Here is a 102,836-nt window from a genome sequence, read left to right on the forward strand (position 1 = left end):
CTAAAAGTCTTGCAACAACTGTTTTCATAGCACCCTTATAAGAACTGACATGCTGGATTAGACCAGTATGGACTTTGTAGTCTTGTTAATCACACTCCTTTAAAATGGCGATTTATATAATCTTGCTGTTTAAAATGGCAGGTGTTTGAGGTTATATGTGGTATCAAAATGAAGTCTTTACCTTATTTGCAAAGAGGTGGCCAGGGAATTAAGGAAAGCACAGAAGTCAGTTGAAATCAATCTTATCCACTTTACAGTAATATCACTGCCATATTAACTACTATTACTACTCTTCCCTGTGGGCTCTTTTCCTGTTGGAAAATTTATTGCAAAAAAACAAAACAAAAACCTTTTCCTGTTCAGAGTCTGACATCTAATTGCAAGGTGTTGACAGATAACGTGACTGAATCCGCTATTGGTCTGGCACATAAGTGGTCATGTTCCTCTATATCTACTGAGCTTAGTTTGATCATAGGTTTCACTCTATCTCACTAAAAGATCACGCCTCTGCAATAACTGCTTTGTTTTATTCAGCTCTTCTAAAATGCATAATATTGAAAACTCTCCAAGCAATGTACAAAAACACAACACAAAGCAACACAGTAAAATCAGAGATACAAATATAAAGAAACCTAAAACAGAAACTCCACAGGGTGCAAACTGTGGGTCAGAGAAAGCCTACACAAAAATATGCCTTTACAAGATGCTTGAAGCATGTATGGCTAAGAGGCCATTTCTAGAGTGCATGGGCAATGACAGAAAATGCCTGTTATTGGGTCACCATTGGGTGCAATTCCAGAACCTGTACTTATTTTATATGTCAACTAGCTGGCCCAGCCACGCGTTGCTGTGGGTTTTTGTGTTAAGTGGACCTTTTTCTGTTAAATGGGCCTTCAGGGTCTCCCTTCAGAGTCCCCTCACCTGCCCTGTCCCAACCCTGACTCCCCTACTGTAAGTTTCAAAAATAAGACTCCCCCACCCACACGTGTTCCTGAAAATGTCCCCACCCCCCACTGCTTTGGCTGACTCAGGATCCTACCTCCTCCCCCCATGGCTATGGGGTTTCCCCCCTCCCTTTGTTGTGGACCTGACGAAGGGTCCATATTGCCCACTTTGCTTGGTTTCTAAAGCAGCAGCAACAAACAAACAAACAAATAAAATAAAGGTGTGTGTTCATTTTGTGATAAATTTAAAAATGTAATGAATGTGACCCGTTATTATTTAAGAAACAAATGCTAGAATTCTGAAACGACTCCAAATGTCACATATTAATTCACTGCTCATTCAGAACAGCATTTGAAAACATTTAAGCTTTCATTTCTCCCTTGTAGCCAAAAGGGGTCAAATGGAGGTTATGGGAGGTGGGGAGAAAGGGGAAAGAGAAATTGGCACAGTAAACTGTCCGATCTATTTTACTGAAAGGACCTAACATTATACTAGGTCCCATTTTCACACAAAACTGGCCACAGTGGCAAGGGAAATGTCTTGCAGAAGTCTATAGAAGAAGGAGACAAAGACTTGGATTTTGCCTCTGAGAGTTCTTTCTCCTAAGAAACTATATTCAACTTCTTCTGCTGATCTGTCCTCTGTGAAAAGTAGTCCTCACTCTGTCACCTCACCATTTAAGCCTTTTCAAGACATTTCACACTGCTTTTTCCACCTGCCTTTCCTATTATCTAATGTTTCCTTGCTTGTGGTTTGTTGTGGGGCCTGTGGGGCAACAGTAGCAATAACAGTTATACAGTAGTGACATTCTTTTTGAAACCATCTCATTGTGCTCCTAGTCTCAGTGTCACACTCCCAGTGGCTACAGCTAAGGTGTAATAAACAAACTCAAGCAGACAACGTTTGGGGTTAGAAATGGCCACAACTTTATTGTTTCCAGATGTACTGTAGGTGGATTTTGGCTCAGGCATTGAAAGTGTATCTGTTTTAGCCTCCTGCTGGAGGGCTGAAACTTTTTACAGAGTTGTGCCAAGGATTATGGCTTCTCCAAGATGCCAATCTACCAAAAGGCTATCCTCAGGTCGCCGCTGGAAGCTCTAGGGCCCATCTGCCCCATGCTTGGCTTCTGAACAGTGACTTCCACATAGACCCCTCTAAATGGTACCCTGCTTACGCTGCTGGTCCAGTGATGCACCAATTAACCCAAAATATTGATGACGAGGATTCCACCCAATGCCTTAACTGCCAAAAGTTGTGACGTTTTGCTATGGGGAAGGCAAAACCTCCAGACTGGGCAATCTGTCTGCAGGCAAATTCCTTTCAGGCTCCAAATACACCAACCACTGACAACCATAGCAAGGTCAGATCGGATAAGGAAGCAAACACGGTTAAACAAGCAACCTAGGGAAGAAAATAGTTAAAACTTACGATGAAACAAGTGACCTCGAATGCAAAGACAAGGTTAAACAAAACAAATTACAAGAGCATGAAAGGGAAGAAGGGAGGCTCTGCTCTTTGGCTGAAGGTGCACCAGGCAGTAGACTTTTAAGCAGGCATCCCCAAACTGTGGCCCTCCAGATGTTTTGGCCTACAACTCCCATGATCCCTAGCTAACAGGACCAGTGGTCAGGGAAGATGGGAATTGTAGTCCAAAACATCTGGAGGGCCGAAGTTTGGGGGTGCCTGCTTTTAAGCATCGCTGTTGGACCAGAGTGGAAGTATTCAGTCCACAATCCACTAGTGAGGCTCTGCCCCCTAAAGGACCCCTGATTGGCCAGTTCGAATTAGTGTTTATGGCAGGGAATTCAACCCTGCAATGTGGCTGGCCAGATAGAGTCTCAATGGCTGGCTGTGCCCATGTATCTTGGCTGCTGGGGATTGTGGCCATTCTGTGAGGGGCTGTAACTGCTACTCACCTGGAATAGAGTAAGCAGCCATTTTGCTTCAGTCGCTTCATGGGCATTTGCTTGCTTGCTTGCTTGCTTTGAGCATTTGTACCCTGCTCTTCAGCCAAAAGGGTTCTCAGAATGGCTTACATATATGAACAAAACAAGACAGTCCCTGCCTGCAGGCATACAATCTAAAACAACAACACAAAACACACAAGGAGAAAGAGAGAGGAGAGGATTGCTTTCTTTGATCAGCACATCTTTGTATGCATTTCCTTGATTTCACAGTGAATGTTGAACTTTGGCATTTTCTAAAGAGGAATTGGATGAAATTTGCAGGGATGCCAAATTATAGACAAGTAGGTGCAAGTGTTATCAGGGATGCTAAATTTCAGGCAAACGTGCCTGGGGAACACATGTTAGGACATATAAGTATCTCAGACATTATTCCACCTATGAGTTACAGCACTGACCCCCCCCCCCTCATTTTATCCTTTCATCAGCTCACCTCCCTCCTTTCATTTTCCAGTTCCTCTACTGGCAGCCACTTTGGCTCCCTCTTGCTTTGTTTTAAACTGAACATGAAGCACTCCTGCTGAGTTTCAGATCCAAATTGGACCTGAAATTACTGCACAACCTTCATTTGTATTGTATGCTCAGTCTGATATCTCTGGGACTGTGCGCCACTTAAGATATCTCCTTATCCTATCTGCCTAACATTTGGCAAGTGCTTCCTTTGAGAGAGTGGTAGAATGCCTGGGAAAATCACCCCAATTGCTCAGAAGACAAAAATTAAAAGCAGCATAACGGCTGGGTATCAATGGGAAACAAAACAATGGGAAACGGGATAACAAAAACAAATGAAATAATAATTGACTGAGATTTTAATGAATGAATAGATAATTTTTAACAACAAAAATAACTATGTTATTTTTTCTTGAACACTTTAAACATCAAACTATCAGTGACTACAAGTCATGACCACCTTTTTCATTAGAAGCAATATGACTCACAATACCAGTAGCTGAGAATCACAAGTGGGGAGAGTGATATTGTACTCCTTCCGCTCCTGCATGTAGGCTTCCATAGGTATCTGGTTGGCCACTGTGAAAACAGTATGCTGGACTAGATAGTATTTGGAATGATCCAGCATAGCTCTTATGTTTTCAAGAAAGACAGAAAACTCTCCAGAAGAAGAAGAAGAAGAAGAAGAAGAAGAAGAAGAAGAAGAAGAAGAAGAAGAAGAAGAAGAAGAAGAAGAAGAAATCAGTTTCAGTGGAGTTGATTCACATGAGCGTTCTGTACACTACCATCAGTCTTTTAGTAAGTACTGTCTCTTCTGAGAACAGTAAAGTGTGTCTTAAAGATCAGGATGTTTTGACCAACTGTTCTGAAATCTGTGCTCGTAGCCAAAAATGAATTCAAGCCTGACAAAACTGTTGGCCTTTCTAACCTGTGCAATGATAAATCTCATTCTCGATCATTAATTATCACTAGGGAAGATATAGTAAAGGAACACTAAATTTCACAATTAGAGCATTTGGAGTATTTAAATGGGGAGAGTTTCCATGTTGCATTTCCATGACTAAGGTTCTTTGTTTCCAAGTCGACTATGTCACATGTTGTCTCACTACCAGTATTTATTCTGGCCATTTTCAGAGATTTTAGACAATTCCATGTCCCATGAATCAAAATGTTATCCACCTCCCTTTTAATGATTACTCACAGTATTGGAGAATGCAGCAGACCTAGCTCATGTGGAACTTGGCTAGATCATCTCTGCTAATGATTTGCGTGTATATAGTTCTAGGGTCAATCTCTGGTATTGACCGTTTGCTGGATATTATGGAGTAAAGATTGGATGGTTTCCTTAGCGTCAATAACTCTGGCTTCAAGTTCAGAGACAGAAGAGAATGAGACAGCTGCTTTGGGGCTGATGTACCATTGGGCTGGGCAGCTAGACTGAGCTCCTGATACCAAGCCTGTGGCTAGTGGTCAGGATCTTGCAGAACCCAAATCAAAACCTTAGTAGATGCCTTCTCCCAAGGTCCATTGGCCTGAGAAGTCACTCCACTACATTTGCCCAGCAAGGCAGAGAATATGTCAGGTGGGAGGCCACAGGAAAGACTCACCTTCAGGCCATGAGGTGGCTTTTTAAAGATTCACACTCTTCAGGTTGAAGATGAAGCTTGGTGGGGTAGAATGGATGAAGGGCACTCACAATACCTCAGTTCACCTCAAGCCTTCACTTGGAGCTTTCCATGGTGCTGCCCTATCTTGCGGGTTCCTGCTATAGATGGATCATAACACTCCTGAGACCTTGAAGAGCTGTTGCCATTCAGAGTAGACTGTATTGGGCAAGGTGGACTCCCTATGAGGAATAGTCAGATGTCTCAAATTTACCATGCTTCTATTTCTAGAACATAGAGGTCATACTGTGGATACAGTGGTGAACCTTGACTCCCAGTTTTAGCTTTGTGTGGTTATTTATTCCTAGCTTTTGGAAGACAGTAAGGAATGCTAGCTTTAGATTTGTCGGATTCTAGCCATTATGGGTCACAGAGCGGCATAAATCCAGGCATGACAATTCTGAAAGGCAAGTGGTGGGGAAGTCACTGTTGGGAGTGGGTGGCCTATCACTGCGTACAGCAGCAGATACTGACATTGGAACTATCTCTTGTTTAGAGGGCAGGAGCCATGCTTTCATCCACATGGAGCAAAGATGCTACAGATAGTTGTGCCTGCCACTTTCAATTCCAAGAGTGTCTTTCAGGGTTGAAACGCCCCCTAGAGGCAGAGCACTTTGAGAAATGAAGATTGTGGCTGTGGCTGTTTGGAATCCCATCGCTCCCCAACAGGATCCATTGTGTAAAAGCAAATAAAAGGTCACATGTCCTTCATTAATCATCTTTGTCATATCCAGTGGCACCAACCTTCCCTAATATGTCTGCTGAACATTTCCCTAAGTGTTGTAGCTTTTCTGTGAATTTTTTCATGATTGTAGATAAGATCTACAGCAGTTTCAAAATGTTGTTCCAATAAGACATAGAAAGCTGCCTTACACTAGTCCAGATTATACTGTGTCCCTCTAGTTCAGTGTTGTTCCATTGTGACTACCCATCTATCCACCTCCCCACAAACACATAAACATTCAGGGTAAAGGGGATAAAAATCATACTTGCCGTTAAGTATTACTGAAGCAAATGGCAATAATAATGTCACAAGCTTACTATAGTTTATAGTAGAGCTATTTTTGCCAAGCAATTTTAGGGCAGTTTCTTTTTGCATGGAGCACAGCCTAATTTGAACACAGAGGTGCAAGCTGCAATGGAATAAGGCTCCATTAGAAATGGGCTTTTGAATTCAATATCTGTACATTACATTAAATGCTCCCAGGGGACTTGGGCACACTTTGGCAAGACATCAAAGAAATGTTGCTCTGACTTCCACAAATGCAAGCAGGATTTCCCCTGCATTTATATGACTGTAAGTAGTTCCAAATTTATGGGGTCTGACTTGTGGTAGATTCACTGAACAACACAATCCTTTATTTACTATTTCAACTGTAATCCTTTAATAAACTTAATGGCTTCCTGTTCCAATAAATATTAGAATAATTGTTTTCTCTCATCTGTACCTGCATGCTAAAGGAGGATGCTAGAAAAAAAATGTCCATTTTATAAAATAAGCCAAACACAATAAGCTTGAATTTCAGAGATTAGATTTGCCTTGAATGGTCCAAATAGACATTATCAATAGAACTAAGATTAGCTAGAAATTAAATTATATGCAAAAAACATTGGCAGATAACTGAGAATGTAATCTAATTAATCTTATTAACAAATAATAATTGAAGGCTCACAAACTATAACCAAGGACATATTTGCACATTCATCCTGATCCATATGGTGTTATATGCATGCCAGATCATCAAACAAAATAAATTATGATAGAACTATGCTTATTGGTGCTATTACATTATTGTGTCATTTTCTTTATTTTGTCATTTATTTAAATATGGCTTAAATATGGTCTGCCCATGCTCAAATCCTGAGTGTCCATCAAGGTAACCAGGTGGTCTTGGACAAATTGCTGACTCTCAGTGTATAGTCACATTGAATGGAGGGAAGGAGAATAATATGAGCTTGAGGGCATCCTGAGCAAGTTTGCAGATGACACCAAATTGGGAGGGGTGGCTAATATCCCAGAGGACAGGATCACACTTCAAAATGACCTTAACAGACAACTGGGCCAAAGCAAACAAGATGAATTTCAACAAGGAGAAATGTAAAGTACTACACTTGGGCAAAAAAAATGGAAGGCACAAATACAGGATGGGAGACACCTGGCTTGAGAGCAGTACATGTGAAAAGGATCTACGAGTCTTGGTAGACCACAAACTTGACATGAGTCAACAGTGTGATGCAGCAGCTAAAAAAGCCAATGCAATTCTGGGCTGCATCTAGATCAAGGGAAGTAATAGTACCACTGTATTCTGCTCTGGTCAGACCTCACCTGGACTACTGTGTCCAGTTTTGGGCACCACAGTTCAAGAAGGATACCGACAAGCTGGAACGTGTCCAGAAGAGGGCAACCAAAATGGTCAAAGGTCTGGAAACGATGCCTTATGAGGAACGGCTTAGGGAGCTGGGTATGTTTAGCCTGGAGAAGAGAAGGTTAAGGGGTGATATGATAGCCATGTTCAAATATATAAAAGGATGTCATATAAAGGAGGGAGAAAGGTTGTTTTCTGCTGCTCCAGAGAAGCGGCACGGACAATGTATTCAAACTACAAGAAAGAAGATTCCACCTAAACATTAGGAAGAACTTCCTGACAGTAAGAGCTGTTCGGCAGTGGAATTTGCTGCCAAGGAGTGTGGTGGAGTCTCCTTCTTTGGAGGTCTTTAAGCAGAAGTTTGACAGGCATATGTCAAGAATGCTTTGATGGTGTTTCCTGCTTGGCAGGGGGTTGGACTGGATGGCCCTTGTGGTCTCTTCCAACTCTACGATTCTATATATAGTCTAATCCTTGGGGTAGGGTAGGGTAGAAAAGAAAAGAAACCCAAAGAAAGGGGAGGTGGTTATAGCTTGTTGGTGGTGTAGCAGACAGTACTTCCCATTTAGAAGTTCCAATGGCAAGATTTGCTTAACAGATCTCTGGTATCTGGAATAGGGAAGGCATCTGTCAATCAAAACATTTGGCTGAAGTATGGTGATGAAGGAATACATATACATATAAACACACCCACACACAGCAAGGGGATGAATAGACAGGAAGAAACTGGCTAATCCACAAATGAACTGTAGGTTGACAGTATAATCCACTTTATTAAATGGTATGCCAACAGCAAGCAAACTTTGACAATTCTTAAAGCAACAAGCTGCACGCTACATTTAGGGAATCAACCCATCTCATTTCTTCAGCAACAGCAGCAATGGCGTGACTCTGTGAAAGTTTCATACAGGACCTAGTATCATCTTTGGTGTTGAACAATGTAGCAGAAACAAATATTCCTCAGACAATTTATTGAGAATAAGACATGACATGTTAAGGCCAAAGAAAACTTTTCCACTGCCATCTTATATTCAGTTTATCGTTGAAGACATTATAGTGTGAAATTCTTGATTAAACATAGAATGAATAAATCTGGAATACATGTGCAAGTAATGGAGGATGTTCCTTAATGGCAGCTACATTTTCAATGTATAAACTTTCATACTAGCCTAGCTGGTTTAAACATATGGAAAAGGAATTTTGTTTTTTCTTATTAGATAAAGAAGCAAAACATTTGCACCTTGAAGTCCCTTGAAGTTGGACTGCTGGATAGTCCTTGTTGCCCCACATGTATGTACACATTCTAAGCCAGTATCTTATTTCTCTAGGTTGCTGCGGATGAGGAATTAGATTTCATTTTCCTTGGAGGGGATAATGAATGATTCCCTATACAACTATTTCCCATGTGGTTTAACATTACGAGCGAACATAGACATTGTGGTGATTAACTTCAACCACATGAGTTCCGGAGCTTTGATATAATTTTGTTTTCTGCATTTACCTATTTTGCAAATGTTAGGGTTATTCAGTCATCAAAATATTTTCTCAATTATTCATGCTTTGTATCTTGAACATAATCCCTTCCCTGCCAAATATGTTCATGTCATAAAATCTTCACAGCTACCAGGGCTTATTTTTGTGATATTTAAAAGCTGTGAGGATTGAAGACAAAGAAAGATGATGATCAGTTGGTAGAGAGATGAGGGATGCAGTCCACTGCTTCTGCAGAAAAGTAGCCTTATAAAAACTTCACATGCAAAACGTAGTTATAGGATCCTGATTATGGCCAGTTGTTTTTTCATTATACAGCAGCAACTAAGGTATGTAATGGTAGCTTGGTGCACATCAACTTCCTGTCTGTGACCAGGAGATCACATACAGGCACTGTCACACTTTTTTCCATGTGACATAGGAAATGTGTCGTTTCAAACTGCTTTAGAGAGCTTTTAAGGAAAACGCAGATACAAAACATTGTATTCTAATACTCTTATTCAGCACGCTCAATGGTGTAACATCTATTGTGATTTTGTACCTTTGGTATACTCTGCACTTTGGGGATTTATTTTGAACAGGAGTGTCACGTGATTGAAGAACATGGGCAGGGCCTTTAGCACAGAATCAGAATTCCACTGCTCATTTGGCTGGATGATTTAGCTATTACCCCAGCAATGCAGGAGCTACTTATGGAACAGTGGCTCTCTCATAGCTCAGGTATCTTGCCCCTGAAGATAAACTGATGGAATGAATTAAACAGCTCTATTCATGGGTTTCATACACGTAGGTCACAGGTGGGGAACAGGGTTGCCAACTTGAATAAAATATTGGGGGGGCCCAGGTAAGCCCCACCCTGCATAACTGATCACATGACATGGTGCGCACACACCATTTGAATGACAATGTCCATCAACTTTGGAGGGGCGGCCCCCTCAAATATTTTATTGGGAGGGGCAGAACCCCCTCAGTCCCTAGAAGTTGGCTCCTATGGTGGGGAATGAAGGGGTGGAACCATGCTCTTAGACACGGATTGGCACTATTGCCATCCTCCAGCATTCATGTGTTCAGTGTGGTTATTTGAAGAGGAACTCTGCATTATTAGAATGCCCTTGCAACCAGCTGTCTCCATCTAAGTGATCCTTTTCAGGTGACCACACTGGCCATGTAGAAACCAGACAGCAGGGCCAGTGCAGGGATGCAACATGGATTCATGATGTGACTTCCCTACAGATGGTGAATGCATGAATAGGGTTGTTAATATTTCAATTATAATAATATATAATCGAAATGCCCAGGTTTTAAACCTCTTCACATTCTTAAACAATGGAATGAGCAGGTCTGAAACTTCCGTGCTGATGTCTGAGACTTCTTAAACTGGCTAGAGGTGTGGCATTTGCCTGTCTAGCAGTATTATAGAGCCTGTCCATCTACATAGAAAAAATAAAGTGATGGGGAAGCAATAACAAGGAAATAAAATTCCTTGTGCTTCGTTGATCAGTGACTTAAAGCAAGAAAAAGGTAGGCTAAGCAGCTTCTGTTTTAACTGCAAAGATGCTGCTAGAGATGTTGCTAAAGGCTCAGATGATGATGATGATGACCTTAAATTATCCTGGGTATCTGAAGAAGTGTGCATGCACACAAAAGCTCATACCAATGACAAACTTAGTTGGTCTCTAAGGTGCTACTGGAAGGGGAAATTTTTTAAAAAAATTGTTTCGACTACTCCAGACCAACACGTCTACCTACCTGTAACTTAAATTATCCTGTCGTTTTAAGGGGATTAAAAAAAAGAAATAACTGGTTCCTTATGTAGCCATTCATTGTAGGAGACTGGCATCTTCACTTGTCAGAAACATATTTTTTAAAAAATTCTATTCAGTTCATTGACTTTTGCAGGATTGCACAGCAAATTGAGAGACCCAATGTTTGTTCAAATTCTTTGAATTGAGGATTATTATGTAGCAACAGAGCATGGGAGTCAGTCCCAGATGTGTCAAAGGTTCAAACTTTACTTAATTAAGCATGAGTGGAATGTGTTGGGGAGAAAAACTGCTGTGGGTTGATCCTTAGTGCTGCAACAAGCACCAGTTCTTTGTATTCACATTTTGCCTTTCTTTCATGTCAAATTGAATCACCTGATTGGTTGTTAATATTGTCTTATGTACAGGGAAAGCCTGGTGCATATAAAATTTGAAATGTCTGTAGCAGAACAATAGTAAAATATACAAATCCTTTGGACGTTTATGCTCAACATATTTTTGGTTCAACAGCAAAGTAACTGCTCCAATTTCTCATTCCATTCTCACCTCCCTCACCAGTTTGTTGCTTATGCTGCATTGGGAAATCAAATATAGATGCGTGCATTTCTGTTGTGGCAAAATAAACTTCTGTTTATGCTACCATTGTTGTTTAATTCTTCTGAACAACTACGAATGCACTCATGTCACACAAAGAAAAGAGCGTAATGCATTCATGTCTATTCAGAGGTAAGTCCCACTGAATTCAATGGAGCTCACACCCACGTAAGTGAATATAGGGTTGCCATCTCAATTCAGTTAAAACAGTTATCACATACAAAACTTTCTGATCCATGACTATGCTGCAGGAGTGGGTGGGGAAAGTAACTGGAAGGCCTTACCAAGTAATCTGGTTTGCATCAGTTTGCTAGTATGGATGGTAAATGTTGGCTCTGCAAATAAGAAAAGTAATGCCTGATGCTCATGAGATGTACAATCTTTTGGTGTGTTTATTCATTTCAATTTCTGCCTACAAAGTATTCTGCTGGAACCAGCCCCTTCCATTTTGATGGCTCCTTTTTTAGCAGAACTATTTGAGCATATTTCTAAGCTATCTCCACTAGTTTAATAGCCATTATCTTTTGTGTTTGTAAACCTTTTAACTACCCCCCCCCCCCGAAATAAATTCAGACAAGACTCAAAATTTTGGTTTGTTTTTTGGCAGAATTTAGGCCACAACTTTATTGATTACAATCAAGATGTTATATGTGTGTAATAAAATTAATAAAGATTATAATGAGGGGGGGAAAGTGAGTGGTTGCATAGGCTCTGGTTCGACTAGCTCCCTGCACCCTTCCAGGCAGCGCTGACTCTGGGCACCAACCATAAATCAACCTCGGGTGAACACCTGGGACAGTGACAGGCAGGCGCCTTGCTATACCTCCACCCAGATGTCCCCTGGACTCAGGCTCAGGGCACAACCCCTCACAGGGAAGACCAAAGATGAGCCCGTGGGACTTCCGGTTCGTCGCGGCGGTGAGAAGGACGCAGGGACTTCGCGTGCCGAAGTCCCTGGCTTCTCGGAGGGGGGGGGAAGTCCGCAGAGCGAGCGGACTCCCCGTAAAAGCATCGGATTGAGAGTTCCGATGACTCAGGCGTCCAGCGGCTGCTCCGTTTGGCGGATCCCCCGCCGCCCGAGAGCTCAATAGAGCGATCGTGAGCCGGCGGGGTTGAACCGCGGGAGCCATTTTGGGCCACATCTTACCTCCGGGAAGCGAAGCTCCGAGTCCTGACCCGGCAAGCGGCGGATTCTTCCGATTTGAACTAAAGATTTCTAAAGAAGTAAGTGGAACTTTGATCTGGACTCTAAATTTGCTGATTGGAAAATAGGAGAGACTTTAAAGAAACGGGAGTCGGTCTCTTCCTAATGGGAAACTGGGAGGCGTTTGGAAAAAAAAAACTCAAGCCGAACAACGAAAGAATTTGAAATTGTGGACCCGAGAGGGAAAAAAGGCTTGTTTGGAACCATCTCAGCCCCTGAGTCCGGCACCCCTTGAGGTACAGCGGCATTAAGGGGAAGAGCGCTTTGACAGCTGTCAAAAGCTGTCAAACTGTCAAAAGACCGGGTGGATTGATTGCATTGCTGTGAACAGTAAAAATTGTTTGAAAACGTGATAGAACTATTTAAATTGGAAGTAAGAATGGATTTGGGACTGAGTTAAGAACTAAGGAAAAGAACAGCCAAAATGGAGTCGATCGTCTGAGAAAGGAATTTTCCAGTACCCATTGTTCCCTACCCCCTGTTTATCTGCGGTTACGAGAAGTATGAAAACAAAGCTTTCTCGAGCCTTCCAGGAGACTGTGCTGAACTACTTGCTGTCATGGGAAGACTTTTACAAGGAACGGCAACATCCCAACTTACCACCAGTCGAGATTGAAGTCCAAGTCCAGGACTTAGAGGATAACTTAAATTTGGAGACTGCAGATTCTGAGACTGCGTGTGAGGAGAAACAACTGGATGAAAGTACTGAAGAGGACTTGGACTATGACAAATTTGTTTGGGATGAAGCAAAATATGGTTTCCAAAAGGAAGAAAAACAAGCAGAACAAGAAGATGAGAGACAAAGGGACTTAAAGACTATAGGAATTGAAGATCCTGGAGGGGTTAAAATGTGGAGTGGTGTTTTTGAGGGATGGGAAGGACAGGGTCAGGGGGGGGGCAAAGGTCTGGAGATGGATTTGGGAAAGAATGGGTGTGGGGTAAAAACTCTAGTTAAAAGGTATTGTTTTGGTTTCTGAAAGACGGTTTTCGAAATCTTGGCATGACAATGGAAATTCTGAACCAATTGGGGGAAAAAGACTTAGGGAGAGGAGATGGAAGGTAAAAAAGAAAGGGGAAAAAAAGTTATGTTTCCTTAAGGGAGTTTAAGAACGGTTTGGGAAAGAATTTTTAAGTTACTGTAAATGTTTGTAAGTTAAGTGAGATGTTTTAGGCAGAAAGCTGCCTACCCCCCTCTCCTTACTCTGAGGCACTCAGTGGCAGGGGGTGCCCAGACGGGTGAGGAGGAAATGGAACCTTGGAAGTGCTGTGCCCTGCAGGTTCCTCTTGTGGCAGGAGGGGACCTGTGGGAGGGCAGCATGAAAAAGGAGGAGGATTGAGTTAATATTATAATATTAAGATTTGAAACTGAGTTGGAAAATTCGCCACAAGTAATTAGAACATGTTAGGAAAACCATGAGGAAGACTATCGAGGGAGTCGCAATTAAGATGTTAAAATAATAAGAACTGGGAAGTTTTAACTTTTCCCAATTTTCCTTTTGTTTTTTTTTCTTTTTTTTTCTATGTGTTGTAGGTTTGTAAGTATGATTATGAAAGAGTTGGGGGATGCAAATCCCCATAACTCCTTCCTCCCTGTTCTCTCAGTGGCAGGGGGGGGGGATATGGAGGGAGGAGGGAGGGGGGAAGCAGAACTCAATTCATAATTGGACCCCTTTGATTCTTAAAGCACACGGGTCCCACTGGTGGCAGAAGTGGACCGGTGTGTGGAGGGAAAAAGAAGGGACAGTGTTATATTATATGTTTTGTTTGTGTCTGTCTTGTTTGAAAATCAATAAAAATCTTTTTAAAAAAAACAAAAAACAAAGATGAGCCCGTGGATTCCTTTAGCACAGGCATCCCCAAACTGCGGCCCTCCAGATGTTTTGGACTACAATTCCCATCATCCCTGACCACTGGTCCTGTTAGCTAGGGATCATGGGAGTTGTAGGCCAAAACATCTGGAGGGCCGCAGTTTGGGGATGCCTGCTTTAGCAGAATACCCAACGCATAGGGATGGCTAGGCATCCTGCCAGCCCTATCACCAGAACCAGAGCCTATCTGCAACCTTACAAGTTGTGACGATTTGCTACGCTGCAGGCGAAACCCAAATGGCACCAGCCAATCAGCCAAGTGGGGGAAATTCCTGCCATGCCCCTGTCCCAAGAACAGGCGATGCACAGGGCCGGCCCTACGGCCAGGCTGGGTGGCGCAGGGTGCCACGGCGCCGGCCTGCCAGGGGGGCACATCGCAGCTGTGCCCACCCCCGGCCGCTCTTCTGCGCAGAAGCGCCCTCGGCAGTAACACTGCGCGCTGAGCCTGCCCGCCCGCCATGCAGCAGCGCCCTCGGCAGCCGCGCTGCACCTGCCCGCCCGCCCGCCACGCTGGGAAACAGGGCGGGCGGGGCGCTGGAGGGATCCATCGCACCACGACGCCAGGGCGCCAGAGGTGCTTAAGACGGCCCTGGCGACGCATGATGGCATAGCAAGGTCATGTGCAAGCCCTAAATATAGGGAGAGGTGGGCGGGTGATCCGTTGCAGTGAGCCCAAAAGAGGAAGCTCAGGGACATGTGCATGGGCTTAAATAGAGGTCCCTCGATCGATTTGACTGGCGTCCCTCTGGCCCAATTGCTCCCAGGATTAAGGGACCTCCAATAGGGTGTTGTGGCCATCGAAATATTCCCACCCACAACACAGGGTCTGGTTGTCAGGTTATGGAGGACCCAATTTTCCAGAGAAAGATGGGGAGGTTGGTGTTCTCTGGTGGGGATCTCTAAGCCTCCATTTTCACTTGGCACTCACATTGATGGGGAGACTCTCCTGGCACCTTCATTACATTTATTTAGAGGCCGGGCAAAAACACTCCTCTTTCTCCCAGACCTTTAGCTAATTAAACAATCTGTGGCCTTTTAAACTTTGTGTGGGGAGTTACTGTTTTTGTTTGTGTCTATGGTGTACATTTTTGTGTTTTTATATTGTAAAATGCCCTGTGATCCTCGGGTAAAGGGTGGTATAGAAATTTAACAAATAATAAAAAACAACTGTACTAGTAATTCAGTACCTGTTGAAATACAGTTCCTTTTCCTGCTGCAGAGGTGAGAAGCAAAGGTAGGGTGATCAGAAGCAATTAATAATAATAATAACCCAGCCATTCTTGACAGCCATATGTCAAGAATGCTTTGATGGTGTTTCCTGCTTGGCAGGGGGTTGGACTGGATGGCCCTTGTGGTCTCTTCCAACTCTATGATTCTATGATTCTAACAATGAATAAAGAAAATAAAGGCAAATTCAAATAGCATTAACCATAAAAATCTGGGGGGAAATATCTAAAATAAACAAAAGTATTCATTAAGCATCTGGCTCCCTACCAGACTCATTCTATGAGGTTTTTCCTTCCATCCCCAGACCTTCATTACCAGTGTGAAAGACAGGAGTTCTCACCACTTCACCAAACTAAAATTCCCAAGGTTTTCTTGGGAGAAGTGACAACAGCAAATGTTATAAGAAACTGACACAGGTTTGTGGTCTAGCCTTGACCTTTAAGGATCAGGATAGGCAGCCCATTCCATAGTGAACCACTAATGCGATCCAACCCGCCGTTCATATACCAGTGACATTTGACAGGAGGATAATCATTTGCGGAGGGAAAACACCCACCCACCATGATTTCTTCATTAGAAAGTTGGAACCGGTAATCTCATCTGAAGAATTTATTTGTGGGCTGCATTAAAAGAACTGTTAAATTTTTAAAAAGCATTTTCTGTGTTTTTACCCTTTAGCTAGGTTCCCCTACTGCCAGATTAAACTCTTCCTCGCTCCAAGTTCTTAATTATAGAGTAAACACATTTCGTTTTATTACTAGACATAATTGAAAAAAGGAAAGGAAAGAAGTCTAGTGAAGAAATACTTTGGAAAGGATACAGCAGACAGGAACATATCGAGCTAAGAGAGAGCACATGTAGGAAATAAAAAGGCAAGCACAAAGTGTTGCCAACTAACGCAAAATTAAAAGGCCAGGCCTGCTCTTATGCTCTTAACAGTAGCTTGATCTGCAGACATCTGTAGGTGAAGCTTTTCGCAGCATGTGATAAACATTATTTTTTAATGCCTGCACTTGTAACCAAGCTTCTGCTAAATACGCAGCTACAATTGCAGTCAAAAATGCTGCTGGTAATGCTATTTCAAATAATTTTCTGGGGGGGACACTTTTATTTGCAAGTTGGTAAACCTATTATGCTTCCTTCCTCATTAAATATCTTTAAAAATGTAAAATTTGCAAGAAAAAGAAAAAAGGAAGAAGAGAAGGGAAGAGAAGGGAAGGGAAGGGAAGGGAAGGGAAGGGAGACAAGCATAAATTAGTCCTCAATGCCTGGGTCATATTTACATGTCTTCTTCTAGGTGATTTTGTTTCTATAGATACACTTATTGCTTTCATTATTATTTATTTATTACATATTTATCTACTGCTGTATCGTAGAACTATATCACAGCGCTTTACCACAATATAAGAACATAAAGTCATACCAAAAAAGCATAGAAAATTAAAACAAGTTAAAAGCAAAAGAATTAAAAACAATCAGCAGTAGACCATTGTAAGTAATGCACTCTCAATTTCCTGCATTGGCCTGGCATAATAAAAAAGTTTTCAGAAGTTGGCACAGAAGGTTAAACTTGGATCTGACTCAGGATACAGATATGAGAAAATGGGTGTGAGATTTGAATTTAAAGAATAACTGAAGCAATGGAACTAGATTTGGGACAACTTCTATTCGAATATAATTTCTGCAGACCTAAAAAACCTACGGTACTTTAAATAGTATTTAACACATTCTAAATTGAATTTAATATATAAGTTAGGATTGGCTAAATGTTGGAGATGTGGATTAAATAAAAGAGATTGCATACATATCTTCTGGCATTGTACTCAAATAGAAATATTCTGGAAATCCATTCAGGATAATATCTCTGATATGTTAGGATATCAAATACTCTTGGAACCTAAAATATTTCTGCTTGGTTATCTAGAGGATGTTATTCTGGAAAACGATCAAGTGTTATAGCTGCTGCTAAGATTATAATAGCTAAAAACTGGGACAAAAGCATATCTCCTACTATATTTGAATGGACTGAGAAATTTATTCCATAGTAATTATGATTAAACTAATGTATTATAAAAGAATACATATAACCCAGCATAACAGGTTTATGGGGGGAATGGGTGGGGGGTTTTTTTGGTAAAGTTTCGGAACAGATTCAGTGATAATGTCCAACCTTATGCTGCTTTCAACCGTATTTTTATGCTCTTTATCTTTGGTTTATTTTGCATATATATATATATATATATATATATATATATATATATATATATATATATATATATTAAGTTGGCACAGAAGGCGTCTGCTGAATCTCTGTTGACAGGGTGTTCCACAGGATTGGGCCAACGACACTAAAGGGTTAGGCACTTGTAAACACACAAATTATTTCGTATTCAAGCCATCTCTTTATTTGTGGAGCCATAACCTTTAAGTTTAATTTGTTAGATGGATCAAATCCAGCGCAGTCTGTAAACAATTTTTCCATTTTTGTGGTAGACCACAATGCTGGCTTGCTGTCACAATGTAACCACATAAGAAAGTAACTCATTTTGAGTTTTTCTTTTTAGGGGTGCGAAGTGTTAGCTCAGTGACATGTGTATCTGGACCTTGGAGATTTGTAATTTGGCAATGGATAATTTGGCACCTTTTCATTGGCTTCTTTCCACCAAGATCTGTAGATGAAGAAAATAATGAGAAACGACGATTAAGAGAAACTGAGGAACTCAATGAGTAGCAAATTGCCACAGTCCCTTGAATCACCTACATATCTTGAAAAATATATAGACAGACAGACAGACAGACAGACAGACAGACACACACACACACACACACACACAGTTTGACAATTGGATTGTGTCACAAAGTCTGCTTTTCTTTGCATCTCTTTTAGAGTGGAAAGCGTGGAGGTTCTCTTCAAAGGTTTTGCACAAAACATTCTAATCAGAGGCAGACTATGTACTCGTGTGTGTGTGTGTGTGTGTGTGTGTGTGTGTGTGTGTGTGTGTAAAAATACACTCATTTAATTGCTAATAGAGGTGGGAGACCATCTTATGGCAATGTCTGCAAAAAAGGGAAAACAAAAGCAGCTCCATAAAATGCAAATGCCTGAATTTAAAAGAGTAACCTACTGGGTTGCATTCCATTGATTGCAAACATGACTGAAAACTGCACAAATTTCCAAGCCCAAATGCTTAAAAAAGAAAAGAAAAAAGTAACCTTACTTAAATGGAAAGCCTTCATCAGCCTGTTTTGGAATATTTGCCTGCACTCAACATTAATTTAAAAAGCTTCCAGAGGTCCCAAAGGTTTTCCCCTCTAATTATTTTTATCCTGTCTGTGAGAAAGATTGTGAGCACTCTCTGATGTGATATTTATTTACTACACTTGAAAAACTTTGTTTGCTATGCAGGATTGCTAACGTTTGAAGTCACAGAAAATACATGGGGTGGGGGGATGATTGGGATTTACCACATTCTGCCCACAGGGATTATGGTCCACATAGGGTTTGGCTATCCTTTCCTGGCATTTTCTATTCCCAGCCTTCCACAAGAGCAGGCACGCTGCTTGATTTCCACTTTAACATGATTGTACTTAATCTTTGGAACTCATTCCCACAAGAGGCAGCTATGGCCACCAACCTGGATGGGTTTAAAAGAGGATTGTATAAATTGGACAAATTCCTGGAGCATAAGGGCTACTAGCCACAACGGCTATGCTCTTTCCTCACGGTTGGAGACTGTAGGTCAGGCAAACTTGGCCCTCCAGATGTTTTGAGACTACAACTCCCATCATCCGTAGCTAACAGGACCAGTGGTGAGGGATGATGGGAAATGTAGTCTCAAAACATCTGGAGGGCTGAGTTTGCCAATGCCTGCTGTAGGTTTCTGAATACCAGTTGCTGGAAACCACAGGAGAGCAGATTCTTGGGCTTGGGTCTTGCTTGCAGGTTTCCCATAGGCACCTGACTGACCACTGTGAAAACAAGATGGTGGACTAAATGGGCCTTGTCCTGATCCAGCAAGCTCTTCTTAGGTCAGGCATCCCCAAACTACAGCCCTCCAGATGTTTTAGACTACAATTCCCATCATCCCTGACCACTGGTCCTCTTAGCTAGGGATCATGGGAGTTGTAGGCCAAAGCATCTGGAGGGCCGCAGTTTGGGGGTGCCTGTCTTAGGTTCTTGTTGTGAGTAGTAGTAGTAATAATAATATATTATTTATACCCCACCCATCTGGTTGGGTTTCCCCAGCCACTCTGGGCAGCTCCCAATGGAATATTAAAAAGATGATAAAACATCAAACATTAAAAACTTCCAGAAAAACACGGCTGCCTTCAGATGTCTTTTAAAAGGAAGATAGTTGCTTATTTCCTTGACATCTGCTGGGAGGGCATTCCACAGGGCAAGCGCCACTACCGCGAAGGCCCTCTGCCTGGTTCCCTGTAACCTCACTTCTCACAGTGAAGGAACCGCCAGAAGGCCCCCGGCACTGGACCTCAGTGTCCGGGCAGAACAATGGGGGTGGAGACGCTCCTTCAGGTATACTGGACCGAGGCCATTTAGGGCTTTAAAAGTCAGCACCAACACTTTGAATTGTGCTCAGAAACGTACTGGGAGCCAATGCAGGTGTTTCAGGACTGGTGTTATATGGTCTCAGCATCCGCTCCCAGTCACCAGTCTAGCTGCCACATTCTGGATTAGTTGTAGTTCCTGGGTCACCTTTAAAGGTAGCCCCACGTAGAGCGCATTGTAGTAGTCCAAGCGGGAGATAACTAGAGCATGCACCACTCTGGCGAGACAGTCTGTAGGACTGTAGGAGCCAGGGAGAGGTTAGCGACAGGAGCCCTTTCCAGAGGTCACCCTGGTGGCAGCTTCTTGGTCACATCACCCCTCATTGCATATTATAGAGAGAAGCTCCTCATATTACCAACAGGCTCAAAGAATATATGAACAACCTGGAGATGGTTCAGTTTAAACATGATGCTTGAGAACAGCCTCAGATACGACAATGCTTATATTTATATATGTTTATGTACACTGGCAAAGAAATCTTTATGTCCTTTGCACAGTTCATAGGAAGCATATACGCCACAGACTAAGCAGATAACGGTGAGAAACAACGTGGGTTAAACATACTGCCTAAAACAGCATGCTAAAATCACAGAGCCATGTAAACTTTCTCAAAAGATGTCAAGAACTATTTGCAATTTTCCCCTCTAAATTTCTGGCTGCACAGCACCATCTAGAGGCAAGGGAAGATTTGGCAATTTTATAACATCTGCAGATACTCAATTTATGGGGAGGGGGGGAGGGAGGGAGCTCATCCCCACTTTGCTTGTCCCATGCCTAGAAAGCATGGGTCTGTGTGGTGTTTCATTCATCCCACTGCCTTTCCCAGGAAAAAACCCACTGTTTACCACTGAATCCAAACAAACTACAATATGTTTGTTCCAATGCAGCACTAAACCTCAGGTTTTCCCAGGGGTGCATGGGGAGACAAGCAGAAGTGTGGATAAGCCCACACACCCACACACACACGTTAATATTATTTATGTTATAATTCCTATTTATGGGCTCTGGAAATGTGCGTTACTGAAATGATAGCACTTGAGGCAAACAGACAGAAGACTCCCATGCAAGTCCGTTTTTTTTCAGGCTGTTTGCTTTAGTCCCTCAGCCCTTATGGTTCATATCTATTCATCTATTAACATCCATTCTTACTGTATAAACAAAAGCCTCACTACAAAAGAGGTGTATCAGCAACTTCCTTTCACCTGCGCTCTCAGTGTAAACCTGTAGTTTGCTTAGCAATAGAAGGGAGCTGAAGTGCAGGAGATGCTCTCAAAATTGTACCAAATGCATTTGCCCTTGACAAGTTTGAATATGTCTTTGACAGGCAACTCCGATCCTATTTTCCTGTGAAGATGGATTTGTCATGCCTGCATGATAAATCGCTAGGCAGAGTGAGGCGGCTGCCCAGGCAGCCTGTGTTAAGTGGCAAATACCGTAATAAAAGTGAAGTGTTGGAAAACAGACCTATGTGCTTATTGTGTTGCCTGTACTATACCTCCAAAGCAAGCTTGATGCTATCCCACTGCCAGTTTTGAATCATAGAATTGTAGAGTTGGAAAAGACCACAAAGGCCATCTAGTCTAATGCAGGAATCTCAGCTAAAGCATCCATGACAGATAGCCATCCAACCTCTGCTTAAAAACTTCCAAAGGAGGAGAGTCCACAACCTTAGGGAGTCCATTCCAATGTCAAACAGCTCCTACCATTAGAAAGTTCTTCCTGATGTTTAGTCAGATCTCCTTTCTTGTAACTTGAAGCCATTGATTCAGGTCCTACCCTCTGGAGCAGGAGAAAACAAGCTTGCTCCATGTGACAGCCCTTGAGATACTTGAACATGGATATCAAATCTCCCTTCAATCTCTTTTCCAGGCTAAACATACTCAATTTCCTCCACTGTTCTGGCTTTGTTTCCAGAGCCTTGATTGTCTTGGTTGCCTTCCTCTGCACATGCTCCAGCTTGTCAACATCCTTCTTAAATTGTGGTGCCCAGAACTTGACACAGTACTCCTGATGTGGTCTGGCCAAGGCAGAATAGAGTGGTACTATTACTTTCCTTGATTGGGACACTATACATCTTTTGATGCAGCCTAGAATAGCATTAGCTTTTTTGGTGCTACATCACACTGTTGATTCATGTTAAGCTTTTGGTTCACCAAGACCCCTAGATTCTTTCCCCATGTACGGTACTGCTGGCAATTCAGGTGTCTTTCATCTTTTATATGTGCAGCTGGTTCTTCCTGCCTAAGTGTATAACCTTACATTTGTCCCTATTCAAATTCATTTTGTTTAGTTCTGGCCCATTTCTTCAATCTGTTAAAGTTATCTTGATTTCTGTTTCTGTCTTCTGTGATTGGCTATCCTTCTCAGTTTGGTGTCATTTGTTGCAAACTTGATGAGCATCCCAATTCCTCCATCCAAATTGTTTATAAAGACATCGAACAACAACAAGCCCAGGACAGAACGCTGCAGCACCTCACTTGTCATCCCCGCCCCCCAGATGATGAGGATCCATTATTCATTATTTGGGTTCAGTCAGCCAACCAGCTACAAATCCACCTAACAGTTACCTCCTCCAGCCTAGATTTTACCAGCTTCTTGGTCCTACATGCACCGAGAAAGCCGGATTGTGAAGCATGATTACTTTTAAATGTGATTATGTTCGCTATGATCAAAATGCGGGACACATATATTTTAAATAAATAATATTTGGCTGGCACCTATGGAGACAAAAAGCGGCTTCAGGGAGACAATTTTTGGGACTGTGGCTGAGACACAGTTTTAATTGTCTTCTCACCCACCTCCCCTATGACCCTGAGATTGCTGAGGTGTCCTCTAAGCTGTTATATACACACAAACACTTAACATCGTGTCTAGTTTAGCTCTTATCTTCTGTCCACAGCATGTTTCTTGATGTAAATTTGATGTAACTGTTCTTGATGTAAATTCCTGTGCACAGTTTTGTAGAAGTAAGTGCCACTGAGTTCAATGATATATTTTGCAGTTACACCCAGGATTTCAAGCCTAGAAGTTTGACACAAATGTTCCAACCTGTGCTGTCAGTTACAAGGCAGAAGCAGTTGCTTGAGGGGGGCAATATTACCTGTCATATAGGAATTTTTGGAATGTAACGTCTAAATATAGTTTGGGGCTTGTTATTTCAATGGATGTGTGTTAAACTTCATGGATTTCAAAGAAAGCTTGATTTTGCAAGGAATGTCAGAGTTGTACATCTTCTGCCCAGATATCAGTTTACCCTGACTATTGTTAAAAAGGGAGGTGTGATATTCTTTTTTATGAGGTTGCATTGAAGCCAACTCCAAACCTGAAGCACACAAATACCAAGGTCTTTTTACTGCACTAGACCAATCCTTTTTTCTAAAAAAAATTTAAAAAAGCAAAAAGCAGCAAACTGGGAGAATCAGTTTCTTGCATCTGTGTTTTTCACTTGACAATGGAAGTCCATTTAATTAGGCCCTTCCCGTACCCACCCAAAGTTATACTTGCTTCCTGAGCAGTATCACAGGAGTTGTAAATGCTGCAGGGTATTATAATTGGCAAACTCCAATTTGGGGGATCAGGCCCACTGATGCCTGAAGTCCAGAGCACAAGCCTGGATTGGTCAATGTGAATATCAAGCAGGGCCAGCTGGAGCACCTGACATCACTTACAGCTCCTGAAGTTTAAAGGCTTTATTCATTCAGGAACTATTTGTGTGTGTGGAGATATGAGAGAGAGAGAGAGAGAGAGAGAGAGAGAGAGAGAGAGAGAGAGAGAGAGAAAGAAAGAAAGAAAGAAAGAAAGAAAGAAAGAAAGAAAGAAAGAAAGAAAGAAAGAAAGAATATGAATGAATGAATAACAGACATACTGCCTGGAGAGAATAACAAACAAAATGGCTCATCTTTTAGTGGTGGAGTTAACATGGACAAAGCAAAGACTACAAGCGAGGACTGGCTAAATTGCTAGACCAACAAGTGTCCTTGTATCATTTAACTAGAAGTTCGGGTGAGGGACGTGTATTTGCTTTTCTCCAACACTGCCCCATTCCAACGCTGCTCCAACATTCCTTGGCTCAGATTATAAAGCAGCAGCAGCGGGAGAGCAGGAGGCCACCATTTTGACTCTCCCACAGTGCCCCTGAATGTCACTGCCAATAAATTGTGGGGACATAAAAAGGGCAGGTGGCTCACAGGTGCCTATTCAAGATGGCAACAGAATGGCAATTCCATGAGAGGAGGGCCGAAGGCTGGAGGGGGCTTTGTCAGGGAGGTAGAGCCAATCAATAACATTTTGCCAGGGCTCCTTTAACAAATAGCTCCAGCCTTGGCATCAAAGAAGGGGAGGACTCATGTGGAGTGGGCGGTGTGAATGGCAGACTTCCTGCTATGTCTGCCTGGAAGCCTGGGTGGAAAATATAATTTCCCTTTTCTCTTTTCACAGGCAGTACTGATCTCTTGCCTAAGGCATGAGGAGCCAATGATGACTTGAGTGCTAAACTTGGATGTGAAAGCCAGCTTCGAATCCTGTGACACCTCCTGCTGGCCTTTGGTACCCACCCCCCTTCTTCCTGCAACGTCAGGAAGAGAAGGACCCTGTTATATATTATCACTGTGAAATGTACACTTTGAGATGTCTCTGCTAAAGCCCTGGTTGTTGTCTCCCATCAACAGCTATCCTGCCTGATCGTGACATGCTGCAATAGTAACACCCTGCCATCTGGCAACAATAGGAGCCATCTATTAATAGATTTACAAAGTGCAAAAATGCATTTTAAAAGCTCTTTGTTTTAATTTAAAATGGCCAGAGAGAATCCTGTGAAATCATTGCCACAGAGCACGTTCTGGTTTGCATTCAGCATTTTTGATGACATGGTTCTTATGGTTCTATCTAGACATTTAAATTTTTGTTAGTCTACATTACGAACATTCTTCTGAAATACAAATACATGGAGTGGAAGCTGGAGCAATTCAAAACTGCTCTTTGATTAAAAGGTTCCTGAGAACACAAAGAGGAGGCTCTTCTTTCAAAAATTGTGATTTAATTGATATATGTTATGCGAGTGTGTACTTTTCTATTATAAATCACCCTGTGATCCTTTGTTGAAGGGTGGCATAGAAATTACTAAACAATAACAATGAATGATTTAAATAAATAAAATATATATGCATAGGATAAGTTTGAGCTGGAAATTCCAAGGACAACATTTTACTGTAACAATCATCATATTAGGTTACGCTAAGCAAACCACTATTATTTTTTCTATAGAGGTGATTTCATTGACTTAAGTACCTTACAGGCCAATTGTAAGACTTACTAAGATAATGTACATGATGCACCTTGAACTCTCAAAATGTGCTATTTAGGTGCTAAGAGTAATTTATTACTACTTTTTCTATTATAATTTGGCAGCTGCATCAACGTGCATGTTTTGCATATTGCTAATTTTATTATTTTTTATATTACATTCTAATATAGGTTCTAACTTAGGTTCTAAGTTGGAACCCACTCGTTATTTTTTATTTATCTATTTCTTTTAAAACCAATATTGTTAAATAAAATTAGAAACTGAATTTTCAATGTTTTCATGATGTTTTGATTTAATTGTTGAATCTTCAGAGATATATAGGTTATGTGCATAAGTGTTTGTGTGTATGTGCCCCATTGCCTAAATGATATTTTCTTTTAGAGGTATGTGCCCCAATAAGTTACCTTTCTACAACTTGGCCAAAGGTATGCTGTTGTTTTGGCACTGTATCATCAAAGCAAGCAGCTCTAGGTCCAAGGTGTTCACATAACACTGCGTCAAGGATTTTGAAGTGTAAGGTCATGAAAAGAATATCTTGAGGGACATCCATCTTACAGCCCATTTCTATCAAATTGTTCCTGAAAGAAAGAAAAAAGAACAGACCAATGTGGATGTAGAACAGAACAAATATTCCTAAGAACAGGTTAGCACCATAGAGTTACCTAGCTGGTTGCCTGTTGGTAGATTGATTGATTGTTGTTGTTGTTGTTCAGTCATTTAGTCGTGTCCGACTCTTGGTGGACCAGAACACTCCTGTCTTCCACTGCCTCCCACAGTTTCGTCAGACTCATGTTGGTGGCTTCGAGAACACTGTCCAACCATCTTGTCCTCTGTCGTCCCCTTCTCCTTGTGCCCTCCATCTTTCCCAACATCAGGGTCTTTTCCAGGGAGTCTTCTCTTCTCATGAGGTGGCCAAAGTATTGGAGCCTCAGCTTCAGGAGATAGATTGATACATAACACTAAGTCATAGTTTAGTACTGCATGGACTTGAATGAGTCTGAGTGAAGCAGTGAGGAGTTCAGAAGTATTTTGTTTCACTCATATTACTGGCCAAGCAGTCATGTTTGAACCCCAGATCAAACTCTGGTTAGTTTAACAAGCTACCATTATAGCTATAGTTTGAAGCTGGCTTGCTATGAAACTTAACAGAATGTTTTTTTAAAACCAAGATCCCTTGTTCAAATGTAACACTAAACTGGGCTGCAGTAAAACTCTGCTGAAGTCCTCCTCCTGGGTGGATGGGAAGAGGAGAACACACCTAGCAGGAAAGAAGCAGGGGGCCATAGAAGCCCAACACTTCACACAGGTTCATTCAAGGTCACTCAAATAGTTCTAAGAAATGGTTTTAGGGTTACGTGTGAATGTGGCCAATGCAGCATATTACTGGGAAAAGAACCCAAAGAGTTTTGTTGTAAAAGTGTTAATGACTAACACTTTTAGGATGGCATCAGCTTTTGTGGATTAGAGTCCACTGCACAGCAACAATACCAAGTTACTGTTCCCGATTACAGTTTCTATCAAAGGATCTGTCCCCTATCAAAACTCAAAAGAGTCGAATTTCAGTGGTAAAATGTTATTTGGTCATGTTTAGATTGCATTAGGTTGCATAGTGCTTTAAAATTAGTTTTCAGTTGCAGGGCACACTAACTAATTTTGGTTTTTATAGGGAGTGAGTCTTGCGAGTTTTAAATCAATTGTTTGAATCACCCTTGGCTCTGTGATCAGGAACCAAATGAAAACTGTATGCTTTATTACCTAGATAGGAGAAGGAAATGCTTTCTATTATTTATATCATATTACATTATTGTGGAGTGACCTATTAAATGGTAAGTCCATTTGTTTAAACTAAGAGCAATGCATCCTGTGCTTATTTCTGACCTTTTCTGGACATGTTGCACTAACACAGAGGTTTTATACATTTAATGTTATTATATTACAGGTCACTGTGGTTGTGTTGTTTTTGTCCACAGAAACAGTATTTAAATGTTGAAAGTAAAATAAACCTGACTATCCCAAAGGTAATAATGGCACTTTTGTTCATTATTGTCATTTATCAAGCTGAGCTACGTTGCTGATGTCTGGTAATAACTACTAAAAGCAATAGCATAACAGTATCAAACTCTTTCAAAGAAACCCAAAACGTCCCCCAACAAATATATAAAGAGTTCATTAAAATAAGAAAAGAAAGTGGGTTTTTCCCCCCAATCACTTTCTACTAATTTCCAGGCAGCTAACAATAAACACAGCATTGTGCCTAAACATGAAATTCCCACCTCATAAATTTCCTATGGCAGCTATTGGGAAATAGCACCAACAGTTTTTATTTCTTTGACTTTCGCAGTATTTAATTGCCTTGGGGGCACACAAAATGCCTTTTTAAGAGCATTAACCTCCACATAAATTACATTGGCTTTGCTCAAGCATGTTTGGGCCTAACTTCAGTGCAGCAAGAGGCATTTCAATGGAGAAAATAAGTGGTTAGTGCAATGCTATACCAATTACTCAGAAGTAATCCTATTGAGACGCGATGGGACTTCTGAGAAGGCATGTATTGCGCTGTTAATTGACTCTGTGGCTGCTGCCTGATGGATGAGTCGGTTCATTAACTTGAAATACATTCACGTTATCAGAATCGCTGGACAAGATTCTACTAACAGACTCTACTAGTGGAAACCCACATGAAGGCTTCTGTTAGTGCAGTGGGGTGGGGTGGGGTGGATTTCCCCTCTTCTCCCCCATGCCCCCTCACTCCCACCCCAATTGGCCCTGGGAGTGGGTAGGACAACTCCCAGAGAATTATATAGGGGGAAGATTGTTCCCCCAGGCAAGCAAAAATGTTTGCTCAGATGGAGCAATCTCCTCATTGCTACATTGAATTCCTTCCACACTGTTTCCTCATTGTCAACCTATTAATCAGGAGCCAATTTTTTTATCTACAAACTATTGCTCAAATTATTATAATTATTAATTGCTTCCCCCCCAAAAAGGTGAACTCAAAGGTGAACCTTTTTGAGTCCTCTGGGGTCTCATCTAACTAACACTTCGTTGGCTACTGCCCATACCATCAGATCTGTTGATTCTCCCCTCTCCAAGATTTGAGAGAAGTTCAGGGAAGCTGCTATAAAGTTTAGTATTTTTTGAGGGAGAGGAGGGAGAGAGGGAGAATCAGCTTATTTACAAATTGGATAGGAGAGTCTATTGGAAGCAAGCAGACTCCTCAAAACAGGCTGCAAAAGTACTGATCCCGAACCAGTTGCCCAAAGCAGCTACTCCTGTAGTTCTACAAGCTGCTTCCTGTTAGCTAGATTCACAGTACTGTCTGTTTCCAAATTCAGAAACTGCCAACTCTTTTATTTCCCACTGCCCTGAAGATCACTGGTATCAGATCCCACTGTTTCAGATCCTGCTGCTTCTCATTTGGAAGAAGATATCCAACCTGACTATTGGCAAGCAACCAGTTGGACAAAAAGTAGTTTCACCTGGCCTATCTGGAACAATTTGCTCTGAACAGCAAGCTGGCTAATCTAAATAACTGAACAAATACTGTACCGACTATACAAATGTAATAAATAATAATGAATAAATAAAAATACCTGTACCACACAATATAGTTGCCATTAGTTAAATATGATCCTCATTAAGAGTAAGTCTCTGAAATTTAGAATATTCTGTTTCATAGCAAAAATGAGCCGTGTATAATATTCAAACTCAGTATGCATGCATCTATGGGACATTATCTCAGTCTTATAAAAATCTGCTGATTGTTAAAATTTCTAATGAAGTGATTTACTAAAATCTAAAATGTCAGATTAACCTTGGAGTCAGCCAGGTTTTCCCCACCCTGAAATTAACAAGGCCAAGTATTTTGGACATAACTTTCATGGATACTCCCAGAGTCTATCCAAGCCAAGAAATGAGTGTCTGTTTTTGCAATATTTTTAGTGTGCCTTATTATAAATATGTTCTTCGTTGGACTGAATCCATCATGCCTCAAATTAGTTGTACACACAGAACTTTTTGAGAATTTCCATGGTGCCAAAGGACAATGGGTCACATTAAAAGAAACTTGCTCCTTCAATATCTCTCAAATATATCCACCCTCTTTTCCAAACTTGGCAGGTGTCAAGAATTTGGGATTTGAAATAACCACATTTGTAATTGTTCAGAAGGCAGGGTTTTTTTAAGGTCCATAATGTTCAGCTACATTATGAATCAAGCTGTATCTCCTCTCCAAAGTTCTCCTCTAGCTTGAAATGTAAAACAGGATATTGGGGGAGGGAGTTTGGGGGGGGGGAAGCAGCCACAGCTGAAATGTAGAGCATAAGCCAAAGGTTCCAAGTTCAACCCCCAGCATCTTCAGGTAAGGCTGGGAAAGACGCCAGCCTGAAACCTTGAAGAGTCACTGCCAGTCAGTGTAAACAACACTGAAGTAGATAGACTGTTAGTCTGACACCCTCCTGAGTGTTCATGAGATTCTGCTCATATTGTGCAGCCAGCATTTGGACGAAGTGTTCCAACACTGATAGATTGCCTCCTCTTGCAGCAAAACTCTCAACATCTTGCAGCAAAACTCTCAAGCATTTTTATTCAGTAAATATCTTCTCTGTTTGGGTCAATTATTTAAATTTACTGTAATTTTGTTTCTTGCAAACTTTCTGTGTGGGTGTTGTCTCTCACCCTTTTGTTTCCAGGTGTCTTTGTTTTTTGGGGGTGGGGGTGGGATTGATTTTCCCATCATCCTTTTCTCTTCTGTGTCTTTTTTATATTGCCTCTGTTTATTGGACACCAAATAATATCACTTGTCTTAATTTCTTTTATACCTACCCTGATAATCCAATAATAAGTCATTGCCAGATAAACTCTTTTTATGATATACAGGATCCCTATGCATAGCTTTTCAATTACGTTTCACTGAATTTCAACATATTGGCTCATGACTATGTCTCCCCCCCCCCCCTCAGTATACAGCCTCTTACAATCATACAAAGTCAGACTCGGTTCACCCATTTATTCTTTTCACTCATTCTCTGACCATTTTCATGCCACAGACACTTTGTCCTAGAACTTTTTGGAAAAATTGAAAATCAAAGGTGTTATATAAAAATAGTAGAACTATATTGGAGTAAAGACCTTCTCTCTCCCTTTTCAAGGTCTCTCTGAGTTAGAAGTGTAGTTTGGCAGGCAAATTGTTGATTCTGTATTGTAGCCTGTTCCATTGTACAGAGCAGGTGTTTTTCTTGCTCTAATCAAGCCTTTTTTCTTTCTCCATTAGAGCAATTTCCTGTTTTGTTTTCTGCAACTTGATGCAACCCTCACAATGCAAAAATAAATAAATAAAATAAAAATCATTTTATTACCATTTGTTTAAGATTTGCCTTTCCTAAGCTTCTCAAAATGTTCCTGAAACATCAGGCAGGAATGTATCTTCCCACTCAAAAATCCCTGGTTCTCATGTGTCTCCTCCTTTTGATTTAAAATATGCCATTGATGGTGGAACTAAACCTTTTGACAAAACATTTTATCCCATTTCCTTCACCGTAATATGGCTAATTCTGTATAGTTTAGCACTATTTGCAGCAAAATAGGTCTACAAAAACAGCAAGATTTTAACACAAGGCTAGGAATCAAGTGTATGATGATGACCACTAGTTTAGCTTGATTCATAATGATAGAGTGGTCTAAGTATTGCTGCATCCAACACCCTGTTGCTTACACCATCTGAAGTGGAAGACAGGATGGAGGCCAAACCCTTCTTTCTGTTGCACTAGTCTGGATGACGGCCAATGCCATAAAGTGATGGCAGTGGGGCTAGTTCAGGATCCAGTGGGTCCCAAGCCAACTCAGCCCCTCCCCATCCCTGGAATGCCCCATTGTGCAGCTTTCCGTGGGCTACTGCCGCCAAGAATCTAGCTGTGGTTCCATGCCAGAGGAGAGATGCTGGTGTTGCTCAACAGGCAGCCTCTAGTTGATCTATTTTGGGATGGTTGGATGGGAAACCCTAGAAAGGTGAAACAGAGGTTTGGATTGCAGCTTTAGACAAATAATGAAGGATTGGTCTAACATTGTCTATTAGCCATGATTGCATCTACTGGAATCCCATGCTCAGAGGCAGACACCATACACCTAAATTGTTTTTTAACACAAAATTCATGTAAATAACCAATTGGTTTCTTTTGATTCTGGCCCTCTGTTGATCACAGACCTTAGGCATAGCGCCCGTCACCAATCCTTCTGTGGCAGCAAAGAACTTAGAACATTCTTGGGGATTTAAAGCCAGTTAAATCCCTGTACTCAGGACTAAGCTTAAAACATACAATTGACCTCAGATCAGCTAACGACCTTAAATCCAATTGTTTCACGTTGAAAGGTCTGTGAAGTTGCAAGGTGTGTCACTGCTCAATCCTAAAGTGAGAATCAAGACATATTTGTAAATGAAAGTTAGAATCTGAACTCATTTCTAAATCAAACTGATTCCAACCTTGAGTTTGAAAAATCCAGAGTAAAATACTACTCAACTATTTAAATTAAAAGTGAAATGTTTTTCATCTTGTAACTTAAGTTGCTGCCTGGATCTGAAGCAATACCTCTACAAATGGGGACCAGATGCTCTCCAGTGGTGGGTCAATTTCTATGAGAAGGATCCAGGAGCTTAACTGGTACATGGCTTGGGACAATTTGGCACAAGGAGCAGATGGGGAATGATATGACCGTTTCCCGCAAGAGATGCCCACTAAATGAGGCTTTGGTAGAAAAATAATTCCTTTCAAGCCCAAAGGTTTACAGTTTACACCAACATTCCATTCTGTAGCCGTTTCCCAGAAATGGGTTTAAATGCTCTTTTTCATTTGAGCTCCTATTCCCCTGTTTGGAATTCCATTTGGAAAGTATACACATGCCGCTGGTAGTAGCTCTCATGACAACATTCTTATCAATTCATCTTATGTAGCTCATCATTCTTCAAATACTTTGTCTCTTAACTTAATAAAGACAGGAAGCAAATCGTTCCAACTCTCTACTTTGAGTCATGCATTTCGGTATTCGTTTATGCACCCACGGAGATAAAAATATAGCATGGTTTTGTTTTAAAAAAATAAAAATGAAGAAGAATATGTCCTTCCCAAGTATCCTTATTGTCCCTTGTCAATGTCTTAAAACAAACAAACAAAACTATGATCCAGAGCAGACACCAGGCGTCAACATTGGGGGGCATTTGCTGTGACACATACCCCAGCAGGGAGCAGCAGTACTTAGGACAGAGGTAGTCAACACTGGGTCCTCCATATTTTTTGGACTACAGATCTCATCATCCTTGACAATTGGCCATCCTGATGGGAGTTGGTGGTGCCCAACAATACCCGGAGAGCATTCCAATCTGCTGGCCTTGCACTCTCTCCTTCCTGCTGTTGCTGCCTGCTTTTCACCTACGTCTGTAAGTGAGTGAGCAGTGAAAAGAATGAAGATGTGCAGTTGTCTCCACACACCTTGTCCAATCCTTCTGGGAAGTGGTGTGGATCTGGCTTAGAAAGAGAGAATGAAATGGGCACTCATAACACAAGCAAGGAGGGTAAGATAGACATACTCAGGAAAGGAGAGGGACATACAGTACATTGGGAGCATCTTGTATGAGCATCTCCCATGGAACCAGCAGTATTGTAGCTACTTTGTTCCATTTTTTAAAAGTGTACCGTCCCAACTCTAAGCTGCCAAGGCTAAATAGAACTGAATTCTGCCCTGTGTCTCTTGTCAATGATTCCCGGCCCCTTACTCTTGAATGCTCCAAATTATTTCTGTTCACTTTGCTTGTAGAAAATTATTTATTTACATTGAAATAGTATTATTGTTCTGCTGCAGTGAAATTTCCTCACCAGGTTACCAGCCGTGAAGATGTTCAAGTTTATCTCGGTCCATGTACAGCTTCTTATAAGTGCTCCTGTGCATTTTATTATGATCTTTGTTTATGTTAAAAATCTATGGCATGGAGATTTCTGATCCCCGCCCCCTTATACCAACCCTACAGTCTCTAATTATTTGCAGCCAAGTTTAATGTGAAAAACAAATGTGCACTTCTATCTAGAATTTGTTACCTAGCATTCTTATGGCTGGTTTTTTTTAAAAAATATATATAAATAGCAAGCTATATTGTATTCTGAATTTGGGGTGTATCAGAAATATCCTCTAACGAAAGTTGGTTTTCTCATCTTTTGGTGGTGGAATATCCCTGGAAATCTGGAGAACTGGCTGAATTTATGCAGTGCTGCATATTTTGATGTACGTGTTAACAATAACTCCTAAATGGATGTTATTTGAAGCATCTTGGTCTGATTATCAGTGATGAGTGGCTGTTTGTTTCAAAACGACTCGCAAAGAGTTGTGGACTCCAGCAGGACTGACACCTATAAGCTGTGCAAAGAGCACCAGCTGATTTGTGGGGAAACTCTGTGAAGGCATTTCTGTTTGGGGGCTGATCTCAAACAAATTCTTCCACCAGCTATTAAATGGGAGCTGCATGCTTGTTAAAGGTCATGAAAGCTTCCTGCCTCCTTCCTTCATGAATGGAAACCTCTCTCTCCCTTTCAGTTCAATGTACGCATTGTTTGGACTGTGATAGCTCAGCCCAAACAACTTTTTTAGTGGAAGTGGGGTATTGTTTGCCCGAGACATTTGTCTTGAATACGTCTATCTGCCTGGCATAATCCTAGAATTTTCAAACAGTTCCTTTTTGCTCTTTTCCAGATGTAAAGTGGCATGCAACCCGGATCTACTGAAGCTTGAAATTTAAACCCAAAGTCTTTCCTGCTCTTTCGTCTTATCAACTGAGAAACCAGCCATACCCTGTGACTGATTGACTGAATGTGCTTGTATCACCAAGTTGAAGAAGAAGAAGAAGAAGAGTTTGGATTTGATATCCCGCTTTATCACTACCCCAAGGAGTCTCAAAGCGGCTAACATTCTCCTTTCCCTTCCTCCCCCACAACAAACACTCTGTGAGGTGAGTGGGGCTGAGAGACTTCAGAGAAGGGTGACTAGCCCAAGGTCACCCAGCAGCTGCATGTGGAGGAGCGGGGACGCGAACCTGGTCCCCCAGATTACGACTCTACCTCTCTTAACCACTACACCACACTGGCTCTCTTTTTGTATACCACACTGCCCTTTTTGTATAGAGCAGCATCCAAATCCTTATACTTAAGCTTTTAAAAGTCTTGTTTTCAAACTTTTCTAGAAATTGACAAATTAAAAAGAGACAAGTCACCCATCTAGATGGCATCGACAATTTAAGAGTTATCAAAGAAGGCAAATGTGAAACTGCTGATCTAAGAAAAATGTGTAATTTGTCTCCGAGATCAGCCTTTCTACCTTACTTTCTATCTTTTTGTCTTACTTATCCACCCTATTTCCACACCTCTCATCCACCTCCTTAACCCTTCCCTACTTTGCCCCAGTACCCCTTGATGAGATGCTATCCTTATCTAATGCCTCCACATGCCCCCTTTTAATCTAATCTCACATATTTTCAGTCCTAAATTTTAGGTGTTCTCTCAACTTTAAAGGGAGGTCACCATGGCATTCGCATTCGCCACATCCAATCTGCTAGAATTAAAGGCAGAGTAATGGGATGGACAAACAGTAATTCTCCTACTGCTGACAGGATTGGAGAGTCAATGATTCAGAAAGAAGGGACCCGATAGGATGATAAATAGGTGATGAAAGCTTCTACCATCTGGGATTCATTTATGCACCATATCCTCATACAAAGTGCAGAACCGCATAATAGCAGCTATGTTAGACAGTGGTTTTTAAGAGGACTGACTAAACAAGAGTTTTGCAAACATCCAGCTATTCTATCTTCTAAAACAAAACCAGAGCAACAATCCCATTTCATTCAGTGATCTCTCTTATGAAAGGCATGAATGTTCACATCAAAGTTACTTGTCATTGTCATCTCTAGTGTATGAAGGTAGTTGTATAAAAGACACAATACACAGGGGACATCTCTTGTTCTTACCCAACAATTTCAATGTGATGAGTTGAGTGGCCAAACATCAGTTAGTAGCACTTCTTTGCATCCAGAAGATCTCTGGCATCTGGGAAGATGGATTGACTATTAAACCACTCTGAGAATTGTAGCTCTGTGAGGAAAAAGCAGGTCTCCTAACCCTTAACAACATCAACAACATCATCAACAACAAATTATTATTATTATTATTATTATTATTATTATTATTATTATTATACCCTGCCCATCTGGCTGGGTTTCCCCAGCCACTCTGGGCAGTTTCCAACAAAATATTAAAAATACAATAAAACATCAAACATTAAAAACTTCCCTAAAAGGGCTGCCTTCAGATGTCTTTTAAAAGCCAGATAATTGTTTATTTCCTTGACATCTGATGGGAGGGCATTCCACAGGGTGGGCGCCACTACTGAGAAGGCGCTCAGTCTGGTTTCCTGCAGCTTTACTTCTCACAGTGAGGGAACTACCAGAAGGCCCTCGGTGCTGGACCTCAGAGTCCGGCCTGAACGATGGGGGTGGAGACGCTCTTTCAGGTATACTGGGCCGAGGCCGTTTAGGGCTTTAAAGGTCAGCACCAACACTTTGAATTGTGCTTGGAAACGTACTGGGAGCCAATGTAGGTCTTTCAGGACTGGTGTTACGTGGTCTCAGCGGCCACTCCCAAACTGCACACTTAACAAACTACAGCTCCCTGATTTTTTTGAGGAAACCATAACTGTGAAAAGTAGTATCATAATGCTTTAAAGGTAAGGTGTGAATATGGCCAGTGATTGTGTGGAGGAGTCTTCCCCATTTGAGAGTTCAAGGTTGTTTGAGTCTGTGCCCATTTTGACATACAGCACAATGCTGCCCCTAGAACTCTCTTCCCTGTGCCCTTCCTACAGAGGTTTCTGTCATATTTATTTTCGCTTTTAAAATCAAGCACCCTAGCTCCCCAATCTCAGCTCAGAGGCTTCAAGCATTGGCACATAAATGTCTCTGGCATATGTGTTTTCCCGTATACCCACTACAACCCTTTAGTAAAATTCTTAGCACTATGGGGATCTAGAAATATATAACATATAGCCATATTGACAGCTAAGGGCGCACATATACCATCTGTGTCCGCCCTTTTGGCAGGGAGATGTGAGCGGTGATGAGTTTTGGATACACATTTGCACTGTGTCCTCTAACTGGCTAACCACATTTGAGGTATAAAATGTGCTTTGCTTGGCCTGTGTAACTGAGAAGTATCTTCTCCAAAAATGGGAGTTAGTTTGATTGTACATGCCTGCTATCTATTACAAATGTAACCATTTCCTGCTCCTTGTGCTGAAGGACGACAGCTAAAAGGCCTGAAGTTAACAATAAAAGGCTTTTTGGACTGGCTACATATTGAGATTTTTTCGTAATCTCCTCTGTTGTTAACCAGTTGAGTGTTTAATCAATTCTACAAGACTCAGCCTTTTTGCTTTCTTTCTCATTTCAGAAAGGATTTACAGTGTTTAGTGTCTCAGCTATAGATATGTTAATGTGATTACCAAGTATTCCCTTTAATTCTTACTTATTCTATGCCTCTTATATGAAACTTTGCAGACTAACCAACTGTTAATAGTATGTTGCTTCCAATAAAATCTGAAGAAATTTGGCTGCAACGCTTTGCCAAGCTGGTACATATACAGCTCCATTTTACCATATTAGGTCAAAGATAAAAGAATGATAACTACACAACTGCATGGCCTAGTTTTTTCTACTCATAGGTCATGCATCGTGTAGAATATCCCCTGTGGGGATAAATGTTCTTACTTCAATTTATGGGATTTTGATCATGCTTTTCAAAGTATATCTTCATCAGCTCAGCCTTGTTCAGTGAACAACCTTAGTGGCTCACTAAGAGGGCGCTGAACAGGATGGTAGACATAAGCTTTCACTTCCTATTTGGGGCATGTGTACGATGCAGAAAAATATATTTGATGTATGCTATTCTAAACATCCATTTCAAAAGTTACCAGAAATGCTCCGACAGTGCATTTTCAGACTTTTATTCACTGATGGAGGAAATAGGAGGGGGGGGGATACAAGTTTTTAGAGTGAACCATATTTTTAAGACGATGGTGTGCATATTCTTGACAGCTTTTGAGAGACAAAACAGAACCGATATATCTGCTTTTACTATAACAGATGGGGACATTTTCCTATTTTGCTGATGTCATATTGAAAGGGAGGGGAGCAAAGGCAAGGATGAAATTATTTCACTGCCTTTGTAGATTTGGCCCCTTTGACAGAAACAGATAAAACAAATAATCCCCGTTTTTTAATTTCACATTTTATTTCCTTAGCACTTAGATAATGTCTCATTTACTTTGAGCCAGAAGTGCATTAGCATCCTTGTTCGTGGATCTGCTAAGGCAGGGCTAGACTTGAAGTCACCCATGCCTTGATAAAATAAGCAACACACCAACACCTTACATCTGGGGAAAAGAAGGGAGGAACTGCAAGGCTGAAAGGAAAAACCCTTTGGAAAAATTAGCACTAAATTGAAATGGAGGGCTCTGCTTGACAAATACTTTCATCCCCTGCAAAATGAGCTCCCTCTTTTTCGATCTTTGCTGCTCTACTTGGTAAAAAGGTATAAATCTGCTCACGGTGGGGCAGGTGTTGGGAGGATGTGACAATGTGTCCCGATTGCCAAGGCAACTAGGCCATTACACTTTCACATTGGAATGTGCATACAGACATGCAGCTCCCTGAAATGCATGCAGTTCAGAGAAAGATTGTTCACCTACACCCAGAGAACCTACGACAGCAGAATCACTGCACACCATGCCCACAACTTCCATTCTCCAGAGCTGGTCCAGTAAGCTACCATGGTCAATAGTTTTTTGTTTTAAACACACCCACTGAGAGATCCAGCAGAACTAGCAGGTTCACACATTTTCACTCTACCATCCTAAACTGTCTCCTGGAACAGGTCAACCAACCATCAAGGTAACCAAAACTGCTTCAGTCCCAATCCCTGGCCTAAACCCAGAGTTCAGAATCACTCTAGATCAGGCATCCCCAAACTGCGGCCCTCCAGATGTTTTGGCCTACAACTCCCATGATGCCTAGCTAAGAGGACCAGTGGTCAGGGATGATGGGAATTGTAGTCCAAAACACCTAGAGGGCTGAAGTTTGGGGATGCCTGCTCTAGATAATCTGTTTCCTCTAAGAATGCACAAAGCTTGCCCAAGAAGATATTAGTAGCTGTGTGGTAGATCTAATATTCTTCCAGATCTGGGAAGGTTCTCTTCCAAGAAAACAAGGTATTCAACACCCCCTGGATAGGCCTAATCAAGAGTAAAGACTACATGTGGTTAGAGAGTTTGATTCAAGCATCTTCTCGTCCACTTCCTCAGACAGTGACAATTGAAAATAACCCCACAAAATCTAACTAGGTGGTGCTCTAGGTGTCTCAATTGTGGCATCAGGCTCAGAGCCGATACCTGCAAATTCCCCTTCAAAATGCTTTATGAATTCACCACAGCAGGTGACCAAGGGTTCTATTCCACTTCTCCCCAAGCCAGACCCCACAACAAGCTCTTCATCACTCAGAGCAACTCCAGCAGAGTCCTAGAGGATGCTATGGAGGAGACTTTGCCTCTCTCACTATTGCATGGCAGACATGAGGAGGTATGATGAAGAGCCCTTACATGAGCTCAGTCACATTCATTTAACAACTTACTTGTACTCTAGTCATTGGCTGGCCTGTTTCAGTGACTACAAATCTTCTGGAAACAGTTCTATGGCTTTCATGGCAGCCATGAGGTCCAAGCAGGTCCACTTAAGGCGGTCTGCACATGGATATTGAAATTCTCCAGCAAGTGACATGCAGATTCTGTTGATCACCACAATTGGACTCAGTTTGTGTGGGGTGGTTTTGAACTGTTTGACTTATTTATTTACACTATTTCTATACATATTTTGTGTGTGTGTGTGTGTGTGTGTGTGTGTAGACACATCTATAGAAAACTAAAGCAACAGCATACAACTTAAACAACAAATTTAAAAATATGCAGTTAACATAGGAAAAACTGTACATTAACACAAAATTACTACTGAATATACTATAAACCAACAAAAATGATCTCACCTTTGGACACACCCTCAGCCTCCTGGCTTTCACCAAGGGTTGAAACACACTCCCAGCACACCTGCAAAATCCTTACAAAGAGAAGGGTTGATGCTGACATCATCCTGGTCTCTCACTTTAGGCTTGCTTCTTATGGGCAGGCACTAAGGTGGATGGAGCTTCCTCAGGCTGCCTCCAGCTGTGTCCCATTAAGCAGTCAGCTGCATTCTCTACATCCACTTCCAGGTACAGCAGGTTTGGTGAGTTTCCCAGGGAGTCCCAAGGGAGGGGGAAAGGCATCCCTCCATTCTCAGTTCTTTCTCCACCCTCTTCCCCTTTCTTCTCCAGCTGCCTTATTTAATTTCTCTTTTTTATAGAATGGTGGGTTGGTGTTTTTTTTTATACTATTACAGATAAATATGCCATGGCCAAGTTTTAAATCCTAAATTTAAATCCTTTCAGGGGTTCCTGTATTCCTCCCATCTCTTAATGCTAAACAAAAGCCAAGAAAGAATGTGTGTGTGTGTGTGTGTGTGTGTGTGTGTGTGTGTGTGTGTGTGTGTAGCTATTTGAATAGTTCATGCCTTAACACATCTTCCAGTTGTGTCATTTGGCAGAAACCTGGACTGGTTTAAAAAAAGAATTTTTATTAAAGGAAGGGACGGAAGGAATAGACTGAACATCTTTAAAGGTGTTTTTTAAAAGTTTTTGAAAAACTCTATAAAAGACTGTTGAATGAGAGGTGCATCTGCATCTATAGCACCTAAGAGTAACAGAGGGTTGTGCCCAACGATGTCTTTGTGCAAGCAGAACAACTTCTGCTCTTTCCTGCCATCTCTTTCCCTCTCCGAAAAAACCCGCTGTCCAAAGTACAGTAGTATACAATCTAAGCAATAAATATGGATCTAAACTGTGCGGGGCATGGGGGGACAAGAATGTACAATTAAATGGTAGACTCCCAGTTAGGATAGCGAAATTAATGCTAATGATTGATTGCATGTACTATACTGCGTATATTTTACAATCATGGTTAATCTGCATGTAGTTATGCTTTACAGCAGGCATCCCCAAACTGCGGCCTTCCAGATGTTTTGGCCTACAACTCCCATGATCCCTAGCCAACAGGACCAGTGGTCGGGGAAGATGGGAATTGTAGTCCAAAACATCTGGAGGGCCGAAGTTTGGGGATGCCTGCTTTACAGGGTTGAGAGACTGGGCCAGGTTGTTATCTCCCCCAATTTCCACGGGGGCAAGTTTAACGTGATGTCACCTGATGTCATCATCATGTCAGGTGACCTGATTTTGCCTGCATTGTTTGAAAGCAAACCTTGTATAGCACTCTGCAAGCACTCTGGATCTTCTGGAATGCTATGCATGGGGCTTCTCAAAACCCAGCCAAATCAGCTGATTACTGGAGCTTGTGCAGCCACATACACTGGGCTTTGCAGATGCTGATTGATGGTTCCTGCACACCTCCTTTGGACTCAGCTGTGCCCTTATCTGCTCAGCACATGACATCAGGTGCTTGTGGCTTGGCCAAAGTGGTAATGCCTGCTTAGGCTGGAAGACCTGCTTAGGCTCACATTCTGGAGGTTCCTCATCTCTGCCACAGTAGGGTTGTTGTTTCTCTGAAAGCACTGCTGAATATTTTGGTAGTGGGATCAAAAGGGTGGTGTGGTGGGTGGGGGGGAGTACTTTCAGGCCCTAATGAAATACTTGCCTGTGTAGCGCATTCATCCGTCAGATTACAACACATTGATTAGATTCTGCATTGTTAGTTATAAACCAGCAGGTGGCATTAAAAATGTCCTGAATCCAGTTCTGCAACTTTTCTGTGCTGGACAGTGGACATTTTGTTGTTGCTGCTGCTATCCTATGAATTTGAGTATGGCAGTCCATGGAATATGAAAAAGATGCCTTTTTAAGCCTATGAATCTCATGGCTAGAGTGGAATCGGTATTAAACTATAGATGCTGTTTTCATGATTCCGGCAGCTTCATAGAGGCAGAAATGATTCTTAACATAACTTGGCCCTGGGTTTTTCTCTCTCATTTTAGCTCTATTCAGAAAGTATTTTCTCAATGGAATTCAGATCGCAATCACAAAGAAGCCATGGACTTCTTGCTTTTGGAAAATCCAGATGCCAGGCAGCACTCCTAGGGACCTGAAACTTTCTGACGGGCCCTTCTGGGCCATGACCATTCTTAAAGGAATCTTCATGCATTACATTGCTTAGGTGATTGCATTAAGTTTTTAAGTGTTTCTTAAATACGTTACAAACAGGTGTTTGAAAATACAGTATGTATATCATATACAGATGCTAATCAGAGAGCCAAGATTGGCCACACTTCTTTTTTGAGGGTACAGTTGGAGGCAAGCTGAGCTTTCTTACTGTGCAATGTGTGAAAGTGTCCATGCTTTGCAACAAACAGCTATCATCAAGCCTGCAACAGGAGCCTTTCCAGACTGATTTTATTCTGCTCTGTCTTGCCATCCAGATAGCAATCACTGAATGATATCATTCTACTCATTGTCTTCTAATTGTTGGAACTAATTTCTTCAAATTAAATTGCAGTGCACGGATCGAACAGTGAGCATTAATCTCCTAACACTGCGAGCTTTATCAGCATCCATGAAATAGCCCCCTAAGAGCCCTAACAGGCAAAAAAAGAAAAATCTTTCAAAAAATACTTCTCAAGTCTTGCTATTAGGGATTGATGTCAGGGCTTGATAAAAATGAAGTAATTGTATTTGCGGTGAGGGGAGGGGGTCCTTTAGAAAATTACTGGATCTGTCTTTATTCTTTGTCTTTCATTAGACACATTAGCCAGTCATAATTTGGCTTTTACTTTCACGTCTATCACAATGTCCTTTTTGTGTTGTTAGTAAAGTGGGAGATTAATAAAATAGAGAACAGAAATTTCCCTATATTTTTGTTGTTGTTCAAGTTACTTCAGCAAGCCAGTGCTTTGCTGGGGTTCATGTACAGTGTTAATCACCAGTGCGTGAATTCGTGTGTTATTACTTGTAGAAGTAGATCTTCCCATGCACATTCTTAGCACACACCCCAGTGTTTCAAATTAATAACAAATTAAGGATGTTGTAAGTGGATTAGTCCTATGATGTGCATTCCAATGCCCTCTTTAAAATTTTAAGGAATCATCATGTCCCTTAGTGCTTTTGCATTCCATCTCTTCAGAAGTAAGGCTACTTTTGCTTGATACACAAATTGCCTTGGTGACATGGAGATTCGGCTGCTGGCCTCTGCATGGAAAGGGGTAGCTTAACTCCTATAGCCTATGCTCTGGCTATATGTATCTAGGTTAGAGTACTGCCTTTGAAGATGGTTTGGAAACTGCATAGAGAAATGGGAAGGATTGAATAAATGGGAAGGAAACTGGCAGAAGCAGTAAATCAGGGATGGGGAAGGCTTTTTCGTTCCACCAGCCAGATCCTTATCAGGACTGGCCAAGCAGGCCAAATTTGGCAGGTGGGCGAGGCTGTGCAGCTGTCAATCACAGGGCATCACAATGACATCATGAGCAGATGTTTATTCTTTTTACAGATGGAATACAAACAAAGCAAGTTATTTACCGGTAATCTGGAGTTTTAGTTTTAAGCAGCCACGTTGCAATAAATTTTCATCCGATTTCACCTTAATGATCATATTGGCAATAGCTAAGTTTGCCAAAGGAGGATGAAATTCAAAATTACACTGAGATGCACAGTGATCTGGAAGTAACAGTGATCCAAGATAGTCAGCAAGATGATGCAGCCAAATAAACATCTCCAGCATTTCTTGATGTATAGAAAGAGTTGTCTCCAGATAATACTTATCTGCAAAGTTTTTTTCTCCTGAACATGTTCTCTCTGAGATGGCTTGTTGTATACATCACCATCATTTACAAATGGCATTTCTTCACATTTCCAGATGTGCTTATTGACTCACAGAAATATGCATTTGCCTTTAAATTTTTAGGTGAAATGTGACTTTTTGTTTTTGGAGGAAGCTGGCACTTTTTAGGACCTTCCACAAAGAAACTCAAAGCAATAATGAACAGTAGCTGTAAAGTAAGTATTTCCATCTAGGAGAGCAAATTTAATAATGTGCTGGCAATTTGCTCTTGCCCTATAGAGACCTGATTATGGACCTCCTCTATGTTCTTTGGACTGCATTATCCTGGATATGCCAAATAAATTTACTTGACCTACATGGAATCTAAGGCATTTGAGGATGTGATTGAATGCATTCAGTGAGAGCCTGTGGGAAGTGGGTGGATTACTGCATACGTATTTAATTGAATGTAAAGTCTCGCCAGCTTCCTCACTGGGGTGAACAATGGCCAAAAGTTGTTATTATTACATGAATCCATCAATGAAATTTTAGGTCAAAATAGACAATATATTTTGAAAAGCTGTTTGTCCGTTCATTATGTTTACAATATGCCTGTGTATACTCTTTGAAGAGCAATTGCATTCAAATCCCCGCAACGGGGTGAACTCCTGTTGTTCGGTCCCTGCTCCTGCCATCCTAGCAGTTCGAAAGCACGTCAAAGTGCAAGTAGATAAATAGGTACCACTCCGGCGGGAAGGTAAATGGTGTTTCTGTGTGCTGCTCTGGCCCGCCAGACCCGGAAGCTGTACGCTGGCTCCCTTGGCCAATAAAGCGGGATGAGCACCACAACCCCAGAGTTGTCCGTGACTGGACCTAATGGTCAGGGGTCCCCTTTCCCTTTAAATCAAAGCAAATGGCACTGCATCTGCTGCAGCGTTTTTAGTGGCAAATGATGTGAGAATGAATGTTGACGGGACAGCAATGAAAAGCAGGTTTTGAGGCAGAGATGGGGAACCAGTTGTTGTTAGGCTACAAGTCTCATCATCCCTGACCATAGACCATGATGGCTAGGGCTAATGAGAGATGGAGCCCAACAACACCCACGGAGCTACATTTCCCAGAACTTGTAACAAACTACAGTTCCCATGATTCATTCAGGGAGTGCTTCAGTAACTAACACAGGAATCCATCCTTATTTTAATAATTTATTATTAGGATGGGTAAAGGCTCTGGGGGAATAAAAGATGAGCTTTCCATATTTTGTTAAGGCACTCGCAAAATTTTGCAGATTGCTTTGTGAATGGCTTGTTGGGATTTTGTTGTTATTGATATTGTTGTTTTAAGGGGTGTTTTCCCTCTAGAATTCCTGTTGCCTAATAAGAGGACCCCCGAGAAGAAACTTGCTTCTTTTGTAAAGCTCAAATCTACAGGTATCATAATTGTGTGCTGGTCTTCTTTAAATAGTAACACGCCCATGCTGTTTCATAAGACAGAAAACCAGCCTTAACATATAAGTAATCAAGAAAGTTATACAAAATAGAGCCAGTGCAATTTTTTTTAGAAAAAGAGATGGCAGAACTCATCATGAATGCCTCCCTTGTTCTCTTATAACAGGCTTCCTCAAACTCAGCCCTCCAGATGTTTTGAGACTATAATTCCCATCATCCCTGACCACTGCTCCTGCTAGCTGAAAACATGGAAAACATCTGGAGGGCCAAGGTTGAGGAAGCCTCTCTTATAATGACAATAGCTCCCACCTGTGAGGTGTCAGAACTGAGTTCCGGTGAGTTCCACCTGGGGGAAAAGCCCTAAACAGAGCCAATGCTTTAAATGTAAAGGTCAGTGCCTGTAGTCCCATGAAACCACCTTGGATTCACACTGATTTCATTTGGGCCTCATGCATAACTGTGGTCTGGACTTCAGCCACTGACTTCCACTTTGTGCACATAAACATGTATACTTGTAAGGGACAACATCTCTATTGTTCCTATTTAATTGCTACTGGCTTATATGAAATTTTCCATTTTTGAAAGATTCAGGAACATGCTACTCTAGGGCATTCTCGAGCCATTATTTTTAGAAAATATATTCTGGCTACCATAGTACTTTTAAAATATAATGGTGGGCAGAATATATTTTCGTGAGCGATTGGGATCGGAACCACCTGCAGAAACAATATTTTTCAAGAAGCTACCCTTAAAAAACCATCTAGCCTATATATCTTATGGGAATCTACTAAGTTTAGGAGAAAGCAGTGGCAGAGCTTCATGCTCTGGCACCGGGGGGCAGAGAGCAGATGGGGTGGGGCTGGTGCGTGTCCCAGGGGTGTGGCGTGCCGCAGGTCCTGCAGGCATGGTGCCCGGGGGGGGGGGGTCAGCCGCAATGGCACCCCACTGGGATCGCACTGCCAGGGGCGGTGCGCTCTCCCCACACTTCTCTTCCTCCGCCAGTGGGAGAAAGATGGGACACAGCCTCTAGGAGAGATCTCTTTCCTGATGGAAGAACCTTGTCCCCCAGCAGATCCCGATGGTAATCTTGTGTCGTCATTTATAATGTGCATCGTGGTATGGAGTCGATCCCAAGGAGAGAAAACAGCACAATGAGTAAACCAATAGTTAAAATGGTAGTTGGATGCTTACAGAGCTCTTAGCATTGTCTCATTCTGTGCAATAAGACTACAGTATGCCCTTGCTGAGGCCCTGAGATTGACTTCTCAAGTTGGATATCTTGACGTTTAACAGGGGGAAGCAGGACTCGCAGTGCAGTACCATGCATGTCTGTTCAGAAGTCCCATTGTGTTTGGCTGCGCTTATCCTCAGACAGAGTCTGTGTATGATTGTAACCTAAATGATTTCTTCCCCTCATCTAGATATATCACCATTTCAACACTGAACTCTGTTCCCAGTTGATCACTTAAAATTTATTTTAGTTTATGTGCATTGAAGTATTTAATGCGTTTATTTTAGATGTAGAGAGAGAAAAAACATGATAAATCGTAGGCAACATTGTAGGAAATAATCTTGAACTCTGAGACACCGCCCCCCTGCCTCCACTGGATCTTGGCAGGATCCTTTGACAGCTGCAATAATAAATGCATGGTTTCCTTTGCATAAAACGAAATTGGATGGATTCAAAATATCTTGTGCCCCGTAGCAGTATTGGACAGTTAGCATCTGCCCACACCTTTCAATAGTTGCTAGCAAAATGTGAAGGTGTCAATCTGGGCATCCTTTCTCTTTCCTCCCTGGCGAATTCTAGAAAGTTCCTCCAAACACTAGGAAATGAGCCAGAAACATCAGGAAGTGAGAGAAATGTGGGAAGTAGGATCCTAGATGGTGGCCTTTCCAAACCTCCTACATATTTAGTTATATGCTTCCTGTTTGGCCAAGGAATAAGTGGTGGAGGCTGGTCCATATGGGCAAATGGGCACTGCCCAACCATCCTTAGTCTGCCCTCAATGTGCCACCACAGGCCTGTTTCCTTACAACCCGTTCAGAGAGTGGCATTGCCTGTCAGCTTCCTCCTCTTAGTCTCAGTGTTGTGCCTTGATAGGACTCAGCAGGGAGGAGGAGGTTGGAAACAAAACTAGAATTAGTTGACTCTGCCAGCCATTGGCTCTAGCTCCACCTTCTGTTGAACTCATTGTCTCCTTCCCCGTCAGTTGTTGTTTAGTCATTTAGTCGTGTCCGACTCTTTGTGACCCCATGGACCTGAGCACATCAGGCACTCCTGTCTTCCACTGCCTCCCACAGTTTGGCCAGACTCGTGTTGGTAGCTTTGAGAACACTGTCCAACCATCTCGTCCTCTGTCGTCCCCTTCTCCTAGTGCCCTCAATCTTTCCCAACATCAGGGTCTTTTCCAGGGAGTCTTCTCTTCTCATGAGGTGGCCAAAGTATTGGAGCCTCAGCTTCAGGATCCCATCAGTAGCAATGGCCATAAGACAGGATGCATGCATGACACAAACTCACACAAATCAAGCCACATGGGAGGGGACAGCTCCAGTAGCTACCAGTCTGTTTCTAGGCACAATTCAAAGGGATGGCTATGGCTTATAAAGCCCCTCTGCCATGGACTGGTTGGACGCAGAGGAATGGTGGGAAGAACCAGCTGGGGGAAGATGCCTCAGAGCCCGGGCACTGGTGGTGGGATTACAATAAGTGGTCAGAGGGAGAAGACTGGGAGGAGGAGGTATCAGAGGCATAGCTGTCAAGTTCTCCCTTTTTTAAAGGGAAATTCCCTTATGCTGAATAGGCTTCCTCGTGAGAAAAGGGAAAACTTGACAGCTATGATCAGAGGCTGAAGAGGTAACGGACTTATTCTGACAGGTTTCTGTTATATGTGGCAGATAAATGCTTTCATGCTTGGACCTAGCTGCTGTTCCCGTCTCCATGGTTGGTTGTTGTATATATTACTGGAGTGTTTGTTTTTTATTCACTTTTTGAATGTAGTAGCTGCCCTGAGGGGTGCTTTTACTCCGAAGGGTGGAATATGAAAGTATTATTAAGATAAAACAAAACAATGCCAAATATAGAACAAAAAAATTAAAATGTTTTCCAAAAAGACTACCCACTCTTCTCTCCCCCCACCCCATTTTCCCAATAATAGGGAGTTGCCTTAGATGAAGTCCTGAGCAAGCCCCCCCCCCCCTGAACTCTGTTGCGGAGGCTGAGTGGTGAGGGGTGCATCCAGTTTCCAGTTGCAGAGCTTGCCAGATGGACTGCTAAAAAAATCTCCCTCCCAGTAAGAGGCAGAGGTGACCACACTCGTTATTTAAAAACATTTCATTGATGCTTTCAAGAAATGGACGCAAGCAAAATAGTAGGAATTGCCCGAGAGAATGCTTCCCCCTCATTTTCCTTCTTCTCTTCAAGTAGCTGGAGTTGAAAACACACAAACACCCTAGAATGGTTCTAAATGAGAACTGGAGTTATTCATTTTGGTATGAGCTTTCGTGTGCATGCACACTTCTTCAGATACACTGAAATAGAAGTCCCCAGAAGGGTGGGGAGGGGTATCACTCAGAAGGGTGGTGGAAATGGGTGATTGACTGACCAATAGCTGTTGACGACTGTAAACGACTGCAAATGGTCTTGCATGGAAAAGCAAGGGGTGAGATGGCTGAAGATCGCTTTATCCTGTAAAAAAAAAAAGATTGCTTTTTCATGCAAGACCATTTGCAGTCGTTTACAGTCGTCGACAGCTATCAGTCAGTCAATCACCCACCCATACCCCTCCCCACCCTTTTTCTACATATAAGCGTCTGGGGACTTCTATTTCAATGTATCTGAAGAAGTGTGCATGCACACAAAAGCTCGTAACAAAATAAAAAACTGAGTTGGTCTTTAAGGTGCTGCTGGAAGGATTTTTTTTTATTTTGTTTCGACTACGTCAGACCAACATGGCTACCTACCTGTAACTGTAGTTATTCAGAAGCCTTAAGCCTTGACCTATTTTTTCCCCATTTGATCAATGCTTCTACCTGCCACCCCACTTAGGCTGCAATCCTGTACTAAGGTTACCAGACACCCCCATTCCCCGGGGACAGTCCCAGGATTTACAAATCGGTCCCTGTACAAAATCCATTGAAGTTGAAAAAAATATGGTAACCTTATCCTACCAATTTAAGCCATTGGTCCACGCAGCTCAGTGCTGCCAACAAAGACTGGCAGTGGCTGTCCAGGGTTTTAGGCAGGAGTCTCTCTTGGTCCTGCCTGGAGATGCTGGGGATTGAAGCTGGGGTCTTCTGCCTGCAAAATCTCTCCCCACTTCTTGAAGAATGATAGAATTTCAGCATGGCCTCTCTCTCCCGAGGGAGCCTCAGGACACCTTTGTTCACAGTTGCACACAGGTGCCTGACAGATGCTCCCCTATGGTCAATAGCAGATGGTGTGGTGGGGCAGCAGTGTTCACCTGACCTCCTGACAGCTGAGTCACTGCTGCTTACTCGGAAGGAGAGGGGCAAGGTGGTGGGGAGGCCTGCACAGTGCAAACACAGCGACAGAGCCAATATGGTACTCCTGGTGGTGTGTTTGCACCACTCTAAGCTCCCTGCCACTTTGGCCCTCTCCCTCCTTCTTGGAAAGCAGCAGTGACAACTGTCGGGAGACCAAGTAAGTGCCACCATGACATTCACTACTGCCTGTTGCCCTATACCATTTAGTCACAGTGTATGCGTCCTTCTCACAAGATTGTCACTCTCTCTTCCAGTGTGGTGGCAGATGGTTGAAGTTTACCACTGCAGAGAACCATTCCATCTCTCTGTGTGTGTGTTTATGTGGGTGCCTAGGACCTCACAATGAAAGCATCTAAAATTGATGTGGCCATTATCTAATCGAAATGCAATAGATATCTGGCATCCACATGGGAATTTTATTTCTCCAGCTTTTAAAAAATCATTTTAAACAAAACAATGCCAAGCTTGTCTTATAAAACATCTGTGGTAATTTTCGGGTGTGTGCAAAAAGGTCTTTCTACATAACTTTTTTTAGGAGCTTAAGGACTGAATTACTAGGGTTGTGTGAAGCATTAGGACAGAATCCAGCTATGCCTCAAAGAGAAACTTTAGGAGCACATGCCAAGACACGCTTGAAGAGCAACATCTGGAAACTTTTCCGAAGGAGAGGTGAGCCTGTTAGGATCTCCCTACTCTCTTGCAATTTCCATTCCCCATTATCCCTTCTGCATCTCAAGATGTCTGATAAACATCTTTACCACCCATAAGGACAATAAAGGCTTATTGTGAAACAGAGGGAGGAGGTTTATTTATCTGGGTATTTACAAACCACCAACTCGCAAGAAAAATATTGTGGCAGTGCACAGCAAAAAGGCAATAAAAACCTAAAACGCAAGCCCAAATTAACTTGGCAAAACAAAAATGTTTTCAGCAGATGAAACATCAGAATTGGAGGTACCTGTCTGATTTCAATAGGAACAGCATTCCAAAACACTGGTGCCGCTATGCTGAAAGCCATGGTTCGAATAGAAGCTAAATGAATCTGACGATTGAAACTAGGTGTGTGCTTTTGCTTTGAATGAAGCCCAGATCCAGAACTGAAGTGATCTGGGCTATGGCCAAGGTGAAGCAAGGTGTCTCAGGAGTGGCTCAAATTGAATCGGCCCCTTCCTGAAGCCCTGCGTCCACCTTGGAGGCTTAGAATGTCTGTTAAAATGGGTCAGATTTGGCAGCCACAATGCTCTGAAATCTTATTGGAGCGTAAGTGCAATGGAAGTCTGAGGGATCTTCTTTGATGTAGCCATACGTAGGATCAAAGCCCATATATTCTCTGAATGCATTGTTTCTCAGTTTAATTACTCAGAGGACTCCTAGAATCAGCAGCTAAAATAACTTTGCCTCGCACTGCCACATTTTCTATTGGGAAAGTGTTGCATTTTCTGGTACAAAAAAATAAAAGGGTGCTCTCTAAATATCACTTTGATTTGTTAAATATTTGTCTGAAAAAAAATGGGCTGGCCTAAAATGACAAAAGGCCTTCATGCGGATGGTGAAACCAAGATTTCAAGAGACCTGAACAGAATCCACACGAGGGAGCACTTGAGTCAGATCAGTGCAGTATAGCTGCAGAAAGGTACCATACAGAGGCCATCATTGAGAAAATACAAGAGGATAGACTATAGGCAGATCCCATTGCTTAGCAGAAGTGCAATGGGTACATGGATCACAAAAGGACACGGGTTACACACCAGTTTCTTTGTTTAATGAAAAGATGCTGCATAGTAACAAGGATTGCCCAATCTGCCTGAGATTCCTTAAGGGGAATGAACAGAACAGGTCATTTAATACATAAACATCTCTTTCATGCAGCAGGAAAAAGGTCGTCCTTAAACATCTTTTGCTGTTGACTTTTTCATTGGAGAAACCATTATTACTACATGACATTACAGGAATGCACTAGGTTTAAACTACACCCCCTTCACCAGTGGCACGATGCTGACAGGGCAACCTGTTGTGGGTACCATGAAAACGGAAGCATATCTCAGTCTCCCGCAGCCTCCAGATGCTTGTACTACCAGCTCATGTGAACTGAAGTTCAAAACAATGGGAGACCACCAATTTGGGGAAGGCTGGTATATGTGATATTACATATGCAGCAGTCATATGTCAAAACAGAACTGATTACTGAGGACTGGAACGTCACTATGAACAACTACCCATATTTGAATTGGCACCTTGTAAAGCCAAATTGAAATCCAAAGGGTAGTATTCAACTAAATCTTACTTAGAGTAGACCCAATGAAATTAATGGACATGACTAAGGCAGGCCTATTAATTTCAGTGGGTGTACTCAATGGGTAAAACTTTACTGACCACACCCAATATTTTTATAGGCAACGTTTTACACTGGGATCGAGAGTCCAGTTTTTACGTACTGAAACAGACTCCCACAAGCCGAATGACAATTCTCCTTGCCCAAGACACTCATGAAAGCAAATGCAAAGGTACTGTTTTATTGTGAAGATTGTTATATTTTTAACTACCTCAAGGGGTCTTTTTCATCACAGCATAAAATAAATAGATAAATAAATAAATAAATAAATAAATAAATAAATAAAAGCAGGGTCCATTTTGTATGCAGATGCACAATTCTTGGAGGGTATACATCAAATCAAGCTCGTTAACGTGTGGAAAACTGTGCATTTGCAACTAGAAATGTGTGAGCAAGTATTTATTCTCCCCACTCATGCTTCCATGGAACCCAGTTTAAAATCTTAGACCTACTCCAGCAAGCAATACAGACAACTCTCAACTTTTGCAGGAATTTTGGGGTTAGCACATATAGCCAAAATTGTGTAGAGTCAAAACACATCAGCTGCAATGACAGGTGGCATTGCCAAAGTCCCCCCCCCCAAATGTGTGCCCCCTTTTCATTTTTTTAATTCAAAATTTGCCAAGTGCATAAAGCTGAATGGCTGCAAGTTAAATGCATGTAAGTTGCAAGTTACCTGTATCTTGTACCTCTGGATCAAATGAAGAGATTACAAGCATCTCCTTCCTTGCTTAGATTAACCACAGTTTCTTTTGACTTCTGGACCAGGGACTTGGGTTACCTTTAACAATGGTTTATTGGAACAAACCCTACTTTAAACAAAGTTTGTTACTGTTGACATAACAAAACTTTTGTTACTTGTTTGGTGCAAAGTTAAGTCGTCTTAAAGTCCCCAAAGGAAGTGCTTCTGAGAGTTCATGATGTAATAGGTCCCTTTGCTAAATGCATTTCATTTATGATATCTTTTAATGATCAGAGCCAGAGCCTTCTCTTTGAAAGATTAGAATAATTCACTGTCAGCTGAGAGATCTACACTGGCTCCCAGTACGTTTCCGAGCACAATTCAAAGTGTTGGTGCTGACCTTTAAAGCCCTACACGGCCTCGGTCCTGTATACCTGAAGGAGCGTCTCCACCCCCACCATTCAGCCCGGATACTGAGATCCAGCACCGAGAGCCTTCTGGCGGTTCCCTCATTGCGAGAAGTGAGGTTACAGGGAACCAGACAGAGGGCCTTCTCGGTAGTGGCACCCGTCCTGTGGAACGCCCTCCCAGCAGATGTCAAGGCAATAAGTAACTATTTTACTTTTAGAAGACAACTGAAGGCGGCCCTGTTTAGGGAAATTTTTAATGTTTAATGCTGTACTGTTTTAATATTCGGTTGGAAGCCGCCCAGAGTGGCTGGAGAAACCCAGCCAGATGGGCGGGGTATAAATAATAAATTATTATTATTATTATTATTATTATTATTATTATTATTATTATTATTATTATTTTGCAATAGTGAAAGTTCAACAACAAAATAATGCCCCGTTCTTCACAGTTAAACTAGACGTTCGCCTGGCAGATTACAAGACACAGCAGAATTTGCTGCTATTTTTAGCTTCTGGAAAGATACAAAGAAGCTTAAGGTTGTTGTTTTTTTGGACTTCCCACAGCTCACATTTAAATTACGGGGCAACGCTCACTGCTTGGTGAGTGAAATATAGTTTGAGACGAAGGGTGGGGAACTTGTCTGTGGCTGTCCAGATATCACTGGACTCCAGCTCCCATCAGCTCCAACCAACATGGCCGATGCCCAAGGATGATGGGAGACGTAGCCAAGCAGCATCTTGGGGTTCACAAGTTCATACCTGTTTCAGATGATGGGGAAGACAAAGGGCTTCCACCTTATGGGCTAGAATAAGATTGGGATGCAAGGCCAGTGGCTTCTTTCAACTGAGCTTGCTTTCTAAGGGGGAAAAACAAGCAAAACAAACTAGAAAGGGCAAGTGCAACAAGTTTTAAGCTACAGGTCTCAGGGTTTGCACTGGCTAACAGAAATCACCTGCTCAGCTAACCAGCAGCTGCTGCTCCCTCCCCGACTGCAAACCTTCCATGAGATCTAGCTGAGCATCTTGTGTCGATCAAACACCGTCTTCCGCTGCTCCTGCACCTGACGCTTCCACCGTTGCTGGGCTCCCTCCACTCTCTCCAACACTGTGTTTGCCCGGGTGGCGGCCGAAGGGCGTATTGCTGCCAGTGAATGGGCGTCCTGCAACACCGAAAGAATAAATGCCTCAAGGATCTACAAAGGGGCAATGCATTTCAGAAGAATGGCAACAATGCTCAACAGTGACACCTGAAGCAGGCTCCCCCAACTTCCAGTCCCCAGATGTTGTTGGACTACAGCTCCCATCATCCCTCACTACGCTAGCTGGGGCCAATAGGGTTTGTAGTTCAATAACATCTGGAGACCCAAAATTGGGGGAGTCTGATTGGATTCCTTTTAAGCGTTGACACCTTTTGGCAAGCCTTCATGGAGAAAAACCACCTGGAGGACCTCTGTGGCCAGAAAGATAAAATTTCAATGAAACTTTTCCAGTTTTGCACAGTTGGGAGTGTACGGACCGTGTGCCTGCAGTTTCAGCATTCATCACGCGAAACAGTTATCTGGCACATCATGGAAGTCAAAAAGGTCTGGCCAATGTCTGGGAAAGGATTGCAAGCCACAGTAAGGCGGAGAAGGCCTCTGAGTGTCAGGGAGCAAAGCACTTTTATCTTTGGGGTTTTCAAAGGACTGGATAGAATACTGTCTGTCCTTCGGCGGATGAGTCATAAATGTGATGGAATTTCCCCTCTATTCTGTTGCCCCTTTAGAATGCTGATTAAGTTAGCAGACATTGAGGCTAGGACTCATTCCTCATGCAGTCTACTTTCACCCCGTCTGCTCATTATCAAGAGGAATGCATCATGCTCACCTCGCTTTCCTCTTCATTGTGCAGGGGCTGGGTGTAGGCATCGGGCTTGCGGATGAGGGGGTCAACCACCATCAGAAAGACCATGTAGAGCAGAAGGGCTCCAATCACTGAGAGGTAAATGATGATGATGACCTGCCAAAGGTCAGCAAGGAAGCTGGATGAAGCAATTCTTAAGCCATCATGTTCTGCCAGTCACACAGCCTATATACATCTCTTCAGAATGATTTAGGGAGCATGGTGTGACAGTTCCAAGTTAACCTTCAAGTTAGCAGGAATTAAGCAATCCAGAAGCCAACTCCCAACTAGTGAAAAAACCCCAGCTCCTTTCACTACCACCCCCTTAATGTCAACTGGGTTAATCTAAGGGTTAATCAGAGAACCAGGGACTTTTGATGTGGCCACTGAGGCACAAGCTTGCTCTATGGACTTGCCCAGGACACACTACTCCTGCTATATACTCATGCAAGTATCTCCAGCTATAAATTATTCAAGTTGTGGAGAAAGTGGATAGAGTTCTCTCTCTCTCTCTCTCTCTCTCTCTCTCTCTCTCTCTCTCTCTCTCTCTCTCTCTCTCTCATAATACAAGAACTCGGGGACATCCAGTGATGCTGGAAGATTCGGGGAAAAGTATGGATTCACACATTGCAGTTAAACTACCGGGTATGGAATTTGCTGCCACCAGAGCCAGTGATGGCCACCAACTTGGGCGGCTTCAAAAGAAGATAAGATATATTTGTGGAGGATTAGGCTAGCAACACAGCCATGATGGTTATGTTCTACCTCCACTGTCACAGGCTGTGTAACTCAAAATACCGCTTGCTGGGAATCACAGGTGGGGAGTTGCACTCAGATCCTGCTTACAGATCCTGCCCTTGGCCTCATCCAGCCGGGCTCCTCTTACGTTTGTAAAAGCCACATGAGAAACAGTGGACTAGGCCTTCAGAAATGCAGATATGGTTGGGACAACCATTAGCGCTATGTCCTTCCTGGGTAGACCCTCAACCCTACTCATCCCTGCCTCCAAAATTGCCAATGGCCACAGTTCTGTTCTATACAGTGAGAAGGAGAGGCAGCACAAAGGCTCGTCTTGTCTTGTACCTTGATGGTGGTGGTGCTTCGCTCTTCATATTTGCACTCACACAGCAGGCAATATGCCTCGACATCGTTCCCTGGCACAGGCATCGGCTCCACCACATGCAGGCAGTTGCTGCAATGATGGCAAGAAATGAGCATCAACAGTGGGAATCGAAGCTCTCCTCTGTCACGGGATGCAGCAGGAACGACTGTAGCCTGTGACTCTTCCATTCCCATCAGCCCCAGCTGATTATCAGGGTTAGTTTATTATTTATTTTATTTAGCAAGCGCTATATATGCTGCTTAATGAAAAGCCAACCAGCTCTAAAGCAATTTGCACAAAGTAACGTAACATTTTCCTAAGGAAATACTGATAAAATTGACAGACTTTAAAAGGAAGTAAACATTAACGGGTCGCATCCCACGCTAGTCATGTGCAAAACAGATCCACTGAAATGGAAGGACCGGTGTAATTTAGGTAATTCCAATGGATCTACTCTGAATTGAACTTGGTTGGATGGAACCTAATACAATGAGCAAAATACCGGTAAAATGATTGGTTTAAAAAACAAATATACACAATAAAACTACATGTCTGGGGAGGTTTTCCAAAACAACAACAACAACAACAAAAAGGTTTTACAGGCATTGGTGGTGGTGGGGGGAATAGTATGAAGGCACCGTCCTAGTATGAATAGGCAGGAAGTTCCAGAGAATACACTGATTGCCACAGTAAAAGACTGATTTCTCACAAATCCACAGCAAACATGTGGTACTAGGACTGCAGATCAAAGTGGGTGCCTAGGGGGTAAGGCAATGGGGAAAAGGGATGCGGTTGGCGCTGTGGTCTAAACCACTGAGCCTCTTCGGCTTGCCAATTGAAAGGTTGGTGGTTCGAATCCCAGCAACGGGATGAGCTCCTGTTGCTCCGTCCCAGCTCCTGCCAACCTAGCAGTTCGAAAGCATGCCAATGCAAGTATAAATAAATACCACTGTGGCAGGAAGGTAAACACTGTTTCTGTGCGCTCTGGCTTCTGCCACAGTGTTCCGTTGCACCAGAAGTGGTTTAGTCATGCTGGCCACATGACCCAGAAAACTCTGTGAACAAATGCCTGCTCCCTCGGCCTGAAAGCAAGATGAGCGCTGCAACCCCATAGTCGCCTTTGACTGGACGTAACCGTACAGGGGTCCTTTATCTTTACCTTTAAGGCAATGGGAGTTCAGCTAGACTTGGACAGTGCCATAGGTGGCTATTGGGGATCCCTGTTCACGGCAGTGGAGAACCAGAGTAGTGTTTTCTGAGGTGGCAAAGGACATTCTGAACTTGAGCTCATTGCTTCCAACAAACCTTGCCATCAACATCAGGAAGGGATTGGAAAATGGTTGCAGATGTAAGATAGCAGCCATTTCTTCATTGTTTCTCTACCATATGATTTCAAAATATGAACAGGGAATTGTAGCACTTTAAAGGTAAAGCTAAAGGGGCCCCTGACCATCAGGTCCAGTCGTGTCCGACTCTGGGGTTGCGGTGCTCATCTCGCTCTATAGGCCGAGGGAGCTGGCGTTTGTCCGCGGACAGCTTCCGGGTCATGTGGCCAGCATGACAAAGCTGCTTCTGGTGAACCACAGCAGCGCACGGAAACACCGTTTACCTTCCCGCCGGAGTGGTCCCTATTTATCTACTTGCACTTTGATGTACTTTCGAACTGCTAGGTGGGCAGGAGCTGGGACCGAGCAATGGGAGCTCACCCCATTGCAGGGATTCGAACCGCCGACCTTCTGATCAGCAAGCCCTAGACTCTGTGGTTTAACCCACAGCGCCACCTGGGTCCCTAATTGGGAGGCCCTAATTCTCAGTAAGAAGTGGCTATTTACAAATCCTGACTATTTGCAGTAGCTGGTTTTGAGTCAGAGAGTCTTCTGGAACAGTCCCCTAAGAAATTATGTTGTACAGTTATTGCAAAGATCTTTTGCTATGCAGTTAGAGGATGTGAAACTTCAGTTGGAGATTGACTCACCAGTCCTTCTGGGACACATTCTTCTTGTAAATCTGTCCACTGATATTCCTATATGGGGGACAGACACACTTGCAGCGGATGTCCTCAAAGCTCTAAAGAAGCAAAGTAAGATAGGAATGGAATAAAGAGTATTTGGCAACACATCCCGCCCCACCAGAGAATGAGATTTGCAGCAGGGTCACCACTTGACTTCACTAGTGAGCTTTCTCTCCTGTCTGATAACTGGAATATGAGAGGTCCCAACCACACTGATATCCCGCCAGATCTCGAAGACATGCCTGTTTCATTCCCCTGAATTTGAACTTCTTAATCCAATTGTTTTAATTGCTTTTTATAGTTCACTGTTTAATTCTCATACTATTTAATGTGCTTGCTTTATTGTATATTTTAAATATAGGTTACAGGTAGGTAGCCGTGTTGGTCTGAGTCGAAACAAAATTAAAAAATTCCTTCAGTAGCACCTTAAAGACCAACTAAGTTTTTATTTTGGTATGAGCTTTCGTGTGCATGCACACTTCTTCAGAAGTGGTATCTGAAGAAGTGTGCATGCACACGAAAGCTCATACCAAAGTAAAAACTTAGTTGGTCTTTAAGGTGCTACTGAAGGAATTTTTTTAATATAAGTGTTTTTAATATTTTGATGGAATAGTTTTATTGTGCATTTTAATTATGTATGAATTTTGTAATTGATTTTATGCTTATAAACCACTTAGAAGCCACTATGGAATATAAGCAGTATTCAAATCCAATAATAATCGTAAATAATGCAAATTATCTTTTGGTAAAAAAAAAAAATCCTAATAGCCGGATGGAAGTCAAAATGTCAAAAATTCTGATAGAAAGCGGTTCTTAGTTAACTTAGTTAACCAAAATACAATTAAGACAGCAGCCAACAAAAATCAAAGTATTACTGCATGGTTATACGGATGTTTGTTCAAAAGCACTGTTGAGCTCAATGGGGCTTACTCCCAAATAAAAATATCCTGAACCTCAGCTTCACATATGGTATTATCATCAATCAAGTTAACCTAACCTTGCACATTCAAAATGGGTAAAGCAACATTTTTGGGAGGATGAACTCACATAGGTGTAAGAGATGCACATGCAAAGTCTCTACTACCAAAGCCAATGGGACTCTCAACTTAGCCTGGAAGGCTGTGCAATTATTTCTCTATGCAATGTCTCTTTCATTTCTCACTTGCATTGTGTGCTTTCACCACCGCCACCCCCTTCACCTTGCTGGTCTCTGATGGTGGTATTACAATACACCAAACAACAGCTGCAAGGAACACGAATTTCATGATTTCCTCAGAAATGCCGCATAAGCATTGCAGGAACCTGAAACGAAAAGGAAGAAGTTAAGTCAGCAAACTCTTTCTGAAGTTCCACATGTAACTCCTAGAAGAGGCTGCATCTCACTGACACAAAGTGCCAGAATGTAGAATGTCCGAGATGGGAGAGTCCCTTTCCTCGAACCCTAGAGAGACATTGCCCGTCAGTAGACAGCACAGGGCGAAATGGACCAGTGGTTTGATTCAGTACAAGGCCTCTTCCTTTGTCCCTGCTTTTCTGCTTAATTGTCAGTGTACCAAGGACCATAGAAATGCCTCCTCCTTATATTTTAGCTCCATCCCCCTCAGGCTAGGTGCAGATGTGGGGACCAGGCCTATAAACAGAAAGTTGCATAAAATTCAGCAATAGGAAAGTCAACTTGGGTTTGCTCCCAGGTGAGAGATTGGGGGAGCTACAGGCAGGGGAGGAAAATGACATTTAACTTGACATCAAAATAACAGGTGGACAGCCTGGGAGCACCTACAGTGAAAGCACGAATGAAATTCACAAACACACATCCATTTTGTGACTTTGCTCATTCATATTGTTTTGCTGATTTATATTGTTTTCCTTGTATTTATTGTACAATGGGAGTCGTAGTTCAAAACATTCAGAGGGCATAAGGTTGGTAAAGCGTGGATTAAAGTATATGGAGCTCATTCGTCTACCAAAAAACAATCTTAAGTAATTATTTTGAAGTACAGCAAGCCCACAACTTATGTGGGGGTTACGTTCTGGAGATCAGGCCTAAGACCAAAATTACATATAGTCAAAACATATTGTATTCAATGGCAGGTGGGATTGCCAAAGTCATTTTTCCCAGAACCTTTGCACCCCTTCTAAATTATGTTTTGGTTTTGTTTTGTTTTGCCATGCATGTAAAATCGTTTTGCCATGCATGTAAAATCGTGCATGTGCACGATTTTGTAAAAGAAATTGCATAACCTGCAGGCTTACAGTATATGAAATTATGAATATTGAAAGTGGGGAATTCTTATGCTGAAAGTGAGGAATTCATAGTAGTACACAAATGAGTCTTCACCTGTGATGCCAGACCATGGTTGAGATGAGTCCTGGGCTTCTAGGAACCCAGTTTGCAGGGCAAATGTAAATGACAGATTGCTAGTTTAGTATATTCCATGGCAAACATTTTTGTTACAAACCAGATTTCCCACTATTTAAACTGGTTTAGGGAAAGGTAAGGCCAAGGTTCACTCATATCACATTGAAACATAGAATCATAGAATTGTAGCGTTGGAAGGGACCATGAGGATCATCTAGTCCAACCCCTGCAATGCAGGGAATCTTTTGCCAAAATGGGGTTCGAACCCATGACCCTCAGATTCAGAGTCTCATGCTCCTGAATTGGACCCTGCTTGTAATTCCCATGTAAAATTCAGCAGAACAATATGTGATGATCGCTACCACTGACTCAGGTAGCTTTTTTTTTTTTTAAGACTTCACAGAAGATTGTGCCGTCAAGGGCTATTGCAGGTGACAGCTGAATAGAACCTCCACCTTCAGACATCGTATACCTCTGGGGCAGAGGTCAAACAAAAGAAAACGTATGACTAAGCAGAGATACATTTCCATATGCCCTCCCGAAGGAATGCAATGAAAAGCGATCAATCTGCAGCATCCTGCCTGCAGATAATATTCTCTCCAGCAATTAAAACCCATTCATTGAGCGTTTTCGCACATTCACTCTCAGCATAGAGAAAACCGACCAGTTTGCAGAAATTTGGCTCCCCCCAAATTTAGCGACTGGAGGATGCAAACGAAGCCACGAAGCTCTCCCCCATCCCGCTTGCCCCCCATAACTGGGGCGAGGAATTATTCGCTATGCAATATAATACCCACCGAAGCTGCAGCAGCTCCTAGAGGCAGAAGAATCCACACTAATCTCCACTGGTATTTTTTCTCCCTGCCGACATCATCCTAACAGACACTGCTCGCAACCAACCAAAAGCCTTGTCCCAGACGACGCGTTGAGGGATCGTTGATAATTTCCTACCCTTGGATTCACAAGAAAAAGAAAAGGGGAGGGGGAGGCGCTCTTGTGGATTAAAAGATTCCACAGCTAACATACACGCAAGGCGACTGCACGTTTGCACGCATTTGCCTACGAATTCGAAAGGCCGGAAAAGATGGCTGGCTTCTGTTTCAATTTTGCAGATTGCAGATTGCAGATTGACCCTGCAGTTTTGGAAAGCCATGTCTGTCTACTCTGCCTCAGTTGCTGTTAACAACAACGACACAGTATCAATATGCATGGCAATTGACAGAGTAGTTTTAGCACCCCCACCCCCCCAAAAAAACCCAGGTCCTGACAATTTATAGTCTAGGAAGGGGGAAACAGCAGGGCAGAAGAAGGAAAGAGACTCACAGCACAAAGAGATTAAGTAGCCTACGCAAACACAGTTCCATAATTTCCCGCAGCCTAAAGAAACAGTGCCTTTGAACATGTACAGAGCTCACTGCACTTGTGTAACGGGAATCACCACCCCCTCTGCTTTTAACGATATGAAGGAATCTCCCTCTAACCGAGGATATATGGAGAGTAGAAAAACGGGCTATTTACAACCCACTGCAGAAAAGTCTAATGCGATGATAATTTTTTTAAGTGCTGGGTTTCTTTCGCCCCACAGGAACCGAAACTTTCCTCTTCTTCTATCAAGCCCTGTTCCTCCTCCTTTTGAAGCAGCCTCTTAGAGTCTAGTTAGCTCAGTTGGCAAGAGCACGAGACTCTTTAATTTCAGCGTTGTAGGTGCGAGCCCCACGTTGGGCAAAATATTTTTGCATTACATGGAGATCGACTAGATGGCACTAGTCAACTCTATGGTTCTAGTCTAGTCGAACGGGATAGGGAACCTGTGGCCCTTCAGATGTTGTTGGATACGAGCACTCCCATCCATCAGCACCAGCCAGCATAGCCAGTGGTGGGAGCGGCACATGTCAAAGCGCCGCATTGAAGGCAACGCACCACGCCAGGGGGCGCAAACTTACGCACCCTTCCATGGGCTGGTAGGTCTTCCTTCTGAGTAAGCAGCGGCACACTTGGCTCCGCGAGTTTTGCAGCTGGCCATAGCTGCCAAGTTTTCCCTTTTTTCGCGAGGAAGCCTATTCAGCATAAGGGAAAATCCCTTAAAAAAAGGGATAACTTGGCAGCTATGCAGCTGGCCAGGGAGCGGATGCCGCGCGTTTTAACGCAGCTCAGCTTGCTCGAGGAGCAAAGTGTTAATGAAATAGATAGGAAGTGGCGTAGCCGAGGAAGGCGGGCTCCAGGGGTGGGAAGTGTGCCCTGCTGGTGGGCATGCATGCATGAGGCTGTGCCGGCGCAATGGCCGCGGTGGACTGTGTCCTGAAGCTGGGAGGCAGCGCACTGACGCACAAAAGCCAGCTGGAGACCCTGAGAGCAGAGTCTTTGCGCGGGGCGGCTGCTCTTGTGCACAAGCTCCGCGGGGCTGGACTGAGGAGGTGCATAATCGTGCACGGCGCAGGGTAGGAACATAGCCGCGCTGATCTGGCAGGGGGTGACTGGGCAGGGCTTGTCCCACCACGATCGCTTGGCGAGCCACCACCAGGGAAACGCAGCAGTGCAGTGCCCCCACGTGCTGACCCGAAAGCAAGCGCCGCCTTAACGGGCAAATCTGTGCACGATTATCAGTGGGATTTCCTAGTAAACTTCACATCTAATACGGTCTTCAAGCCTAGAGACGATTAAACCGATCACAATCTGCAAAGGAACTTGATTTCAATAAGATACAGTACACAAATATTTCCGTATTTCCCCCTTCCGCTGTCAACAATTGCCCCTCCTCTCCCTCCATTGCCCAATGCCCACTATTTTATTTACAGTTGATGAATGGCAGATTTTCAAGCAGTGGAAACGGGAGAGAACACCCGTCATCTCACTTTGCCTACTGATAAGACCAGCCCTGCTTGCTGTTGTATTTATTGTTCCTAGGATTAAATCATGGATTGCCATGGGTGCTCCGTCATTTCGAGTGACACTGAATGACTCCGTCATTTCGAGTGACACTGAAGCATGTCATATGTTTGTTGCTTCTTGTGTTTCATCCCATTGGAAATTTCTTCTAGTATGTATTGCATAATGTAGGGTGAAGCTAGGAGAACCTGACTGATCTGTTATGCTGTACTTATGCTATATACACTGTAAACTGTATAGAATATCAGGCACGTCCAACAAGTAGATCGTGATCTACCGGTAGATCACTGGACATCTGTGGTAGATCACCGGCTCCCCCCAAAGAAGCTCAACAACTTTTGCTCCCCTAAAAATGTTCAACATTTTAGCCCTTCACCCCCCAAAACAGGGCTTTCTTCCCACCTCAGAAAAGCTCAACAACTCTGACCTGAACTCCTAAAAAATGGGCCTTCCTCCTTCCTAAAAAATCTCAACAACTTTGACCTGAACCCCTAAAAAACAGGGCTTTCCTCCTCCCTAAACAACTTTGACCTGAACACACCAAAAGGGGGTAGATCACTGCCAGTTTTTAACTCTGTGAGTAGATCGCAGTCTCTTCGGAGTTGGCCACCCCTGGAATAGATGACCCATAAAAGAAAAACAGTTCTATGAGGTTTTTTTGTTTTTTTAAAAAATAAACAGTCACTTACTGCACTCTGTCTTGCATGGAACATGGAAATAATAACTCTGATGGCAGCAGCGCAACCTGTAATTTCTAGGCTTTAAGCCTGCTGGGATTATCACAATGGTATTCTTACAGGACTAAAGAATTCTCTAAATCTGTGGCCCTAAGTGTGAACAGCGAGTTTTGAGCAGGAGCCCGTGGAAGAAGCCCTGTACATTCTCCATTCCTCTCTTAGAAACGTTTTGCTCCTTGGAGTTGTTAACTCATGGATCTGAAAACATAAATGCTCCTGACTTGCTCCATCTCTTTCTTTTAATCTGCCCGTTATGCTTAGCCAGGGATGCAGGAAAGATTTGCCAGCTCACTCACCCTTTGTAATTTGTCTTGTCTTTTCTCGACTAGAGGAACATTACAAAATCTGTGTGTGAAAATTTCTGTTTTAAAGAGTTCTCTGTTGTGATCTTGCTCTTTACCTGCACAGGATTACTTGAAAAAAGTATAAATGCACATTTTAAATTTCCAGCAGGTGGCAGTAGTTCTCATTTGCAAAATATATTGATCTTATTTGTTCAGTTCATTCCATTGATTCCAAACAAGTGAGAAAGAGATCTGAACATTACAACTTCAGTTGTGGGGTAAGAATCTGTGGAATATGCATGAAATGTTGAAAAGTCAAGACCAAGGTGGATCTATTAAGTTGCAATGGCAGTGTCTGAGCTCAGGGAGGGAAATTAAACTTTATGAAAGTGTTGTTGTGTAGGATAGGCTTCAATAAGTTGTGTTTGCTCTCTGTTTGGACATTAATGCAATAGCATTAATCAAATTATCGTTCAAAATCCTAATATATAAGTATTTTCTACAGACAGCCAAGATCCAAGGGCAGTGTTTGCATATCACAGTAAACCATGGTTAATGGTTTACTGTGAATGTGCAGTTGGGTCCCACTTCGCTCCTTCCCTACCATAAGCAGTTCGCACATCTCAGTAAACTTAGTGTGAGTGGGAGCAACAAGCCATCAATGTGCTCTTCATAATGGTTGCTGTAACAGTCTGGGGTGAAGAGATATATATAAATGTGCAAAATAAATAATGTTTTGTACCAGTAATTACGTGTACAGTGGAACCTCGGTTTACGAACGTGATCTGTTCCATGGAGGCGTTCGTAAACAGAGGCGTTCGTAAACAGGACTGTTTATAAACCAAGGTACCACTGTACAATTAAGTTTGCCGGAAGAAATATCAACAACCTCAGATATGCAGATGACACAACCTTGATGGCAGAAAGCGAGGAGGAATTAAAGAACCTTTTAATGAGGGTGAAAGAGGAGAGCACAAAATATGGTCTGAAGCTCAACATCAAAAAAACCAAGATCATGGCCACTGGTCCCATCACCTCCTGGCAAATAGAAGGGGAAGAAATGGAGGCAGTGAGAGATTTTACCTTCTTGGGCTCCTTGATCACTGCAGATGGTGACAGCAGTCACGAAATTAAAAGACGCCTGCTTCTTGGGAGAAAAGCAATGACAAACCTAGACAGCATCTTAAAAAGCAGAGACATCACCTTGCCGACAAAGGTCCGTATAGTTAAAGCTATGGTTTTCCCAGTAGTGATGTATGGAAGTGAGAGCTGGACCATAAAGAAGGCTGATCGCCGGAGAATTGATGCTTTTGAACTGTGGTGCTGGAGGAGACTCTTGAGAGTCCCATGGACTGCAAAGAAGATCAAACCTATCCATTCTTAAGGAAATCAGCCCTGAGTGCTCCCTGGAAGGACAGATCGTGAAGCTGAGGCTCCAATACTTTGGCCACCTCATGAGAAGAGAAGAATCCTTGGAAAAGACCCTGATGTTGGGAAAGATTGAGGGCACTAGGAGAAGGGGACGTCAGAGGACAAGATGGTTGGACAGTGTTCTCGAAGCTACGAACATGAGTTTGACCAAACTGCGGGAGGCAGTGCAAGACAGGAGTGACTGGCGTGCTATGGTCCATGGGGTCACAAAGAGTCGGACACGACTAAACGACTAAACAACAACAACCACTGTACAAAATTGGACCTACGTAATTTTATCTTTAAAATGTTGCATTAGATGATAGGTGTGATTGGGGATGCAGAAGCACTCAACCCATATGCAGTATCCACGCACTGTCCCCACCTGCCTGCGACTCCATCACTGTGCCAGTGTCAGGAGCAGGTAGACAGCAATGGTGGATGAGCTCACAATTGCCTGCTTTATTCACCTCACGTGATTCTCGTTTAGTAAACATGCACACAGATTGCTGGTAGGACTGGCACTAATACTATAAAGCAGGAGTGGCTAACCTGTGTCTCCCCAGGTGCTGTTTGCCTGACCCAGGATGGGATGGTGGGAGTTGCGAGTCCAATAACATCTAGAGGGCCATAGGTTAGCCACCTTAGTTTTACAGGTTGAGGTAGCAGCTGAGGCTGCGTGTGATATCATTAAAGCAGGAACTTGTAACAATCCGGATTTTGTTGGTCTCCTCTTCCCATCAGTCCCAGCCAAAGTGGTCAGTGGTCAGAAATGATGGGAAACCATAGATGCCTTGTCCCTTGCATTAAAGGGCATCGAGTTGTCAATTAGCTGATTTTCATGTTTACATCCCAGAACAGTGCCATTTGGATTTTCTTCCCTTGGCGCTGGTAATACAGGGTGTGCTGAAGCTGACTAAACTCTCTTTCCCAGCGAGTATTCTTCCTCGGTCTCCCATGCCAATCTTATTTTTACACGCTCTCTCCAGCTTTTCGTCCTCAGCCTGCCATTTCTCATTTGCTGCTGATAAGCGTGGATTAGCTCTGGAAAGAGCCTAGCCAGACTCCAAGGCCTGCAATGACTGGCATGCTGTTGGTATGGGGACCAGCGGAGCATTGTCTGGTGCGATTGGATTACTCTGAGGGTTAGTATGCAGAGGGTGGATCTGCATAGGAATAGAAGCATCTTTGGCATTATTGGAGCCAGCTAGAGGATCTGTAACATGCAGCGCTTGAGAGAAATGTGCTTTGATGCTCAAGGGCTTAGCCCAAATCTCTGAACATGTCTCATGAACAGGTGTGAAGATCTTTCAATTACCACCCGCCCTGTAAAGCCTTTCAAAGGTTTTGAGAGCCAAAGAGGGCTCTCTAACTGTGACTCAAGCAGGCATAGTGTGCATCTGCCACAAATGAGGCTTTGCCTATTTTGACTATCCAGCTTATCTCTGCCAACAGTATGGTGTGATCTGTTGGCAAGAAACCACTCAGGCTAGATCTACCAACCTGGTAGAGATGTTTTTGACTCCAGAAACTTTGGACTCCAACTCCCATCAGCCCCAAACAGCACAGCATCTGAGATGACAGGAGCTGTAGTACAAAATATTTTTGGGGTACCAGGTTGGTGAAGGCTGGGATAGACAGCAAGCTTACGGTACCTTATTCATTGCAGCACTCTCTTCTTCCTGCCATCTTCCAGTAATAGGCTTACACCAAGGTAATGTCTGGATTTAAGTGGAGTTACTGGCAATGGACAGTAAGCATAGCTGCCAAGTTATCCCTTTTTTTAAGGGATTTTCCCTTATGCTGAATAGGCTTCCTCGCGAGAAAAGGGAAAACTTGGCAGCTATGTCAGTAAGGCTGGTGAAGGAGAACAATGGCTGATTGGACTTATTTCAAGGATACAGCCCGCTATCAGTGACTGGCTTTGCATTAGTATGCAATGTTAAAATGCCATTGAAAACATGATGATTGTGGGACTGGAAATATAGGATCTAGCAATTGCTAGGAATAGCCCCTTCCCTAGTTTTTGTGAAGAAGTGGGGATTGTGCAACAGTTGGGATTCTGCTGCAGTTTGTTCGAGCTTACTTTCCTCCAGGTTATTTCCTCCACTTACTGTTAGGGAAGCACCGTGCCTTGATTTTAACATGTCCCTTCAATGTCGTCTTCAGGATTGAACAGAGGTTATGTGTAAGAGCTGCTGAATTCACATTTTTTTGCATCACACAAGTTATAATTATTGAAGGATCTTTTCCCTCTCCTGCTTAGTCATTAAAAGAAAACTTTTCAAGCAGTGTGCTGGGGCCCATCAGTGATCCACAGGTGCATCACCAGCCCAACTCTGGGTGCTAAAAACAACGTGGGACCAAGATACCTACTGGAATGGGTGTATCAGATCAACAGCTAATTTAGCTGCCAAGTTATCCCCTTTTTTAAGGGAAATTCCCTTTATGCTGAATAGGCTTCCTCGTGAGAAAAGGGAAAACTTGGCAGCTATGCAGCTAAATCAGGTGAGGGAAGAAGTTATTGAACTACAACTCCCATCTTCCCTGGTCTTTGGCCATGTTTGCTGGGACTGATGGGAGCTGTAGTTCAGCAACATCTAGAGGGCCAAAGGTTCCCCACTCCTGAGCAAAGTCCTGAGCAAAGATGAAAGTCTATTTGCTCTAAAGTTTGAGACCAACCATCTTTACAGCCGAATGAAAGTCCCATTGTAGAGCTGTGGTCAACTCAGTGGGATTTTTCCATAGAATCGCCTCCAGCTGAACAATGTTTTGGGGGCTACCAAGAGACTTACTTACTTAATGACTGCTTGTTAAGGCATTTTGTGTTCCTGTGGCACAAGGCCCTGGAGATATCCAAAGCCCATTATTCCGTCAGAGGCTGCCTAGAAACTCTTAACGCATAATTGCCATTAATCAAGATCAGGAGCAGGTGGTTTGCTCATGAAGTGGGAGGGGGAAAGTGGCTTTCCCAGTATGCAGCATAGAGGGCAGCTATGGTATCCGTGACTGGCCTTTAGTTACATGCAGACAGACAGGCGATGTGAAGGGCCCTGTGTCGGGAGACAGCTCCCATAGGAGCAGCACTAGGCTGCGAACAGCCATTAACTTAATTGCCATGACCAAATAAATCTTAAGCACTGGAACTCAGCATTGACTCTGAAGAATTGCAGCTGCAGCGCTTGCCAATTCTTTAAAGCCTTTTGGAGGGAGATGCAAAGATGGCACAGATGAGTAGTGTTCTCAGGGCTGGGGAGAAGGATCAGAGGCAAGTGGAAGACCTTGGCCACCTGCGACTCCTTCTAGGGATTGATTCTTCTCTCGCGTCCACTTTACCACCTCTGGGCCTAACCAGCCATTACAGGGGACACAGGGCTACTGCCAACCCTGGTTCCATCCAATAAGAGAAACGTGTTACAGTGGAACCTCGGTTTATGAACACCTCGGTTTACGAATTTTCGGTTTATGAACACCGCGGACCCATTTGGAACGGATTAATTCACTTTCCATTACTTTCAATGGGAAAGTTCGCTTCAGTTTATGAACGCTTCAGTTTATGAACAGACTTCCGGAACCAATTACACCCATGCTTCGGGTTAAGTACGCTTCAGGTTGAGTACTCCGCGGACCCGTCTGGAACGGATTAATCCACTTCCCATTACTTTCAATGGGAAAGTTCGCTTCAGTTTATGAACGCTTCAGTTTAAGTACTCCGCGGACCGTCTGGAACAGATTAATCCACTTTCCATTACTTTCAATGGGAAAGTTCGTTTCAGTTTATGAACGCTTCAGTTTATGAACAGACTTCTGGAACCAATTGTGTTCATAACCCGAGGTACCACTGTATTCCTTGCTCTCACTCCAGTTAATGGCTGCCACTTGTAGGGGAGAAAGGAACAGCTGAGTAGGATGTCATGTCACATGCCTGGATAGAGAGGAGTGTGAGAGTTTGCTAGAAAGTAGGTTGGTGGGAGACTGGAAGCCAAGATGGCGATGTGAGCAACAGCCTCTATTTTTTCACTCTCCTGGATTTTATTTTATTTTCAGCTTTGGCTGCTGGCCCGCATTACTTGCTTTTGGTGTAGAAACTAGCCCATTGCACAAAGCTAAAAATTGCATTAATTTGCCTACTCTCTATCCATTTTTGCTTCTGCTCTGCCCAGCAGTAACATGTGGCTCTCAGAAGGGAATGTTACCTTCTGGCTGAAAGAAAGTTCCCCACTCCTGATTGAAAAAGACCCTTCTTTCTTTCTCTCTCGGCCTCTCTTTGTTTCTCTCTCACACGCACCCTCTTTCTGGCTGACAGTGTTGTATAAAAAGGGATTGGACAGGAGTTCCATTACCTCTGACCAAACTAAAGCTTATGAAGAAGAAAGTGAGTTGTGAGCAAAATGTGGTTGTTTCATGCATTGATTGGCCCTTAGGCATGGTATTCCTGGAACACTTCTTCGCTGTCAGCGCTGTCTTCTAGACATGCTCTCCATCTTTGAGTTCTTGTGGTTATCAGAAGGCATTTTGCAGGAGAAGGGGGAATTAGCTACCGTGGCTCATGCGATCTGGCTGAATTCCAACTCGGCCAGTTGCATTTGGCACCTCTGAAATCCCCACTTGTTCTTCGGTGGGTTATTATGGGACCCATTTAGGCAGAGCTGTCGCACACTGCAAAACAGCTGCCCCTTTTCAGTTGAGAAGGGAAGCAAATTATGCAAGCTCCCGCCATGCATTATGGGAAGTAAATATTGGCAGCATTTTAACAGGAGGCTTCAGCAGTTTTTTGTAAAAAAAAAAAAAATCCCTTTAGCCGCTGTGAACTCCCAAGATTAGAGATGGTGTGAGAATGGGAATAATTTCATTTGTTTTCCTATTTAAGCAGACAGTTTCCCGGGGGAGAGGCTGCCAGTTGCCAAATTGTTTGGAATAAGTTACTCCTGGGGAGGGGGGAAAAGAACACTAGAATGCTCACATTTCACCTTAGTCCTAAAAACACCCCTCCCAGGATGTTGCTCATAGTCACTTTCCTGCAGCTGTGGGGGCAGCTGGAAACACCCCTCCCAGTCCCATCATAAGACACATTGTGCAAACCTGTCATAGGGAACCCGTGGCCACTGTCAGATGTTGCTGGACTACAACCCCATCATCCCTGGCCATTGGTCGTAATAGCTGGGGCTGATGGGACTTGCAATCCAAAAAAACATCTGGAAGGCCACAGGTTCTATTATTATATTTGTGGCTTTTTTCCAGAAAGGTGAACTGAAAGCGACTTACAAACATTTTAAAAATAGATGTCTGTGTTATATTTCACGTACGTTTTGGGGGTGTGGGGACTGTTAGCAATGGAAAACTGTCTTAAAGTTGCTTTCCTGAACCGTATTATGAATTAGATAGGCAAGGATGCTTCCTGTTGCAAAGTACAAACAGGAGTTGCCAGCATGAAACTCACTCTCTGGCAAAGCAAGAGAACCAAATGCAGATCATCATGTGTGATTGATGTGTGGGGGAAATACTACCAATGGCTCTCCTGCGCATTTGCACAGAGGGAAATAGGCACCTGTGCATTGGCCGTTCATGTTCTACACTGAGCGCACGTTTATGCGCACAAGGAAAAGTCATGACACCTGAAGCTGTTCTTTGTGCACCGATTCTTAACCAACCAATTTGTAGATTAGGTTGATGGCTAAACTTGCAAAACATGGATATGATGCTTCATTTATACTATATATGCTATAAATTGACACACGTTCAGGTTCTTGTCAAGTGTTCCTACATTTGTCAAAAGTATGTGACCAGAAATGTGGGAGGATAACATAGCAGCTTCTAGAGATGAGTGAAAATTATTAAGTGATAATTCCAAGGTTGTAATCCTACAGGTGCTTACCTGGGAGAAAGCACCATTGAACGCAGTAGATTTCCTTTCTGAGTAAACATACATTACAGTCTTTTATTTGTGCAGCTCAAAGAGGCCAGTGTACCTCGTGCTTCTGATTCCTTGCAATTAACATAACATTTGAAGTAGGTCTCATAAATCTCACGCATACTAAGACCTGTGACCTTGCTGCCAGTGAGATACATATGCTCCTCTTCAAATGATAACTTATTTCAGGAAATCAGAGGCATGATTTGCACTTAACAAATGTGTAAACTGACACTCTTACTTTTTTGCTAGGTTGAGGGGGAGGAATGGAATTTTATTGTGTGACCATAGGCCATAACAACATAAAAAAACAAAATAGTTATATTAAACAAATCACAGATATCTGGTAAAATAGATCAAATTTCAAATTGGATCAAATTGTTAAAACTCGCCATTCAAATAATGGCAACTAAGAATTTTTTTTAAAGACCATTATAAGGTTAAAATTAATGGTTAAAATTAATGAGTATAAGTAAAGGTTAACATTAATCTACATTAATATAAATTACAATTTGCATTGATTTAGCAATCCAAAATCCATGATCCTTTAAAATCTTTTTTTGTACTGTAAAGGGCATCTATAAAAGCTGGCATGTTGCAAATTTTCAAGCTTCAATCAGAACTTAATAACAAAAAATGAGCTTCTGAGAACCTGATGATTGAGGTTTTTTTCATCTTAGACAGGGAGTCAAGTATCTGTCAGAAATTTCTTTAGTTGATTGTTGCTTTACCCAGACAACCAGACATTACCCAGAGAGGGCTTTATCCATGATGAAAGGTTAAAAGAGCTAAATATTTGTAGCTTGCTTAAGTGATGAGACAGGGAGATATGAGAGCAGTCTAGGAATACTTGGAGGGTGCTAATTCTTTTTCCTGCCTGATAGTTATTTAGCAAGGTTCACAGCGTTAGCGTATGTGAGATAAAATTAAGAGGTAATATATTAAGATGCAGTATCAAGGTGCTACCATCTTTGCCGTATCCATGGGATATAGTATTCAGAATGAAAGCAAGAGTTTTCCAGTGTGAGACCACTAACCCCAAAAAGTTAGGAAAGTAAAGGCTGCTGGCCCAGAGGATTGGAGGAAACCACAGCTCTCAGGCTTTCCTATAGCACCATATAATGCACCTTGCTTAGAGAATGAGTGGCTCTACCAGTTGCAGCACTCAGAAGATAATAATAATAATAATAATAATAATAATAATAATAATAATAATAATAATAATATATTATTTATACCCCGCCCATCTGGCTGGGTTTCCCCAGCCACTCTGGGCGGCTTCCAGCAGAAATATTAAAATAAAATAATTTATTAAACATTTAAAGCTTCCCTAAACAGGGCTGCCTTCAGATGTCCTCTAAAAGTCTGGTAGTTGTTTTTTCTCTTTGACATCTGGTGGGAGGGCGTTCCACAGGGCGGGTGCCCACTACCGAGTAGGCCCTCTGCCTGGTTCCCTGTAACTTGGCTTCTCGCAGCGAGGGCACTGCCAGAAGGCCCTCGGCACTGGACCTCAGTGTCCGGGCAGAATGATGGAGGTGGAGACGCACCTTCAGGTATACTGTTTAGGGCTTTAAAAGTCAGCACCAACACTTTGAATTGTGCTCGGAAACGTATTGGGAGCCTATGTGGTCTCGGCAGCTGCTCCCAGTCACCAGTCTAGCTGCTGCATTCTGGATTAATTGTAGTTTCCGGGTCACCTTCAAAGGTAGCCCCACATAGAGCGCATTGCAGTAGTCCAAGCGAGAAATAACTAGAGCATGCACCACTCTGGCGCAACAGGTACATCTGTAATATTGTTCCGAAGACAGATTTTCAGCACAGTCTCATCACAGCAAACTGGTTTGAGGTATTACAAAGCTAGATTTATTCCTAGAGATATGGTTTCGGTTTCTTTCCTCTATCTACAAAGGCACCTTCGAGCTCCCGCCATCCTCATTTTGGAAAGGGGAGAGCCCTCTTCATGTGTGTGGCATAATCATGTAGATCAAGAGTGGCGACCTCAAGCCTGGGGACCAAATGCATCCCTCCGAGCCTTACTATCTGGTCTTTGAGACCCTTCTCAGGCAACACCATCCCTGCTCCATACCCCTCCTAGAGTGCATTTGCCGGGTTGAAATCTGTCCTTGGATTCTGATTTGCTTGCTTGGGTGGAGGATAGAGAAGATTGTGTGTGGGCTTAGTGTACAAAGGTAACATTTACATCCGTTCTGCCCACCTCTGGCATGGAGCCTTCAGAAGGTGGCCACTCTATGTGAGCAGGTCTGAAGCCCATGGATTGTTTCTGAGCCTCCAAACCAGGGTCATGACTTCAGCAATGAAAGACTTTTATCTTCAAATGTGATGCAAACATTTGTACAGTAGCTGAGACAGTATTTTAAATAAGCAATGAGTTGTCAGAAATTGAAGCCACTGGCACAATCAAACTGGGGTGCCATTTTATCGTTTGGGAATAACAGTCTAGGACGCCCTTTTCACACTGAGGCAGATGCCGGTTGCCATTCATTTTCCTGCTCCATAAGAAATATGAGCCTGTTATTTAGTAAATCCTTCAGAGTCTCTCCACTGGGTTCCACTCAGCTTCTCAGTATGGTGCCCCAGCTGAGAAGCATCTTTCTGTGGCAAGTGCCTTCACTTACATGCCTGCAGGCAATGCCAGAGAGTGTTTGCGAGTCTGGAAACACTTCGGTCTCTGTCCTTGCCTCACGTGTGTCCTCTCTGCTCTGGTTGCTAATGTATCTTGTTGCTGGTGGGGATGCCATCTGGATTATGCCCTGTTTTTTGATTCTCCCCACCCTGCCAAAGTGTTTTGCCACCCGGTGATGTTAGTAGTACATAGTGATATGGAGAAGCTTGAGGAGAGAGACTGATGTTTCCAGGAAAACAATGAGAGAGAGAGAGAGAGAGAGAGAGAGAGAGAGAGAGAGAGAGAGAGAGAGAGAGAGAGAGAGAGAGAGATCCTAATTGGGAGCCACCCCTAAACCAAACATAATGTTGGCTTGATCCTGTGATCAGAAAGAGATGCTAGGGCAAGTATCCCCAAACTGCGGCCCTCCAGATGTTTTGGCCTACAACTCCCATGATCCCTAGCTAACAGGACCAGTGGTTGGGGAATGTGGGAATTGTAGTCCAAAACATCTGGAGGGCTGAAGTTTGGGGGTGCCTGTGCTAGGGCATGTGACTTGACGACAGATGCGCCCTGGAGAGCATTATGGGGCTCCTAAACTAGTATGATATATGAAGTTCTCACTCCTGCAGGGCTCAGGAGCAAGGGACCCTCAGCCCAGCTGTTGATAGCCACCGTGCAGTCACTGACTCCACGGTGCAATAAAAATAGACTAACTACTTGACTAAGGTTGCTGACTTCATGGAATAGTTGACAATAGCAAACAACATTTGTTCAGTTGATCCACCAGTTAGACTAGTCCAGGCATCCCCAAACTTCGGCCCTCCAGATGTTTTGGACTACAATTCCCATCTTCCCTGACCACTGGTCCTGTTAGCTAGGGATCATGGGAGTTGTAGGCCAAAACATCTGGAGGGCCACAGTTTAGGGATGCCTGGACTAGTCAGTTGACCCAAACCTGGCTCCTGGATATGAACTTAATCCGAAATAAGTTCTGGTGCTGATCTGCTGAGTTGCATCATGGAAGTCAGCCTTCCTGCCTTCCCCCCACACCCACACCCACACCCTATATTGCAAAGTGGACAGAATTACCTAGTAGTGGAATGTTGTGCTTAGGAATAGCTAGACGGAATGCACTCCGAGAGATGATATATAGGATGCTGCTTATTGCCGACTTGGTGTCAGGGTTGCAATGTTGTCACTGGACATGCCTGTATATGGTTGCACGAGCCTATGGAGGCGGCCACAAATATCCGCTCCTCTTGGTTTCATCTCTTTGTGCCTTTCCTATGCTAACCTTTCAGGAGAGAACGCAACAGCCGCCCTGCCAGTCTTTTGGGGGCTTGTGGCGATCTCATCCCATCTCTATGCTACATTAAAAATAGTTTTCAAACAAACATCTCCACCCTTTTCAAAATGATCCCCAAGCCATGGATGTGAAATCGCTGCTTCATCCCCCTTGCCGCCACCCAGACTTTCCCACCGTTGCTTATACATTCCTCTCTCTCTCCCTCTTTGGCATCTACCTTGCGTTCGGCCTCATTTTCTAAAGGCCTCTGCTGGTCATTTTTGTCCCACTTTGAAAATGTTTAATTACCTGTCCTGCTTTATGCTAAATGCCAACTTTTCCTGGCTGGGAATGTGCCTTGGACACACACTTGTTCCTTCATTCGCCAAACAGCTTTCAGACCAGTTGTCAACCTGGTCTCTCCCATGAAAATGCTAGGCTCTTATAAGTTGCTCATTACAGTCTTCCTTCATTAGGGTCATCGGAGGGGGGAGTGTCTTTAAATTAAATATGTAATAATGAGACTTTGTACCTTGGGAAACTGTCTTTCACCCTTGCTTTTGTGATTGTGATGGAGTTGCACAAGAGTTGTAGGGATCTGTTTGGGATTGCAAGTTCACAACCCAGGCATGTTGCAAGTCTCCTGATAAAGATGGAGGCCCCTTGGAGGAGGGTCTTGGATAACAATTTTGGTGCACAGACAGGCTGATGTGGAGGCAAGTGTGTCTTTTAAGTACTGTATCCTGACCTTGTTGGCAGTTCTCGAATGGGAAGTATTGAATCCCCATCCACATACAATATTCATTTAACCAGCTAACAGAACAATCCTGTATTCAAGTTATACTGGCTGAGCAGCTGTACAAGCCTTACTATGCTGACAGAACTCAAGACACACGTTAGGTACAAAAAAATTACCAGAGAAATGGCTGGATCAGGATTGAAACAGGGACGAGGAGGGGGCAGAGCACATTTCTACTGCAGATATGAAGCAGGGGTGGGCTTGGGTAATCTTTTGTAATATGGTGGCCTGTGTTAAACCACTGAGCCTAGGGCTTGCCGATCAGAAGGTCGGTGGTTCAAATCCCCACGACGGGGTGAGCTTCCGTTGCTCGGTCCCAGCTCCTGCCAACCTAGCAGTTCAAAAGCACGTCAAAGTGCAAGTAGATAAATAGGTACCGCTCCAGCGGGAAGGTAAACGGCGTTTCCATGCGCTGCTCTGGTTCGCCAGAAGCGGCTTTGTCATGCTGGCCACATGACTTGGAAGCTGTACACCGGCTCCTTCGGCCAATAACGTGAGATGAGCGCCGCAACCCCAGAGCCGGTCACGACTGGACCTAACCGTCAGGGGTCCTTTATGAGGCCAAAATTTGGCACCCTCAAATAGATCTTCACAATTATAGATCTTCTCAATATTGTGCCCCCTTGGCTCGGTGCCCACACCACCCTAAATCTGACATTGTATGAAGTTCCAGGGGTGAAATGGAAAAACAGGGGTGCTGTGTGTGTTGTTTCCTCCAGTTTTTACAGCTTTTAAAAATTTGTTTCTGAAAAATAGGGCAAAAAGTGAAAAAATGGGCCAAATGTTGCTAGGTTCCCCCTGCCCCAGGCCTTCACATCTTTACTCAAGACCATGCTTCTCTTGAGGGGTCAAACTTCCACCAGCCCTGGACCTGGTACAAAGAATTCCTATCCTAGGGGATGGAGATTTTAAATAGCCACCTTAATACTGATGAGCAATCTGCAGACATCGCCACAACAGAGCATAGAATGTGGTGTAACTCAGCAGCCAATCACAGCACACCATAACTAGTCTATATAAGGCCACAACCCAGATAATACGGTACATGGAATAGGGATAGGAATATATTTCTCTGGCCTGATGTTGAGGCTCACAAGAGGAACTTTGGTGAGGTGAATGAGAAAGAAAGATCGCTTGCAAAAAAAAGGGAGTACTTAGCACAAACCGCCTGTCCTAGCAACTTCAGCATATTCTCTTCCTAGAACTGTACTAGGTCCCTCACCCTGGGATTCTGTCATCGTCATTCACCCCACTCCAACAGCTGGGTGCGCCAGAACAGAGCAGCCCACCGCAAGCCAGCAAGGGAGGAGGATTACCATATTGCAAAGTATTCACCACCATCACTACTTTTTCTATATGTGAATGCTGTGTCTTCCCAGTACTGTATTGCTCAAACGCTCTTTCCCCTCAATAGTGGGAAGAAATGTTCCCTACACAGGCGAGACCAACATCCCAACATGCAGGTAAGTTTGCAGCAGTTTCTGTTCTGACCAGCCTTCCTCACAATCAGCACTGTTTCTGTTCCTCTGCAGTTCAGTTTCCACTAAATGATACCGTATCCATCATTTCTGCTGTTTAACGCAAATTACAACATTATTTATGTAATTTATGGATTTAACATAATGAATGACATAATTTCCACACTATTTGTTTCATTGTAAAGGAAACGACAAAACAGGTCATTAATCACACATCAGTTGATTAATTAAATCAGAAAGTTGGGACCAAATACCAGTCCTATTCACTGGATGGATACTTTTCATATTGACTAGATTGATTTCCATTCCAGACCTGGGATGGAAACACAAACAATGGCAATTTACACAACAACACACGTTGTTTCCACACAGTAACCCTTAAGAGGAAATGTTAGGTACAGTATAGCTATAGTCACAGTCACTTCAGTCATTCCCTTCCCTGCCTCCAAGGGTGGGGAAGCTGAGGCACAAGCACTAGCTGTAACTCAAGTGGAACCACTCACCCACCTTTCTTGTTCTCTACCATGCATTCAGGCTACTTTGCTCTCCACAGGCTGCTGTTCCACAGACTAGGGACCCCCACCCTCACACATTCTGTATAGTGTTGGCGATTCATTCCCCGTGTGCAGTCATGGGTTTGTTGTTTATCACATGACTGTATATGTGTTTACATTCCACAGGAATGGGAAGTGACGTAGACAGGATGTTTGTCTTACTGTGTTCTGTGAAGTGGGACTATTGTCCTTTGTTCTTTCCCTTTGCTGTCTGACACTAGAGAGAGAGGGAGCCATGTTGCAGTGCTCCATGTGTATTTATATGTAAATAAAAGTAGATTAGCCAAAATGCTGAGTTGCTGAGTTCTGTTACGCAACTGCGCAAACCTCTGCGGAACCCTGAGTGTGCTGATGTCTTCTGGCATCAGTAGCTGTGATGTTCAGGCTGAGGAATGCTTTTGAAGCTCCTGAACAATCGCCCAGGAAGGAGGGAACATGCCAGTCGGGCATGTGTCTCTGCCAAGGTTCTACTCGTGTGTAGGACATCCTGACATATAGACCAGGTGGGAGGCCTACCCCATGACAATCCACAGGGACCAGGATGTTCTCATAAATTCGTCCAGGCTGTTGACAACCTACTTGTTCCAGGCAAGCTTCTACATGACAAGCAGTTATGCAGGAGGTGAAAATGCTCCTACAATGGTGCTGGGCCCATAAAGGACTCCACTAACTTCTCTACTGTCTGACAAGGCCCTGCCCAACATGCGTCTTTTCCTTTCAGGATGGTCTTCATCCCAGATGCTATTCAATATGGAATGATGAGTTTGCCACATGCATTGTTTCTTTGTTGCTAGAGCGTGGTAGATCAGGACCACGTTCTCATCAACCTGGTTTGAGCTGGCCTCAGGATGAGGTTCTGAGGAGGGCAGGCAAAGTGTTGGGCTCAAAGGCTAGTGGCTCCTCCACTCTGCTCTCTCAGGTTCCCTAGATCTTACAGGGTTGTTGTAAGGATTGCAAGACAATTCTGTGAAGTCTTCCAGCACTCCATATAGAATCATAGAACTGTAGAGTTGGAAGAGACTCGGAGGATCATCTAGTCCAATCCCATGCAATGCAGGAATATGCAGCTGTCCCTCACAGGAATCGAACCTGCAACCTTGGCATTATCAGCACCACATTCTAACCAACTGAACTATGTGCTAGTTATTACTACTGCTGCAAATAATAATTATCAATGCTCCCAAATCATCAGTGCCGTCTCCTGCTGCCAATTACTGCTCTGTCATCCTAAGAACGTTTAATTGAATTTTTACTTACTTGATTTTTTTACTGTAAATCTAGGGACGTTTACTTGATGGGGTGGAAATCCTTAGGAGAAAAAAAGAAGTCGGGAATAACAGTGTGGCTGTCCTTGCCCCCTGCACCCCCACCAAAGGGGGGGCAGGAATCCCACTTCTGGCATAGGGTCATTGTGGCTAGTGCTACAGTTAAAATTCAGATTGTCTGATTGCGTAGAAGACCAATCAGGGCAGGGGTGTGGTTGGGGAGAATGGGGAACGTGCACCTTTTCAGCAACCTCCTCCCCTAGCAAAGGTGTTTATCCCATTGACAAGCAGTCAAGCAAGCCCCCATGGTCCTTTTGTAATTGCTGCATTAGCAGAGGATCAAGTAGCACTTAATGGTTGCACGCTGTCATAAAACATGCTTGAAAAGGTCAGGCCCCTCGTGAAGGGAGAATATTTGTGGCACTCTGACATAAGCCTTGGCTGCTCACTCGCAACAGGTGCATTGCTTGTAGCCCCTCCTCCAAGAACCAACGTCTGCAGTGAACCTCCTCTCCTTACCACATGCCAGGCTGCTTTGCATGACTCCTGCTTGCTTGAAGCTCTCACAAATCATTGCTGAGATTAGCAGGGAAGAATGTGGAAAAGGCATTCAAACGAAGAAATGGTGGGCAAAGGCAGAAGGCAAAGAGGAGCATCCGTTCCATCCTCCATAGACTTTATAGCATGGAATATTATAATTGTAGAGTTGGGAGGGACCCCAAGAGTCACCTAGTCCTACCCCCTGCAATGCAGGGATCCCAGCTAAAGCATCCATGACAGATGGCCAGCCAACCTCTGCTTAAAAATCTCCAAGGAAGGAGAGCCACCCGAGGGAATCTGTTCCACTGGCAAACAGCTCCTACTGTCATTTTTTAATATAAAAAAGTTATATACTCCCCCCCCCCCCAAGAAACTCAGCATTGCTTGCAGCAATAAAACAGGCATTGTCAAAGACCAAAACAGCCAAAGTTCAAATCCACAAAAAAACCATAAAAAGCCCACTCATTAAAACACACACACCACACATATACACCTCAGAATCAACAGAAACAGCATAAAACCATAGTAGAGAAACAGAAATGAAAATAGCATTGCCATAGCCACAGTGAGGAGGCAAAAAAGGTCTTCACTGAAGGCCCTCCTAAACAACAATATTGTGGCTTGGTGAATCTCAGTCAGGAGGACATTCCACAGGATGGGGATCTCTACTGGAAATGGTCCTTCACATTGATGCCTAGTAGTCCTCAGATAGCCAAGGAATCTGAAGCAGGGTCTCAGATGAGTAGTGGACCATGTGGGGAGGAATATATGGAAGAAATGGGAGAATTACTGCTTCCCATTGCTGAGTGGCCCACAGGGAAAGCCTCTTGGTCATTTTGATTGGTTCTAGTAGTTACTCAAGCTGTTATGGCTTTCCTTGTATTTCTATGCAACGAAGGCGAGCGGCTTATGAAAATACAGAAAGGACAAAGGCACCCTAGGGTCCTATGCACCAGAGTATACTGCAAAGAAGGTTTCTGAATTGGGACTTTCAGAACTTCATGGGATTGCACACAAAAAACTAAAAAAAAGTGACTAGCTGGGGATTGGTTCACAGATAATTGTGTTGCTGATGTGTGGAAATCAGGAGGGAACAAAAGCTAAAGGCGAATATGGCTCCCAGTACGTTTCTGAGCACAGTTCAAAGTGTTGGTGCTGACCTTTAAAGCCCTAAATGGCCTCGGTCCAGAATACCTGAAGGAGCGTCTCCACCCCCATCGTTCTGCCCGGACACTGAGGTCCAGTACCGAGGGTCTTCTGGCGGTTCCCTTGTTGCAAGGGCCTTGTTGAAGAGGGCCTTCTCGGTAGTGGCACCTGCCCTGTGGAACGCCCTCCCATCAGATGTCAAAGAGAAAAACAGCTACCAGATTTTTAGAAGACATCTGAAGGCTTAGAGAGGCTATTGATCTTTAATCGATTATTTTATTCTTCTGTTGGAAGCCGCCCAGAGTGGCTGGGGAGGCCCTGCCAGATGGGCGGGGTATAAATAATAAATTATTATTATTACAGTAATGCTAATGTGTGTATTAAGCACTATATTATGTACAACAACCATTAGGAGCAAAGGACTCTGTCTTATACCTGGTCAGATTATTTCTCCATCTAGCGCAGTACCATAGCTGCCAAGTTTTCCCTTTTCTCGCGAGGAAGCCTATTCAGCATAAGGGAAAATCCCTTTTAAAAAGGGATAACTTGGCAGCTATGCGCAGTACTGACTCTGTTCTGGCTATCATAAGCTCTCTGGGGTCTCGGGAACAGATGGTTCCCAATACCTGCTACCTGCGATCCTTTTAAATATCGATGCCAGGGGTGGAACCAGCCTGGGACTTCCTGAAGCATGAGCCCAGCCACTGAGATGTGATCTCTCCCCATAACTTCATAATGATGCGGCATCAATATTGCCAGACATAATGAACATTAACCATCTGAAGGCTCATTGTCTCTGGTTTTTGCCATCTGTTTTTTTCTCTCCTTCCCTTCCTGTGATTTGGGAAAACTTTAAGGCCGCGGTGGAAATAGAATCCTCCCTTAATGACCAAGGCTGAAAAGAGTGGTCAGTGCTGGAACACTTGAAGTTTCCTCCGACACTGTCAGTGTGGGACTTTTTTAATGGGGGACACTCACTGTCCTGCGGCATAAATCAGTGCCACAGCTGAACCTTGAGATGGCACAGTCTGTGTGGTCCCAGGAAGGGAAAAGATTATCTGCATTTGAATAGCTGTGTTGTCTTAATAATTGATTGCATTGCTATTTTTTAATGCTGGAAAAATCCCTGGCAACATGAGAATCATGTCTGGAGCTATCTGAAGGCCTCTTTGTGGAAGCCTTCTCAAGGGAAAGGGTTGGCACAGATGCACTCTTGGGTTGGCTGCAGTTGGCTGGCTAGAGGGGTCTGGAGATTAGCAGCTAAATTGGAGATGTCCTTGCAGGATGAAGCAATCAGCTCTTCTGTAACTGTTTATTCAAAAAGAAACTATTAAGCTGAATGTTGGTTTGTTACAGTCAATGGAATCTGCACAGGATCCCCACCCCCCCAGTCAAGTAAACAAAAACAGTAGGACATCAGCCACAAGAGTTGAGACTCCCTAAACCTTATCTTTGATTGTTCAAAAAATTCATTGCCAGCAATCCAGTGAAACTGCAGACATTCCAGATATAACTTCTCTACTTGCATAGAAGTCTATGTTTCCTGTGGAATGGGAGTCTTGCATTCGTAATTGAATAAGCTACATCAGCTGCTCTATGTGTAGGGCAGTGTGCACATGAATTTTTGCATGCAGTGAAGGGGATGTGGAGCTCTGGAGTGGTGGCACTGTTTTCCCCCTTGCTGAAGCCACCGAATTCTAGATCTTTTCCAACTTCAGGTGAATCAAAGTGTTTGCTTGAACACATGAACTCTGTATCCAGAGCTCCCCTCCGTGTCTCAGTCCAGATTACACACTCACCCACAGTACCGTACCTTCCCCACATTGCACAGGGAAGATTTGCAAGGGGGCTTCTACTCACGTTGGCTTGAGCTTATTAGGATCCCTAATCATGCAGCAGGTTCTACTTGTGTTCAAGCAAACAGGAGTAGAAATCCCCTGCAGGCCTTTCCAACTCAATGTAGGGAAGGTTGGGGACTAAGAGCACAGGGTGATGTGCATAGGCATGGCAGTGGTGGAATTTGTGTGCACACTCCTGCTCCCAACCACGAGCGCTGCATTTCCATGTTCAGGCAAACAGAGGAACGCAACTTCAATATTAGTGTTTAAGGATCAATGATCCTATGCAGCAGGGAGCAGATGTGCAATCTCTATTGTCTTTACAGTGGCTACTGAAGTCCTTCCTATTTCAATAAGCCTTTTAAGGTGAGATCTTTCTCAGTCTGTATCTGCACTGGAACAGTTTTTAATACACTTTTATCATTTTATTACTTGTTATTTTATGTCCTGGGCTTCTTTGAGAGGAAGGGAGGGGGGTGTACAATTAATTAATAAATGCAATAAACTTGTGGCCCTCCAGATGTTGCCAGCATGGCCAATGGTTAGTGAGAATGTAAATTGTGTTTTACATAATTGGTTTGACTCCAGATATCGTTCATCTAGATATTTATTTATGTTATTATATTTTCAGTATATGCGCTCACATCACCTGAGCACCAGAATTCAGACCTTTTATGTTGTTCTGATGCATGACTGTAAAAACACAGGACTGTGGGGACAAGCATGCTACAGTACTAGCTCCACACCTTGTCACTATTCTGGTTGCCCTGCACAAGTTGGAGTCTAGCAGATTGCAATGAAGAGAGTCTTGTACCTGTGGAGGCTCCTTGTACGTTTTGAACTCTGGAAAATCAGGGCTCTGAAACGTGCTTCAGATTGTTGCCTTCAAACTCGTGGAAAGTAACTGGAATGGCAGTGGAGGTGGAGATAGCTTGCGCTTCATGTATTTACTCAACCCAGATAGTGAATGCCTGAAGAGGACTAGTGTGCCCAATAATGATGCTATTACATCACTTCAACTGCCTGGGGCAAAATACTCTGTCTCTAATCACTCATGTAATTTAGGTTTGTAGATTTCTATGGTGATACTGTGAAGGGGAGAGGAAAATGCAAAAGGTGCTGGTAAAATTCTTCCTTTTTATTCCATATATCAGATAACAAGACATTTTGAGAAATAGCTCAGTGATGCTTGACAGTATACTGCTAGAGAAATAATAAAATCCCAGATGCTGCTATAGAAATAATAGAAGCAGGAGGTCAGTTTGGGGATGTACCTTTATCATTTTTCCTCCGTGTTGTTTGGAGGTCTGTCAGTGACAGCCTGTAACCTAATTTGTTACCTTCTCTCTGAAGAATGAGAGAACATGTCTAAGTCTGAACAACTAATTCCAGATATTATTATTATTCCTGATGTTTCCTTTCTAGGAAAGGAAGACTCCCAAGACTATGTACCAAGCAGTTATTAACCAGAAGCTACAGGGCCTGAAGACTCTTTTATAAATAACTATGTAAAGAGGTGATAAACATTCATTGGGGTAATTTACACTGTTCACCCAATTCACCCTTCAAAAGTGCCAGTGCACAGAAACTAGCACCTCTGATGTTGGCAATGTCGAACACACGCACCCTTGGCTTCTCCACTTCTGTTTATGTACGGCGGGTCGTGGGCCTGATCTCACAGGTCACAATATGTTTCCCAATAAAAATTGTTCATATACCCAAAGCCTGAAGTGAAAGAATTTTTACTAGAGCTGGCACCATGGAAAGGGTATGGATGTTGACGGTAAACAAATACTACTGCTGGCAGTGTGAAAGGGCAGCTTCTGTGGGATTGCTCCCTCAGGAATGCCAAGTGCCGTGTGGATTATACCAGCAGGGGTTAGGAATTGAGCATTCTGCTGACGAGTTGCGTCAGCGCCTCCCCTATTCTGAGCTCACTTTCCCCTTTGCAGCCTTTACACTATGCAACTTCTGTCTCTTAAGTTGATGTGGCTTCATGTTATCATCAAGTCTAAACCAAATTTGAGAATCTGTTTTACAGAGGGGTTTTTTTTTATTAAAACAACAACAACAACAACACAAAACCAAACAGGCAGGACCTTATTTTGTCCCCTTTCTGCCATAGTGAGGTTTGGAATCTACAATTGTCTAAAAAACAACAACTATGGCCTTGTTGGCAGCTCTGCAGAACTGGAGTCTGCTTCGCTAGCTGTATGTAGAAGTTGTGTGACAGAAGGGGAAGGACTAGGACAGCCTACTTACTATTATTATCATTATTTATTAAATTTGTATACCGCCCTGTACCCACTGTGGCCATCACAGCATCCCTAGGAGTGACCTGAAAGCTGTGTAGCACCTAGTAAAGCCTAATCTATTACAACTGCAGTCTCTTCTTGCTATGTTCCACCTTTGTTGTTTAGTCGTTTAGTCGTGTCTGACTCTTTGTGACCCCATAGACCATAGCACACCAGGCACTCCTGTCTTCCACTGCCTCCCGCAGTTTGGTCAAACTCATGTTCGCAGCTTCGAGAACACTTTCCAACCATCTCGTCCTCTGTCGTCCTCTTCTCCTTGTGCCCTCCATCTTTCCAAACATCAGGGTCTTTTCCAGGGAGTCTTCTCTTCTCATGAGGTGGCCAAAGTATTGGAGCCTCAAGAACACCTTAAAAACCATTCCAAACTTTATGGTTTTAAAAGAAAACCATAAACAGCTGAGAGAAAAAAAGCCCTGGGGATCCATATGGCTATTTTAGGTATGCCCATGATTTAGGCTTCCCTAGTGTTGCCTCAGTTTCAAAAGCATGAAACATAAGCACAAAATCCTGTTGAGGGTGAGGAGCTAAGTACAGGTTGGTAGGGATAGAGACAAAATTTGCTTAAAGGTGAATTTATCTAATTTCCACTTTCTGAAACAATGTGCAAATTGAAACACGCCCATGTTTTTGAAATTTCACTTCTCTGAATTTTGCAATGCAGTTCTCTAGCCAAGTAAAGTGTACAAAAATGCATACACCAAACTCTGCATATATTGACGAGAGTAGCATACAAAATGCTTTATATTTAGGGAAATTGCTTTGCAAACTTGTGTGCATTAAGTTTCAAGCTAAAATGCTGCTGAGTTCTCATGAGGGCTTTTTTTAAAGTGCACACTGATATGAAAATGTGGAGGATTGAGTTTAAAACTGGGAGTAGGGTAATGAGAATTGCTGCCTCTTGTCCATCTTTATCTCTTCCTGTGGCTAATGACATCCTCCAAATGAAGCACCTTTTCAATGTGGCAGGGGATTCATTTCATGAAGAGTGAGCTGAACCTTTTTTTGAGACCCCTCGGACTGAAGGGCGCTGTCCAAGATTTTCATGGACTCACTGGATACAGGATAGGCCTCACTTGAACATAAATGTGTCATCAGCTAGGCCTCCTTCTGCAATTCTTGCACCTTTTTCTTTCCTGGTCCTATCAGGAATAGGCGATTTGGGCTGCAAATTGGGCATGTTCCCCTCAAAGTAGAAAACAGTTGCTAGATGAAAAGATGGAAGTTCAAGGATGCAGAATGTAAAATGAGATATGCCTGGGGGTGGGGTGGGGTGGAAATATGCTGAATGAATCTAAAAAGCACATGACTTGGCCTAAGGAATGGGAGATTATCCATTCACTGTCATGAAGATAAACATGTCACAGACGGTCCTTTGGACCATCTGGGGATACCTGATCTGCCAATAAAAGAGATTGACAGGAGCCTGCTGGGCTTCATTAATGCCCAAGGCGGAAAACTGTTTGCTGGCCATTATCTTCACTTCAAAGGCGTGGATTTGCACCAGTTAAAAGTGGACAACAAAAAGGAGACCAACATTATTCTCCTCTTTTGCCTTTCTCATGGGTTGATTTATACCTCCTGGCCTATTAATCAACTTCAGCATCTTAAGCATCCACCACAGCCTCCACACATTTACTGAAGCCATCTGTGCTTTGTGCCCTGGCAAACAAACAATTGCTTTTCTAGTACCTGTCCCATCCTAATTTCTACTCTGCTTCATAACTATATTGCTGTCAGATCCCTGCACACTACTTATTATTCTGTCTTTTTCTGTGTCCCTAGGGATTAATCTTGCAGTCAGGATGTTGTTCAGGCCAACAGAGTAGGTTACAAATCAGTTCATCCAGGTTGTGTTTAAGATTGGGTTTTCTTTATTTTATTATTATTAAATTGGACAGGCCTGAGTCAACTGCTTCCACTGGCAAAAGGCCAAGCTACATGTACATACCAGATACCCTTTACTCTTAATCACTGTCTCCTGGCAAGCTCCAAAAGGTGAAGCAGCTTCTCTTCCTATCAGTCTAAGATTTCTTAGACCACAGTAGTAGGGAAAGTGTTTCTTTACATTCACACATGGGAGCGGATTCTGCAGTTAGGTTTGGGCTAGATTAGAATTAAATATTTCCCGGAAGAATCCCAGTGGACAATCATTTCCTGTTATGGTTGTATTCTTTCTTTCTCCCTCCCAGCTATAAAAGGCCATACATAACATGTTGTATAAGGAATGGCATTTTTTATTTTTGACAATTGGAGCAGTTAAGAAATCATTTGTTTATTACTTTAGGGCGGGGGGGGGGAGCAGAGAATAAAAATGAAATACAATGTAGTACTGTGTTGCCTGAACGTGCTTTTCTAAGGACTTCAGCTCATACCTGATCTACATATGGAGACGAATGAAAGTGGTCCAGTAATTAAAAGGTGGCAGACTGGACTGATCTATTCTAGGTTGCAAGAGGAGTTGCAATTTTTATGTTTTCCCACGTTGTTATTGTTTTTTAAAAAATCCTTACAAATAAAATACTAGCACAACAGGGAGATACTAGCCCATTTTACTTCTTGCTCTGCTAGTTTATTCAATGTGGGGAGGCTTTTATATTAAAAAGGTTGAATTCACCAGCAGTCTGAAATGATACGTCAGCTCAGGATTCTTAGACGCGGTTGTCTTCCAGTGGTCAGTTCAGAGTACCTGTTTAGCTATATAGGTGACTCCCCACTTACGTTCCAGCCCCCCCCCCACATAAAACGTGTGTAAGTGGGGAGCCCACTGCAGTACATTCAGCTTCCCGCCCAACAGCTGTTGAGCAGGGTAGCATGGCAGCAGTGAGAGTTCCCGTGCCCTTTAAATGTGAACTAAATCGTATTTCTCATCCATCCCTAATCATGGTCTTCTTTCTCTCTCTCTGGAATTTGTATTGTTGTGCTGCGATGACTGCTTACATAGTTATGACAGTGCCTATTGGGACAAATAACAGTAAACTGTGCCCAGTGCAAAAGATTAAGAGCCAATTCATACAGCCATTAGACATGAGATTACAAAATATTGGTTTTGCCTGTGGCTCAGATGCTGCCTGGTATACATGATTAAGCTTTCACATCACTATTTTAGGTATCTTTTGAGGGTTTGCTGTGGTGTTCAAGACATTTAAGTGGGATGCAGGTGGCGCTGTGGTCTAAACCACTCAGCCCCTTGGGCTTGCTGATCGGAAGGTTGGCGGTTTGAATCCCCGCGACGGGGTGAGCTCCCGTTGCTCTGTCCCAGCTTCTGCCAACCTAGCAGTTTGAAAGCATGCCAGTGCAAGTAGTAGTAGTAATAATAATAATAATAATAATAATAATAATAATAATAATAATAATTTATTTATACCCCACCCATCTGGCTGGGTTTCCCCAGCCACTCTGGGCAGCTTCCAGCAGAAATATTAAAATACAACCGAATATTAAAAACAGTACAGCATCAAACATTAAAAACTTCCCTAAACAGTCCGCCTTCAGTTGTCTTCTAAAAGTAAAATAGTTGCTTGTTGCCTTGACCTCTGGTGGGAGGGCATTCCACAGGGCGGGTGCCACTACCGAGAAGGCCCTCTGTCTGGTTCCCTGTAACCTCACTTCTCGCAATGAGGGAACCCCCAGAAGGCCCTTGGTGCTGGATCTCAGTGTCCGGGCTGAATGATGGGGGTGGAGACGCTCCTTCAGGTATACAGGACCAAGGCCGTAGATAAATAGGTACCGCTGTGACGGGAAGGTAAATGGCATTTCCGTGCGCTCTGTTTTCCGTCATGGTGTTCCGTTGTGCCAGAAGCAGTTTAGTCATGCTGGCCACATGACCCAGAAAGCTGTCTGCAGACAAACGCCGGCTCTCTCAGCCTGAAAGCGAGATGAGCGCTGCAACCCCATAGTCACATTTGACTGGACTTAACTATCCAGGGGTCCTTTACCTTTACCTACCTTTCAAGACATTTAATCCTACACATAGATGAGTCACACACTTCAGCTACATTTCATAGTTTCTGACAAAAGTGAATGAGAAAGGATTGCAGGTGCCTCAGATCAGCAGAGACTTGTCATAAACAACGAGTGTGAGCATGCCTTTCATTCATTCAGTTTCTTCCCTCATGGAGCAAGACCTTTCCTTATTCTCTGAGTGCCTTGGAGGAGCAGACTATACATTTAGCCGTCCAGTAGCCTCATAGATGAAACATCGTTCTATCTTTTTTATTCCAGCTCCTTTGGCCATTTCCAAGCAAAGGAACACGGCATTGCCTCGGGGACATCAGCAAGATCAGCTGATGATGACAATTTGAGATGTGGGCTGTGTCTGACCAGGCTTTCTGTCACCAAGGTAATCTGCAACCGGTATCCAACAGCTTCATTCAGCAGCCTTGTAAATGTTCTCAGATCGCCTGTCCACCCCTGTGCTATGCTGCAGCTCCTGCTGGGGCCCTGAGGCAAATGGACTAGACGAGATCGTGTGGTAGTCAAGTTGTTAAACGAGATAAGATTTCACAAAGCAAATGAAATCAGTTGCTGTCGAATGTGCTGCTAGGAGTATGTTTCAACATTCGGTGCACATAGCTGATTGCGATCTGAAGAGAAACCAGAGTATCGTGCACATGACTGATAGCTAGTTTCTTTAATGCAGAACAGATCTTCTCATTCATGGTGGTTTATAGAGATAAACAGCTCTTGCTCTCTTCTCCCAAACTTTTCTACTAATCTCTTACAAGGAACAGGTAGAGGGTGAAATCTACCTGTTCTCCCACTGTTCTGTTAATAGCCCACTGCTCTCTGGATCAAAGTGGGCTTAAACTAAGAGAAATCTGAACCTGAAACTCTGTGCTAATGGGGAGTCTATGACTTTACTGCAAAGTTGATCTGTTGTTCCCTTCTTGGGCTAATTTGAGCTCAGCTCTATGACCTGTGGATTGCAAATTCAAGCCAGCCTGCTGGTTTTGACCTTTAAAGCCTTATGTGGCTTAGGACCCTTGTACCTACAGGACCGCCTCTCCCGGTATGTCCCGCAGAGGACATTAAGGTCCACAAATAATAACATACTGGAGATCCCGAGTCACAAGGTGGTTAGACTGGCCTCGACCAGTACCAGGGCCTTCTCAGTATTAGCCCCGACCTGGTGGAACGCTCTCTCTCAGGAGACTAGGGCTCAGCGGGAGTTGTCATCTTTTCGTAGGGCCTGCAAGACAGAGCTGTTCCGCTTGGCCTTTGGACTGACTCAGTATGACCCCAGTGTTACCCTCCCCTAAGGCTTTATCCTACAGATATTTATATGAGGTTGCACTTGTAGATTCCTAATTTTCAAATTGAATTTTAACATTGTATTTAATCTGTATTTTAATTGAATTGTTTCTTTTATGCTTGCTTTGATATTCTTGTTGTTAGCCGCCCTGAGCCCGGTCTTGACTGGGAAGGGCGGGGTATAAATATTATTATTATTATTATTATTATTATTATTATTATTATTATTATTCAGAAGTAATTCCTACCATATTACGCCTTTGTGGTGCAAGTTCATCCCTTCCAGTGTGTTCCTGCCTTTCAAATGCATGGAGAGTAATAATGATACCAAGCCACTTCTCTGAGGGTGCCTCCTGTATTTTGCAGGTGGGATTCACACACATCTTGGTATTTTAGGTTTGTGCAGTTAAAGGAGATTAATGTTCAAAAAACAAATAGTAGTGTTGTACAACTCACTGTCCAGGACTTACAAAGGTCACTTTAATACTACATACAAATTATGATGGGGATTCATTAATGGTGAACCTAATCAATTCACACTTTCCAAATCAATATTCAAATAAAAACATAGCCATCCTTCAAAATTTGCACTTCTCCAAATTTTGCAGTACAATTCTGCAATGAAAAGATGCTTACAAAATTGCATCTGTTAGGGTAAAATGTGCATAAAAATGAATGCATTAGTGAAAATGGCATACAAAAATGCATTATATTAGCGGAAATTGCTCTACAAAAATGTGTTTTGGGGCAAAACTGCATACAAAAATGTGTATATTGTGAGAAATTTATACCACAATGCTAATGAATTTTCATGAAGACTTAAAATAATAATAATAATAATAATAATAATAATAATAATAATAATAATAAATAATCACGAATTGAAGTGAAAATGTGGGAAACTGAACTTAAGACTGGAAAACTGAGAAATGGAAAGAAATGAAAATGGATAGAATTCCCCTTCCCTGCTTGCAAAATACTTTGTCCCTTACCCTCAAATAATGGAGAAGGAACACTGAAATTTAGCAGATTCCACAAATCCTGGTTCTGTGCAGAGTTTCAGCATTGCCCCTTTTTGGACTGCAAAAACAAACACATTTCCAGCTCCAACAGGCAGGAAAAGTTGTCAAGGGTGGTGCTGAATGATAACTCTATTCGGAACCATTGCATCATATCATAGCAGTGATGCTACTTTGACTGGAGTCCAAGGTGTCTGCAGCCTGGGGCACTTGCTCACTGTCCAGCCTCAGACAAACATTCCAGGGGAATCTTATGCCTGTACCTGGCATGGCTCCTCCCGTGCCATAAATGGTTACATTACATTCAAGATGGCATTAAAGAGCAGGGCCTGAAACCTCATCCATCCAAGCCCCAAATTGGCTTCGCATGTGTGCAGGATATCAGAGATCTCTAAGCCATCTTGAGGTCTATTTACTTTCAGACAAAGGCTAGAGAACAAGCTCCCCGCTTCCCTGAAACTTGCCTGGGCGGCTTCCAACAAAGATTAAAATACATTGAAATGTTACACATTAAAAACTTCCCTAAACAGGGCTGCCTTCAGATGTTTTCTAAATGTCAGGTAGTTGTTTATCTATTTGACATCTGGTGGGAGGGCGTTCCACAGGGTGGGTGCCCACTAACGAGAAAGCCCTCAGCCGGTTTCCCTGTAGCTTTGCTTCTCACAGTGAGGGAACCGCCAGAAGGCCCTCAGCGCTGGACCTCAGTGTCCAGGCAGAACGATGGGGGTGGAGACGCCCCTTCAGGTATACTGGACCGAGGCCGTTTAGGGCTTTAAAGGTCAGCACCAACACTTTGAATTGTGCTCGGAAATGTACTGGGAGCCAATGTAGGTCTTTCAGGACTGGTGTTATATGGTCTGTAGGCATTCTGTGGTTTCTTTGATATGTAATGTAACAAAAGGCAATTCTAATTGTGTTGGAAACGAGAGCATCCAAACATAGGTCCTGAAGCACTGTGGTTGTTGGTGCCAATTCTGGACAGGGGCAGGGGGTCCCACAGACCTGCCATAGAATCAGAGCAATGCTGTGATGTGCCCCTCTAGCTCAGAAATCTAGATGCAAACCCCTCTCCCCAATGCATTGTGAATGTGTGCCTAATTACTGTAGTGTTTTTGCCTTTTGGCACACTTAGAAAAAGTATGGGATGTCATTGGTGCCAAAAAACGTCCTTTTGTGCTCAAAGAAAAGAAAATGCTAAATAATACCAGGATATCCACAGTTATTGGATATCCCTGCTATTGGCTATTATAACAATCTCCTGCATGTCCAGGTGTGAGAACAGTTTAAGAACAGCACTGCATACCAGGTAAGGTGATACGAGGTTCTGCGTGAAGGATCTGAAGCAAGGCCTAAGAAACATACTTTTTGCTTTCCTGCTTCCCACCGCTGCCACCACCTCCTTGCCCGGTCCAGCCTTTGTTATCCAAGAACTTGTTTTGTAAACCGAGTACAGGAAACTGAGATAGGAAAGCTTTTGGGGTTTCAAAGTCACTCTTTTGCTTCTCACAGCTAAACCATCTGGTGACGGAAGAACTGGTAAGCCATGGAATTCCAGCTGTGGGCATTTCGGTAAGGGCACCTGTTGTTTCTCCTTTTTTAGGTTATACTGTTTTTCTAGGGCAAGAGTGGGGCGGGGGAATGGTCCAGAGGTGAATTCTCTCAGCCTAACCTGTTGAGAGGTGCCTTTTGGAGCCAGAGGTAAACGTGTTTGAAATTAATCAATCAATCAATCTGGAATAAACACTGCCCTGCTTCAGTTTTAACGATAGCTACCTCCTGTTAGAATTCCCAACCCTATGCATCCCTATACTTCTGGGTTTGGTGAGGTTTCTCTTGAGTAATTATGCAGATATATTTAGTGCAATAGACAAATACAGCTACTGTTCTGAAAAACAAGAGGAAGCAAGTCCTTTCTGACTTTCGTGTGCCACACACACAACATGACAGAAGTGTACCAATTTGTTCTTGAACAACAGGGCAGAATTTCTAAGCCAATTTCTGTTACACAAGCCATTGTGTACCACCCCAATGTACATTAACTTGTGGCCTTAATTAGCAAGTTTTCAAATTCCTTAATTCATAACTAGTCAGCAGTATTGGCATTGCAAAATGGCTGTCTTGAATGAGCGAGACAAGCAGCATTGTTTGCCTTTGTTGTCTTCATCCCACAGCCTTTTGGAGCCTGGAAAACATCATGCAAGAATGTCATCCAGGCTGGTATCGATACAGTGAAGGATGTTTTAGACTCGGGCTATGTCCCAGTTTTACATGGTGATTGTGCTCTGGATTCGGAGCAGCACTGCTGCATCTTATCTGGAGATAAAATCATTGAGGTGAGAGATGAGTTCAGTTTCATGCATGCCAATAAATAGCACGGTGTGTTTATCCTTAATAGGTCATTCCCATCTTTGGCAGGTAGTTCAGCTGGCAGCTAGGGATGGGGAAGAAATTTGATTCAATGTGCTTCTAATGCTGAACCTATCACTTTCCAAAACCATATGCAAACCGAAACACAGCCATCCTCTGAAATTTGTACTTGCAGTCTTGAATTTTGCAATGCAGTTATCCAGCCAAAGAATGTGTACAAAAATGCATTGCTAAGATAACATATACCAAAAAAGGCCATATTTGTGAAAATAACATACAAATGCATTGCCTTGGGGAAATACAAATGTGCATAGTTTGCAAAATTACATATAAATAAGCTTATGTGAACTATGGTTCACTGCACTAAGTTCAGCAAACTGTGGTCCTCCAAAACCTATGCCATAATACATTGGTTAGTCTTTAATGTGCCATAAGTCTCTTTCTTGTTTTCATTAATAAGCACCTCTAAACTGATCATTTACATTCTACAAGTTGTATATAATTTTCCATGTCACTTTTGTGACTGCATAAATATTTTGTATGAACATCAGCAAATAGTTTTAAATAAATTATTGTCTAAGCTGCAGGGAGGTTTTGCTGTTTTTATTCTCTCTCTCCCCCTGAAGTAGACAAATTCTCATAATATGTTTACTGCATTTTCAGATACAAGGTTAATATAAGATGTGGCCCTCAGATTTTAAGTTGCACAATTAGAGCAGAACCATAGTTTCATGGTAGATCACATGCTTTGAATACAGAAGGTCCCTAGTTTCCTCTCTGTCATCTTAGGACGGAGAAAGGCCACTTTTTGAGTTACTGAGAGATGCTGCCAGTGAGAGCAGAATCTAACAGAGCTAGATAGACCTGACTCAGCATAAAGCAGATTTACGTGGTCCTCTTCAATTTTCCCTCTTGCAGGTTCTCGCTAAGAAATTCTCTCCTAGGCGAGTTGTGTTTCTCACAGATGTCAGTGGAATTTACAGCTGTCCACCTGATACCCCAGGTACAGAATACACATGTATAAAATAGGACAATTTATTTTGCACAGGTGTGAAGTATTGGCAAGAAGGACAAATCCAGCCAGTATCCAGACCAGCAGGAAGAACTAGTGATTGAACTATGCAATTTCTAATAAGCATAACCATAATGATTCATGCAGTCTTGTCTTGAAGTATTTATGTTCTACATATATCTTTCAGCAGATTTGACATGCTCTTCATTCATGACTCTTACTGAGAAGCAATGTATGTTTCTCACATTGTAGCTGCAGGGGGAATCCTAGATGACTTTGCCAATCACTGGGGAGGAACCAAAAGGTTCAACAATCCAAATTTTGGGCGACATTTAAAAGAGTTGCTGAAAAAATGTTTGATTGTTAGAGTGATCTCCACTTGGCTGGAATGATCCATGCAACTTGTACTGCTTTCACTTAAATTTCATTTACCCCTGGAGTTGTCTGCACACTATAAAATGTGATTAGCTACGTAGACTTTTGTCTAGTATGTGAAACCTGATTAGCTAGGATCAAAACAAGGCATAAAATGGGGAGCTAGGATAGCAGAAGAGAGAAATGGTAGCAGCAGTCACAAAGTAGATAGGATTAAGTGTTGTCTCCCCATCAATTGCTACTTTCAAGACAAAGGGAGAATTTTAGGCTCATCCTTACCAATTCCGAGATCTTAGGAACCTATCTGCACCTCCTATTTTGAAAGCCATTGAATTAATGACACTCAGACCATGGTGGCGTGGGGGTGCCTATTATATATGTTTCATGAATTCTGCTTTAATATTCCCACTGCCCTTTCAAAACACCACAGAAAATACCCCTTTTCTCACAACCGTTCTACATGCTTATGCTCGGAAAGAGCATGTCAGATCTGCTGAAAGATATATGTAGAACATAAATACTTCAAGACAAGACTGCATTAATAATTATGGTTATGCTTATTACAAATTGCACAGTTCAATCACTAGTTCTTCATGCTGGTCTCTCTTCAAGTTCTTTGCTCTCCTACTTTTAAGGCCTGCCGGGTTCTGGGAAATGGTGGGTCTGGAATGCTTTCTAGTGACAATGTGTCAGCCAGCTGCTGCTCCGGCTCTGCCTTCTCCTCCTCTCCCATTATTTCCCAACTTTCCCCCTCATCTGCCTCTGATCTGTGACCTTCCGCAAACCACTGTTCTAAATCTATACTGTCTTCCTCTTCCTCCTCCCTGGAAGGGTCAGGAAGGGGAAGCAGTCTCCACCATTCCTCCTCCTCTGCCCAGCCCCTGACAGAAAGGGGTTTTTACTCATGTTTGCTTGAACACGAATAGAATCCTCTCCACATGATCATATATCCTGATAAAACAGGGATGCATTCAAGTGAGCATAAGTAAAAATCCCCTGCAGACATTTCCCCCTTCAGCACAGGAGACAGACATGTTGGGGGCGAAGCTTGTGTTCATGCTTCTGCCCTCATTATCTCCACATTTAAACTTCACATGTTCAGGTTCATGCCTGAACACAGCTATTGACTCTCATAGATTAGTGTTGCACTCCATGCACCATGTTTGCACATGTCTTTAGACAGATGTGTGACTTGAGAGAGTACCATCATGCCCTTATAGAGTAACAAGATGGTACCTTAAGTGGCACGCAGAGTCATTAAAGAAAGCTTGAGGAGGGGCAGTTTGGACCTCCAAATTTCTGTGTGATCTTCCTAACCATTATGTCATCCAGGCTTCCGCCTTTGGCAGAGGGAAATGGCAAACACTTGGATTAAGCTAACAGTTTCCATGTTGCAATGTCTTCATGCTTTGGGGTTGACTTTTTCATGTTGTGTTTTGAGACATATATCCTTCTGGTAGCAATTCTGAACCATGTGTTTATTCTGGAACAGGCGCTAGGCTTGTGGATTCCATTGTCGTCGGCCCTGATGGAAATACGGAGCCACCTGTGCTCTGTTCTGTGCTGCCGCATGATACTACTGGAGGTGTGTCCTTGAAGCTGCAAACTGCTGTAAATATCGTTTCCCAGAGTCACGGAACCATTCCAGTTCTGATCTGCAAACTGGGCAGTGAAGCGGCTGAAAGGGCTTGTTTGACTGGGGAGCTGAAGGAAGGCGAAGGCACGACGTTTTCCTTCGCAGAATCATGAGGACATCTCTGCATGAGCCTTAAATGAGGTGGAAGAAGAATTTAACTGAGGTGCTACTATTGGACTTCAGGATCTATTTGTTGAACTTGTCATAGTCGATGTCAGATTAAATTAAATCTGTGATCCGCCGATAACGTATTAGCATTATATGATGGCACCATCTTCTACTGTGGCGAAATATTGTTTTCCGTGTCAGTGACCTCAGTGTTCAAAATGGTTTACAACTATGTGACTGCACAAGCCTCGGTGTGCTTAGATTGCACTCGTTTTGTTAGCTTTAGCTATTTCTGACATTCCTTTCACACTTCAGTACCTATATACTGCCGTGTTGCACTCACTCTTGTTCACAGCAGAAGGTACTACAGCGTAAAAGGAATGTTAGAAATTGGAGTTGCTGCCTCCCCTCAACAGCTGTTGAGGGGAGGGGGCAATCCTGGGGTGTGGGATGCTACACAAACGGTTTTCCGAAAGGATCCAGTGCACACAGCCCTACACAAAACTCCCACAATTTTCCGGATTTCCGGGAAAGCAAACGGATTTTTAAAAATAGCAGATATCACATAAATGAGTGCTGAACTTGCTCTATATTTTGCTGGATTTCTGGAAGTGGCTTTTACATCATGTGAAATATCAGATATAATGTGGAAAGTAACAGTTCGGGAAACATCAGGAAAACAGAATGAACTGGCCTGTGAATGCAGCCTTAGAGATGGAGATCCCTTGTTGATTTGTTAACCCATCTCCAAATAAAGTCTGCTTTCTACTCTCCATTCCAGATTGATGCCAGGGAGTTCATCAAAATAAGAAGCCAACTTATAAATATAACTTAGTATAATAAAGATAAAAATTGGCAGCATAATAACAGTTCCAAATAGCCAAAATAGGAATGACAAGCATATTAACATTGAAAACAGATTAAGATAATGATGGTGTTTAGTCACAACAATAATAATTAGTAGTCACATTTATATTCCACCCTTCCTTCAAGGATACAAGATAGCATTCACGGCAATTATCCTCTTTTCACCTCATGAGAATCGTATGAAGTAGTTTAGGCTGAGAAGGAAAGGAAGAATGTCTTTGTCTTGGCCAGGATGACCCAGTGAGGTTCCTGGCCAAGCAAGGATTCAAGCACAAGTTTCTCTGGTCCGTGTCCAACACTCTTGTTTCCACTACACCATACTGCCTCTCCATTTAGTACTGGAAGGACCATAGCTCGGTTGTTGCCCTGTTTCACACTGCGTGAAGAGCCTGAACTCAGATTACGGTTTCTACCAAAAACATTAATCCAGGGGTTCCCAAACTAAGGCCTGGGGGCCGGATGCGGCCTAATCTTCTAAATCCGGCCCGTGGACAGTCCGGGAATCAGCATGTTTTTACATGAGTAGAATGTGTCCTTTTATTTAAAACACATCTCTGGGTTATTTGTGGGGCATATGAATTCATTCATATATATTTTTCAAAATATAGTCTGGCCCCCCACAAGGTCTGAGGGACAGTGGACCAGCCCCCCTGCTGAAAAAGTTTGCTGACCCCTGCTCTAATCAGTACAGTACATAAGCAAAGCAAGAGTCAAAGGCGCAACAGGGGCAGGGCATGGCTACACAAGATGAGACATTAATCCAACAGTTGATACGTCCCTGGAACCCTGTTATAGTGGAATGGAGCAGGTATGGCTTTAGTGCAGCCAGCGGGGTGTATATTTGGTCTGAGGAAGCAAACAGGAACTCCTTGTTTCTCTGTGCTGTCTGTTCATGCCAGCAGTAGTGTCTCCCATGTCCTAGATGGCAGAGGAGGAGAGAGTGCCAGCTTGAAGTTGGCCCTGGCACCTCCTTTAGAGGGGGAGACTTACTTGTGGGAGCTGAATGGAACGAGATTCCAGGTACACAGGAGGCAGTGTTGCGGCTAGGGATTGGACCGGTATGGGTTGACGGAATAACAGCCCACTAGGGTCCACCCTGGGCTCAGAGTCCTCACCTGCCGCATTCTCCCCGGTTCCTGAGATCAAGCAGCAGTTTTTCATCTATGTTTGAATAAAAATAATTCAAGACAGCAGACTGCATCTGTCAAAATTATACTGATTTTTACACACACGCACACCCAAAAAATTCATGATGGTGCCTGAGATCAAGCTGAAGATTTTCATGTATGTTTAGATAAACCTGGGCAGTCTTTGGAATCAAGATGGTGGATTGTAACTTTCAGGACTACATTGATTAACCACCGATTTCAAAATTGCACTGATCCATTTGTTTCTTAGAATTCCTGATCAATGCGGACAAGGCTGCTAATACAATATATGTACATAGGGTTCTGCTTTGATAAAAAAAAAATAAAAAATACTCTAAACCTTTTGGTTCAAAAATGTGGGATATCAATATTTTAACAGACAAATAGAATAATAAGTTGGAAGTGAAGTTGGGCATATTTTCTGTCTGAAAGGTGGGAGTTGGGTTTGCAACCAGAAAGTATGGTCCTGTGAACAGCCCTGAGATATTTGATGAAGGGCAGTATATAAATCTTATATCTATATATCTACACATACACACTTTGAGGAAGTGCTACAGTTTAGCAGGGATTTATACTGCTCTGTACCTTAGGCAAAATGCCATTTCTACATAGTGCTGCTTCTGCCGCAGTCCCACTGCTAGTAGGATGCAGAGAAGCTGAGACAGTCGGGGCAGATCAGCTAAAGGAACCACAGGCCTCAGAAAAGAATCTCTGAGAAGTGCATGAGGAAGGAGGGATTGAGTGTCAGACCTGCCAAGCCGCTTTTCCGTGTACTCTTGTTGCAGCACCCTGTTGACATTTCATTTCAGTGTTGACCTGCCCTGTCCCAGAATCAAATCTCTGTATGGTTCCTTTCCCTAGATATTCAGGCTAGCACATAATTTCCCCCACGCCTGAATAAATACTGAATTCACTTTTGAAATATACACATAGAAAAAGATTCTAAGAAAGAAAGAAGAACAAGGCAAGGCTAAGGGGAGGGACAGTACAAAACCACTCTATAGAATAGGTTTGTATCTCTAAATGGGGAGTGCTAAATGGGGGCAGACCTGACCATGTGGTGAGACCTGCAGTGCCCCCATCATGCAATTTCACACACCAGATTGTGTGAAATGCTGTTGGCCTAGACACACCCTAAGAGAGCTTGCACAAGGTCTGGATTTGGTTGTGTGAGAATTGCGAGTGCCTTGGCCAGGGCAGCAGCCAAGAGGATGCTGGTGCAAGCAAGAGTTATCTCAGACAGCTCTGGCTCTACTATTTATAGCTGATCACAGAAGGTGACAAAATTAAACAAGCGCTAGCAGGTCTTGCATTTAAAGATCACACAAGTTCTTTCTTGTGGGAAATGGTATTCGATGGTGAAATCCTACTTTCCGGTCAATAACATTCTCTTGGGATGCATTTCTGGCAAAATTAATTTCTATGCAAAGAAATGTTCTACTGCCATTCTGAGAGATGCCAACTCTGGATGGAGACAAATTTGCTTTGTACTCTACCAATAAGGCAAAAGGGCACAGTAAAAGTAAAGGATATGGTTTCAAATTGCTTTTATGAAGCATTTTACTGCTTCCAGATGTTGTCATGTATCCTTTTGGAACCGGTAGTGCCACTGTTTCCCCAAATCCAGAACAAACAGAAATAGCCGTGTACAATTAGTTCTTCAAAACACGTGTGATGTCAAGGACCGTTACTGTGGAGTCATCAGCCCGTTAAGATGCACAACCCAGAGGGGGCAATTTCAAGTTACTTGGACAAGAAGGCTTGTATTGTTTAGATTGAAGATGTGGTGTTAAACCGCTGTGTGGAAGCAATGAAGCCCCTTCAGTGGAGCCCAAAATGAACCACTGAACCATTTTTAGTCAACCGTTAGATCATTCACACTTGTGTGCTTTGAACATTTTGATTTTTGGAGAGGTTTGTAGATTTATGATATAGAAACATGATAAGATGCTATCAGGTTCCATTTGCTTGGTATGCTTCTAACATGGTAGAGGCTACCACAGCTGCATTGATGTAAATTATGCCACATGGAGAAGTTTGGTGTTCTACGCCAAAGGACCAAATTACCCATCTAAATAGCAGACTTTCTACTTCACACACATCAACCATTACTGCTAGCGATGCATTTCAAAGAAAGACAGGACCCAAACCAAGGATAAGTGGGTCTTCCCCACTCCTTTCCCAGTGGTGAGAGCCAAGCAGCAAATACATTGAGTGCTTTGTAGCATTGCTATTTGGGAAACAGCCAAGTGCAGCTCAGGGGGTGTTTTAGTCTCACAGTAAACCCACCACTAGGTAAGCCCCTAGAGGAGAGGGGGGAGATTGGTGAAATCCTGTTTGGCAGTGAATGCGGGGGGAAGTGGGCAGAGGATGCCTCAACACTGATGGGTCCTGCCAAGGCACTTGGGCCCCAGCTGCTGCCAGGTTGCCAGGTGCTGATTGTGGCCCTGAAGAAAGGCTATGGAACTAGCCAAGGGCTGCCAACGTCCAGGATTTCATGAACATATCTGGGATTTGTCCGTCGGAAATAGCATCTGAGCAGAATTTCCAAAAATCGGTAAAAATATCGGGAAATTCGTTTTTTTGGCAAATTTCCTTAAAAATAGCTCAACAACTTTTGTGTCTGGGTTTTCACTTTTTGAAATATGGCAACCCTAAACTAGCCTGGAGTTGGGGTAGTGGAGTAGGCAAATTGATTTGCCTTCATTTACACCGTTACTAATGCTTAAAGAAAGAAAAGCAATAAGTAGTGTTTATATGGGGTAATGGGGAGTAATTGCTATACCTTTAAGGCAGATGTTTTGATAACAGAAATTCTAAGGTAGTTAGCTAAATGTTCATAAAAGTTGTATGTGTATTCTATAACAACCTGGCTGCTGTGAACCAGTATGGAGTACATGTATGCCTGCTTTGCTGTGTATTGTCATTTCCCTAGTGTTTTGTTACAAGAGATGTTTGAAAATTTGTAACAGCGTTTCACATATAACAATCTCAGCAAAATTTTATGAACGTCTGAAAACTCAGAGATGTGGTGAATAATGCCGACAGTCACCTGCATGTGATTGCCTGCATTTACTTGTTTTTTGTTTTGGAACAGGGAGAGAGATCATCTATTTTAGGGTGTTCACAAAACTTTTTTGGGATTGTCAGCATTCGTGTGTTAACGTCGGCAATCAGCAGGTTTTTGTTGTTGTTTTCTTTACACTCACTATAAAATTTATAGAAAACATCTTGAAGCAAACACATTTTATTTTCAGTTTATATCACATCCTTATCCTAAAGATCCAGGCCAGATGATACCTGAAAGACTAAGAAACTTTGGCACCTCAGTGTTGAGATGCACATACAGAGAGATCTATTGCAAATACAGGCTACTCCATTCATGTCAGTGGAGGGACAAGTGTTGCCTTTTGCAAATCCAGTCACTTTATTCAAATGACTGGAAAAGTCATAAGAGACTTCTATGTTATTGGTTTTTTGTATTTATATTCCACCTTATCCTTCCAGGAACTTAAGATGACATTTATGGCTCTCCCCATCCTCATTCAATCTTCACAACAACTCTGTGAGGTGGGTTAGGCTGAGAGGCAGTGGCTGGCCCAGGGTCACCCAGTGAACTTCATGTCTGAGTGGGGATATGAACCCTGGTCTCCCAAGTCCTCTTCTGACACTCTGACCACTACACCACACTGGCACAGAAGGATCAAGGCAAAGTATAGAATTATACAAATCACAAGAAGCTGCTTTTCTCTTGATTTCAGTGGGTCTACTCTGAGAATGACTAACGCTGGATTTCAACCAATGTATGTAATAAGAATATTAATTGTTCTAACTGGTTTTCTAAGATTAATAACCACAATTAAGGTTTTAAAAAAGAAAAGGAAAAAACCAGAAAGTTCTTAGCTAT

At 42.9% G+C, this 102,836-nt stretch overlaps 2 protein-coding genes and 1 long non-coding RNA gene across 8 annotated transcripts; 1 reads left to right on the top strand and 2 right to left on the bottom strand.

The window, feature by feature from the left end:
- Positions 1–17,825: 17,825 nt before the first annotated feature.
- On the bottom strand, positions 17,826–40,007 carry LOC148685108 (uncharacterized). Of its 3 annotated transcripts, none has more exons than XR_015951127.1 (5): positions 39,529–40,007; positions 35,409–35,487; positions 26,068–26,337; positions 25,810–25,983; positions 17,826–18,205 (listed from the first exon to the last, which is right to left on the bottom strand). It is a non-coding gene; the product is annotated as an uncharacterized LOC148685108 (long non-coding RNA). The 3 variants fall into 3 exon arrangements; XR_015951126.1 differs by having other exon boundaries at positions 35,409–35,532; positions 39,529–39,997; XR_015951128.1 differs by lacking the exon at positions 17,826–18,205 and adding an exon at positions 21,989–22,120 and having other exon boundaries at positions 35,409–35,532; positions 39,529–39,998.
- An 11,029-nt stretch (positions 40,008–51,036) lies between these two features.
- TMEM9 (transmembrane protein 9) lies at positions 51,037–62,215 on the bottom strand. Of its 3 annotated transcripts, XM_035124270.3 has the most exons (7): positions 62,021–62,215; positions 60,871–61,025; positions 58,914–59,016; positions 57,679–57,770; positions 55,685–55,793; positions 54,587–54,718; positions 51,037–53,880 (listed from the first exon to the last, which is right to left on the bottom strand). In XM_035124270.3, the coding sequence occupies exons 3-7, from the start codon at positions 58,977–58,979 to the stop codon at positions 53,731–53,733; spliced, it is 549 nt and encodes a 182-aa protein (XP_034980161.1). In that variant the 5' UTR covers positions 58,980–59,016; positions 60,871–61,025; positions 62,021–62,215; the 3' UTR covers positions 51,037–53,730. The 3 variants fall into 3 exon arrangements, with proteins under 3 accessions (XP_034980161.1, XP_088530563.1, XP_088530564.1); XM_088674437.1 differs by lacking the exon at positions 60,871–61,025 and having other exon boundaries at positions 62,021–62,044; XM_088674438.1 differs by lacking the exon at positions 62,021–62,215 and having other exon boundaries at positions 52,842–53,880; positions 58,877–59,016; positions 60,871–60,950.
- Positions 62,216–62,274: 59 nt separating this feature from the next.
- Positions 62,275–98,974, top strand: LOC118089509 (uncharacterized). 2 transcript variants are annotated; one of them, XM_035124266.3, is made up of 6 exons: positions 62,275–62,511; positions 89,369–89,486; positions 92,926–92,985; positions 93,588–93,749; positions 94,702–94,786; positions 96,663–98,974. In XM_035124266.3, the coding sequence occupies exons 1-6, from the start codon at positions 62,351–62,353 to the stop codon at positions 96,917–96,919; spliced, it is 843 nt and encodes a 280-aa protein (XP_034980157.3). In that variant the 5' UTR covers positions 62,275–62,350; the 3' UTR covers positions 96,920–98,974. The 2 variants fall into 2 exon arrangements, with proteins under 2 accessions (XP_034980157.3, XP_060133160.2); XM_060277177.2 differs by lacking the exon at positions 93,588–93,749 and having other exon boundaries at positions 62,297–62,511.
- Positions 98,975–102,836: the final 3,862 nt, after the last annotated feature.

The sequence above is a fragment of the Zootoca vivipara genome, chromosome 7, assembly GCF_965207765.1.
Source record: "Zootoca vivipara chromosome 7, rZooViv2.hap1.1, whole genome shotgun sequence".
Taxonomy (NCBI): Eukaryota; Metazoa; Chordata; class Lepidosauria; order Squamata; family Lacertidae; genus Zootoca; species Zootoca vivipara.

Excerpts from the sequence above, each read along its gene's own strand:
- TMEM9 (XM_088674437.1), bottom strand. Across the intron at positions 54,719-55,684 it reads GAAGCACCACCACCATCAAG|GTCATCATCATCATTTACCT; the intron begins GTACAAGACAAG and ends GACCTTTGGCAG. Across the intron at positions 53,881-54,586 it reads ACAATGAAGAGGAAAGCGAG|GACGCCCATTCACTGGCAGC; the intron begins GTGAGCATGATG and ends TCGGTGTTGCAG.
- LOC118089509 (XM_035124266.3), top strand. The coding sequence starts at position 62,351 with ATGGCCGCGGTGGACTGTGTCCTGAAGCTGGGAGGCAGCGCACTGACG. Across the intron at positions 62,512-89,368 it reads ATAATCGTGCACGGCGCAGG|CTCCTTTGGCCATTTCCAAG; the intron begins GTAGGAACATAG and ends TTTTTATTCCAG. Across the intron at positions 92,986-93,587 it reads TTCCAGCTGTGGGCATTTCG|CCTTTTGGAGCCTGGAAAAC; the intron begins GTAAGGGCACCT and ends TTCATCCCACAG.